The following is a 132,162-nucleotide window of genomic DNA, read 5'->3' as shown; positions in this document are numbered from 1 at the left end:
AGGACAGGAACTTAGAGGCAGGAGCTGGTGCAGAAGCCATGTGGGGGGTGCTGCTTACTGACTTGCTCCTCATGGGCTTGCTCAACCTATTTTCTTATAGAACCCAAGACCACCAGCCCAGGGATATCACAATTGACTGGGCCTGCCCCCATCAATCACTAATTAAGAAAATGCCCTAAAGGCTTGCCTGCAGCCCAGTCTTATGGAGGCCTTTGCTTGAGAGGTTCCCTCCTCCAGATGACTCTAGCCTAAGTCAAGTTGACTTAAAAACTAGCCAGCACAAAGGCCAGGGTCAACCTTCCTGACCCTGGAGGCCTGGAACTCTGAAGCTGGGACCAAGTGAGGTTCTCTGACCACTGTAGCTGGGAACGCTGTGTGTTTTAGTGGGGAAGGGGGCTAGCCATCTGTGACCCTCTGTAATGCGGCCCCAGCATTGCCTCTGTTACTGATTTTTCTCTGCTTGATCATTCCCACCAGTATAAAACACACTAGACACCCTGGCCTTTCCACCACACTGTCTGAACCCATTTCCACCCTTATTTCTGGCTCTCTCTTACTTTTCACTGGGGGAGATGGGCGTGTGCATGCAGATTCTCGCTGTGACCCACTCCTCAGCCTGCCGAGTCCTGGGACTGAGCTTGTCTGTTAGCTCATCCGGGCTTTATCCTTCTCTCCACTTTCCCTTTTAAGGACTCTTCACTTATCCAGAAAGAGAAATCCGAGTAGGCCAGGTAGTTCTGAATGCTATGGCCCTTCAGGTAGGTTGAAATTTCCTCTCAAATATTTTTGTTTTACATTTTATTTGTTTATTTATTTACTTATTTACTTATTTGTGATATGGCCTTACTATATAGTCCTAGCTAGCCTAGAACTCACTATTAGACCAGGCTGGCCTCAAACTCACAGAGATCTGCCTGCCTCTTCCTCCCAAGTGCTGGGACTGAAGGCCAGCCTGATCTACAGAATGAGTTCCAGGACAGCCGGAGCTACACAGAGTAAACCCTGTCTCAAAATTGAAAAAAAGAAAAAAAAAACTCTTTAATTCACTAGTTATTTGTAAGTATTGTCTCAGGAAATGGTGACATTCAGGGATGTGGCCGTGGAGCTCTCGGAGGAAGAATGGAAGTGTATGGACCCTGCCCAGAAGGACCTGTACAAAGAGGTGACTCTGGAGAACTTCAGTCACTTGCTCTCACTAGGTAAGGCCTAGATAGCACCCAGGGCCACACAGGAAAGGGGACACCGGACGGAGACAGTGAGAGTTGCTGTGTGTGCCTCTGGCCTGAGGGGTAAAGGAAGGGGACAGAAAGATGCAGCCAGCAGCAGTGAGCACACCATGTATTTCCCAGGTCAGAGTGGAGGGAGAGCTAGGAAATGCCCCACCTTCATCGCCCTTGACTTGTGACCTGCCAAGCATAATGGGAAAGCCAGGGACAGGCCACCCGAGGCACAGAGCTGACTTGGCATAGTGGAAGGGAGGGAGAGGGTTAATGAACTCTAATCCCAATTCAAAACGAATGGCCTAGGGATTTACTTGTTTTTTTGAATTCTAGGACTTGAACCCAGTGTTTTACATATTTGAGACATTCTGCCACTGAGCTACAGGCTCAGCCCATCCGTTTTTGACTTTCTCAGTCCACTTCCAAATGTCTCACTCAATGTCTGTTCTCCATTTTTCCTAAAAGAATTGTTTGAGCTGGAGAGATGGCTCAGTGGTTAAGAGCATTGCCTGCTCTTCCAAAGGTCCTGAGTTCAATTCCCAGCAACCATATGGTGGCTCACAACCATCTGTAATGAAGCCTGGTGTCCTCTTCTGGCCTACAGACAGAATACTGTATACATAATAAACAAATAAATAAATATTTTTTAAAAAAAGAATTGTTTTGGGCTTTGTGAAGCTGCAAGTGAGTCATTCCACTGGGTGCCTCTTTCTCCCTATTCTTTGGACAGTCTTCACTTTTTTTTTTTTTTTTTTTTTTTGTCTCCATTCTTTGGTCCACACCATACTTCCAGCACTTGGAGGTGGAGGGAGGAAGGTCAGGAATTCCAGGTCCTCTGTGTTAAAGCAAGGAGAAAGACCAAAACCATGATTTTCCAGTTAAAACAAGCTGTGCTTTGGGGTGTACTTGGGACTGGCCAGCTGGCTGTCTCACCCTCAGTTGGGATTTGAGAGGGCAGCCCCTGCTGGCCTCTTGAAGTCCCTTGTATAGGCGAGATAAAGTATTCCCGGGGGTGAGAGAGTTGGCTGCTCCACATTACCTGTTAGAAAGCACAGTAGAAGGAAGGGATGAGGCTCAGACGTACATCATGTGAACCAGCAACAGCTCTAGGAAACAGGAACCTTCCCTGCCTTCCTTCCTTCCTTCCTTCCTTCCTTCCACCCATCCTTTCTTTCTTTCATACATCCATCCATCCATCCTTCCTTCCTTGTGTCCGTCCTTTCTTCTTTCCGGTTTTGGTTTTTTTAAGACAGGAGTTCTCTGTGTAGTCCTGACTGTCCTGGAACTCACTCTGTAGGCCAGGCTGGCCTTGAACCCACAGAGATCTGCCTGCCTCTGCCTCCTGGGTGCTGGGATTAAAGACATGCACCACCATGCCTGGTCAGATTTTGAAATTTAATGTTCGTTTGTTATTGTTGTTGTTGTTGATTTCATGTACATTGGTGTTTGGTGTTTTGCCTACATGTATGTCTGTGTCCTTTGGAACTGGACAGCTGTGAGCTGCCTTGTGGGTTCTGGGAATTGAACTCGGATCCTCTGGAAGAGCAACCATTACACTTAGCACTGAACCATCTCTCCAGACCCCAGAGTTGAAGTTTAAACAGTCTGAACATGCCTCATTTCTCTTCCCATTAACAGGACTTGTCATTTCTAAGCCTGATGTCATCATCTTATTGGAGCAAGGGAAAGAACCATGGATAGTTACAAATTATATGACAAGACCTTGGCACCCAGGTGAGTAAGACCTGATCTGGCTGAAGAGGTCATGGGACTAATGGTACCATGTGTCTACTGATGTCAGCTGTAGCCTGAGTGATTGTCAGGAAGCCCTGAAAGCCTGCTGTAGAATAAAGGCCCGAGTTAGGAAACAGAGCAGGACCCTGTCAACACTGGCCTGGCTGTGCACATTAAGTACAAATGTAAAAACATTTCTCCCACTGCCTTCTGCCTTCTGTGCTTGATAAATCAGGTGGTTATAATTTGGGAAAATATTTAATGTATATGTATTGTCTTTTTTAAAAAACATTTATTTATTTATTATGTATGCAACATTCTGCCTCCATGTATGCCTGTAGGCCAGAAGAGGGCACCAAATCTCATTACAGATGGCTGGTTGCTGGGAATTGAACTCAGGATCTCTGGAAGAGCAGCCAGTGCTCTTAACTTTTGAGCCATCTCTCCAGCTCAGTATTGTCTTGTTTTTATTCTTGTTTTTTGTTTTGGGGGTTTTTGTTTGTTTGTTTGTTTTGCTTTGTTTTGTTTTTTTGGTTTTTCAAGACAGGGTTTCCCTGTGTTAACAGTCCTAGCTGTCCTGGAACTAGCTCTTGTAGACCAAGCTGGCCTCAGACTCACAGGGATTCTGCCTCTGCCTCCCTAGTGCTGGGATTAAAGGCATGTGCCACCACCACCTGGCTTATTTTTATTTTTATTTTATGTATATGGGTGTTTTGCCTACATATATGTCTGAATCGTATGCATGCCTGGTTCCCAAAGGAGGCCATAAGAGAGCATCTGATCCCTTGGAACTGGAGTTACAGAGCTGCCATATGGGTTCTGGGAATTGAACCCATGTCCTTTGGAAAGGCAGCCAGTGCTCTAATCAGTGAGCCACCCCTCTTCCTCTTTTTTTTTTTCCTCCAAGACAGGGTTTTTCTGTGTAGCCCAGGCTGTCCTGGAACTAACTCTATAGACCAGGCTGATCTCGAACTCACAGAGATCCGCCTGCCTCTGCCTCCTGAGTGCTAGAACTAAAGGCATGTGCCATCACAGCCTAGCGTGCGTGCATGCGCTCGCTCTCTCTCCTCTCTCTCTCTCTCTCTCTCTCTCTGTCTTTCTCTCTCCCTCTCCCTCTCTCTCTCTCACAGAATAAGCACCTTTATTCTGTGAGTTGCAGATTCTGACTTGTCTGCCTTCCATACTTTGGTTTTCCTCAGGCAGAACTTCAGCTGCTTGCCCCTCTAGCAGACAGGTTCCTGCCCTGCCCCTGCAGCCTGGTCTGAGGCGATGTAGGCAGGAAGCTGCCCTGCTCCTCCATAAATCCGCTGCTTTCCGTACTCTTTTCTCCTTTCATCACAGTTCTTTTGAATTTTCCTTGATCCTTTTTTGTTTAAAATCCCTTCCTCTGTAGCCCAGGCTAGCCTCAAACTCAGAGCTCTGTCTGCCTCTGCCTCCCGAGTGCTGGGATTAAAGGTGTATGCCACTGCTGCCAGGAAGTCAGGGCTACATAGAGAAACCCTGTCTTGAAAAAGCAGAAAAGCTGTAAAACCCCTTCCTCCTCAGGAGTTAGCTTGGCCTGGGATGCAGTGTGTAGTGGACTCTTACCTTCTGAGTGCCGTCAATAAGCGCCATGCAGTTCTTCCCCGGGGCCCTGGTGCAGACATCAGTGATCCTTGTCTTGTGAATACAACATTCAAAGCCCCGGGGAAAGTTCCCCACATCCAGTCTCGGGGCACAGGGTGTACGACGAGGGCCAATCTGAGTGCTGGCAGCAGGCCCTCCAGCTCTCACCTCTTCTTCTCATGGTAGAACTTTCTCTTGCTCCAGGTCTTATGCCAACTGTCCCAAAAGATGCCCATCCATCCCTAGATGTAAAGAGCTTCTTAAAAAAATAATTGTTACACTTATTTAGTGTGTGTGTTCATTCACATGTAGAAGTCAAAAGTCAACTTGCAGGTATCAGTTATTTCCTGCCACCATGTGGACCTTGGAGATCAAGTCAGGTTGGCAGGCTTGGTGGCAAGCATCTTGCTGAGCCCTCTGCCCTGAGGTCCTTCAACTTTGAATAAGGGACTTAATTCTCATGCATATGTTAGTATGTCTGTTCACTCTTCCTCCTCATTTCCAGACATTTTTGCTTTGCTCACGTACATGCGCACATGCCAGGAGGACACTGGGGCTTGTGTATTGGTAATGCATTTGCTGGGTGACTCTGGTCAACTTCAGGATTGGGACCCTCAGGCTTTCCTTGCCCCAGTCCGGCAGCATGTGCACTTCTACCATATTTGTGACCTCAAAAAAACTGCTCAGTATTTGAGACATAGTCAAATTTTTTATGGTGAAAATTTTCATTCTATCTCCATATATTCTGTGATGTTCTCATTCCTCATGGTGAGAACAGTTTGTCGCTGTTTTTCTCTGGTTTCCAGGCGTGGCGTAAAGATGGAGTTCCACAGCAAGGACTTTTGGAAATAGAGTCATTTAAAAAGGAGGAAGTGAAAAGCTTTCAGCGCTGTGGCCTTGAGGACTCCCATGGCACGGGCTACTGGGCACACAGAGACCAGTTTGAGAGACGGCCATCGAGTCAGGAGTGTCATCTCAAGCCAGTGGAAATCCCCTATGGAAGCCTGCCTGCTTTCAAGCCTCGCACATCCATCGCCCTGTTACATCAGAGCCGCAGGACTCGGGAGAAAACGCTCGAATGCAGCAACTGCGGGAAAGCATTTAGCCAGGCCCCACCCCATATGCAGCACCAGAAAACTCCTGCTGCTGGAAAGCCTTTTGAGTGTAAGGAGTGCGAGAAAGCTTTTGGGCGAGCCTCACACCTCCTTCAGAGAACCCACACGGGTGAGAAGCCCTATGACTGTCGGGAGTGTGGGAAAGCCTTTGGTTGTACTTCCGACCTCACCCTCCATCAGAGGCTTCACACTGGGCTCAAACCCTATGAATGCAAAGACTGTAGAAGGACCTTTAGGCAGCAGTCACAGCTTATTCTGCATCACAGAACCCATACGGGTGAGAAACCCTGCGTTTGTAAAGACTGCGGGAAGGCTTTTATTCGTGGTTCCCAGCTGACTGTGCACTGGAGAACTCACACGGGGGCTAGGCCCTTTCAGTGTAGAGACTGTGGAAAGGCCTTCAGACAGCACTCACAACTCACTGTGCACCAGCGAATCCACACTGGGGAGAAGCCCTACAAATGTCAGGACTGTGGGAAGGGTTTTATCCATAGCTCAGAAGTCACTCGGCATCAAAGAATTCATTCTGGGGAAAAACCGTATGAATGTGAAGAATGTGGGAAAGCCTTCAGACAGCAGGCACAGCTTAGGCGACATCAGACCGTTCACACTGGTGACAGACCCTTTGAGTGTAAGGACTGTGGGAAGGCCTTTAGTCGGAGTTCATACCTTATTCAGCATCAGAGAATTCACACAGGTGACAAGCCTTATGAATGTAAGGAGTGTGGGAAAGTCTTCATTCGTGTTTCCCAGCTGACTCACCACCAGAGGCTCCACACCTATGAGAAGCCCTACATATGCAGGGAGTGTGGCATGGCTTTCATTCACAGTTCACATCTGACTGAGCATCAGCGAATTCACCCTGGTATCAAACCTTATGAATGTAGAGGATGTGGGCAGGCCTTTATCCAGGGCTCCCAGCTCATCCACCACTACCGAGTTCACACTGACTAGAGGATTCTGGGAAATCTGTGCACTCTGTGGAGGTGTATTGCTGTGATTGTTGTAATACAGAGCTGAATGACCAATAGCTACACAGGAGGTACGGGTGGGATTTCCAGGGAGAGAAAGAGCGAAGAGGAGGAAGCTAGACACACAGGAGACGCCAGGAGACACAGAGAGGACACAGAAGGCGCAAATGGAAGATTAATGTAGATTAATATACATGGGTTACTTTAATTTATAATGAATGTAGAATTAATGAATGTAGATTAATATACATGGGTTAATTTAATTTATAAGAGCTAGTTAGGAACAAGCCTAAACTATAGGTCGATCTTTCATAATTAAAAAGAAGTCTCTGTATCGTTATTTGGGAGCAGGCTGGCAGGACAGAAAAGGATATTGGGAGGGATGGATGTCCAACCTTTTCCTCATGCCTTGGTCTTTCTGGTGACCAGCCCCCATCTATCTATCTATCTGGGGACCTCCAACATCCCATTAGCAAATAAAGAACACTATCAATCACTCTGATGGTTCAAAGAATTTTAGAAACTGGAGGCAGGCCCAAAGATGTATTTTCTGTTACTCATCTGGTACCTTCATTCAGTCAGGAATATTCATGGGCAAGGTCTCACTATATAGCCTTGGCTATCCTGGAACTCAGCCTCCCAAAAGGTTTACTGGTATGCACTTATGAGGCAGCTTAAAGTGCTGTGGGATGCGTTGATTTAAAATCGGCAATTGTAAGCATGGTTTGGTGGTACCTGACACTAACTGCAGTAGTCAGAAGGCTGAGACATGAGGGTCACAAGTTCCAGACAGGAAAGAACAATGTGGCAAGGCCATGTCTGGGGACAAAAGAGGTGTGGGTGGGGTGAGGCTAAAAAAGTATATCCTAACTTATCAGAGAATACATGGAGAGGTTCAAGTTGAAGAGCAGCTGACTGATTCAGCCACGAGATGGCAGAAGAGTGCTACCAAACAGGTTTGGGCAGACTTCCACCACAAGCGGCAATTTGTTCGTTTGCTTGCTTGTTCTTTTGTGTGTGTGTGTGTGTGTGTGTGTGTGTGTGTGTGTTGTTTTGTTTTTTGCGACAGGGTCTCACTATGTAGCTCTGGCTTGCTTTTTGACTTTTAACTTTACATGCATGGATGTTTTTCCTGCATGCCTATTGTGAAGAGTTAAGAGAGGCCGTGGGAGAAAGGAAAAGGCTCACATTTAGGACGTTTTGCAGGGTCAAAGGAAGGAGACACAGTCCTGTGTAGTCCAGGGTTGCCTCCAACATGAAATCCTGTCTTAGCCTGAGTCCTAGGATTGCTCTTATGCTACTTTTTCCCTGAAGCACTAGAGACGGAACCCAGGGCTTTGCACAAGCTAGGCTTTGCACGATCACCCCTGAGCCAAAACCCCCAAGCTCCTAATTGGTGGATTCTAGATAAACATTCCCTTGCCACTCAGCACTTTTATTTTTCCATTCTGTGTATGCATGCATAGGTGGATACATGTGTGTATGTTTAGTGCATATTTCTGTGGGTGGGTATGTGTGTGTGTATATGGTGCATATTTGTGGGGGAGGGGTATTACGTGTGATATGCATATGGTATTGTGTATGTGTGATTGCACACAGATGAAACTGAACTAAATGCAAAAATATTTGAGTCTGGCTTCAGTTTTTTCAGTGTGTGCGAGGGTGTGGATTGGGCAGAGCGCTTGCCCAGAAAGAGCTGGGTGCTAGGATTGGTCCTGCACAAGAAAGTTTACCCACTAGCAACAGTGGCTTCTGTTTGATTTTCTCAAAATCACATTACTAGTTTCTTCTTTCTTCTCTTCTCCTTTTCCTTTTCAATGTTTCAGGTAGCTCACATCAGCCTGGAACTTTCTGTAGCCAAGGCTTCGGTGTATATGATGGTGATGGGAGGACAACCTTGTAGACTTCAGCAGGGAGTAGCTTGCCCACAGAGCTGGCTGGCTAGCTGAATTATGCTCTGAGCTCACTTCATTCCATCAATAAACCTCTGACTACAGACACAAAAGGGCCAGAAATCTAAAGTGAAATGACCTATTCTCTAGTAGTTAGACCTGGTGACCTATGATCTTGTTCTACAATTAAGCCTAACTCCCAATGGCCCCTGGTGTCTCACCCAAATGGCTCAGTCTTAGAGAATGACAAAACACTGGGTTGGCCCCTTGACCTTGCTCCAGGCTGAATCCCACAGGAAAGGCCTAGGGAGCTTAACTTCAGCTATAGAGGAACCACACGTCTCTCCCAAGGGATCCCTCTCTCCTTCCCTTCTTTCTTCCCTCCCCTCTGTCCCTCAGTTTGCGCTTGTGTTTCTAGCAAGTCTCTATTTGTTTTTAAGGTTGTTTTTGTTTGGGGGGGCAGGGTTTCTCTGGGTAACAGCCCTGGTTGTCCTGGAACTCTCTAGACCAGGTTGGTCTTGAACTCAGAGATTAGCCTGCCTCTGCTCCCCACTACCACCACCCCGAGTGCTGGTATTAGTGTGTGCCGCCACCACCACCCAGCTATTCTTTATAATTTGTTTTATGTGCATTGGTGTTTTGCCTACATGGATGTCTCTGTCAGGGTGTCGGAGCCCCTGGAACTGCAGCTGCAGACAGCGGTGAGCTGTAGTTTGGGTACTGGGAACGGAAACTGGGTTCTCTGGAAGAGCAGCCAGTGCTCCTAACCGCTGAACCATCTCTCCAGCCCCATCCCAGTGTGTTTGACAGAGTCTCTCTATGCAGCCCTGGCCGGGCTGGAACTCACGGTGTAGACCATTCTGCTTTAAAACGGCAGAAATCCACTTTCCTCTGTCTCCCAAGCGCTGGAATTAAAGGACTAAGCAACCACTCCCGGCTTGTCTCTTTTTTTTATTTCTTAAATCAATTCTGGCCGTGTAAATAATTTTATCTCGGTGCCTCCCTATTTCCTCAGGACACTGAGGAAGATTCTGACTTGGCTCTCAGGAAACAAATATGGAAACTAATGCTCCGAGGTGCGGGGTGTAATCACTCACTCTGTAGACAGAACGAGGAGTTAATTTACCTCTGCCCTCACTGGCTCCCAGATACCAGCAGGGTAGCCCTAGATGGAGGCCGGGGAATGGTGCGTCCTGGAGACACCATCTCTGCCAAAAAGTATTCTGTTGTAATCAACCTAAACACGGAAACAGATGATGACTGGTAGGTTGGAACACCTTTCCTCTGAGCTCATTGGACAAATCTGATTTGGCCACGCCCCCAACTGTCAAGCCCGGCGCAGCAGGCGTGTCTTGGGATTCCCTCAGGGCTAAAGTGCTGCACGTCCTTGGGCTGAGAGAGGTGACTCGAGCAGCAGAGGACGCGCGAAATGAGGGCCTTGCGGGTGAGGCCCCCACGGGCTGTGTCGGGGTGGAGGGAAACCCCACAACCCAGATACCTACCTTAAACATGCCAGGATCTGGAGTCTTGGAACACATGCACCCCTTGGAGTCTGGGACTCCCTCCCTGACATCCTGAGTTTCCAAGACAGTACCTTTAACCTGGTCCAGAATCCTGGGTTTAAACCTCCCTTTACCCGAGTTCCCCCTTAACATCCCTCGGAGCCCTAATACCAACTCCGGGTGTCTTGGGCAGCCTGGAAACTCTCAGGGAACTTCCAAGCCAGTCTTGACATCCCTGGAACCCCATTTTCTCAAATCTATTGATCCAGCCCCTCCCTCAATCCCGTTTCACATTCCCAAAACAGGAATCAGCCTGCTGACCTCCACACTGTACTCTCTCGGCATGGATTCCCTACCCTTACCCCCACCCCATCCCCTTTTTTTTGGACACTGGGCATCATATAGCCCAGGCTGGCTTCTAACTTGATATACAGCTGAATAAGTCTTTGAACTCCTAATCCTTTTGCCCCCCTCCCAAGTGTGATAACATATGTAACACCTTAACCTCATTTTTAAAATGCTTACTGAGTAGCCCAGGCTGGCCCCAAACTACTGATCTTCCTGTTTGAATGCTGGGATTACAGGCCTCCACCGACTCCTTCCCCACTCTCACTGGTGACTGGTCTCTTGCCTCTAAGACAGACACTCACCAGACATAGTCCCTACACCCCTTCCCGCTGGACCACATGAGGGCAGAGGGCAGCTCTCCAGGGGTCACCAACCCATCCATTTCCTATCCCTCCAGGTCTCCCAGGCTTTGATTCGTCCTTTCAGCTCATCTGCCCGGAGCCACTTAGAAAACCGTGTGGCAGAGAAGCAGAAACTCTTCCAGGTAGGAGGACAATGTCCCTGGACCGATGGTGAGGTGGAGGTGCCATGCACATGGAGGTCTGTGCAGGACCCAGTACCCTGTTGTCACCCTCACCTCTCACGCAGGCCAACAACGACCTCCCAGTACACCTGAAGGGCGGGGCAATGGACAACATCCTATACAGACTGACTATGACCCTGACGCTGGGGGGTGAGTGTGGGGCCCACCCAGTTGCCTGGGTTGTGGACTAGCCGGGATCCCAGTCAGTCAGTGCTTCAGGAGAGGGTGAGTCCTGAGCTGACAAGGTCTGAGGATGGGAACAATGGATTACCTATTGCCCTGAGGGATCGGAGCTAGTGATGGGTCTGCCCAACCCACCCCAAAATAAGCTCCTGGCCTGGTTCATATCAAAACAGGTGGGGTGGGCACTCCCCATGAGGAACCCAGTTTGGGAGGAAGTTTAGAGCTGAACTGGAGCTGTGCTCCACGAGGGGCTGGGGGAACCTAAGGGGCTTCTCCAGGTCCTGTGAGAGGATGCGTGGGCATTAGGATCTCATTTGATATCCATCCCTTCCCTAGGCACTGCTTACTGCTTATACTGCCTGGGCTGGGCCTCCTTCCCCCACAAGAAGTGACACCAAGAATCTTGGCGGACTTGCACAAACATCAATAAACATGCTAACCTCTTGAGAACCCCAATCGGCTCTGGCCTGTGTGTCTGTGTATTCCAACCCACCTTCCCATCATCCAGGGATGTCTACCCAGTGGAAAGCAACTCGTCCCAGCCCTCGGCCCCTCATGCTGGACCAGTGCAGTACTTAGAACAACGTGCTTTAGATGCCTGCTGGGGGGACCAAAGCCTGGAGTGGTGATGCTGAGTGGAACAGAGGTATTATTATCCAGAATGGCATCCCCCTCCCCTTGTAGAGACCCAAAGGGTAGGAAAAGTGCTGATCTAGTTCCAGGACAGCTAGGGCTATATATTATGGAGACCCTGATTCAGAAAGGAGAAGATGGCATGATCTGAGCCAAGGGAGGATAAAGACTGGCACCAAGACTGAAACCCAATGGTGATATGGCTGAGAGGAAGAGCATAGAATCTACGTGTGTGTGTGTGTGTGTGTGTGTGTGTGTGTGCGCGTGTGTGTGTGGTACTGTACTTGCCTAGCATGTGCAAAGCCCTGGGTGCCATCCTTTGTACCAATCAGGCAATCAATTAAAAGACCCAAAAGACAGAAGTTCAGAGAGCTACAAACATGGCCCCAACGGACAAAATACAAAGGATCCCCAGGATCTCTTAACAGCTTGGAAGCTTTGGGAGCTTCAAGGGGATCACTGGAGATTCCAAGTCCCATCCCAAGCCTGCATGGGACCCAGGCGAAGCCTCAGCAAAGCCAGGCTGTCTCAACTTAGAACAGTACGAGAAAAAAAAAAGATGTGGAGTAGGAAATACATGATCCAGCCCCAAAGACAGGCACCCCAACCACTCTCAGAGCTGGAGAGACGATACTTCGCTGCTATTGCAGAGGATCTGGGTTCAGTTCCCAGCACCCCCTGGTGCCCACAACCCTTTGTACCTCTGTTCCAGGGGATGGCAGATACATGGTGCACGTACGGACATGCTCATTAAACACATACACAATATATAGTAACTAAATGAATACTCAAGGTCCCCATAAGATCGTTCCTCCTCCCCGGACTCTGAGCCGCCTCTCAACACTCAGGAGGCAGAGCCCATGGGAAGCAGCAGGTAGAGAGTTTATTTCCTCCTGGGCCTGACAGCTGTGGAAACAGTGCAGGCATTGGCACTAGGGTGTGTGGGCCTGCCATGACCTGGAGTTTATTTGGCTGCCTGGGAGGTGACTGAATGAGTGTGTAATAGGGTGTGTGGGGACAGGAGTGATCCTCCCAAAACTCAGACAGGGCCCTTGGGACATGGAAGCAACTGGAGTGCTAGGCTTGGCCCACAGACAGGATGAAGGTGATGAAGGGAACAGAGGGTGTGGGATGGGTGTGCTGGGGTGGGGTGACCCTTCAGCAGAGAGAGCAAACTAGCTTGTCTTCGAGCCAGGGGTAACTCAGGGTATGGCAAGCTGGGGCATGTTGGGCTCTGGCTGCTGACTAGGAAGCTGGGTACCAGACATGGAGAAGAAAGGCCTGTGGGTGGCAGGACATGACCGTAAAAATGTGGCTGCAGACAGGATCAGGATTCAATGTGGCTCCAGAGTGAGCTGTGAGGGGCAGGTCAGTGGTCCCCATTCAGGAATACATAGTCAGCTGCAGCCACTGGAAGGGGAAGGCACAGGTGAGCAGAGCGCCCCAGAGGACCAGATACCTCACCCAGGGCCTGCAGGGCAATAGGATGGGAGGGGCTGGAATTGGAGCTGAGCACCCACCCACAAGAGAGGCAGCCTTACCTCCTGGATGTTCACTTGGATCTGCCCAGTGCCATTTTTGTCAAGAGATTTGAAAGCACCTAGAGGTGAAGGGAAGAGAGAACTTGGATGCTTTGGATGATATTATACTAACACATGGCCAGTTATTCTCTGATGTGGGAGGTGATGTATGCTGGGAATATGTTTTATTGCCATTGGTTAATAAAGAAGCTGCTTTTGGCCAATGGTTTAACTGAGTAAAGCCAGACTGAAAGAGATATATAGAGAGAGTAGGCGGAGTCAGGGAGACACCATGTAGCCCCAGACATGGGGATGAAACTTTACCCGGTAAGCCAACCTTCAGGTGGCCACATAGTGTCCTGGATGCCACTGGTGCTCCTGCTACCATAGGCCAGGGGACCAGAGGACATTTCTCCTGAAATTCTTATCTTCCTGCCTCTACCGCTGGAGCACGGGAATGGCAGGTGTGGGCCATCATTGTCAGGATAATGGAAGCATGGTGTTAACATTAACGGATGCATCTATGCATGATATCATGTATTCTAGCTCCCTACCAACTACGCTACAGCCTAACCCTTTTAACTAAGTAACTAATTAATTTTGTTTTGGGACAGGTCTCACAAAACCAGGTTTGCCTTAAATTTGTCATGTAGTCAAGGATGACCTTGAACTCCTGACCATCCTCTTGCCTCAGCTTCCCAAGTGTTGGGATCACAGTGTACCATAACACCCAACCCCACACTACCCCCAACGCTACACTACACCCAACCCCACACTATACCCTGAACTCCACACTACGCCCAACCCCACACTACACACAAACCCACACTACACATAAACCCACCAATACACCCAACTCCACACTACACACAAACCCACACTACACACAAACCCACACTACACCCAACTCTACACTACACCCAACACCACCACTACAAAGGAGCTTTTGTTAACCCTAGCACTCGGCAGGCAGAGGCAGGCGGATCTCTGTGAGTTTGAGGCCAGCCTGGTCTACAAGAGCTAGTTCCAGGACAGCTAGAGCTGTTACACAGAGAAAGCCTGTCTCGAAACAAATAAACAAACAAAAAAAATGAAGGAGCTTTATAATCCAAAGCTGACCCAGCCCCTCTCTTGCCTAGAATCTGCCCTGGCTCTACAATGCCCACAACAGTCTGAGCACCCCTGAGCTTGGCATTGACTGCACTGAAAAGCACGCCAATGCCTATCATCTCCGTTTCTTCTCACTGCTCAGTTTGGTCTCAAACAAGCACAAAGCTGAATCCTGGCTTCCGACTTCCTGGCTGAGTGGCTGAGCACAAGCCAGGAAACTGAACCTTAGGATCTTCCACCATAACAAGGAGACAACAGTCCCACTTCTGAGAGTCTTAGGACTCTTACATCAAATCCATATAAAAGCTCTCACTGCAGGCATGAAGACTAGAAGTTCAGGGTCACACTCGGCTACAAATTAAGTCTGAAATCAACTTGAGTTACATGAAAACCTGTCTCAAAAAACAAAAAACAAACAAACAAACAAACAAACAAAAAACCCAAGCAAGACAGGGAAGGAACAATGGCTCAGAGGTTAAGAGCAATGGCTGCTCTTTCAAAGGACCTGGTTCAATTCCCAGCACCCGTATGGCAGCTCAAAACCATCTGTAACTCCAGTTCCAGAGGATCTGACATCAGGCACAGACAGACATACTATACAGGCAAAATACTCATATAAGTAAACTAAAATTTAAAAAAACAAACAAAAAACAGGTCAGAAAGAAAGAAAGCCAATCTAGGAATGGTAGCATATGCAGAGGCAGGAGGCTCTCCGTAGTCTTGAGGCCAGCCTGGTCTACATAGCAAGTTGCAGGACAGCCAGGGCTATATAGCCAGACCCTGTCTTAAGAGCGAGAGAGAGGGAGAGAGAGAGAGAGAGAGAGAGACCAACTCAGTTGTCCTCTGACCTCTACATGTAAACACAAACTTAATTAGTAAACAACCTTAAAACAACGAGAGTCCCATCACACTGTCCCCTTAGCTTGCAACACCCTTCCTTGCTCCCTCTAGGTCACTCTTCCTCACGCCTCGTGTCTCAGTTCACATTTGCCTTCCTCCAGGCAGCCCTCCCTGATTCCCTGGGTTGAGTTCAGATGCTCGCTTCCCCTCACAGCCCATGTGGCTGTCACTAACCTATCCCATCCCTGTCATACCAGTCTCAGCTGTTGCTGCCTGGTGACCCCAGCATCATTCATATTAAAGTCAGGCTTAGAGGAGACCATGGCCAATGAAGGTTAGCAAATCCCCAGCCTCAGAGAGATCCAGAGCGAGCGTCACTCACGGAACATGGCATCCAGCCTGACCAGGCAGCTGATGAAGTTGTCGAAGTCCATGCTGCCACTCTCGTCCGAGTAGCGCCGGATGATCATACTGTAGAGGTGCTCATTCAGGTGGAATCCTGAAAGGGCTCGGTCTCAGGGCGGGGGCACAGGGTCCTTCTCCATCCCCAGGATAGTGGTGTGGCTTCGCTCACCCCACCTCTAGCCCATCAGAGCCCTGCCAGCCCACCTGCGGCCTCAAAGGCCCCCGGGAGTTCACCGCTGCTGATGGTCCCCGATCGGTCAACATCAAAGCGTTTGTATATAGCCTGTAGGAAAGAGAAGACACAGTCCAACCGAGCATCATGGAGCATGGGTTACGGGTGTCCCCATAGCTTGGGGATCTGGATGCGGGGAGTTCCAGGGGCTACCACACACCTGCCACTTTTTAATGTTGTTCCAGAGGTACTTGAATTCCTCAAAGCCCAGCTTGCCTGTCGTATCACTCTAGCAGGAGCTTGTTAAGAACAGCATGACAAAATACAGTGGGGTGTGTGTATGAGTGTGTGTGTGTATATGAGTGTGTGTGTGGTAATGCCATAATGAAATCTATTGTTTTGTAGGCTTCCTTTTAAAAAATTAACAGAAATAAAATAAGCTTGGAGGGCTGGATAGATGGCTCAGCAGTTAGGAGCACTTACTGTTCTTGCACAGGACTTGGGTTTGGTTCCCAGAACCTTAATCCTGCAGCTCACAACCACCTGGAATTCTAGCTTTAGGGGACACAATGCCCTCAGGCCTCTAAGGACACTTGCATGCACACATACATCCACAGACACATGCATATATAAAACTAAAATAAGTCAAGTCAGGCATGGTAGCAATGCCTGTAACTCTAGCACTTGAGAAGCAAAAGGAAGATCAGGAGTTCAAGACCAACTTTGGCAGCATAATGACTTCAAGGCCAGCTTAGGCTACTAGAGTCCTCAAGAATCCAAAACTACAGTACCATAAAATAAAATAAGCTGGGTGTGATAACACATGCTGTAGTCCTCAGTAGAGTAATACTCAACCAACCCAGGTCAAGGTCAGTCTGGGCTATTTAGCAAGATGCCATATATAGATAAACAAATCAGCAAGCTGGGGATATAGCTTGAAGTAAATAGAGTCTCTGTCTACCACAGATGAGGCCTGGATTAATCCTAAATCTCCCTCTCCCTTTCTCTCTGTCTCTCCCTGTCTCTGTCTCTCTGTCTCTCGTCTCTCTCTCTCACACACACACAAAATGTAATAATTAAACCCAGATGCTATATTGAATGTACTAGGTACATGACAATAATCCTGAGAATCTAGGCTAACAGACAACTCCCATTCAACACTATAGTCATGTTATACAGGGCATGGTTTTAGTTATTTATTTGTTTGTTTGTTTGTTTAACAAAGGTTTTGGCTGGGTATGGTTTTGGCTGGGTATGGTGGCATATACTTTTAATCCCAACACTCAGAAGGCAAAGGCAAGCAGAACCATCTGAGTCCGAGACCAGCCTAATCTATATAGTAAATTCCAGGCCAGCCAGGTTTACACAGTGAAACCCTATAATAAAACAAATAAGTAAATAAATAAATATTAAAATCTGCTTTTTTAACACAGGGTCTTATCCTGTAATTCCAACACTCAGGAAGCAGAGCAGAAGCACCGAGAGTTTCACAGTAGCATGGAGTATATAGCAATGTTGGGCTGGGTATGGCGGGGCAGCCCTTCAACCCCAGCACACAGGAGGCAGAGCAGGCAGATCTCAGTGCTTTGAAAGCCATCTGGTCTATATGGTAAGTTCCAGCCCAGCCAGAGCCTTGGGGGAGGGTAAGAAAATGAGCCGTGGGTAAAGTATGATAGGTGTGCATGCACTCATGACTGGCTAGTGCCTGGTCACGTGCAAATGTTCATGTGTGTTCCATATCACACACATAGAGGTATGTATGCTCTTGGGTATATAGAGAAATATGTGTGCATATGTACCATGCATATAGTTGTGGCCCTTAGTATATGTCTAAATACGGTTGGTAGAAGTTTGGGGCTGGAGAGATGGCTCAGTGATTAAGAGCACTGGTTGCTCTGTCAGGAAAGACCAACATGTTCCCAGCACCACCATGGCAGCTTATAACTGTCTAATTCCAGTTCTGAGAGGTCTGATATCCTCTTCTGTCCTCTCCACATAACACACATACTACATTCAGGCAAAACACTCATACATGTAAAAATAAATACATCTTTACAGATTGTTAGCTGGAACTGGGGAGAAATGGCTCACAACTTTAATTCCAGCATAAAAACTGTTTAAAAAGTAAATACCTAAATAAAAGCTTAAATCTTCAATCCTGAGACTCCCAAGTCCAAATCCTATCCTGCCATCTCTTCTTCAAATGAGGCTTCTGCTACCCAAGTCCCAACCAGCCCCAAACCTGATTAGCTTCCAAGATCAGATATTAGGTGAATTCTGTGTCTCTCTGAGCCTGTTTCCTTTCCTGTTAAGTGTCCCCTGTCTAGCCAGGTATCTGTAAAGGTTGGCTCCACTGATCAACTAAAGTCCTGCTGTGTCAGCTGATATTATTTATTGTCATGTAGGTAGGCCTGTGTCCTTAGTATGAAAATATCACCCTGGCTGTCCTTCACATACTCTCAGGAAATCCCCTCTGCACCGGGTGGTAGTGGCAGCAGTGGCAGTGGCATACGCCTTTAATCCTAGCACTCCAGAGCAGAGGCAAGAGGATCTCTGTGAGTTAGAGGCCAGCCTGGTCTACAAAACAAAAAAAGGGGGGGAGGACGAGAAAGAAGGAATGAAGGAAGGAAGGAAAGAAAGAAGGAAGGAAGGACAGAAAGAAGGAATGAAGAAGGAATGAAGGAAGGTAGGAAAGAAGGAATGAAGAAAGGAAGGAAAGAAGGAAGAAAGGAAAAGGAAACCCTCGCTTCAGCCAGGACCCCCTCTAGACTGGTCCCAAAAGGATACATCCATCACAGCCACCATACTTCGACAAGTGTCAATGCCAAAGCCATCAGTTTTCAGATCCGGGTCTAAGGGGTGACAGGTTGAAGGTGAGAGGTCAGAGATCACTGTCATCCCAGGCCATCTAACCTCGAAAGCTTCCCCACGCCCTGACCCTGGTCACTCACGTCGGGTCACCACTTTGTTGAGGATATTCATGAGTTCGGTGGCGCTGACCTCCATATCCTGAGAGCAGAAGGTAAAGACAGTTCAAGGGAGATGGAAAGGTCTGCATCTCATAAAAGACCACGAGGACTTCTGGGCTGTCAGGTCAAGGAGGGCCAGTAGCCCAGGATACTTACATCTCCAGCCAGCTGGGCAAAGAGTTTCCTAAACTGCCGGACCTCCTCACTCTCATTGGCCTCAGTATTAGAGAAATGGCTACGTGGGGGCTGCAGAGAGAGGAGGTCTCAGAACAGATATGGAGAAGCACGTCTCTCTTCTCACACCCAAATATCCCAGGGAAAACTCAGAGAGGGCTGGGCAGTTTGAGGGTCAGAGAACCTGAACTGAGTGTAGCATGTAGCATGACTGAGACCCAGGGCTTCAGAAAGGACATTCTGAATGGCAGGGGAACTTCCTAAGAAAGGAAGGGAGCCTTCTCTATAGGAATGGCGATGATGACGATGTGGACAACTCTGGGGAGGTGGGGTTGGTCTCTAGTGCTTAAGGTGGCTTACCGGGGGCTCGGGGTTGTACTGCGCAGCAGCCTCGCTGTGGAGAGAGAAGAGGGAGTTACAGCATGGGGGCGGAGCCTCCAACGGGCCGCAGAACGGTTAGTTCAATGCCTCAAAGTTCAGCACCCCTCTTTCTCAAGTGGTTCCTCCCCCTCTGTATGTCCCGGTCCTCACCTGTCCCAGTTTTCAGAAGAGGGCTGCCCCTCCTCCTCCTCCTCCATCAGGCCAATCCCTCCCACGGGCCCACCCCCACGGAAGAATCCTTACTTAGCCGAGGAACACCCACCAATCGTAGATGTTAGAATCACCTTGGCCCCAATCAATATGCCTGAAATCCCACCACTCAGGAGGACACACCCCCTTGAAGAACTCACTTCATAGGGGGTCTGCGCCAGCTGCCCTCGGCCCCGTCTTCTTCAGGTCTCTGTCTAGAACCTTACTTCATTGCTCCTCTTCCCAGTTATCTAACTCCTTAACATCCCACCCCAGTTCCATCAGTTCCCACTCCTCCGAGGGATCGCTGCTGGATGACCAAGGATAATTAGGTGCCAACCACCAGCTTTAACCCCATCAAGGATTTTTTTTTACCCACTAAGCCAGCCGGTTCCTGATCCTCGCTGGACCGTTTCTTCTTAGTAGGCTCTGGTCTTTCCTGCGCCCACCCTACCAACAACAGCAGGCCACACCCATGTCAAGTCTTGTTCCTTGCTGTGCCCTCAGATTCACTGGCTCCGCCCCCAGTGATGGATCCAGGCCTATGGAGTCTTCCCCAAACCCAATGACAGTTCCCTCAGAAACTGCATCCAACTCGTTGACCCACAGGAGCAGATTTACACCCATGTCAAGCCTGTCCCTAGGAAGCGACACCAGCCTCATTAGGGTTCCCCTAGGGCCGGTTTTCTGATCTAGGCCAGGCCGGTCCTAGACTCCACGTGAGTCCCTTCAGTTCTTGGGCCACCCCGCCCCTCCAGGTAGCCTTACCTGATGGCACTAATGACTCCGCCCAGGATGCGCATGGCAGTTCCACCGCCTCCGCCACCTCCTCCCATGCCCATGCCCATGCCGCCGCCACCGCCGCCGCCGCCCGCAGCTCCGCTGATGAGGCCTCCGAGCACATTCCCCAGGCCGCCGCCCAGACCCCCGCCTCCTCCGCCGCCACCGCCGCCCTTCAAGAACGAATTAACCAGGAACATGACTGCAACAGTGTCCTGTAGAGAAAAAGGGGTGAGTCAGGTAGTCGCCTCGCCGGGGAGCTTCCCGAAAGGAAAAAAAAAAAAAAAAGCAAGAAAGCATTATTTCCGGCAGCTAGACTGGGGACTGGGGGGTGGAGCCTAAGGCTAAGGGTCAGGACTGGTGACAGCGGGTGGTCCTAGGATGGATGCAATGGGACCGGTCAGGTCAGACCCCCAGGGTCTAGAAGGTACCCGGGCCAAGGGTCGACGGCATGCGCGGGCATCATGAGGAGTAAGGGTACAATCCTCTAGGGCGTGGTGGCGCACAATCGTGAATACAGCATTTGGAGGCTGAGGCTGGAGGATTGGTTCAAGGCCAGCCTCAACTACAGAGCCAACCTGGACTACGTGGACCCTTTTCTCGGGGCAGCTGGAAAGCAGGACTACGGGTATGGTGGGGATGCTCCACATAGGGACCCCAATTTGTGTAAGGTGTACCGGACGTGACTCAGATCGAGGCTCCCCAGAATCGAGTTTAGGACGGGGATGACGGGCGGCTAGGGGATGCAGCCTGGGCCCTCAGGACTGAGTTCAGGAAGTTCCTAAAGTGGATTAGGACAGTTAGGTACTCCCGATAGGGGAATTACAATGGCACTACTGGATCTGTGGGCTCCGGCCTAAAATTATGGCTGTGTGCCCCGAGGATCCTGGATAACGGAGTTCCTCCCACTGCAATGGGGATCAGGCTTTCGGATCGTGGTTCTAGACGTCTCAAATAATTTATGGGGTGCCCCTCAGATCTTTGGGCTTATATTTTTGATCCTGAGACCCGGGATGACCAGGAGTGCTCCGGAGGGGGTGACTAGAGTGTGACAGGCCCGGTTGTTCGGACCCCAAGGGCCGCGACTTTAGGGTTTCGCCAGGTCTGAAGACTGCCGAACCCGGGTCTACGGGGTGCAGGGGTGCTGGGCTGGCGCGCCCGCTCTCACTTACGGTTCCGGCGGTCCCGGGTCGCTCCCTCCGGCTCAAGGGCCTCCCGCTGTGTCCGGCTCGGGAGGGCGGGGCCGGTGACTCAGGCGGCTCCTCCGGGCTGGGGCCCGCGCACCACCCTGGCGCCGTCCGCGCGGCCCTAAAGCCGCCAGTGCAGCTGCACCTGCGCCTGCGCGGGAGGGCCCCGCCCCACGTAGTGGGTTCCGGGTGTGTGCCTCTGCCTAGCTAATCCACCCCCATACACACGCTGCCAAAAATTCAACGCCCTCCAGATTTAACAGGTCTGAGTACTAACAAACCATTCTAACACCGAGGGACTGGAAAGTCCAAGGAATTAGAATTTTGATCCAGGTCGCCCACCAGGTCACGCACCGTTGCAGTATATAGCCTGCTCCAGAAGGGACTGCGGTTTTTATTGTCGTTCATTCATTCTTTCATTCATTCTGCACTTTGAGACAGGTTTGTTATACATCCCAAACTGAACTTGAACTCACCCTAACGCCCTAGTTGACCTCGAACTCGAAGCAATCCTCCTGCCTCTGCTTCCCAAATGCCAGGATTACAGGTATTCACTACCATAAACACCCTGTTGGGGATCTTCAGTTGACCATAAGTTTGTGTTCTCCAACTTAGGTTCCTTTTTGGCTTCTAGGCAGTCTAGCTGTCTGAGCCTTGACCACTCCCGGGAGACTATGTAAACCTCTACTGGAGTCTCAGTTGGAATCTGCTCATCCCTAAAACAGTGACCTAATGTCTGTGAGCCATGATTTCCTCATCTGTAAAATGGGAGCACATCCAGGGATGATGACACATACCTGAACACCAGCACTTGGGAGGTGGGGGCAGGGGAACAGTCTCAGTACATAACAAGTTTGTGGCTAAGCATGAGACCCTGTCTCCAAAGGGGAGGAAGTTAGCTGGGCCATGATGGTGCATGCCTTTAATCCCAGCACTTGGGAGGCAGAGGTAGGTGGATCTCTGAATTAGAGGTCAGCCTGGTCTACGGAGTGTTCCAGGACAGCCAAGGCTACACAGAGAAACCGTCTCAAAAAGCGGGGGTGGGGGGGACTGTTGTGGTGTGTGTGTGTGTGTGTGTGTGTGTGTGTGTGTATGTGTTAGGCATAGGTTCCCCCTGGTTAGGTCCCTATCAAAATTAAGTGATTAAATACATAGTAAATGCCAGCTCTTGTTAGTCCCTATGCACCGCACTGTTCTCCCAGCTCGCAACCCACCTGGATCTCTTAGTTAGTTTACTCTTGCTCATCCTTACATAACAGAGAATGCTAACTACCAGTTCCTAAGTATTTTGCACACATCGGCTTGTGTGTTCTCATGGCAGCCCTGTGGGACAGATGCTGTTCATTATCCCCATTCCACATATAAGTAAACTGAGGTCAAGCTGGACAGTCTACTTTACCTGTTCCTTTCGCTGCCACCGTTACTCAGACACTCTCCAATAATTTAATTAATATGATAATCACTCAAATCACAAGATCACAGCAGACAAAACTGTACTTGTACCTGACGTCACCTAAGGGCTTGCTGGGACCAAGCCAGGCAATGGCTGCTCAAGCCTGTATGTGAGAGGCAAGTTATAACATGAGTGAAAGGGAAGGTGATGACCCGGGCCTACACCTGGGCCAGTAAGTCATTTGGTGGTGACTAATGTGGATTCCTTTGCTGCCACACCCCTCTGCCGCACAGTTCTCCGTCCTGACCTCAGGCTCCACTCCCTGGCAGACCTTTGCACAAACCCTGCCCTCTACCTACTGACACTCCTGTGTCTGGGTTTGCCTATTTGCCTGTGCCCTCCACTTTGGATGGGAGCTCAGGGTCTCTCATTGAGGAAGTCCTCCTTGTCCTCACGCCCACCCAGGACTTGGTGAGGCCTTGGCTCCATGCTCTCAGAGCCCCCTGTAGTAGACATGCTGACACAGACCTAGGATCCTCGGGCTCCGAAGGTTGAGGCCGGTGAGCTACACCATAGGACCCTATCTCAAAACAACAGTTTAAAAAATGTTTTCAGGCCAGGCAGTGATGGCCCACACCTTTAATCCCAGCGCTTGGGAGGCAGGGGGAGGTAGATCTCTGTGAATTCGAGGGCAGCCTGGTCTATAGGGTGTGTTCCAGGACAGCCAGGACTACACAGAGAAACCCTGTCTTGAAAAACCAAATAAACAAATAAATAAAAAATAAAACAACTTTTTGTCATTGTTTTCATTGTTTTCACTACCCAAAGTGATCGGTTATGTTGTCCTCTCTCTCTCCCTAACTTCTAACCCTAATCTCTGACCCTGTCTCAATTCCCCGCATCAGTGAGCCTTAGGTTTTGTCCCTCCTGTCGAGCCTACTGTGCCATCCGGTACCTCCCTGAGGTAATTTTTTAATGACTTTTTTTCCTGTGTGTACATGTTGTGAGGTAGTCTCCTGTAGCCCAAGCTGGGGGGGGGATCTCCTATAGCCCAGGGTGGGGGTCTCCTGTAGCCCAGGTTGGGTGGTCTCCTGTAGTCCAGGCTGGGGGGTCTCCTATAGCCCAGACTGGGTGGTCTCCTATAGCCCAGGCTGGGTGATCTCCTATAGGCCAGGCTGGGTGGTTTCCTACAGCCAGGCTGGGTGGTCTCCTATAGCCCAGGCTGGGTGGTCTCCTATAGCCCAGGCTAAGTGGTCTTCTATAGCCCAGGCTGGGTGGTCTCCTATAGCCCAGGCTGGGGGTCTCCTATAGCCCAGGCTAAGTGGTCTTCTATAGTCCAGGCTGGGTGGTCTCCTATAGCCCAGGCTGGGTGGTCTCCTATAGCCCAGGCTGGGGGTCTCCTGTAGCCCAGGCTGGGTGGTCTCCTATAGCCCAGGCTGGGGGTCTCCTATAGCCCAGGCTAAGTGGTCTTCTATAGTCCAGGCTGGGTGGTCTCCCAAAGAGCCCAGCCTGAGGGTCTCCTATAGCCCAGCCTGGGGATCTCTTATAGCCCAGGTGGCCTCAAACTGACTGTGTAACAGAAAATGCCTCCACATCCCAAGCCCTGGGGCTGCCGGTGTCTCTGGTTCTGCTTGTCTTTCCTTCCATCTCCAGATCCCTATCTTCAACCTGGGCAAGGCCGGGACTCAAGGCTCCTTCTTCCTGCTTCCTATTTACAGTCTCCTTAGGGAGGGGGGCAGAGTTCCTAAGGCACCAAGTGTTTCCTTCTTGAGCCTCTGCCTGCGCCAACTCCTATTTTGTTTGTTTGTTTTTGCTTTTCTTTTTGAAGTTTTTATTTCATGTTTGTGCACATATGTCTGCCTACCATGTGTGTTCTGGTATTCAAACCTGAGCTCTCTGCAAGAGCAGCAAGTGCTCTTGACCTCTGAGCCACCTCTCCAGACGCTTATTGCAGGCTGGCTGTTTGTTTTTGAGGCAAAGTCTCTGATTATGCTCCCCCCTCCCCAACTAACTCTCTTATCTCCGCCCCACTGCTCCAACCTGTCAGTCAATCTAATCCACTCCCTCTGCGGACCCTCATTGCTGGCCCCCACCCCACAGCCTTATCCCTGCCCTCCTCAGGGCCTTCTCAGCAACCTCGGTCACCTGCAAACAAAGGAAGCCTGTACATGGCTCTGTCCCTCTGACTCAGAGTCTGTTCCGGCTATACCTCATTCCAGAAGCATCAAAATTCTCTCCCCAGGGAGGACGGCTCGGTGGTAGAGTGCATGCCCAGCCTGCATGAAGCACCAGTTCTTTTTTTTTTCTTTACTCAAAGCCACAAAGTTCTTACTGATCCATCCTGTAACCTCCTGACCCTTTGAGACAGTACAAGGAAGCCAGGCTTGGTGGCCCTAGCCTTCATTCCCTGTACACAGGAGGAGTGCACAGAAAAAGTTCCAGGACCTGGATGTTCCCAGCTGAAACCCTGAGAACAAAACATGGAGGCTCTGCCTGTGTATGGTGTCCGAACAGCCCTTTCCTGCACACAGGATACCGGAACTCCACAGCCCAGGCCTCTCCTGGCCCCCCTTAGAGTCACCTCATATTGGGATTTTAGCTGACTCTTCTCAGCTCTCCTATTAACCTCTATAGCACACCGCTTTTTTTTTTTTTTAATGAATCAATCTCATAATTATCTAGCCCTGGCCGGCCTGGAACTTATGCTGTAGACCAGACTGGACTTGAACTCACAGAGATTCTCCTGCCTCTGCCTCCTGAGTGCTGGGATTAAAGACCTGCACTCCACCACATTTCCCAGCCCATTTTTAGCATTCACACCCCACTAATACACTGTATAGTTATCAACCAATACTGCTTCTTGTCTGTCGTCGGCATTAAAGTGTAAATTCTCCAAAGACAGCGCTTTCTAGCCTGTTCACAGATGTGTATCTAGTTCCTAGAACAGTGTTTTCTTACCATGAAGGGGTTAAACTCTCCTACTTTTTACAACTGTATTTAAATTGCAGCTCTCTGAGAAGGGCAAAACAGGTGTCTTTTTGAACAAAGGGCCATTTATCTACAAGGCTCTTACATTCAGGGTTGAGGGAGGGAGAAAACACAGAGGGCCTAAGTCAGTCTCAGTATCTCTAGGACAAACTCAGCAGATCCCAGCTCCCTTCTGAGACACATCCAAGCTTGTACAGATGTATCCAAAATGATAAGACTAAACCTCAGCCATTTAAAAATATACTAATGTAACTGCTGCCCGCTTAAACAGTGATGTAGCTGACTCCGAAGCTCCCCCTGGCTACACTTAAAAGGAGTCTGTGTCCCTCTGGGGTAGTCGCCATTTTGTACAGGCATTGACCCCTGCATGCTGGAATATTAAACGCTCTTTGCTCTTGCATACTATTTGAGTCTGGATCTTCCTTTATCATTTCCTCGGACCCCACAAGCAGTGTTGGGCACTGACTCTAGGCTCTCCAGGCTGGGAGTCAAGTGCTCATCAAATCGTACCCCAGTCATTTCCCAGCTGACTTTGTATGAGCAAGGGATACATTTTCAGCCCGGAGAAGGGCTGCACACTGTGATATTTTGTTTTCATGTCTTAACAAATAAAGCTTACCGGAAGATCAGAGTGCAGAGCTAAGCCACTAGAAGTCAGGCAGTGGTGACACGTACCTCTAACCCCAAGACTCTGGGGAGACAGAGGCAGATCTCTGTGAGCTCAAGGCCACCCTGGGCTACTTGAAATTGAATCAGTTTAAAAGAGAAACAGAGCAAGGCAGTGGTGACTCACACTTTTAATCCCAGCACCAGGGAGGAGGAGATGGGGGAAGTGATATGGCTGGGATATCATTAGAGAGAGGAATATTAGAGGGGGAGGAGAAAGGAGTTCAGGTGCTGTGTGAGGTTTGGGGGAGACAATTGCAGTCTGCACGTGCAGTCTGAGGATTTGGTAGAGGTCAAAGGTCTCTCTAGTGGCTGGCTGCACTGCTTCTCTGATCTCTCAACTTTCACCCCCTAATATCTAACTCTGGGTTTTTATTTATTAAGATCAATTAGAATTTGTGCAACACATCAGTTATACCCAGCTAGACAAGAAGGCCTGCCTTGGTCTCCAGTGTCCTTGAAGGTCTTCTGTGGCTCAGACTGGCCTTGAACCAGAAGACAACCTTGAGTTTCTTTTTTTAAAAGAAATTGGGAAATAAATAAATACATAAATTTGGGGAAGCCAGGTGTGGTGGCTTTAACATCTTTAATCCCAGCACTCTGCAGGCAGAAGCCTGATCTATGTATTGAGTTCTAGGTCTACATAATGGGACCTTGTCTCAAAAGCCACAAAGGGGAGTGGGAGGGCTGGAGAGATGGCTCAGAGGTGAAGAGAATCTGCCGCTCTACCAGAGGACCTGAGTGATTCCCAGCACCCCTGTTGAGTGGTCACAACCACCCCTGACTCTAGTTCCAGGGCATCCAACCCCTTTTCTGGCCTTCTCAGGCACCTACACACAAGCAGTATATTTTCACACAGACAAAACACATATAAGTAAATGATACTCTTTAAACAATCGTTATTTTTGTTTATCTTGGTAAGGGTGTGTGTGTGCTCGAACACGCATGGATGCCTGCATCAGGCCACAGTATGCTTCCAGAGGAGGGAAGACAACTTGCAGGAGCTGGTTCTGTCCTGCCACCACGTGGGTCTGCATCCAGAGCTACTGAGTATCAGCCTCAGCACATCCTCAGGGCTCAGAACAGGACTTCTACGACAAGCAAAAAACTGGCTTGGGAATGGAATCTGAAGAGTAGAACAAACTGATGATTCAGGCACACTTTCCTGTGTGTTTTTTATTCCTTGGGGGAATAATATTAAGGTTTATTTTGGGGTTAAGCCCGTTAAACTTCTCAGGGTCCAGAAAGATTTACTATGGAAGCTGAGAACCTGGCTAATTGAATCTGAGGGTAAAATGAAATAAATCAACCCACATACATTACCGTTATATGTTCTTTAAAGCTAAGAAGAAGCAGTGTCATATGGGCATAAGGCATATCAATAAGGGGTGATCTCCAAAAAAGCTTTCTGTTTACATAGGAACACAGACAAGTTGGCAGTCCCATAGGCGTAACTGTTATGCCCAAATCTGCGAAGTCTCTGCAAAAGTCAACAAGTAGACTGAGTCCCTTATGTAAAAGCAAAGAGCCTTTATTTTAATCATGTTTGCAAACTCGGTCTCTCCACATATCCAATGTATTGGAATAACCAGAGAGCCCCGAGATCAGTTAGAATTGGGTTTTTATAGTAGTAAAGGTTGGGGTGAGGGGTTTCTGAGATTTAGGACTTTTGATTGGCTGACATTTGTCTAGGGGTGTCCTGGTGGGTGTGTGCTGGCAGGTGACCCTGTTAATTGGAATGTTAGACATTTCTTTTGAATGGTCTGTTCTTAGGCGGTGGACAGGTAATCTCAGCTTGTGGTTCCTCCTGCAGCCAGGCATTCCATCAGGGTAAACTACTGATTCTCAGACCTCTTATTAAATTTATGGATGGCCAAGTTCTACTCTGGCAGGTGATAATGGTTGGAAGTAAAGAACTTCCTTTGGGTGACCTGCCATACTTATCTTATCATGGCTGGCCCCTCACTTCCCCCTTCACAGGCACGGGTGACAGGATCCAATCTTGGGTCCTGCATTCCCCTGGTTTTAAGGAGGCATGGAACTACTTAATTAATAAATCTATTAATAGACAACTCTGCATCCAGTATATTAACAGACACTATATATCTTGTTCCCCATGCCAAGGAGTTGGCCCTTGTCTCAGCCTTTTAACCTATTTTGTGCAGGGTGCATGGGACAACGTGTTCTTTTCTGCAACTACTTCAAGCTGACATTGGGGTGTTGTTATCCAGGCCCAAGCAGGTTGAAAAGCTAGCCAAAGGTGGGGGGGGGCATTTAGGCAATGGGGCACTCATCAGACTCCGCTGAAGGGACAGGGGGCATTCATGTCAGATGGACTGGTCCACATCAGCTTTCAGGAAGTCCAGGACTCGCCACCATTCAGAGAAAGTTGTAGTCAGCAGCTGATGCTTAGATGCATCTGCCATGCCAAGTGAAGCCTATTGAGATAACTTTAAACTAGGAACAGAAGTTAAAATTTATTTACTTAACTACCGGGCGGTGGTGGCACACGCCTTTAATCCCAGCACTTGGGAGGCAGAGCCAGGCAGATCTCTGTGAGTTCGAGGCCAGCCTGGTCTACAAGAGCTAGTTCCAGGACAGGCTCCAAAGCCACAGAGAAACCCTGTCTCAAAAAAAAAATTATTTACTTAAAGAAAAACCCATATTGTAGAAAAAGAAAAAGATAACAGCAGGTATCTGTAAACAGAAGGAATAGACTTATACCTTTGAGTTCTAGCAAAAACTACAGATTTTTATTAGAAGCATGTATGTTTTTCTGCTGTCCATAGACCCATGTATGGTTTGGACAGAGATGTCTTTGGCCCAATGGGAAACACCTTTAAGTTTATATTTAAATGGCAACCAGAGTAGATCTAAAATCTTAAGCTGTGACTCACACAGTAAGTAGTCATTGCTCTATTTGCTTACTAGAACTATCATGGGGGGGGTCAGAAACATTCTTTATATTTTAAGTCATTTTTTAGACCCTTAAAGCTTATGAACTTTTATATCCTCACACTTTAAAACATTTTTTTATTTATTTATTTATCATGTATACAATATTCTGTCTGTGTGTCTGCCTGCAGGCCAGAAGAGGGCATCAGATCTTATTTCAGATGGTTGTGAGCCACCATGTGGTTGCTGGGAATTGAACTCAGGACCTTTGGAAGAGCAGGCAGTGCTCTTAACCGCTGAGCCATCTCTCTAGCCCTTTAAAACATTTTTTAATGAACAAGCTGGTGGTAGCTTTGTGGAAGGATCTGGATACCTTTTGTTGTTAAACTGACTTTATAATTGCCTTAGCCATTAACACTATCAGAGCTATCAGAAGGATGAATAAAGTATATCTGAGTACAGACCAAGTAGTTTCCGAATCTATTAAAAAATGACAGAGACCAGAGTTCATACACAGTTAGTCATATCCAGGTCTTCATAGCACTGGAGGCAGAAATATCCAGAACAGCAGTCTTACTGTCTAAGCCAGGCCCATAAGGAGAACTTTTCTTTTTCTGTGGAAGAGTGACATGGGAAAGACTGACCTTATTTTGTCTAGGCAAAAGTAGCGCAATCAATTCTCCAAGGTCCTCCTGTTTGTTCACAGTCTGGACCGGGTCCTGGCAGCCAGTGTTGCACTGGGGGTCATCTCGGCCAGTGGTCAGCGTCGTCCTAATCCAGGTGGAGACATCATGGTGTCTCATCTTCTCTGGAGATCTTGGGTTACTGCTAGGATCTCAGAGTCTCTGTCTAATATAATAATAGTATCAAGCATACATTTTCATAGTCACAGGAAACTGGTGGATCTGACAAGGAGCCGCCTTCTGTCTCAGAGTGGGTGTGGCTGTGAAGTTCCCCCTGCGCTGGGAACACAGAGTTGGTAGCTTTACTAACCTGTGGGCTTGATTTGCATTAGCAGCTAGCTGGTTGCGTTAAAAGGAATCTCTTCGGGGGATCTTGCTTTTGACTCCAACTGAGAATTTTTCTCTCTGAAGTGAGTTTCAGTGACTCAGGCCCTTTTCCTGTATAAACAGTTAATATCCTGGGCTATGATCCTGTGTTAGTTGACACCAAGGTGAAGGGTAAATACAGAGTATAGTAGCCTGTTAGGGTCAGAGCAGAAGCCCAGTAGATCACACTTCCTGACTCTGCTGTTAGAGCAGACATACTGTCTCCTGTATGAGGCTCCTTTCTTATCAGTGAGTACAGTCCTGTCAGTAAAGATAGTTGTGGGGGACTATTTTTATGTAGATTTTGGCTGTGAGAACAAAGGCTTGACTGACTGAATCCTTTTCACTTCAAGGATTCATGGTGTGGGGAGAGGTATCTGGTTGCCCTATAGGAAAAGTCAGATTTATACACTGCTGGGGTACTATAGAAGGGAGAAATGCCATGATTTCACAAGATTTTTGCAGAATTGGCAGTGACTTATCCAACAGCCAGGTGTGCCCGTAGCTCTGCAAAAAACAGTTTAGTCCAGGTGGAGTGTACGTGTACACTTCCTGTGGATAGTCGATAGGTCTGTCAGCCCACAAGTATTGTACCATATAATACCATATAATATAGGTCCTGGGGGTCAAGCGTCATCAGGCTTGGCAGCAATCATATTTACCTGCTGGGCCATCTCACTGGCCCCTCTGATCCTCCTGCCTCTGCTTCTCCATTCTGGGAGTAGCCTGTGCTACTCTGTCCAGTTTGTGAGAGGAGAAACGTTAGGATTCGGATACCAAAAGGACTCCATCCATCCTCAGTCCCAACCTCTGCTTATTCTGTTTTACTTCTGACTTTTTCCTGGGATTATTTTTATATGTTTCTTACCATGCAAATTAAAACACTATTATTGTATGTGTACAGGTGTGCACGTGGAACAATCATTTGTGGGGACCAGGGGACAATTCAGGAGTCAGTTCCCTCCCATCCTCTTTTGAGATCAGTCTGCCTGGCACCACTGAGCCGTCTGGCTGGTTCCTTCAATATGCAAATGTTTATTCTGTCCATTTTTGCATATTCACCGCTCACCTGGGACCAGGCTCGGTGTTCCATCCCCACTTTCCTCCTTGAAGGTGTCCAGTGACTCTCACAGTCCTTCATGCGAAATAAACTAGACAGTAAGGCTAGGATTTCATCTCTCCCTTCAGCTTGCTGTGAAGGAGGAACAGTGCCAGTCTCTACTCTTTCTCTTCCCCCACAGGCTAACACGGGGATGTGGTGGAGCCATCTTGGATCTCACAGGCCAGGCTGCTGCCTGAGGAGTAGCAGGGTCATGGGTAGAAGCTGTGTGAGTGCTTGGTGCCTGGTGACCTCAGCATTCGCCCTGGAGTACTTAAGCTTTAGCTGCTGCGGAAGAAGTAGAATTTGCTGTAATCTGCTGGCCTGGTCTGTCACCTGGGTACCCTGTCCCTTTAAGAGACAAGCTCCACTTACACCCACTCACTCTCCCACTCCCCCCCCCCCAGGCAAGGGGGTCTCCCACTTCCTCTCCAGCTCTCCCTCCTCTCTCTCCACTCTCTCCTCCTCCACCCCTCCCACCTCACCCCCTCTCTGTCTACCCATCTTCTGGAGAAGCAGCTTTTGCCTCTCTCTCTTCTCCCCCACCTTCTCCCCTTCCCCTTCCCTTTCCCCCTCTATAACCACTAAATAAACTCTATACCCCAGCTCTCTCTGCATAGTGTATTTATCTGTCTCCAGCCGAGGCCTCAGGCCACCCACCAGGGGACCCACTGAGGCCTCAGGTGACCCACCACTGTTTCTCCTGGGACCAGTCCCCCACCACCTCTTTATAAATAACAGAATTCTGTTGTATTGACCCAGATGTCCTGAGTTCTTTTGCAGGGTTTGTTACAAATGTCATCTACCCTATCATGATCATTATGTACACCCTGGATAATCTCCCACAGTCCTAAAAGCATCGTTTTCACTGTATATAAACTATTCCACCATCTGAAAGCCAGCTGAAGTTTTTCTTCTTCATTTCTTCCTCAAACACTATTTATTGAGCACTGACTAAACCATAGACGATGGAGATCTAGTGATGAACAAGACCATTGTTCTAGTTTGTTTTCTTTTGCTATAGTAAAGACCATGACCAAAAGCAATGCGGGAAGGAAAGCATTTAATTGGGCTACATGTTATAGTGTAGCCAGGGAAGCCAAGGCGGGAACCTGGAGGCAGGACCCAAAGCAGAGTCCTGGAGGAACTCTGCTCACTGGTATGCTCTCTCTCCATGACTCACTCAACCTGCTTTTTTAAACAGTTCAGGACCACGTGCCTGGGGCGATACTGCCCACAGTGCACCGGGCTCTCCCACATCAATCATTAACTAAAAAATGTACCCCACAGATTTGATTATAGGCCAACATGATGGAAACATGTTCTCAATTGAGATTGCGGAACTCTTCCCAGGTATCCCTAGCTTGTGTCAAGATGACAAAAAACCTAACCAGCACAGCCATGAGGTTACACCCTCTGTGGAAGGAGAGGCAGACAAGCAGCAGACAGACACAGCTAACAATACAATCCCTCCCTGTTTTCAGAACGAGCACAGTCCCAACTGTGCAGTAGAGATGGGCCAGTGTGAGCTGAAGTGGCAGGAATAGGGATTCCAAACAGTGAGGTGTTAAGTGAGAGGACTAGGAATGAGAAATTAAGAAGACAAAACATAAAAAAGACAAAAGCAATCGCTGGGACCAGGAGATCTGGCATAAACTGATGACTTAGGTCAAGCAAGTTTATAAAGTGCAGCATCGTATATACTATCTGTAGGGAGGAAAACGGCCAAGGTCAGCAGAGAGCTAAGTCAGACATTGTTAGTAAAGAGAACGCAGACACAACCGCCTAATGACTATAACCAGGGGGAAGGGTCAGGTCCCTAGGAACACAGCTTGACTCCTTCCAGACCCATGCCCCAGCCGTAGACAATCCTTGCCAAGTCCACTCACGGGTAAGGACGCAGAACTGAAGTTCTCTTTGACCTTTTAGCGGGGCCTCTGAGAAGGTCTTGGGTCTGTCTATTTATACCAAGGATCTACTTAGAGAGTTTCCCTTTTGGGCTTCCTAAGCAAGACCACATTTCCCATCCATCTTTGCAGTTTTGCATAGTCTCTCAACTGTTGTTTGTACCGTGGGAGTAGATACTTTGTATCAAATTCCTCACTCTGCTCTACTGTTACTGGTTGACAGACACTGAGATGGGAATGTGGTGTGTGACTTCAGGATGGATAAGAGGAGAATATATACAACTGAAACGAAGAAAAGAACAATAATTGTCCCTTAAAGAAACCTCTTGAGGCTGGAGAGGTGGCTCAGCTGTTAATAGCACCTCTAACTCCAGTTTTAGGGGACCCAGTGCTCTCTTCTGACGTCCATGGACTTCTGCACTCAGGTAGCACACACACATACACTCAAGCACACACACACATATGTAATCCGAGATCTCTCTCCCACCTGCCAGTTCCCGAATAACCACTCAGAGGCTTCATATTGCTTATAAATGCTTGGCCAATGACTCAAGCTTTTTACTAGCTAGCCCTTACATTTAAATTAACCCATATTTCTTATCTTTGCTTTGTCACATGGTTTGTGGCTTATTACCTCATTTTCTGCATGTCTTGCTTCCTTGGTGGCTGGCTGGCATCTCCCAGATTCCACCCTCCTCTTGTATCTCTGCTTGGATTTCCTACCTCACTGTTTCCTGCCTTGCCATAGGCCAAAGCAGCTTTATTTATCAACCAATGAGAACAACACATATTCACAGCATACAGAAAGACACCACATAGCACACATACAAGCAAAATTAAATAAATAATAAAAACTGAGTGCGTACCTTTAATCCCAGCATTTGGGAGGCAGAGAAGACAGATGGATCTCCGTAAGTTTGAGGTCAGCCTGGTGTGCACAAAAAGTTCCACACCAGCTGGGGCTGCATAGTGAGACCACCTTTTCTCCAAAACAAGCAAACAACAACAATAACAAACAAAAAGATGACTTAAGTTTTTGTGGTTTGCTCCGTGGAAGGTTTCTTTGAAGAGTAATTATTGAAACAACCAACTCAGTCAGCTTAATTTGAAATAACAACTTACTTTTCTTAAAATAAAAAGAAAAGTAAAAAAAGGAAGAAAAAAGAAAGAAAGAAAGAAAGAAAGAAAGAAAGAAAGAAAGAAAGAAAATAAAATTCTTGGATCTGAGGAGGTAGTTCAAGGGTAGAATTCTTACCTAGCATGTATAAAGTTCTGGGATAAAGACCAGTCACACACACACACAAACACACACACACACACACACACACACACACGTAAACTAAAAGAAATATTGGGGGAAAAATGAAATTTTGGTTGCTTCTTGTTTATGTGACGTTGTACTGTGTGGCTATTTCCCCCCCTCTGTGTGTGTAGTTTGAGACAGAGTCTCACTTGAGACATGGCTTGTCTAAACCTTTCTGTGTAGCCCAGGCTAGCTAGGAACTGGACCCACCCCATCACTTCTACTTATGAGTGTTAGACACCATGCTTGGCTACAGAAAGGATGTTCTCTGTGGCAGAGGGGGTGTCTTACGAACAGGACCACACTGGGTGGGTGGTGCAGGCCTGTAAATCCCAGCACTGAGACAGAGGCAGGAAGACCACAGGTTCCAGTATGGACTGTTTCAAGAATAAGAAAGAGCTGGGGACAGTTGTGCACACCTTTGGTCCCAGCATTTGGGAGGCAGAGAGGTGGATCTCTGTGAGTTCGAGGCCAGCCTGGGCTACAGAGTGAGGCCCTATTTCAAAAAAAAAAAAAAGAAAGAAAGAAAGAAAGAAGAAAAAAAGGATGGGGGGTGTCTGTGGCCCCCTCTTGAAACTGAGCATCTTGTGAGCACTTTGGTTGACAGACAGCACAGCGTGACGGTGTGTGGCTCCTCAGGGTGATGACAGTTTGTATGGTTTCTGAAGAAGGGTTGGGAAGGGTCCTGTAGCTTCCGCTTGCTTATCTCAGAGCACGGCTACGGAGAAAGGGAGATCCACCTGCACAGAGGCTGCCTCTCCGGAAAGGCCGTGTGAGGTCAGGTCTGCTAGTCACAGTCCCCAGGGCTGGGCGGACAGCCAGCATCACTACAGCCAAGTTGTGAGTCATTTGGACATCCAGCCTTGTCACGCTGACAGTCAAGGAGAGGGCTCTTAAAGAAGAAAGTACCAAGGAACCGGTGGAAGAGCTAGACTTGTTTTCACTTTTCTGCTCTGATGGGGTTCTGGGCTGGGTCCTCAGGCATGCTATGTGAATGCGTTCTACTCTCCCAGCCCTTGGACATTTTATCTTTGCCATGGTGCACGTGTGGAAGTTGGTAGTCAAAGAACAGCTTGCAAGGGTTACTGTGCTCCTTCTCCAATGCGGGTGCTTAGAATCGCACTCAGATCCTCAGTCTCAGCAGCAAGCACTTTTACCCAAGGACTCAGCTCACCTGCCTTTGGTTTATTTTGAAACAGGATGTTGGGTCTCCCAAACTGGCCTCGAAAGTCTCTGTGCTGAGGATGACCCTGAACTCCCGATCCTCTCGTCACCACTTCCGAGTGCCTTTTCCTGGGGCTGGGGACAGAACCCAGGGTAGTTTGCATGCTAGTCACGTGTGTTCTATTCTTGAAAATAATATTTTAAAAAAAAAGCACCAAACAGTCCTCGTTCTGACCCTGAAAGAGTCAGATATAGAATATATATCAGGAGTGGGGCTTTGTGTGGTGCTCCAGAAGCAGAGGCAAGAGGGTTGCCATGGGTTCTAGTCCAGCCTAAGTGGCATGCCTAGACCCTGTCTCAAACAGAACAAAACACCAAACAGACAGGGCTAGCAGGGCATTCTTTTAAGTCCAGCACTTGAGAGACAGAGCAGGCAGATCTCTGGGTTTGAGGCTGGTCAAGTGCCGCGTCAGCACAGCAGCTGCAGTTCTCTAAGTGAGGGACGTCGGGATTCACACACAGCACACTTCAGGTTCTGCAGACAAGCCTCTATTCCACTGTCTCACACAGTATATATAGCCCTCAGCAGGAGAGGCCGAGCCAGCAAAAGCAGGAAGCTCATCACCGTAGAGGTAAACATCCTTAGAAACATTGCTGAAAACAACAGATTGTTTCATTCTTGTTTTTGCTCTTGTTTTCTGCCAACCACAAGAGTGAAAAACAGATCAAGTGGGGGTGTGAAGGCCTGTCCTCTAGAGCCCCAACAGTCAAGGTTACATAGTGAGACCCTGTCTCAAAGGGAACAACAAAAGTCGTGAAAGCAGCTGGCTGTGACAGCATGTGCCCGAGCTGTGTGCATTTTTACCCTAGGAAAACAAATACAGGATTCTTCACACCAAGTAGGGCATTGATTGCCAGCAGACAGAAGGAACACTTCCACTCAAGTCTTGCTCTGTGGAGCAAGTGGTTTAGGTAAGGTTGTTCACAGGATTTGGGGCAGCTTCTGAGTGCCTGCCCACATCTCTTCTCTTTAAAAATTATTCATTTATTATTATTGGAGGCATGAACATATGGAAGTCAAAGGGCCTTGTGGGATCGGTTTTCTCTTCCACCTTCACACAGGTCCCAGGGATCTTACTCGGGTCTTTAGGCTTGACAGCCAGCACTGTTAACTCTGAACAGTCTCACTAGCCTGGTTTATATTTTCTCTTATTCTGTCTCTTTGTCTCCTTTACTTCTGAGGCTCCAGAGACCTCATTCACTCTAAGCAAGAGTTCTAGATCCCCAGAATTCACCCTCCTTTTAAAGACAGAGTCTTCATATGTACCCCAGACAGAGCCTACAATCCTCCTGCCTCAGCCAAGCCATCAGGATTAGGATCTTTTCTTAAAAAGTTTAAACTTTGTTTATGCTTGCGTGTTTTGCCTGCTTGTAGATCTTTGTACTATGTTTGTGTATGGTGCCTTCGACGGCCAATAGAGGGCATCGGATTCTCTGTAACTAGAGATAATGTGAGCTGCCCTGTGGGTGCTGGGAATCGAATCCCAGGTCCTATAGAAGAGCAGCTAATGCTCTTAACCACTGAGCCGTCTCTCCAGCCCCAACCAGCACCAGATCTTAATATCACAAAGACAAACAAAGCTACAGAGAAACCCTGTCTTGGAAAACAAACAAACAAAAACAAAAACAAAAGAAAGTATCAAGGGATGAAACCAGTTAAGTTCTTATTATTTAGACTGTGGGAAATTCCTGGTGTAGACCCTAGGAAATCTCTGAAAAATGAGCTGGAGCAGGACTGTTGCAGAATTCTTAAGAGAGCTATCCGAATGCAGCATGTGATGTAGGGACCCTAGATTTTGATTTGTATAAATCAACAGGAAAGACTACATTTATGAAATAATCAGAAATATTTGAGTACTGACAAAATATTAAATAATATCTTAAAATCAATGCAACTTATTCTTATGAATCTTTTCTTATAATTCATTTATTTGTATTTTATGTGCATTTGTGGTGTGGGAGAATGGTCTGTAGTCTGTCAATTATATTTTAAACAAATGCTGATTGGCCAGTAGCCAGGCAGGAAGTATAGGTGGGACAACCAGACAGGAAGGAGAGGCAGGTCAATGAGAACAGGAGAATTCTGAGAAGGAGGAAGCCCATTCCTCTGCAGTCCTGACCCAATCACAGAAGAAACAAGATGTGACTGCCTTGCTGAAAAAGGAACCAAGCCACATGGCTAGCATAGATAAGAATAATGGGCTAACATAATAAGTTATAAGAGCTAATAAAAAGCCTTAGATAATGGGCCAATCAGTTTATAACCAATGTAGACCTCTGTGTGATTTTCTTTGGGACTTAACGATTGCGAGAACTAGGCAGGATAGAAACCCCATCAACACGTGTCTGTTTCCTGCATGTATGTCTGTATGAGGATGCCGGATCCCTTGGAACTAGAGTTACAGACAGTTGTGAACCGCCATGTGGGTGCTGGGAATTGAGCCCAGGACCTCTGGAAGAGCAGTCAGTTCGCTTAACACTGAGCCATCTCTTCAACTCCCTTAGTGTAGTTTTTTAAAAGATTTAATGTCTTTTGCAGAACCATACAAAAGCATTTCTGAATGAGATGATACACTGCCCGAGAGAGGCAGGCGTGATTGCGCATGCCTGTAATCTTAGCATTTACCAGGCTAGCTACAGCTACATAGCAAGACTCAGTCTCCAGAAACCAATTACTCCGTTAACTAATACAATGGGAGACGTTTAATAAACAAAACAAGAAGGTCATATGATGACAATTACCAAAACTGAATCAGGCATGATTTGAGGTTGCAGGCCTTCAGTTCCGGTACCCCATCCACTGGCTGGAGTTCGGGTTAGCCTGGGCTATGTAGTGACAGGGTTTTCAGTGCCAGCACTTGCGCAGCACCGCCGTCCTCTCAGCGGGCGGCCAGATCTCCCATTGCACAATTCCTGCTGGTACTGGGTGGGAGGAACCCAGGAGAACGACTAAGTCCGCTCGGGAACAGTAGGAGGGAGCTGAGATATCGCGATGCTTTCTGGGAAATGAAGTCCTTTTTATTTGCGGGACTACTGTCCTGTAGGACTGCAGGCCCCACAGCGGCTGAGCGGTGCGCTGCTGCCCCCTGGTGGAGGCTGTGAGGTTACGGCCCAGGCTAGGGTCATTGCCGATGAGGGAAGTGGAGGCCTGGTGTAGACCTGGAAAAGCTGAAGGAATCCTTTCTGGAAAGGGTGGACAAACCTAGAGGAGCGTTACGGAGTAAAAGGGTGATGGTTTAAAAGTAAGCACAAGGCCACGAAAATTGCAGCGCGGTCTATTCTGGCTGTGCATAATCCTTGCTGTTCTTTTAGCTAAATGACGAGCAAGCATTTCTGTGGGCCATTTGCCTCACTAACAAAAGCTAATAGGCCCAGCAACTTTGTGTGTGTGTTTATGTGTAGGTGGGTCTATTGTCAGTCCTGCTTCTGAGGAGCGAGGCTGTGTGTGTGTGTGTGTGTGTGTGTGTGTGTGTGTAGGTGGGTCTATTGTCAGTCCTGCTTCTGAGGAGTAAGGCTGTACGTAGCTCATTCATCTGAATAGCCAGAGCTGGATTCGAACCTGGGTTGCTGGGCTCCAGAGTTTGCACTAAAGCTTACTAATTACACCTCTCTTAACTAGTTAATTATCCCAAGGTTTTAATGGGCACGAAAAGCAACTCATTATTAGCATGCAAACCCTTAACTCAGAAATTTAGCTCAGCTCTGGACCACAGGCTGCAGTCAGTGCGTTTGGTGATGCCAGTTAGGTTTCTGGTCAACAGGAGTCACGGGAGGGATTGCTTTAGTTACGGCCACTCCTATTCAAGCGTGACCCGCGTTCCTACGCTCAAGATGTCCCTGGCAAATATGGCTATTTAGTTTCCTTTTCACTCACTGCCTGCTCTGCTTACCTGGAGTGCTTCCGATCTAGCTGTGTTATGAATAATGGAGTATTACAGAAGACATGTCTCAGGGGTTAAGAGCTTTTGTGCAACAGACTTTTCCTGGGGAGGCAGGAAAAAACAACTACCCGCCCCAAAGAGGGAGCCCATGACAGACCAAAGTACACATGCCACCAAAGTCCAGCTTGGTGAACCAATGAGTTTGATTGGGTTATTTACAGGAATATGGGTGAGGGGTCACTTACAGAAGCAGAAATGACTCAAAGACAGCTAGATGCATCACCATGCCCGCCCCAGCATGGTGACACCTCGCAAACACCGTGAACTTGGAGCACAGCCTGCAGGCGGCACAACAGGTTGGATAACGGCCTTTCCAGGTGCCTCAGGCAGTCTGAGCGTCTTCCAGGCATTTCAATTGATCTCTGCTTCTTGCAGAAGCCTGGGCTTGTCTGATTGGCATGCAGCAGGTTTCACTGCTTAAATACACTTTTGGGAGGAGCCTAGTGAATCCAGTCAGTTTTGGGGACCTCCTGAAGCTATTTTTGGTGTTTATTTATTTATTTATTTTAACAAGACGGGGGTTTTCTGTGCAACTGCCCTGGCCATCCTGGAGCTCACTCTGCGGACCCAGCTGTCCTGGAACTCAGAGATCCACCTGCCTCTGCCTCTCTAGTGTTGGTATTAAAGGCATACACCACTCAGCTAATTTTAAATTTTTAAACAAAACCCAAGAAGGGCTAAAAATTTGGTTCAGTGGTAGAATGCGCAAGGCCCTTGGTTAAATACCCAGCGGTGCAAAAACAAAAACAAAAAACCCTAACTAAATGTACAAATAAATTACCAGTCTGCTCCTGGAGTGTGGCTCAGGGGTAGAGTATGTGACTAGAGTGCAGCAGTGAGAGAACGGGGTGGTGGTTTGGTGGTTGGGGGCTGGCTTAGGACACGTGAGGAGCGGCACTGCATGGCCAGTGATGGCGCTCACACGCGCACTGCTCACATGCGCACTGCTCACACGCGCACTGATCACACACGCACTGCTCACACGCGCACTGCTCACACGTGCACTGATCAGCCAGTCCACTGTCAGCTCAGCAGCCGCGGTGTTTTACACACACGCACGCACACACGGATTAGCCTGTAAACTGTCAGCTCACCAATGATGGTGCTCACACATGCACTGTTCAGCTCGTCCACTGTCAGTTCACCAGCGATGGTGTTCACACACACACACACACACACACACACACACACACACACACGGATCAGCGCATCCGCTGTCAGCTCACCAGCGATGGCGCTCACATACACACCTGGTTAACCCATCTGCTGTCAACTCACCACTTCACAACCATGAGTCTTTTCTTTTTATTCATTTTTTAAACTTTTTGTTTGCTTTTTGAGAAGGGTTTTTTTTGTTCTCTGTGTGGCACTGGCAGTCCTGGAACTCTCTCTGTAGACCAGGCTGGCCTCGAACTCACAGAGATCCACCTGCCTCTGCCTCCCAAATACTGGGCATGCGCCACCACTGTCTGGTTAAAATTTTTATGTTTTTATTTTTTGACATTAAAAATATCTGTGTGGGGGCTGGAGAGATGGCTCAGAGGTTAAGAGCATTGCCTGCTCTTCCAGAGGTCCTGAGTTTAATTCCCAGCAACCACATGGTGTCTCACAACCATCTGTAATGAGGTCTGGTGCAGGCATACACACAGACAGAATATTGTCTCCATAATAAATACATAATTTTTTTTTTAAAAAAAGAAGAGCACTGACTGTTCTTCCAGAGGACCGGGGTTCAGTTCCCAGCACCCACAGGGCGGCATGCAACTGTCCAGTTCCAGGGGATCTGACACCCTCGTACCAATGCACATATAAATTATTCTTTTAGGGCTGGAGAGATGGCTCAGAGGTTAAGAGCATTGCCTGCTCTTCCAAAGGTCCTGAGTTCAATTCCCAGCAACCACATGGTGGCTCACAACCATCTGTAATAAGGTCTGGTGCCCTCTTCTGGCCTTCAGGCACACACAGAATATTGTATACATAATAAATAAATAAATATTAAAAAATTACTCTTTTAAATCTACGTGATGTGCTGTATTTATGTCTGTGTGCCACATGCATGGACTTCCAGGTGTGTTCGACTAAGACTGTGGCTGCTGGGAATCAAACCTGGGTTCATCTGGAAGGGCAGTCAGTGCTCTTAACCACTGAGCCATCTCTCCAGCACTAACTGGGAGACTTTTGAAGCACTCCCGGAAAGTTTGTGCTGGAGCTTGGTAGATTTGTGTGCAGTAACCTGGAGTGTACCGGCGGAGAACACAAGCTCCTCCTCTTCCCCTCTTAGCCCCATCACATGAAGTATTTATGATCTTGGGTCCTGGGTGCTGGAGGGTGAGCTCTCTTGCTGATCTCAGGTTGGCAGGTGTTATTTGGATCCTGTGTGTCCCCCCAAAGGCCCTTAGGCTAAAGATTGGTCACCAGTCAGTGTCACTATTGATAGTGGAACCTTTAAGTGGGACTAGTTGAAGGAAGGGAAGACATGGTGGTGCACACTTGAAGGGGCTGGTGGGATCCTGGTCCCTCTTGCTCTGCTTCCCCTGCTACTGAGAGATGAGCAGCATTGCCACGGGCTCCTTGTTGTGATGCTGTCTTACCACAGGCAGAGATAATAACGAGGGTCAAGTAGTCACAGATGGGAATCTCTGCAACCCCGAGCCTTTCCTCATTTTCCCTGTTTGGAAAGCTAGGGGTCGGACCCAGGACCTCATGCATGCTTGGCCAGTTCTGGATCACTGAGCTATGGTCAGGCTCCTTTCCTGTGTACATTATCTCAGGTAGGGCCGAGGGTTACAGTGTTTGCAAGTCTGACTGGAGTTTGCATACCCATGTAAATGTTAGGTGGGCATGGTAGGCCTGCTTGTCATTCTAGCCTTGGGAGGGGGACACGGGGTGGGGTTGGGGTCTCCAGAGCAAGCTGACTAGCAAGACTAGCCACTATCAGTGAGCTCTGGGTTTAAATGAGAGACATGCCTTGAAGTATGAGGGGGAAGAGCACCAGAGGATTATTCCCAACATTAACCTCGGACCTCCATATGCATGCCCATATACACAGATGCACACACGTGCACACACACAGAGAAAAAAACTCTCATCCATATTTGTCACAGTCACAGCAAGCTGCCCAACAAGCTGGTCTAGAAGTTGGGCATACCTCTTGCTTGTTGACTTGGGGTGTGGGGTGTGGGGCGCCAGCATATTCTATGGATCTATTTCTTGTGATGTCTGATGGCACTCGGTATGTGTGGTCGGTTTGTGACTTGTGCAAATCTGTAGGCAGTTTGTGCATACCATGTCTTGTGTCTGTTTGGGGTTGACCCTCTGGGTTGAGTCTATCAGAGTGAGCCCACATTGTCTGTGGGGGGGTTAGAGGCTGTGTGTCCATGCTCTGTGGCGGGGGGGGGGGTAGGTGACACCGGCTGTGTGCCCAAGAACACCACAGCCTTCCGGTACATTTGTTTCCTTCTTACTGTATCCGCCCCCACCCACCCATTTTGGCTAGCTAGCAATTAAACAATTAAACCATCTTCCAAAAAGTTGTTCTACCCAGAATCCCTTGAAAGAGCTAATGAAGGTTATTATTTTACATGGAGGCCCAAGTCTAGTGACTCACTCTCCAGAACTCAGGGTTGCACACACACTGTAAGCCTGAGACAGCGTTCTCTGCCAGGCTACTGAACACTGCAAAGAAATAATGGCTTCGTTCTACTTGCCTACTTCCAGAGTCCACCTGCCTTCTTTCCTTCCTCCCTCCCTTCCTCTCTTTCTTTTCTCTACTTGAGATGGGAACATATTCCAGGCAAATACTCTGCCCCTGAGCAATATTCCCAGCCCTCTTTTTATTTTTAATTTTTTAAAAATTTTATGTGTATGAGGGTTTTTTTTTTGGCATGTATGTATATGTACCACATGTCTGCAGTGCCGTCTGAGGCCAGAAGATGGCGTCGGGTCCCCTGGAACTGAAGTTGTAGATGGTTGTGAGCCACCAGGTGGGCTGAAATTGAAGCTGAAGCTTGCTAAAGTTCTTTTTCTCTTCTGGTTTTTGGTTTTTCGAGACAGTGTTTCTCTGTGTAACCCTGGCTGTCCTGGAACTCACTCTGCAGGTGTGCGCCACCACTGCCCACTTTTTTTTTAAAGATTTATTTATTTATTATGTATACAGTATTCTGTCTGCATGTCTGCTGCAGGCCAGAAGAGGGAACCAGATCTCATTACAGATGGTTGTGAGTCACCATGTGGTTACTGGGAATTGAACTCAGCACCTCTGGAAGAGCAGGCAGTGCTCTTAACCTCTGAGCTATCTCTCCAGCCCCTCTCTGTGGGTTTTGAGGCCAGGTCTCACCATTCCTTCAGGCAGGCCTTCAGCTCACTGAGTAGCCCTGTCTGAAGAGGGAGGATGGCAGACCTGTTCCACAAACCTGACCTGGCTTCTTACTTCCTTAAAATACCAAGTGGGGCTGGAGAAATGGCTAGGCAGTTCAGAGCACTGGCTGCTCTTCCAAGAGGACCTGGGTTCAATTCCCAGCACCTTCCTGGTGACCCCCAATAGTAACTCCACTTCTAGGGCACCTGATGCCCTTTTCTGCCTTCATGGGCAAAGCATAAGAACAAGTCTTAGAATACAAAGGTCCCTCCGGTGCGGGTCTGCAGCGGATCTCACCAGCACCCTCCCTCCTCCACGACTCTAGCACAGCTCCTTTGACAACTGGCTGAGCTAACAGCTCTTAGAGGTAAGGACTGACTCCCAGGTTCTCCTAGTTTTACCATGGAGTCACATGACAACACCCTGGCCAATGAGTTAGGAGTAAGTTTTGAATTGTGCCTCTTCCAGGTTTGTACTCCAGCCCAGGCAAGTTTGGAATTCCTCATAACCCGGGCTGTCCTCCAAATCACCAAGGCTAACCTCCTGCCTCTGCTTCCTGAATGCTAGGACTTCAGTGAACTACTATGCCCAGTTCTGGTGCTCTTCCTTAAAGGCTGCTCCTGGATGTGAGGTGGGAGAGGATGGGCATACACCAAGGTGTACAGAGACGGCTGCTGACACAGAAGTCATTATTCTGGGGAATATGTGAGCCCCTAAAGAGAATGAATCAAGGGGTTGGAGAGATGGCTCAGTGGTTAAGAGCATTGCCTGCTCTTCCAAAGGTCCTGAGTTCAATTCCCAGCAACCACATGGTGGCTCACAACCATCTGTAATGAGGTCTGGTGCCATCTTCTGGCCTGCAGACATACACGCAGACAGAATATTTTATATATATTGTATGTATCCATATTAAATAAACATTTAAAAAAAGAAATGTTATCATATCTGAGATAATTTGTAAATGTTGACTCTGAAATAATAAAAATTTAAAAAAATGAATCAAGCTACAGGGAGGGTGTGGTTACACATGCCTTTATTCCTAGCACCTAGGAGAAAGCGGTTAAGAAGAATCTCTAAGTTTGAGGCCGGCCTGGCCTACACAGTAAGTCCAGGCCAAACTATGTCTCAAAACCAACAAAAAAGCCGGACTTGAGCTTTCATCTTCATAAGCCCCGTTATCTTGGGCTGTTACAGCAGCAGAGGGCTTAAGAGAAATCTGTATGGGTACGTAGACTGTGTTTGCAGGAAGCTGAGTGCTGGGATGGACGCTGGTCCTCTGCTACAGCAGCAAGCCCTTTTTTTTTAACTGATATTTATTGAGCTCTACATTTTTTTTTTTTGCTCCCCTCCCTGCCTCTCCCCTCCTTCAATTCTTCCCCAAGGTCCCCATGCTCCCAATTTACTCAGGAAATCTTGTCTTTTTCTACTTTCTACATCCCATGTAGATTATATCTGTGTAAGTCTCTCTTAGTGTCCACATTGTTGTCTAAGTTCTCTGGGATTGTGGTTTGTAGGATGGCTTTCTTCACTTTATGTTTAAAAACCACCTATGAGTGAGTACATGTGGTAATTGTTTTTCTGTGTCTGGGTTACCTCACTCAAAATGAGGTTTTCTAGTTCCATCCATTTTCTTGCATAATTCAAGATGTCGCTATTTTTTTCTGCTGTGTAGTACTCCATTGTGCAAATGGACCACATTTTCCTTATCCATTCTTCGGTCGAGAGGCATTTAGGTTGTTTCCAGGTTCTGGCTATGACAAACAAAGCTGCTATGAACATAGTTGAACACGTCTTTGTGGCACTATTGAGCATCCTTTGGATATATACCCAAAAGTGGTATTACTGGGTCTTGAAGAAGGTTGTTTCCTAATTTTCTGAGAAATCGCCACACTGACATCCAAAGGGGCTGTACCAGCTTGCATTCCCATCAGCAATGCAGAAGTGTTCCCTTTTCCCCACAACCTCTCCAGTATAAGTTGTCATCAGTGTTTTTGATCTTGGCCATTCTTACAGGTTTAAGATGGAATCTCAGAGTTGTTTTGATTTGCATTTCTCTGATGATGTTGAGCATTTCCTTAAGTGTCTTTCAGCCATTTTAGATTCCTCTGTTGAGAGCTCTCTGTTTAGATCTGTACTCCATTTTTTTTATTGGATTATGTGATCTTTTGGTGTCCAGTTTCTTGAGTTCTTTGTATATTTTGGAGATCAGACCTCTGTCTGATGTGGGGTTAGTGAAGATCTTTGCCCATTCTGTAAGCTGTCCTTTTGTCTTGTTGACCATGTCCTTTGCTGTACAGAAGCTTTTCAGTTTCAGGAGGTCCCACTTATTGTTTCTCTCAGTGTCTATGCTGCTGGGGTTATATTTAGGAAGTGGTTCCCTGTGCCAATGTGTTCAAGTGTACTTCCTACTTTCTTTTCTATAAGGTTTGCACTTTTTTAAAAAAAGTTTATTTGCATGCATTGGTGTTTTTCCTGCATGGATGTCTGTGTGAGGGGGTCAGATTTGGGAACTATAGATAGTTGTGAGCTGCCATGTGGGTGCTGGGAATTGAACCCAGGTCCTCCGGAGGAGCAGCGCTGAGCGGTCTCCCCAGCCCCACAGCAATCAATCTTAGCCGGGAACCGCCTCTCCAGTGCGCAGGATATTATGGTAAGTAAAAAGGTGTAAAGCCACTGGGCGGTGGTGGCACAAGCCTTTAATCCCAGCACTCGGGAGGCAGAGGCAGGCAGATCTTTGTGAGTTCGAGGCCAGTCTGGTCTACAAGAGCTAGTTCCAGGATAGGCTCTAAACCTACAGAGAGACCCTGTCTCGAAAAACAATCAAAACAAAAGATGTAAAGCCATCTCTTGGAGGAATCTAGGTGCTACCTCTTCATCCAGATATTTTTTGGAAGGGGTCTTTTTATGTACTTCTCGCTATTCTTGGAACTCACTCTGTAGACCATGCTGGCCTTGAACTCAGAGCTCTACCTACCTCTGCTCCTAAGTGCTGGGATTAAAGGTATGCCCATCACTGCCGCCCACCATGAATCACTACCATGATCTTCCCAAATCAAGAGACTCCCACATCCTCCTGGGTTCTCATTAATTTAATGCACAAATCTCAAAAGTCAACAGCAGACAGAAGTGAATAATATTAAACAGGGGAGGAAAGGGTTACAGGCGGACAGAGGGGCCCTGTCAGGGCTGCAGCAGGGGACCACGTCCTTCCGTGTCACATCTCGTCCAACCCGTAGTCCTCCTCGGGGAAGTCTCCCACAGTGACAAGAGACGGCTTGACAAAGGCACCGTACTTGGGCTGGCATTCAAAGTAGCGTTTCCCATTCACACTGCAGGACAGGACAGGAAGGCAGCAGTGAGGGGCGGCTACCACTCCACGAGCCATGTGTGTGCGGGCTCCCACATACATGGACAAGCACATACAGCAGTGGGCACATGTTACCTGCCATCGTTCTTCCCTAAGGGCTCATCATACCGGACACCAACCCAGTAGCCTGGCTTGAAATCTGTGAGTCCTGCCCAGGAGAGAAATCTCGGTGAAACCTCTAGATAGAGCTCACTCCTGGCTGCTTCCTTGTGGAGTGGAAAGGCTGCCGTGGAGACAGACTCCTACCTCCACTGCTTATGTGGCAATGTAGCCGTGGATAAGCTAGGCTTCAGGTTAGTGACTGACTGCATAGATTTCATAGGAGCTGGTGTAAGACTTTAAGACAATTCTGAAGCCATTTCTGACAATTCTGAACCCGCTCAGCCTCCGTGCCTTAGTGCTTCCCCTCCTCCCTTGGGAACCAAGGACCTAACAGCTACACATGCACGTACTCAGTTCCTGAACAATTACCCATACATGTATGTTTTGACTCAGTCCCCTGGGAAACAGGGTCAAAATGACCTCTTACCTCATCTGATCTGACAATAGCTCTCCAACCAATTATTGGTATTAGCCCTTTTCGAATAAAGCCAATCATAATGGTCAAAGAACAACCCCCCTTGCTTCTGTGGCCTTCTCCTTTAAAAGTAGACTGTACCAGCTATTCGAGGTCTCTCAGCTTCCCGAATGCTGAGGGACCCTGTCATGACAGAATTAGTAAAACCCTCATGCTTTTGCATCGGCTGTGGTATATGAGATGGTCTATGGGGGCAACTCCTTCTCGGTTTGGACACTAGAATCCAACACTGGGTGTGGTGGTGCACACCTTTAATACCAGCACTTGGGAGGCCAAGGCAGGACAGCCTCTGAGTTTGAGGCCAGCCTGGTCTTCCATGATGCTATGGCCAAGTGCATGGAGCCAAATGGCCATGAGCTGAACGCTCTGAAACTATGAGCCAAAAAACATCTTTCCGAAAGTTCTGTCAAGTTTCCAGTCACAGTGCCAAAAAGACACCTACCTACATACATGACAGTGCCTCGGCGAAGGGACTGGCCAGGTGCCTGCACCTCACAACGGCTACCCACAGAGATGGCACTGGCTTGGGCCTTCTCCTCGCTGAGGCGCTGGGCAGCTTCAGCCTCTCGCTGCGCCCGAAGTTCTTCATTGTACGGGCCTACCTTGCTGCGCTTCATGAAGGACCGAACTGTGTCTGTGGGCAGGGAGGGGGCAGGGAAGGGGGACAGGGTCAAACCTGACCTTCAGATCACGTTCCTCCCACAAAGGGCTGAAATTCATACAGAAATTCTATTCTGAGTGTTTAAGAGCTGCCACCACCAGATACCCGCAAGCTTCTCCCCTACTTTCCTCTCCCTACCCTCCATCTGCTTCCCGTCCCTCACCTGACCCTATTTCTCCACACACCCCTCTGGTCTGGTATCCCATTCATCTTCATCTGGCTCCTGAAATGCTCCCGTCTACCCACCCTGACCTTTCCTCAGATGCCTGCTCTAAATGCCACACCACCCTGGACACATCCCATGCCATCTTTACCACTACTTCTTCAACCCAATCCCCAATCCACCTCGAGTCCCTGTCTTTCAAGGGCCCCTTTGCCTGCCTAACCCCATCTCCCGGCCTACCAGGCACTCCATGCCAGCTGCCTTGACTCATCTCCCAGTGCCTGTCCCTGAGTCCCACCTCCCCACCTTCCACTCTCCAAGGCTGGTCCCCACTGCCTCTCCCAGCCTTCTGAACCCCACAGGACCCTTCCAGCCCGGCCCAAGCATTCTGTACTTTGCCTCCGGTCATAAGCTTCCGATGAGATTTCGAATTTCTCCACCTTGGACACATCCTCATATTCTCCAAGCCGGACGCCACTGTGGTCAACGACCTTTGGTAAGAGGAGGGAGGTCAGTGGGGACCGGGGTCGGTAGAGAAGACCTGGGATGCTGGCATCAAGTCACATACTGGTATGGTCTGGAGACTTTAACAGAGGCCACACTCCTCCCCCGCCCGCCCGTCACCAGCACAGCAGGACAGACACTGGCCACTCCCCTTCCTCACCCCCAGCTCAGCCTCGGGATACTGGGATACTGCATCTGCCCCCAGATGTCCTCCACACGCTGGCGTCAACATCATTGATGTGGCCAAGCTCCTGAAACCAGCTGGACATCTCAAGTCTGGCTCACATCCTTCCTCTCAGGGCATAGCAATGCTCTGAGGGTGGCCCCCACCTCCAGAACCAGGATCATCTGGGTCTCTGGTTTCCCTGTTCTGCCTGTCCTCCATCTGGCTTCCCGCCTACAACTTGAGGTACCCATGAACCCCTGAGGCACAGCAGACCCCTCATGCTCAGCGCCCTCCTAACATCCACTGTCCTCCCCAACAGCTCCCGGAAGCCGCTGGATTCCCTTCCGCTTCAGAGTGTTCTCATAGGCCATGCCCTCCCTGCCTCTTCTATTATTGAGACGTCCACACGGCACCTGCTCCCAGAAATCCTCACAGATCTCACTGAAGGCCAGCCTCCTCAGCACCCAAGATGCCAACCTCTCCTGCACAGCCCTCATGCCCACAGATTTTCCTATCTGGTTCTGTGATCATTTGGCTAATGCCACCACAGCCCACGGGTAGGGCTAACACAGGCCTTCTGGGTTATGTCTCGCAACTATGCCCAACCCAACACACATGTTTGAAGAACCAGTAACAGGATACATGAACAACAGAAAAAATGACCAGTTCTCCAGGCTTAGTGGCTTCTGGAGTCAGGGCAGACCCAGGTCAAAATTCTAGCAAGAGTTCACCCGTAAGAAGGTGAACTCCAGGGCTGGAGAGACGGCTCAGCAGTTGAGAGCACTCTTCCAGAGGACCCAGGTTCAATTCCCAGCACCCACATGACAGCTCACAACTGTCTGTAACTCCAATCTTTTTTAAAAAGTCAGAAAGTTTTTTTTTTTAAAAAAAAAAAAGGGAAGAAAGAAAGAGTAAACTCCAGTGTTGGGAGGGCGGCCCAGGCCTATAATCTCAGTACTCTGGAGGTAGAGGCAAGAGGATTATGAGTTCAAGGACAAGTACAGTCTGGAGAACACACACACACAAAGAAATCAAACTGCATAAGAACAATCAACCAACAAACAGAACAAAACAACAGCAATAATTCCTCCCACAAATGGAGATAACGGAACCACAGTCCTGGCGTTATTCTGGGGGTCAACGAATCAGCAGTGACTCGGTGATTCATGGAGGACCCTGTGTGTGCTGGGCCCTATTCCCATAGCTGGTGATACAGCACTGACCTACAGCGAGAGCGACTTCTGTCCTCCCAGAATTCTAATCAGGGAGACCGACAAAAAGCCAGACCAGTGAGAAAGCCCCATGATATGCTGGAGTGTGGGAAGAGCAAAGAAAAAACCCAAAATATGCTTTAAAAAAGGAGAAAGAGAGGTCAAATTTTTATACTAAGTTATAATTCCATCTGGCATGTAGAGATAAACTCAGGAATAGAGGGCTAGCCATGGCTACACAGGGAGTTTGAGGCCAATCAGGGAAGCACAAAACTATCTCAAAAAAACAAGAGGTGCTGGAGAGGTGGCTCAGCAGTTGAAAGCACTGCTGCTCTTGCAGAGGACCCAGGTTCGGTTCTCAGCACCCACACAGCAGCCCACAACACCTGCGACTCCAGTTCCAGGGGATCCAATGTCCTCTTCTGGCCTCTACGCATAGACACACATACAGGCAAAATACTCACACACAAAACAAAATGAATAAATCTAGAAACAAACCAACGCAGCAAAAGGGGAAAGAACAGAAGGACAGCAGCAGTGAGATGGCTCAGTGGGTAAAGGTGCCTGCTGGCAAGCCCGGTCCTCAGAGCGCAACTCACAAGACTCACACAGAGGAGAAAACCATACCGTGTGCACCGTGGCACAAAATAAATAAAAACAAACAAAACACATGAAACTGCTGACTCATAAAGGTGCTATCTGGAAGGCCATTTTCTTGTCTGTGCTAACAACTGAGCTTAGGCTTTCTGGTTCCACCACACCTGGCCCTTCCATTGTGTGTGTGTGTGTGTGTGTGTGTGTGTATACGCCAGAGGGCAACTTTGTGGAACTGGTTCTCTCCTTAATGAGGGTCCAGGAACTGAACTCAGGCTGACTAGCTTCTGCAACCAACTCCTATTTTTTTGAGACAGGGTTTCACTGTGTAGTCCTGGTTATCCTGAAACTTACTATATAGACCAGGTAGGCCTTGAATTTACAGAGACCTGCCACTGTCTCCCAAGTGCTAGAATTAGAGGTGTGTGCCATCACTGCCCGACTTGTTTATTTTTTGGTTTTTCGACACAGGGTTTCTCTGTAGCTTTGGAGCCTGTCCCGGAACTAGCTCTTGTAGAGATCAGACTGGCTTCAAACTCACAGAGCTCTGCCTGCCTCTGCCTCCTGAGTGCTGGGATTAAAGGCGTGCGCCACCACTGCTTGGTGTTTGTTTTTTAACCGAGTCCCACTGTTTATTTTAGGCTTGCCTCCTAACTCCTCCTGAATGCTGAGATTACGGGTGTGCCCCACTGTCTCCAGCACTGGACGAACATCTTAAGTAAAGATTAGAAGGCTCAGTTGTGTGGGTATATGGAAGTGAACTTTTTGGATAGAGAATACAACACAAGACAGAAAAGGGAATGGAGGCAAAGCTTAGAATCGGAGGTCTAAGCACCAGCGGGGTAGGAACTGAGTGGGGGAAGGTGGGGAGAGGTTGAGGGCAGACTGATGAGAGCTGATGCACACAGAGGCTTTTTGTGTTCTTGCTTCTCCCAGTCTGGCTAGCCTGACTGCTCATGGTGGTTCACCACAATTCTTTAGCGCTCTGTACTTTCTTCCCCCCACCTCCCCCCACCACATAAACAGCCTCATATAGCTCAAACATCCATTCCTCCAGGAAGCCTTTTCAGAATCCCCCAAGTGAAGTCAAGTGACTCCTGTGTTTGACCACTCCCCCGGGGTGCCTCTAACCCTGTCCAGACAACTCTGGTCTGTCACTGTCTACTGAACACTGCTTTTCACCATGCGTAACTGGGGGTTCCCTGAGGGCAGGGCCTATACTAGTTACCACACCCGGGCAAAGCACAGCAAAAATTTGTTCAGTAAATAAACAAACGAATGAACGTTCTGTGGGGTCCCAGGAAGGGGGCCTCACATGGATGCGGCAGCCATCATCTACAGGATAGGAGCCCAGCAATGCATCCTCTTGATCCAACTTGCTGTAGAACTTGTCGTCGGCGCCATACAGCTCCAGTTCCATGCAGGAAGCAGGACTGCCCACCACCAGTTCGAGTTTACACTGCGGCAAGGTGGCAGGAGAGGAGAAAGGCTGTCAGAGGCCTCACTTTCGGGCTCGTATCAACAACTACGATGGCATCCCTGCTGTTCCCAAAGGCCTGGACCTAGCACAGTTCCCTCTGGGTCCCGCCCCCTCGGCTCTCTGGAGCATCTGATTTTCCCGGGTCCCGCCCCTACCCTGTGGACTATTTCTCTGGAGCTCCCACGCCTCAGAGGCTGGTTGCCAGTCTCTGCAGGCTCACTTCAAGCTCCGCCCACTAGCCGACAGGCTCCGCCCCCGGACCCCGCCCCCAAGGCCACACCTTGAACTCTGCGATGGTCAGGCTACGACTGTACCGCTTCTCTGAGCGGAAGCTGTTGAGAGAGCTGCTGATGAAAACCGTCACCGTGGGCGCCGAGATCCCCGTCACCTCCATCTCGCCGCGCTCTGTAGTGGCCCGCGATCCGGTTCAGCAGCCTCACACCGGCTCCGCAGTGGCCGCCGCTCCTTCTGGGATATCAGTCCCGCCCCTGGTTCCGAAGCTGACCAATACAAGCGCTCCAACAAACACGGCCGGCCAATCGCTATCGTCCTTTCTCCACCTCCAGGCTGAGTCTTTGGCAGGTCCAGCCAATCCCGAGAGGCCGTCCGTGCCTCTCGGTTCTTCCAATAGCTGCACAGGAAACCGCCCAGGAGGGCGGGAGGAGGCGGACGCCAAGAAGAAAGACAGGCTGGAGTTAAGCCTGGTTCGCCAGAGTAAACTCGGCGCATGTGCCTGACGCCAAGAAGAGAGCGACGGCTTCTTCCGTTTACGCTCAGCGCCTTGCGGGTGGCGTTGCGCATCCTAGTCTCACCCCTTGTCCTAGATCCGTGCTACTCTGTAAATCGAGAAGCAAGGTTCCGAAATCGGGAGTGATTACCAGAGAGTACCTAAGGATTGCTGCAAGTCGTCAGCCAGACTCCCCAGCAAGAGCGAGAGCCCGCGTGCGCGCGCAGCCCCGGCCCGCGGTCTGACCCTTCCCACGGTCCGTAGGGCGGCCGCGCAAGCGCGGAAGATTCGACAAGCCCGTCGCTATGGAACCAGACGGGACCTACGAACCGGGTTTCGTGGGTATTCGATTCTGCCAGGAATGGTGAGTCCCGGGCAGCTGGTGTGGGAAAGCAGCGAGGATTGGCTTTAGGGCTGACCTGTGACCTCCCTCTCCCCCTAGTAATAACATGCTGTACCCCAAGGAGGACAAGGAGAACCGCATTCTTCTGTACGCGGTGAGTGCCGGCCGCCCTCTCCAGCCTGTTCGCGCGCCCTCCTCTCCGCCCCCTGCTGGGTCCCACGCTTTTGCCTCTTGACTGCCCCTCAATACACCCTCTTGTCCTTCCCCTCCTGGGATCATCCTTCCCTCCATCCTCTGATGTGTTTGTGACACCTCTCCCGCCACTCTTCCCTCTCCTGTAGTGCCGCAATTGCGATTACCAGCAGGAAGCTGACAACAGCTGCATCTACGTCAACAAAATTACGCACGAAGTGGAGTGAGTGGCGGGACCCCGGCTTGGGGCACGGGTATGCTCTTGGGACACCCAATCTAACCGTAATTACTCGCTTCCCCATCACTGCAGCGAGCTGACTCAGATCATCGCAGACGTGTCGCAGGACCCCACGCTACCTCGGACGGAGGACCACCCTTGCCAGAAGTGAGTGGCCTGGGGGAAAGAGAGTGGCTGTCCCCTGGGGATGACGAGGGTCTTTTCACACTTTTAGTAACTGAACCGTCCCCGTAGGTGTGGCCACAAGGAAGCAGTATTCTTCCAGTCACACAGTGCGCGAGCTGAGGTGAGTAGGCTACCTCTTTCTGGGTGGCTGGGTGGTTCCCCAGGGGATGGGAACGCCAGTTTGGGACTGATGTAATACTTCCTCAAATCAAGATTGGAAAGTTCCTTTGACAGTTCTTTGGGGTACCCCACACTGCTCTCCCCTGACTTCAGACCCTTCCTAATTGAACGTTCTTCTTGCTAGGACGCCATGCGCCTGTACTACGTATGCACCGCCCCACACTGCGGCCACCGCTGGACTGAATGACCCTTCCCCACCTATAATAAATGCCAGTTTTTGTACTAGCGTTTCCTGTTTATTCGTCTCGTGGATAAGAAGCCGCCGGTATATCAGGTTGTGCGGTGGAGCGTGCGATGCTGTGCGTAAGCATCAGGCCGAGAGCTGGTGAAGCCACAGTCTTCACACACGTGCAGCTTCTCCCTGCGCTCCCGGTAGGCATAGCTGGCTGGCTGCCCGTGTACCTTGGCAAGGTGAGCTTCAAGGGAGCAGCGCTGAGTGAAAGCTTTCCCACAAGCTCCACAGCGGAATGGCCGTATTCCTGTAAAGATGAGGGCAGAGGGCAATGGCTGCGGACTCTAGGCTTGGGCTGTAAACTGTAGGTGGACTTCCCGCCTTGCATTTCCTGTCCTTATTCCAGGCTGGGCAGACACTTACATTCACGGCCCACCAGCCATCTGCTATCCCTTCCCTAAGGCAACAAGAGCCAGACCCTGGGTCTCCTCCACTCCTCCCTGGAAAGCTCTCCTGAGAAAGGCAGGGGTCCTTGGCAACTTGGGAAGTTCCCTTGACTGCTCTGAATATGGATTCCAAAAGTTTATTGTTCTGTTGTGAGACAGTTTCTCTGTATAGCCCTGGTGGTTCTGGAACTCGCTCTGTAGAACAGGCTGGCCTCGAATTCACATAAATCTGCCTGCCTCTGCCTCCCAAGTGCTAGGATTAAAGGTGTGTGCCACCACTGCCCGGCTTTATTGATTTTATTTTTTAATGATTTACTTATTTTTATTTTATGTGCATTGGGTATGTGCTTACATGTTTGTCTGTGTAAAGGCATAGGATCCTCCAGAACTGAACAGAACAGGCCCCCGGGAGCTGCCATGTAGGTGCTGGGAGCAGAACCAAGCTACTCTGGAAGAGCAGCCAGTGCTCTTAACCACTGAGCCACATCTGCAGACCCTGTTGATTTATATTGGCACCAAGGTCTCACTGTGTAGGTCTAGTTGGCCTGGAACTCAGATCTGCTGGGATTTAAAGCAAGTACTACCAAGCCTGGCGTAGGTTTTTAACTACGTTTTGTTTAGTGTGTGTGTTTGTGTGTGCATGTGAGTGAACCTGTGCACAAATGCCATGGCACAAGTCAGAAGGTAATTGAGGGAGTCTGTTCCTACATCACCTGCGTCCTGGGGACTGAACTCAGGTCGTCAGGCTTGCCAGCAATGGCCTTTACTCTGAGAAATCTTGCTGGCCCCAGCACCTGAATTCTGTAGCCAGCACCCATCTCTACCCTCTGCCCGACCCCTTTCTTAGTGCCATCTTATTCCCACCTCCAATGAGGTATATCATGTCTCAGGCCTCTCGTGATGTCCCTGCTACTCAAACACCCCCCCAACCCCATACCCCATGAATCTCCCTCTGGTTCATTTTCTCCCCATCCCCATCTGGTGTCCAGAAGACCCTCATTGTCCCTGCTGTCGCTCACCTGTGTGAGTCCTCATGTGGCGCTTGAGATCAAAGGCGTCGTGAAAGCCCTTGCCGCAGCAGTGGCACACGTGGCGCCGTGCTGGGCTATGGCACTTGAGGTGCCGAGTCAGCATGCGCTGCAGCGGGAAGGCCTTGGGGCAAAGCGGGCAGCCAAGTGTCCCCGGGGCCCTGGGAGCAGAGGTCAGGGTTCCCTGTGAGGACTGCCAAAGGGGTGAAGGAGTTAGCGGGGCCAGCTGTATCCTGCCCAGGCTTTGCTACTCTACAAACAAGAGTTTTCAGTGTGCCCACAGCTAAGGACCATAAGAAGAGGGTCTGTGGGTAGTGGGGACAGGTGCTACCCTCTTCTTAAGACCTTCCTTCACCAATCCCATCACTGACCCTTCATGTCCCTCCATTGCCAGGAACACTTTGCTGATACAAGCTTTCCTAGTTTTATTGTCTGTGCTTGTGAGAAAGTGGGCATCCATCCCTTCTGAATCCTCAGCACCTTGCTCAGTGCCTGCCTCTCACATACCGAGCTGACCCTAAGCTCTCTCAGTTTTGACTAGTACTTTCCTGCCTCTCAAAGGCAGCACAGCTGACCTTCCTGGGAGGTTAAGGCAGCAGAGCCCCCGCCCCCATCTCTGTTACCTTACCCAGTGTTGATGTAAATCACGTTCCACCTAGTTTGCACCCACTGGACACAGATCCCTGGAGCAGGACCCTACAGCTGCCCACCTACCCTAAGAATGTAGGTCTTAACCGAGACTGGACTGAGCTGGCTGCTGGGAAAGGAGCGGCTTGCCAAGTGAAGAAGGTCCTGGACCGGAAGTGTGTGCACCGGGACCTGGAGTAAGGGACAGCCAGCTTCCCGAATGTGGGTGGAAATTAGTCCCCGTGCCAGCTGCAGACTCACCGCTGCCCAAGTGTCTCTCAGACTAGGAGATCTGTGCGCTGGTGGCACTGCCAGGCTGCAGCAGTCTGGGGAGAGAAGCCAGAGGGTGACCCCTGTGTCTCCCTGGCCCTTCGCTGCCAGGCCCAGGGAGGTGCATACCTGGGATATAGGCATCTCCCCGGAGCTGGTCAGGCAGACGGCTCCAGTTAGGTGGTTGTGGTCTCCGACTCCTCACAAGGAAGACCCGGGGCATTGCTTTCAGGGTGGTGCAGTGGCTCCCCACAGGACTGCCTCCTCTATCTGCTGCGTGTCAGACCTCAGCCCAGAACTATGCAGCGCTAGGTGAGGTCAGGAGACCCACGGAGGAGCCTCATTCTCTTCATGCAAATTTTGGGACAAGCCCGGGGAGCAGCCTTAACTGGCTCTCAGTTACCTCTGCTTCAGGGCCTGCCGTTATGGCTCCTTCCCTAGGCCAGGCTCCCAAGGAACACTGCAATCTCCAGGGGCTGAGACACTTAGAGGACCCCCAGAGATGCTTGAGTGAGGGAAGAGCCTAGGCTGCGCCTGAGACTGGAGAGAAGAAAGATACATGGCCCCAGTCCTGGCACCGTGAAGGACTCAAGGGACTGTTTACCAGGCAAATCAGCCCGCGTCCGTTCCCCCTCCACACACATCGTCAGTCTGCCTGGTTATTCAAATCACACAGCTGTCCAAGGATGCGGGTGGGGACAGCTGTGATTGTTCTGTGCCACTGGTGTAGGGTGACAGCCGAATGGGTAGTTAAAAAATAAAGGTCTATCCAGGCTGAACCTCCTCAGGCAGGAAGATCTCTCTGATCTTCAGATTTCCAAAGATGACATGACATCCATCTTTCTAGCTTAGGGCATTAGAATGCTGGTTTGTCAACAGTCCAGTTCCTAGTGAGTTCACAGGACTCCTCCAATCCCTGGAGCCGCCAGGAATTTACTACACTCCAGGTAGGCTGTTCTAGATTGATCCTTATCTGATGTCTGAACTAGGAGTCAAGAATACAGGACACTCTCCCCATAGTTAATCTTTATTTATTTGTTTGTTTGTTTGTTTGAGCCGGTTTCTCTGTGTAGCCTTGGGTGTCCTGGAATTTGCTCTGTCAACCAGGCTTGCCTCAAACACAGAGATCTGCCTACCAAGTGCTGGGATTAAAGGTGTGTATCACCCAGCCCACTGGGTCTTGGTGTTTGTTTGTTTTACTCACACCAATAGAAGGGTTCAAGGGATTGAACTCAGGTCACCAGGCTTGCATGGCAAATGCCTTTACTTGCTGAGCCATCTCACCACCACCACTACCACCCCTTGTAAACGAAATAGAACAAAAACAGGGTCTTACGCATCTCAAGCTGGCTTCCAATTTACTATGTAGCCTAAGATTTTTTTTTTTTTTTTTGGTTTTGTTTTGTTTTGTTTTTTGAGACAGGGTTTCTCTGTAGCTTTGGAACCTATCCTGGAACTAGGTCTTGTTGCTCAGGCTGGTCTCGAACTCACAGAGATCTGCCTTCCTCTGCCTCCTGAGTGCTGGGATTAAAGGCGTGAGTCACCACCGCCCGGCGCCAGAGATGGTCTTGAACTTGTGATCCTCCTACCTCTACCTCTCAAGTGCTGGGATTGTAGGCATATGCTACCATACTCATTCTCTGTGGTGCTGGGGATGGAGCCCAAGACTTGGGGGGTGCCAGGTCAGCTCTCTATTGAATTACATCCCACTCCAGGAAAGATTCCTTTGCATTTCTTGTGTTAAGATTTGAGTGAGAAGTTCTCCGAAAGCTCATGTGCCGGTGAATCCAGTTGAGAACTGATCAGGTCACGAGCCTTCCAAGCTCACCCATGAATTAATCCATTGATGGACTCAGAATTTGATGGCATTCTTGAATTAGTAAAACTAAGTGGTGAGGCCTGGTTGGAGGAAGTGGGGCTCTGAATTATGTACCTGTGAAGAGCACATCCTGTTCCCAGACCTCTCTCTGGCTCTCTGCTGCTGGCCACCATGAGGTGAGCTGCCTTCTCTGCCACAGCCAGGAAGTTCTGCTCTGCCTGAGGCCCACAGCAACGTGGCAGCCAAGCATAGCTGGAAACCACAGCCTAAACAAACCTTTCCTGTTTCTCAGGTACTTTCATAGGATGGGAAGGTGACTGGCACAGGAGTCGGTCTTGTAGATACATCATGGGCTACAAGGGTAAAAGCTTGCTCCTCGCCTGCATGCTGAGCTTTGCCACACTGTCTCTGCACGTCCTACAATGTAGGACCTGAACAAGTCGCCTCTCAAGAAGCCTTTAAAGAACATGACTTTTGTGTGCATGTCTGTGTGAAAGTGCATGAGAGTGCAGGTGCCCGCAGTGGCCAAGGCATTGGGTCCCATGGAGCTGGAGTTACAGTGGACGTGAACAGGTGTGGGTGTCGAGAATGAGATTTGTACCCATTGGAAAAGCCGTTTGTGTTCTTAACTGTGGAGCCAACTCTTCAACTTGTTTTTATTGTTGCTGTCATTTTTTTTTTTTTTAATGCTGAGATTGATGCAATCCAGGCTGGTCTCAAACTTATGTAGCTGAGGCTAGCCTTGAACTTCTGATCCTCCGGTCTCCACCTCTCACATGCTAGAATAATAGAATTACAGGTATGTGCTGTCCATACTCAGCTTCTCCATTCGGCAGTTGGGTGTAAAATGTCTTCCTGCTATGGTGCATATTAGTCTCCACAGATCGCATGCTCAGTGTGAATCAGCCAAGAGTGGACATACCCAGTCCTGAAGTGGCTGGGCAGGCTCTTGAGTTTTGCTGACCTGGCTGAGAAATGGGGCTGAAGTGGCTCCATGTTACACCGGCTGGACTTCATACTATGACCGGTGCCCTCGTGCAGGTTGGTGTCTCAAGCCAAGTGTGGGTATGGGGCACAGATGGTGGTGGCAAAGGAGGGGCTGACACACTAATGGGGAGTGCTCTATGTCCACTACCATGTCTCCTGAGGTAGTTCTCTGTGTATCCCTGGCTATCCTGGGACTGACTCTGGAGACCAGGCTGGCCTCAAACTCACAGAGAACTACCTGCATCTGCCACAAGTGCTGGGACTAAAGGTGCATGCCACCACCACCTGGCTGTTATTCTCTTTTTTAAAATAAATGTTAATATTATTGGTTTTTCTTTTTTTCGTTAAAGATTTATTATGTACACAATAAGGCAAGAAGAGGGCACTAGATCTCATTATGAATGATTGTGAGCCACCATGTGGTTGATGGGAATTGAACTCAGGACCTCTGGAAGAGCAGCCTCTTAACCTGAGCCACCTTTCCAGCCCCTGTGGCTATTATCCTCTTAATCAGAGCTCCTGTGACTACCCACAAGGGGACCTTCAACAAGATCAGGCCTATGGACCTTCCTTCCTAAGAGTGGATGGAATGAAGCTGGGTGATGGCCCTGCGCTTCAGGAGACCTCTCTGCTGGGTTCCTTTATACGGGGACTTGGAGCAGTTATGTGTGTGGTCATGAGTGGCCTTTTTTTTTTCTCCCCGAGACAGGGTTTCTCTGTGTAGCTTTGGAGCCTGTCCAGGAATTTGCTCGGTAGACCAGACTGGTCTTGAACTTACAGAGATCCGTCTGCCTCTGCCTCCCAAGTGCTGGAACTAAAGGCATGTGTCACCACTGTCCAGCTGGCCTTCTTAAGGGCATACTATGTGTCTGAATGCCTACTCCTGCCAGAGGGAGCTGGTGGCTCAAGGAATGAAGCTGGATGCAGTCCCATTCCTGAGCATTGGGTGGCTTGGGGTTACTGTCGATTGTTCAGTGGTGTTTGTTTACTTCCCCTGCTGCAGAAGTGACAGCAGCAACCTAGACCATGCAGAATCCGGTGTAGATTTAGCCCAGGACTGTCAGCCAGGAGTATATGTACTGAGGACAGGGTCAGACCCATGATGATCACAGTAGCTCCAGTGGGTTTGTAAGTACCTATAGGTACTAGCTCCTCCCTAGGTACAGCTGGGCTCCAATGGGCAAAGAACACACATGACCCCTGCAATAACTCAGCATGCTAGGGACAGGCTACATGGGAAACCAGGCCAGGCAGGCATTCATCGTTACTGTTGGTCCCATGTTCCCTGTCAGCGTCCACAGAACAGGGCCTAGAGCTGAAGCAAAGCTGAGTCTCCAGGCTGCTTCATTCACGCAGGGGACTCTGCATCCAATGAGGAGGGCTTTGCAGATAGGACAGGTTCTAGGAAACAACTTTATTTAGTGTAGTCAGTTTATTTGCATAAAAATCTATTTCTCCAGCACAGCAGGGATTTGGTAGAGGGACTGCTGTTCTCAGTCACCCCTTGCCTTCCTCTTCACTGCCTGCACCAGCAGCTCAGAGTAGTGCTCTAGCAGGGCCTGCAGGTTTGGGCTGGCCAGGGGACACAGTGTAGGTGGGGATGGCAAAGCTGGGCTAGGCAGTGTTTGGGGCGGAGCCGAGTTAGCTGCAGCCATCCAATTGTTGGCTTCCAGCTGGCTGTGGATCCAGTGGAAGGTGGAGGCCAGCTCACTCTGTGCCTGCTGTTGCTCAGCACCCAGCTGGTTGCTGGAGACCAACTGGAAGGAATGGCAAGCTTGTCAGGAGACATCCAGATACTGCCAGGGAGCCCTTGCCCATCCTCCTACCCTGCTCTGGGTTCCTTAGCTTACCATTCGGTGAAGGTCAAGGGCTTCTTGAAAGGCAGTCTGCAGCCTGTGCAAGACGGATCCTACAGTGCCCAGCTCAGGGAGTGTTGGGGGCAGGACCTCAGCAGGTAGCCCAGGCTCCCCACAGTGTCCAGGGCTGCCTGGGATCCCACTTGGTGTATCTGGGGTAGAGAAGAATGAATGACCAAGGTAGCCTGACTTTCTAGATGGCCTGAGAGGCCAGGTGGCTGGGCTAATGACTCTTGGCCCTGGACCACTTTCTTCAGTCCCGAGGCTCCTCTTCCTCACAGGGTTCTGCCGGGTATAAACTTCTCTCTAAATCTCTTTGTTGACATCCTAAAATTGAAGCTACACTGCTAACCCCCTTCTCTTACTTCTCTCAGTGGCTTGTATCACCTTGTGGTATGTTTGACACTTAGATTTTGGTCTGGGTATCTCCCCTAGCATAGGAATCGACTCCTTGCCCTCTTGTTTGCCACGGTCTCATGGCCCAGGACTGTCCCTTAACTATGTAAATGAGTGAATGAACGGATGAGCAGCAGAGTCCCCACGGCTAGGGAGAGGAGTCCAGCAACACAGGCTGGGCTAGGGCTCTACTGTACCCCACGGCAGTACTCACCAGGGATGGGCTCCAGGAGAGCAGTAGTGCTACCAGGCAGCCTAGACCTGGTCTCTAGAAGTTGAAGGTTGTTGGGATGGTCAGGAGGGGTGAGGGGCCCAGAGGCAGAGGTCTTTGGGAGAAGCATAGAGCTGTGGAGTCTCAGGGTGCTCACATCTACAGGGCTGGGTGCTTGCAAGCTGGCTACTGTGACTGCCATACCAGGCTGGACATCCACAGGTTCCTGAGACCTCACACATGTGGTGGGTGACTCCAGTGGGGGTGAGGTGAGGAGCTGGCCACAGATGCTGGATAAGGACAGTTTCAGGCTGGCTCGGGCCTCATGGTTGCCCCAGGAAGGCACGGCAGGCTCTTGACCTCCGAAGCTAGAAGTGAGCGTCACTGTGGTGGGGATGGCCTGAGGTTCTTGGCCCAGGGAAGCCAGTTCTCCCAAGGATAAGGGTTTGTGAAGTGTCCTGGATAGCTCAGCTGTCACAGGGCCCTCACTGTCCCCAAGAGAAATGCGACGTGGTATCTTGGCATGTGAGCTAGTTGTCGTCTCCAGGTAAGAACACGCAGAGGGGGCACAGACACTCTGATCCAGGACTGGGGTAGGTACAGATGTGGGTGTTGGAGGCTTTCTGTCTGTGGGTGGCACGGAAGGAGAAGGGACACAGGACGCCAGGCCTGTGAGGGAAGCAGATGGTTCACTTGCACACTCGTCTTCACAGTCGGAACGGACACTTCCCATGGCCCCGTTCATCTGGGACGGGGACACTTACTTGGTAAACACGAGGCCTCTGGGGTCTCCTCAGCCTTCGGCCCAGAGAGGACCTGCAAGCACAGTTCCATGGTAAGAACAAGGCCTCCTGGCCTACAGCCCTGTGTCCCAAGAGTGACCCCAATACTCACATTGGTCCCATCTGTGGACATGTAGCCAGTACCTGTTCTCAGGGACCCTGCTCTGGGCTGGCTGCCCCCCTGGCCTGTAGGCTTGACCTCTGGAGACTTCATAAGGTGCAGGGGCAGCCGAGGAGGGAGCCTGGGGAAGAAGCCAGGTGAGAAAGAGAAGCTCATGAAGCCTTACCCTGGGGTCACCAAGGGGCTGAGAGGGGGGAGTATGGGGGTTGCTAGCTTCTACCTGGAGGTCTTCTGGAGGCGTGAGAGAAACTTGGTGGAGATACTCAGCCGGTGATTGAAGAAATGGTCATCAGTCTCTGAGATCTTTATGTCTGCCACTGACCCATGAAAGAGCTCTAGAAGACACCCATGGAGCCTCAGGCCTGGCCACATCTCTCATGCCTCAAGTGTGAAGTGAGAGGTCAAACTGTCTGCCTTCGCCCCCCCCCCCCCGCCCCGGCCTTCCCCACCCTTCCAGGGGCCATCACAACAAGGATGCCTGCTTGCTCCCACTCACCCTCAGGTAGGCTCTGGCCTCTGAACTGACAGAGACCCTGAGAGGAGTCGCCACACTATGCCCGGCACTAGACAGACACAATCTGGCTGCAGGGCCAGGTCCTACCTTCAGTAGGGCTGTCAGTAAGTGTCTCGAAGTGGTGGCGGAGGAACTTCTCCTGCTCAGGGGTCTGAGGTAAAGAGCCACTGGCCAGGCCCGGCACTTCAGACTGGGAAAGCTCTTCTATACTTGGGTGTTCTGCATGGGAGGCAGGGTGCAGAGAGGTGCTGTCAGTACTATGAGTCATGGCAGACGCCACTGTTTAACAATGGAGAAATCCAGACTCACTTGCCACACACCTCGTTGCCACCAGGCTGAGAATGAAATGCCAGTTTTCCATTGACGAAACTGAGGCTCAGGGCTGCAGGGCGTTTACACCTGACTCACCTGGTTCGTGGGGCACTGTCATGGTGAGGCGAGGACCAGAGTCAATCCGAGAAGTTGAAAAACGGGCATCAGTGAAGCTGCACTCTAATTCAGCCTCCGACTCCCCGGAGTCTGAAGGAATAGAGTGGGGTGGGGGTAAGGAGCTTGTCCTGGGTGAGCAGGGCACATGACCCAGCTGCTCTGGGCTTTCTTTCCCCATCTGGAGGATGGTGGTGACATGTACTGCTCCACTCTCATAGCCTGAGTGGCAGAGCTGGGGGCTCAGCACCCTCAGGGGACAGCAGGAAGCACTTTTGCCTTCTGTGGCATCATGAATATTGGAGAGCTGGGTCAAGGCTACTACCAGTGCCCAGAAGGCACCATCGCAGACCACAAGGGCACCTGTTGCCCCCCACTCACCCTCAGGTGGGCTCTGATCCTTTGGGCTGATGGAGGAAACCCTGAGATAGGAGTCGCCTTGGGGCTCTTCAGGTCTTGCTTCGGCCTCCTTCTCGTAGTACTCACTGCACCATCAGGGGTGGGGTTAGACTGGCATTAGCAGCTGGCCCATGCCCAGAGCCCTGGCGCTCACGCCCTGCTCCTAGAGCACACCTCAGTTTCTCCTGCCCCTTACAAGAACCCCTCATCTATCCTCGGACCAAGGAAACTGAGGCTGCAGCTGAGTCTGCCTGACCCATGTGCACCCATGCCCACTCCCACAGACCACTGGAAGAGCAAAGGGTTTTCCAGGCTGGGCCCATCACAATGGGCTCCTTCTCTCCAGCTATGGCTTCCCTCGGTGCATAGGACATTCACCTGTGCATCCCTGCGACTGTCACTTCTGCCTCTGGGGAGCAGATGATGAGTTCTCTTGTCTCAGTGGATTCCCTCTGTAGAGGCAGGAAGGAGGGATGTCCTCGGCGGTCCTCCTGGGGACTCTCTGACTGAGAGTGAAGAGCAGAGCCATTCTGAGGGGGCCAGGACACCCATGTCCTCGAAGGCTGCCAGCTGTTATAACTAGCAGAGGAATGATCCCACAGCCCCCACTGCCAGACACCAAGTCAGGAAGAGTGTGAAGTGTGCTGCTCAACCAGATCTCCTCCAGTCAGGCATCAACAGTCCCTTTACAGACAAGGAGTAGGTACAGCCTGGGACCAGAAGAGGCCTACTCTGTTCACAGGGCAGTCAAGAATAAGCAAAGCATTATTGGTGGATGCAGTGGCACACACATTCAATCCCAGCACTCGGGATGCAGAAGTAGATGGTCTCTGAGTTCCAGGCCAGCCAGATACATGATGAGACTCTGCCTCAAAACAATGAACACTGGCAAACCAGTTCATGGGGAGAGGTCAGAACATGGGCTCCCTCAGACTTGGGGTCATAACAGATTTTCTAGGAGGTACAAAATGCTGTGTGTGGCGAGGGTGGCAAGTACCCTAATGACGCAGGTAGCTCACCAAGCCTCCTTCCTGAGCTTTATGTCCACGACCATGTGAATACTACCACAGTAAAGACAACATGTATGTATTAGAACAGGGAAGGACTGCCCTCTAGAAAAGAAGGTAAGAGCTGAGCCCTGGATCTGTGAGTCTTCTGAGGTGGGGAGCACAGTTTTCTTAGTTTTCTAAGAGAGTGGCAAGCCTGTCACCTCAGGTCACAGAGGCAGGGAGAGGCTAATCCAGGCTCTACCCACTTGGAACACTCCCCACTTAGAAGAAGGGCCTGTTCTGGGGACCTAAGCTCTTAACCTCTAAGTGATCTTCTACCAAAAACTGCTTGTTTGTCTTAAAAATCACACTGTCTACTGGGCCTGGGCTCAGCCTCCTGCCTTCAGCATCTCCTGGAACCCTCTCCTCAGTCTTGGAGTAGGACAGTCTTCCCTGAGTGGGCAGTCACACTGCAGGGACGGCTGGTGGGCTTGGGGGGCAGGGGAGCAGGCTGTACCTCACTCAGCAGGCCTGACAGGTTCTGTGGTTCCAATGAATCCAGAACCGAGTCCTCTGAATTCTCAGACTTCATGGGTGTGAAGTAGGAATCCAGGGCCCAGGTGTCCAGGATGGTCTTGAGGGGCTCCTGCTCAGCCCGCTCTGCCCAACGGCCATGTGGCTGGTAGCTGCGCTTGGCACTGGCACGGAAAGCTGAGTTGTCTGCCACATCATCATCCCCTAGCTTGAGGGACAGAGACAGTAGTCAGGCAGCGAGCCACATGTACAGTATGCTCAACAAGGGCTACACAGATCTCTCTCATTTAGCCTCCTGGCTTCACACTTCTAAGAACAGCTTCCAGAAGCAATGTACCTCCATCCTGAACCTATCTACCGTACTCCCAACCCTTCTTTTTCTCTTCCTCCCTCTTTTCTTTCAGATAAAGATTTCCCTGTATCCGAGGGTGGCTGGAACTTGCTATGTAGTCAATCTTTCTGACTCTGCCCCTCAAGAGTTGAGGTTATATGTAAGCCACCAGGCTGGGCTCTGACTCTCCTACTGTGCCACTTCTCCACATGAATGTCTCAAAGTTACCATGTTGAAGATTCTGCTCCGTATTTCCCTTAACTTGACCTCCCAAAGCCTTGCCAGTCCTAACGATTCACTGCAGTTTCTTAGGCCCCAAACAGTGGTATCATTTTCCTCTCCTTAGTCTGTCCCTCACACTTCACTTGTATTTCACCAACAAAATCTTTAGCTCTGCCACTCAAACACACCCAAACACAGCCCCATTCCTACTCTACCAACTGCGCCTCCTACCAAAGCTGTTGCTAGAGAGGATGCATTATGTCACATTTTCTAACACCCAGCTGTGAGATAGCTGACCAGGCACTTAGCTTCTCTGAGCCTCAAGTTTCCTGTCTGTGAAATAGGGATAGGAAAAGCCCCTACTTTAGTGAAGATTTTTCTTTTAAAATACAAAAGTAACTTTATTATGATTTCATAATGTAAAATAAAATTATTTTCCAGAAAAATTAAAATATAAAACAGCCCAATAACAGAACATAGTAGCTAATTATTTCCAGATAAGTGAAGATAAAATGAGATTGCAGAAGGGCTTAGAATGGAGTAAGCATGCTCTCAAAGTTTGTTGAATAGCCATAATGTGTGGGCAAGGAGAAGTCTGGGGCCTGCAGAAGCAGAGCCAGGAGCTGCCATTCAGGCCTTGACCTTACGTGTGGCCTTGGGGATGAAGTAGACTAATAAGCCTTCTGTAGTACTGGAGATTAACCCAAGGCCTCACCGAGTTGTAACACCAGCTTCCTGGCTTTCTTTTTGTTATCATTATTATTACTTTGATTTTGAGACAGGGTCTCATGTTCTCATGTGTCCCTGGCTGGCCTGGAACTTGCTGGGTAGCAGAGAATGACCTAATCCTGTCTCTATCCTCAGTACTGAGACTATAGATGTGCACCATACACCTGGCTTAGGTGGTGCTGAGGACCGGACCTAGGGCTGCATCAGTGCTACCAAGCACTGTACTAACTGTAGCATCCCCAACCCTATTCTTTTGTAAGAGACAGAGCCTCATATAGCCCAGGTTGGCCTTAAACCCAGAATCAGTTCTTAAACTTAAGATCAGATCCTGATCCTGATCCTCCCGCCTCCCAGACGCTGAGTGTACGAGGTACCCACCTTACTTTTTTGACTTAGTGCCTTATTAAGTTGCCTGGAATAGTCTTTACCTCACTCTACAGCCCATGCAGGATTTGACCTTGTGATCCTTCTGCATCAATTTCCTGAGTAGCTGGGATCACAGGTCTATACCACCGCGTTGGGCTCTGACTAGCGGTTAGGGTCCTGCTTCCAGCCTCTACTAGCCTGTCCCTCATCCATGCCAACAACGATTCCTTTCACTTTAACACTATCCTGGTAGTCTTCTGTCCCTCAGATCCAACTGAAATCCCTCTAGTTCACCATTTCCTTCCGTCCCAGCCCTCAGCCTCTCTTCCAGGCCTCTCACGGGCTCACCCCTTGGCTTAGTTCCTGTCACTCTGCCTTCTTAGGCTCCAAGAGACGTCACGAGATGCCACCTGGCACTAAACTGACGCCCTGAACAGTCTTTTATTTTGCTCTCTAGCATATATCTGCTCCTACATGGAACATGGCTTATCTGTTTAATGTGGCTCCTGTTCTCCCACTTCCCTCACAGGTGAACAGGCCTGGAAGGGCTAGACTATCTGCTGTGCTCCCTGCCCCGCCTCCAGTGGCCAGGACAGCAGCAGGCATGGGGCAGATGGCTGTCTCAGCTGAGCCTGAAAGGATGACGGGGTTCTCCGAGGAAAGGAGATATGGGAAGAAAAAAAGAACTTCCGAAAGGGGGAGGAGTTGGTGGCTCCTCCTCTGCCAGTCACTAAGTCTCCCATTCTTCCAAAAGACTCACCAGCCGCTTTGCCCAGAGTGGCAGCTTGCCATTGGTCAGCAGGCACTGAGGATCTGCAGACACACACAGACACATGAAGAGAGGTCAAGCAACCCAAGAGAGGAATGGACCACACTTACAACTGGGCGTTCTCCAAAAGGGGTAGCACAGGAACCCATGGATCAAAAGATGCTCAACCTCACTAACTGTCAGAGACATGCAAATTTAGATAATATACTGTTTAACTCATAAGCCTGACCAAGTCTAACTACTGGGGGCGGGATGCTGGGTGTAGCAGTGTGTGCTGATAATCTCAGGAAGTTGAGGCCGGAGAAGTGAGAGCTCCAGGCTACAAAAGATCCAGACCAAGACTGATGGGGCTCAGCTGTGGGGTGTTAGCGCGCCATGTGCAGGGCTCTGAGTTCAAGTCCTAGCATAGTGGTGGGGAAAGTTCATACACCATTTTAGACAGGGCAGTCAATTGAATTTGGAGTGCCTTTGGGGTTCCCTTTAAAAAAAAAAAAAAAAAAAAAGAAAAGCTGAAGTCAGGACCCAGTGTGTCCGGTCAGGAAAAATACTCAACTGCCTGAATGGGTGGCCCAGGAGAGGGAGGTGTAGCCTCCACAACGGTGTGGGTGAGAAAGAAATCTAAGAGCCCATGTGCACAGGGAGTAACTACAGTAGAATGCTGTAAAAGATGGGGCTTCTGCTTTCTCACAGTCAGCTTGCCTGTGGTGAGAACAGCAGCTACGGGATACTGAGCCTTACAGACATGCTAGGCTGTGCTGCCATGCACCAGAATATCAGCGGTCAGGGAAAGGCCGACGATGCACACCGACCTAGTGAAGGTGGTCATCATGGAGCAGGAGACTGGAGTGAGGAAGATAACAAGAACAATTAGTTTACTCTCAGACACCTGCAGCTGGGAGATGGTGGCGCACGCCTTTAGTCCCAGCACTCGGGAGGTAGAGGTGGGTAAAACTCTGTGAGTTCGACATCAGCCTGGTCTATAAAGGGAATTCTAGGATGGCCAGGCCTACACATAGAAGCCCTGTTTTGAAACAAACAAACAGAAATCTGCTTTTGCAGCTGAGCTCTCACACTGCTGTTGTGTATCAAGAAGCCCCTCTTGTCCCTTAGGACAGGTGCCCCCTACAGGCACCTGATTCTGTCACTGCAGCCTCTCTCACAGCTGGGGAAGCTGCTAGTGACTTCTGAGAAAAGGCTTCCTCTTTATTTGTGTATGGTACTGAGGGCTGAACCCAGGGTCTCACATACACCAGGCAAGTGCTCAACCACTGAGCTACTTCCTCAGCTTTTATTAAGAGAGGGCCCCACTAAGTCCCCAGGCTGGCCTTGAACTCACTCTGTAAACCAGGCTGGTCTTGACTTATAATCCTCCTGCCTCAACCTCCCGAGCACCTATCTGTGGTTACAGATCTGTACCATAGGCCCTGTGGGAGCATCTTTTAAGGGAGAATCTTAGGCACGTCTCTCCTCTTCAGCCAGCAGCCACTTTGCAACCATGCAGGGAGCAGGCATACAGCGGGCCTTTCAGCAGGCGGAACTAGTGCTCACCTTTCCTTTCCCTGGAAAATGCCCTGGGGGAAACTCCCTTAGCCCTCCACTACTTCCAGCCTTGGTCAGGTACTAAGTGGAGTTGACCAAGCCTCAGCACGCAGGAACTGGGCCATAGTTTGTGTCAGAACACGAGTCACAGCTCCAGAACTCTGCTTAGTATTCGGAAGGAGTGCTCATGTCTCTGCAGCTTTATCCGCCCACAGCTGAAAAGGGAGTCTGCCTGAGCACAAAGTCACCGTGAAGAAAAGCAGAGCCAAAGGGAGAAAAAGGTCTTCCCTTTCTTTCTGGTTTTGAGATAAGCTCTTCCTATGTAGTTCAGGCTGGTCTGGAACTTGCATCCTCCTTCATCCTCCTAAATGTTGGGTAAGCAACTACATTTGAAAAAGTCTCTTTCTTTTTTCTTTTCCCTTTCTTTCTTTCTTTCTCTCTTTCTTTCTTTCTTTCTTTCTTTCTTTCTTTCTTTCTTTTTTTTTTTGGTAGTGCAAACTGTCATGGAACTGTAGAGAACTTGTTATGTAGACCACGCTGGCCTTGAACTTACAGAGATCCTCAGGCTTTGGGGATTAAAAGAATGCACTACCACACTACCACACTATACCTGATATCTTTTTTTTAAGTCTCCTGTTGAGCAGGCTAGCCTCACCTTGCTATGGAGCGGAATGCCAGGGTGACAGGCGAGTGCACAACACTCAGTGAGAAGTACCTTCCTCTTGATATCACCTGAACCTGGGTCCAGCAAAGCTCGAAACTAGTATTCTTGATTTTTCAGTTACATCAACCAAATCCTTTCTGGTTAGCTCAGCTGTTACACTCCCAGTGTTGACCCCAGGGCAATGGGCCCCTTCCCTAACCTGGGTCCAAGCTCTCTTTGGACGGTGTTTTCAGCGACTCTTCTGGGTCACATTCCTCCTCCATCTCATCTTCTGTCTGCTCTCCAGGGCTCAGAGAGCAGATCTCACTCGGTGTAGATACATATGTCTCCTGGCTTCGGGAAGGAAAACAGAAAGGAGAGAAGCATAGGTGAATGGGATGAGGTGGGGGCCTGCCCACAGCTCCAGCCATGACTCTGCTGAGAGCCACATGCCGGAGTATTAGCCTCCAAACTAAGTACAAGCTGAGGTACATTTCTTTGGTGCCTCAGCCCATGCATCCTTCAGGACCAGTGGTTGTGGTCAGGGCCCAGTCCTCATAGGCACCTTGGAGCCTACATGGAGGCCATAGCAAAGACTCAGAGTGAGGGGCAGAGAGGGACAGACCAGAGTAGAGACAAAACTTCCCAACACCTTCAATCTCAAGTCAGAATATAAGCCAGGCATTGTGGTTCATTCTTATATCTGAATACTTGGAGACTAAGGCAGGAGGACTGGCCAGCCGGGGCCAGATAGCAAGACTATCTAAAAAAAGTCATGCAAGTTCACTCCAAATAGTGGGAGAGAAGTATAAAGATTAAAGAAATGTTCTTAGGGGACTCAAGTAAGCAGAGGACCAGCTCTGTGCTGAAGGGTAAAGGATATTCAGTGCCACCGGAGTCCTTACTGGTTCTCCTGAGCACCCTTCCCCGCTGCAGGGTGGGTAGGTCCTCCTGGTCCCCCGGCCCTCCCCAGCTCCCTGGGGCTTCCCCATTACTGTGCTCACTAAGTACAAAGATTCTGCACTTTAAAACATTTCTTAGACAGGGTTTCTCTGTAGCTTTGGAGTCTGTCCTGGAACTCGCTCTGGAGACTTTGCTTCCCAAGTGCTGAGATTAAAGGCGTGCACCACCAGCGCCCACCACTTTCTACCACTTCCTCCAGTTAAAATCTTTCTTATATTGTGGTTTGGAAAGTTGTTTCCAAAGCCTGATATTCCCCAGGCTAAGACTACAGGAGGGCTCAGCTCAAGGCTTTCTTGGTGTTGGCCACTTCACTGGTCTTGGGGTTAGCAGGACCTGGGTGGAACGCTCCACTTCTGGAGTTTGGGCTGCCGCTGCTGCTCCTGGTGATTGATCTCCAGCAAGTGCTGCTTCATGCAGTTGGTGATCTCCGGGCCCAGGTGCCAGATGAACACGCAGCTGCAAAGAGCGGGGTGTAAAGCAGAGGAAAGTGTACCTGAGAGCCACTGCCATGTCGGAGCCTGGAGCCCCTACAACATCATGGCCAAGATCCCACTCCCCAGATGCTCTGTCAGCTGAGCTCATGGGCTTTGAACCTGGGCTCAAGGTTCAGATATCCCAGAAAACTAGGACCCTCCAGACTCAAGACAAATAGCTCTGGGGCAGAACTGTGATAATCAAAGGGACAAACAAGAGACCTCCCTGGGATCAATCAATCCCACAGGACAGGTAATGTATAGTCCTCTCAGTTGTCACACTGTTCAGGACAGACAGAACATCTTTTTTTTTTTTAAATATTTATTCATTTATTATGCATTCAATATCTGCCTACATGTGTGCCTGCAGGCCAGAGAGGGCACCAGATCTCATTACAGATGGTTGTGAGCCACCATATGGTTGCTGGGAATTGAACTCAAGACCTTTGGAAGAGCAGGCAATGCTCTTAACCACTGAGCCATCTCTCCAGCCCCCCAGACAGAACATCTTTACAGAGCAAACGGGCTCAGAGAGGGGAATGAGCTGTTCAAGGTCACAAGAAAGTGATAAACTTAGGGCTGGCTAGGACTCAAGGTGTACACAGTCCTAAGTGAGAGTAAGCTGTGAGCTCTGAAGCACTCTCCTCTGGCTGAAGCACAGCATGCTGGGCTGAGCCCCTCTGCCATGCTGTGCGCCCACCTACCCTTAGAGGGAGGCCAACCAGGGGCAGCCTCCACACTCGTCCCACCTGTCTCCAGACACTGTGATCAAGTGACGGCAGTCATAGGTGAACTTCATGCCCGTGACAATTTCTGCAAGCAAAGAAGAGAGGCCATTCTTACTCTGAGTCAGGCTGTGGGAGCAGGGAAGGTGACTCAGGCAGGTACATTCCTGAATGGCTGAACACCTACCTGAATGGCCGAACATCTTGGCAACACACTCGCCCGAGTAAAAGTCAATCACCGAGATGCTTTTATCAGAGCAGCTTGTAGCCAGGAAGGTGCCTGAGGGGTCCACATGGACCTGAGGGAAGAGACAAGTCACCTCAGGCTGCCTGCTTTATTCCTATTGGAAGGCCTGGGCCAAACATCTCAGTACCACCCCCTGAATGATCACCTCTTTTGTGCTGGACACTTGGTCCAGGGAATCAACTCAGGGCACTCTCATGACACCTGGCAGGCAGGAATTCCTGCTGCCGTTTTGCAGGTGAAGAGCTTGCAGCCACCAGTGTAGAATGATGGTGGCCAGGCCCTGGGCTAAGTGCTCAGTGCCTGCAAGCTTAGCCCTCTACACAACAACCCGAGGGTGGAAGCTGCTTCCACTGGCATTGACGACAACAGAGACCAGAGAGACAGCCCAAGGTCATGCAGCCAGCCTGAGGCACAGCTGGGATCTGTCAGGGAGCCTGAACTCAGAACAATTCCCCTGACCCAGAGTCTCTGGGAAGTGTCCACCTGAGCGGTGCCCAGCGGAGGACAAGCCAAGACGAGAGTAAAGTCTGTCTGCTTCCTCCAACCACACCCTGTTGCCATCTAACTAGAGCCCACTCAGCAAGTAAAGGACCCTCCCTCCATTCCAACTCAAGCACCCTTGGCCAGGTCTGAGTGAGTGCTGTTCAGTTTGACCAAGGAACAGATCTGAGGAGGCAAGGTGGGGTTCTGTGCTCATACTCACCTTCAGCAGGGACCCCTCATCTCCCTGGGAGCCCTTGTAGCACTTCTTCTGTTTCCCACTCACTGTGTTGTAAACCCTGGGGAAGTGGGGATGCCATGTGGGAACAGAAGACACCTCCCTGCTGCCCTTTGCTCCTGGGTGGAAGCCTGCACCTCAAGCTGAGGTTATGCTCTGGGTACTGATGAGCTGGCATCTCTTCTCTTTCACCCAGCAAGCGTAGGGTTTAGTCCCAGGTAGAAGTAGAGAACACAATCCTCAGGCCAACCCTGCTAGCTCCTGACCCTCCTACAGGTCACACTGGCTCCCAAGGCTCCCTGGACCACCATGCACTATCCTTTTGTGAGCTTCCTGAAGAACTGGGCTACCTTGGCCACTACGGTAATAGCCGAGTTCTCCAGTACAGACAGGTGAATGAGGTATGAGTCCCAGGAGAGCCACAAGTCTTCTCTCTGTAGGGCTGGTGGCTAAACCTGGTGGAGCAGCTCCTCTTCCCCCTTTTAGAGACAGGGTCTCATGTAGGTCATGGTGACTTCCAATTTGCTATGGCTAGGCTGGCCATGAGCTGCTGATGTTCCTCCCAAATGCTGGGATTGCAGGCATGCACTGCTGTGATGAGGACCACAGACCCTAAGTGACCCTCTCTTCCCTTGAAATCAGGCCACATCCATATGCAGTCTCTGTCTCAGCCACAGAGAGCTGTTGTGACCTTGCAACTATCACACAGCTGAGTTCTTTCCCTCCTCCACACAGTTGGGAAACAACCTTGAATTATTACTGTTCATCAGTGCCTTGTGACTTCTAGGTCATTTGAAACCTCCCACCCTGAGCCTCTATGGAAACCTCTCAGAGCCAGAAACTTATTTTGTCTTACAGAACTGAAAGGCCTGCTTCTCCCTTTGGGGCCCCTCAATGCTGCCTATGATGCTGTCTCTCTCCTAACAGTCTGGGAACTGAAGGTCTGTTCTACCTTCAGGACCCCTGTCCTATTATATATGACTGCCTATGGCCAAGAACCTACGGCTCTCCTTTTATTTATTTATGTACTTTATGTATATGGGTATTTAGTCTGCATGTACATTTGCACACCAGAAGAGAGTATTGGATCCCAAGGGACTACAATTACAGATAGTTGTGAGCCACCATGTGGGTGTTGGGAATAGAATTCAGATTCTCTGGAAGAGCAGCTAGAGCTCTTAACCAGAGCCATCCCTCCAGCCTGCCTATGGCTCTCCTAACTCTTGAAGGGTGAGCTCGTCTCAGCTTCTTTTCTATGAATCTGCTACTATAGCAGTAATAAGACAATGCCCTGCTGGAAGGCAGACTTCTAAGAAACACATGCTGGGTCCATCAGTCTCACTAGCTTTTCGGGGACCAGATGAACAGGGAGAAGAAGCAGGTAGCTAGGGAGAAGACAGTCCAGCAAGTAAGTACGTCCTTACTCAGCCAGGCTGGAGACAAGATGGGGACAGGCCAATCGAGGCACAAGGAACTCCTCACCTCACATTGCGGTCCTGGCAGGCCACAGCCACATACTTCTGTGTGATGTCAATATCCATGTCATACAAGGTGGTCTTCTCTGCTACATGGTGGGTACGGACAAAGTGCAGCCCATCCGAGGTCTGGCAGGGCGGGCAAGACCTTCAGAGGTTACCCCTGACAAGTTCCTGACCTTAGCCCCCATGGAGGCCAGCCCACTTACCTGCTGGGCACTGCGAAAGTAGATGCTCTTGTCGGCCCCACAGCTGATCATCTGGACATCCCTGGTGCCTGGGGGAGGAGGAGGAGGAGGCAGGGTTGTTGGATAGTACCACCCTATGCTATACAGGAGGGAAAATGGGGACCAATGAAATCCCACCTCAGGGCAAACAACCAACTCTGCTAGAATCAGAAAGATTCCTAGCGGAGGGGAGGCCTTTTAAGACACAAACTGTACATAAGGCAGGTCTGGGCAGAGCAGGAGTACTCAGGAAAACAAAGACCAGGGTACAGAGAGGACAGCATTTTGAGAGCTGGGGGTGGTGATACATTCAGTATGTGGGAACCTGAGGCAGGAAGAACTCAAATTCTAGGCCAGTTTGGCTATAGGAGATCTTGTTTCAAAAAGCAAAGACAACGAAGGGCCAGAGATGGAGCTTAGCAGCACATACACACACACACACACACACACACACACACACACACATATATCTTGTTTAGTATGTTAAGGAAGGCCTCAGCATTGCAAGACGAAACAACAACAAATGAAGGCCATGTGTGTGACACATCTGTAACCCCAGCACTTGGGAGATGAAGGTGGGAGGATCAGCTCAAGGTCATCCTTAACTCCACAGTAAATTTGAGGTCATAGTAAGGAACTCGAGAGCCTTGCTGAGGACAGTCTTAAATGATACACCGAGTCCCACTCCCCAGTCACCGGGATTACAGGCTCATGCTACCGCACCTGACTGGATATGTATTTCACAGAAGGTTAAAAGACAGCATCAGGTGTCATTCTTGGTCACTTTCTATCTTAATTTTTTAAACCTTTACTAATTATTGTGTCCACGGTGTACGGTGTGAATGCGGAGGCCAGAAAACAGCTTGCAGGAACTGGTTCTCTACTCCCACCATGTGGGTTCCAGAGATTAAACTCAGGTCATCAGGCTTGGTGGCAAGGACCTTTTCCAGCTAAGCCATCTTGCCTGCCTCTTCCACCTTAATTTCTGAGACTGGTCTTTCATCTTTCACTAAAGCTGGAACTCACTGATTAGCTGGAGAGTCTTGTGTCTCCACCTCTCAACCCTAGGATTATAGATGGCTTTCTATGTGGGTATGAGAGATCAGAACTCAGATCACCAGCTTAGATAAAAGCATTTACCCACTGAGCCAAGTCCTCAGCTTCTGTAATGGTGCATCTGCACCCCTGGACACGTCTGTAGAAGTGTTACTGAGGGGGATGACCCACCCTGAATGTGGGCAGGACCATTTAGACTACGGCCCTGGACAAGCCCCAGTATGCACCTTTCTCTGTCCCTGACTTTGGAGGCTGTCTCCTACTGCAGTCTTGTCTTCCTGCTAAGAACCTGAGACTACAGGTATATGACACTGCATTGGCCTACCCACTTTCCATTCATTCATTTTCATAAACCAAAAAGCCCAATCTTCAGATCCACGGTTGCCAGTCCTGTCTCTGCATGCCACAGGACATGCTGTGGTTACTTACAAACAAAGAGGATGTCTGTTGAGGTCCAGCAAGAGGGAGGGAAGGCACTCACCAGCAAACTTAATGGCTGTGATGGAGGAGGAGTGGTCATCCAGGGTCTGCTCCAGATTGTAGTTCTTCTCCACATTTAACACATGGATAAGCCGGTCCCGACTAGCTGAAGCCAGCAAAGTTACTCCTGTGAGTGGAGAGGACAAATGGGCTGCCAAAGGCTGCCTAGATGCTCTGCCTCTCATGTAAGTAGGTAAACTGAGATGTCCAATCCTTGAAGAAAGGGGTCTTTGGGTTCAGAACCGTAGCTAGGGTGCCCCAAACCAAGTAAGGGCAAGTCCTTGGCTCTGGGTGGCCTTTTCCCTGAGCCCCTACACCCTTACCACCAGTTGAGTAAAGCAAATCTTGGCAGGTGTATGTGCCACACTTATCTGTAGTAGACCCTTTGACACACCATGGCACTCCTTCCTGATAAGTCTATTCTGAGGGATGAATGGGAGGCCTAGGTGTTCACTGAGCCCCACTTACAACCATGCCCAGCTCTAAGTCTTGACTCCCTAGGCCTCAGTCAGGCCTTGCTGCCTGCTCTCTGCCACCATCCTTCTCTCACTGTGCCTTTCCCGTATTGTCCTCAGACTAGGCCTGCTGTCACTACAGAGCTGAGTTTTCCACACAGCCTGAGGTCAGGAGAGCTCAGAGAAGTTGTAAGGGTGGAGAAACACAGAAACTCTGATGGGCAGAAGGTAAGGAGGATGAAAGGAAAAATGGCATGGCAAACCATCATTTGCACCTCAGAGGGGATAAGTCCACCCAGATTGAATAGTGTGCTGGTTTGAATAAGAAATGCTCCACACAGGCTCAGACATTTGAACACTTGGTCCCTAGGATTTCATTATAGCAGCACAAAAGCAACTACTACAGATAGGGTATTCCAAACGTGTACTTTCTGAACCAAATGACAGAGGGATCAGACAAGCCCAAAACAGGGAAATTCTACATGACTGGCTTGTACTCTGCAGAAAGCCAAAGTCCAAAGGCCACATTAAGACTGTGGGAGTACTCCAGAGTAAAAATGGTAAAACAGCCAAGATGCTGGGCAATGTGAGCCTAGGTTAGAAACAAAGGTTCTAGGAAAGACAATAACGGGGAACTAACCAAATTTCAGTAAGGAATTAGATAAATGACATCATGGTATCAAAATGGAATACACAGACTTGGTAAGTGCAGTAGTGTTTTATATGTATGTACACACACACACACACACACACACGAATGAATGAATATGACCAAGATGGGACAGGGTATCTACAATGTACAATGCTAGGTAATGTTCCACCCCTGAGCTACACCCTAGCATGCTACAGTCATGTAAATGGAGATGCTCTTAGGGTACTGGAGGGTCAGAGGACATCATGCCTGAACTCTCACATCACCCAGCAAAAAAGCAAAATGTGAATGTTCTTATTCTATCCCACATGTGACATACATACATATACAGAGCAATGGAAAGAGGAAAGCAGAGCATGTCATGTATGTAGTCAAAGGGTTAGACTGGATTTAAAAGAAAATATGGATCTAGAAAGATTGCAAGTACTTGCTATCACATTCTTGCAATTTTTCTGTAGACATTTAACTTTTTAAAAGGCACGCCCATCAGCCTGTCCATCCAGCAGATGAGCTTTTATTCACAGCCTCACTCACACACCTGCAGCTTGGGTCTTGATGAGGTGCTGGGACCAGCATGAGCCTGCAGCTATCTTGCTTTGTGGAATCCATACAACCTGGCCCAGTCTAACCACAGGGTCCTTACTGAAGACTCCCATCAGTTGCTGCTTTCTATAGCTCTGCCCACCTGACCTCAGCCTGCTGTAGGCTCACCTGTCTCAGGCTTGGAGTACTCCAGGCACAGCACCTCAGCATCATGGGCCTCCACCTTGATCAGCTCATCCATGAAGTGCAGCTCGTGGATCCTGGGAAACACACACTGCCAACTGTACCCTGCCCATAGCCCCAAGCCTGGCTCCAAGCCAGCACTGAAGTCTTATTGTGTCAAGTAGTCTGAGATGTCCAACCACAGCTTCCAATCCAGACATGGCTATGGTAAAGGAAGCAGTGCAGAAACAAGGAGACCACAGGTATGAACCTCCTGTAGTTCATAAGCCAAAACATAACCCCAGAGACTGAAGACAGTACTCTGTAGTAAAAGGCAGTTTTGCAGAGCTAAATATCACAGGCAGTCTCTGATGGAAAGGGTAAAGGATCAGAGATCATATTCATGGATTTACCTCTCTTTTGTTTTCTTTCTTTTTTAAAAAAAAGATTATTTTTTTTCTTTTTTTAAAGATTTATTTATTTATTATGTATATAGTATTCTCAGTATTCTGTCTGTGTGTATGCCTGCAGGCCAGAAGAGGGCACCAGATCTCATTACAGATGGTTGTGAGCCACCATGTGGTTGCTGGAAATTGAACTCAGGATCTTTGGAAGAGCAGACAGTGCTCTTAACCACTGAGCCATCTCTCCAGCCCTAAAAAAAAATTATTTATCCTTTCTCTTTTTTTTCGCAGGGGGAGGGGGCATCCTCAGTATTTATCCCTAGCTGGTCTGGTACTGGCTATGTAGACCAGGCTGCTCTCAGGCTCACAGAGACCTACCTGTCCCTGACTCCAAGTGATGTGATTAAAGGCATGTGCCTATTTTTTAAAAAATGTTTTCACTGTGTGTGTGTGTGTGTGCGCGCACATTCCTACAGAGGCCAGAAGAAAGCATTAAATCCTCTAGAGTTACAGTTAAAGCCCTGTAGTTCTTAGTGGTCTGACATTGCTACTGGGGACCAAACCCTGGTCCTCTGTGAGAGCAGTAAACACCTTACCTACTGGGCATCTCTTCAGCTCTGTTTTCTTTTGATAGAGTAAACACCATCATGCTTCATTCATTATTCTTTTTTTTTTCCTTTTCTTTTTAAAGACAGGGTTTCTCTCTCTATAGCCCTGGCTATCTCAAACTCACTCTGTAGAGCAGGCCGGTCTTAAACTCAGAGATCTTCTTGCCTCTGTCTCCTCAGTGGTGGGATTAAAGGCGTGCGCCACCACATTGTTCATGCCCCATTCATAAACACTCTAAAATGTAGACTTTCCTTATTTCTGTCACCACAACAGTAGTCTATTGTGTGAGTTTTAGCCCAGCCTTTTCTGGTTTTACTCACCTCAATTAACCCAAATATATAAAAGATAGATAAAACAGGGTTTATATACAACAGGCTCTGCAAGGGGATTAAATCACTAGATAAATGCCAGGCGATGGTGGTGCATGCCTTTAATCCCAGCACTCGGGAGGCAGAGACAGGTGAATCTCTGAGTTTGAGGCCAGCCTGGTCTGCAAAGAGAGTTCCAGGACACATAGGACTGTTTCACAGAGAAACCCTGTCTCAAAAAAAAAAAGGGAAGAAAACCGAGCTGGAGGATGAGTCAGTGGGTGAAGCATCAGCTGTGTAAGTGTGAAGATCTAAGTTTGGTGCAGAGTGCCTCTAACCCCAGTGCCTGTGGCCCTAACAAGGATCTCTGCAGCTTGCTAGCCAGCCAGTCTAGCCAAGCTGGTGAGCTTCTACATCAGTGAGAGACTGTCTCAGAAAATAAGTGTAATGGGGTGACTAAAGCAGACATCTAGTCTTGACCTCTAGCCTCCATACAAGAATGCACACCCACACACACATATATACTATAGGCACACACACACACAGACAAACAAACAAACAAACAAATGAAAATAAAAACAAATCTGGACATGATGGTACACACCTGTGACCCCAGAACTTAGGAGGTGGAAATGAGAATTGCTATGTAAGAAGTGTCTGAAAATCACACCAGAGCTGAAGAGACGGCTCAGCAGTTAGTACTGGCTGCTCTCCAGAGGACCTGAGTTTGGTTCCTAACACCCATGTTGGATGGCTCACAACTATTTGTAACTTCAGCTCCAGGGGATCTGACATCCTTTTAGTCTCTTCTGAGGGGACACACATATACAACACACACACACACACAAAAACAAAACCAAAAAAAAAAAAAAAAACTAAAACCAAAACCAACAAAATAAAAATAATGAACAACTTTGTTGGGTGGATAGCCCACCTGGGCCTTCTATGCTCTACCTCACTGAACCCGCTCAGGGCACCCCATCTCCCTGCAGCTGGCTCCTCCCATTGGCATTTCAGCTTCAGTGCCCATGGCTGTGAGAGTGTTTCATAAATCTCCCTGGCCAAGGAGGAGGCCATTCCATGTGGCTGCTGAGGTCCTGGCAGTTACTATGACCTCAGGCCTTCAGGAAGCCCCTCCCAGCTGAAGTCTTGGGGTACTGCTAATAACTGGATTATTACTCATGGTCCCCTATTCCCAAAGAGCAGCTGAGGTGCCAAGACCAAGACTCCTCCCCAGTGCCCTGAGACCCCCAGCTGGGGCCAGGAGGTGAACACTAGCCACCACCAGGGCCACTTGCCTCAGATTTCCACTGCGGTCGCCTGAAGCCAAGTGCTGGCCATCAGGACTGACCTGCATGACTCGGACCCCAGCTTTCACATCCATGGGTGCCCCGTTCTCATTGCCCCGGTCTGGGAAGTGAGACATGTCCTGCAGGTGCTGAATGTCATTCTCCACATATACCACCTTCAGCAGGGTCTGTGGGAAGAGAGGCTAAGGTCAGCACTGCAAGAAGCTCAGCACCTCTGATTCAGTGCATCTCATGGCATGGACCTTACTGAGGAACAAACCAAGCTGGGAGAGGGAGTTTCCCCTCTCACAACAGGAACTGCGTTTCCCTATCTTCTTGCAACGAGACGAGACTCTGGGCACTGAGGAGAGCAAGTGAGAACACATTGGCTGCCTTTCCCTCAGCTGCTGCATGGACTTTGATATGACAGTTCATGAGAATAACAGCTATCTCTCACATGATAAATGAAAAGATGGAAGACCTCTGAGTCTCTAAGAGCTTCTGGAGCTGGATAAGCTACCTCCAAACTTCTTTTTAAAAAATGTATAGGAATGTTCTGTTTGCATGTGTTATGCCCAAGGAGTCCAGAATCAGTCACTAGATCTTCTGGAACTGGAGTTAACTGGTTATTAACTGCCACAGAGCGCTGGGAACAGAACCCAGGTCCTCTGCAAGGGCAACAAGTGCTCATAACTGCTGAGTCATCTATCTAGCCTTCAACACCCCTTTTCAAAAAATTGTATTTATTTCATGCACAGTTGTGTTTTGCCTGATCTGATGTCTGTGTAGAGACTTCAGATCCCCTGAAACTGGAGTTACAGGTAGTTATGAGCTGCTATGTGGGTGCAGGGTCGTCTGGAAGAGTAGGCAGTGCTCTTAACTGCTGAGTCATCTCTCCAGTCCCTCCCTTTAAAACACAAACCCTTTTTATGCATCAGAAAACCACACTTTTACAAGAGTTTTAAGACAGGGTTTCATGTAGCCCAGGCTGGCCTCAAACTCCTGATCCTCCTACCTCTACTTCCCAAACACTGGGATTACAGGCATGTGACACCACGCCTGGCAAGCTTTATTTTTCAATCATGCAGAAGACAGTGCTATTGACTGGTGAGGGAAAGTAACAGAGGAGCAGTTACCATGCTCCTCCTGCACTACAGGCCTGCATTACTGCTGCCATATTTACCTTTGGCGGTTTTCCCTGTCACCAAGTTTGGTGTTACCCTGGGGCCTTTGCACAGGTTATTCCCCACTTATGGAATCTGTCCCCTCCTTTGTTTACCCCATCCCTCCACACTGGGGCTGACGTGCTCCTTCCAGAGGAAGCTGCTGCCGCCAGCCAGGCTTTTGGGACAGTATGGGCAGGGTCACGTGCTAACAGCATCCTGTTGTTTTCTTTCATAGTGCTTCCTGCACTTGTGCTTGCACACAACTTGAAGTTACTGAATCCCTGTCTACCTCCCATAGACTTGGAGGTGCCACAGAGGCAGAAGGGGTTTTAGTATACAGTACAATAAATAGAGTGATTCAGCTCTCAGCTACCCAGAAAAGTTCCCTTGTTGGCCTAGCAGCACTGACTAAAATGTCTTCAGAAACTGTTTCTCCTGAGCCTCCAGCAGGCCTCTCCCTGGGCTTCTGTTAGCATACCAGCCGAGGTTCCCCGTGTGACAGCTACTTAGGTGAGGCATGCCACTGCCTGGCTCTGCCTACTGTACTCTCCTTGAGTTATGACTTGTGGACATGCACACACACAGAAGTTAGGTGGAAAAGAAAGGAGACAGCTCACGCCACCCACCACAGAAAGGGAGGGAAGAAAAGAGAGAAACAAAAAGGGACAAGAGTGCCCCATCTCAGTTCCTGGTTCCTGCCCCCAGGGAAACATAACATCTTGTTCCACAAGGAAGGCTTCACTGCTCCTAGAAACCGGATTACAATGGAACAACTCACATCGCTGAAGATGTTTTTCTGCCACTGAGCATCAGAGCTGCTACCCATATTCCAGAAGCGGATGGTGTTGTCTGAGGAACAAGTCAGAAAAGACCCGGATGGCAGACAAGCTCTCTGATCTTCAAACTCAGGATACACCTACAGTCCCGGAGAACAAGGCAACACAGAACAACGGATGATGAGGATGACGATGTACTGTTGCATGTTCGTGTGGGCTAAAACACGAAGCTAAAGCTTGAAATGGTGGTGGACTGTGCCTGTAATCCCAGCAGTTGGGAGTTGAGGCAGGAGGATCAGAAGTTCATTTCAGACTTAGCTATATACTGGGTTCAAAACTAGCCTGGGCTACATGAGACTTGGTCAGGCATAATGGCACACACCTCTAATCCCAGCACTTGGGAGGTAGAGGCAGGCAAATCTGAGTTTAGGAACAGCCTGGTCTACAGAGTGAAGTGCAGAACAGCCAGGGCTACACAGAGAAACCCTGTCTTGAGGGGATACCAAGAAAAGAGAAAAAACATTTTGAGGACTACTTAACAAGACCTTGCCTCAAAAGAACAAGCCAGGTGCAATGGTGAAAGGCAGCACTTGGGAGGCAGAAGCAGATGTCTCTCCCTGAGTTCAAGACCAGCTAATGCTACACAGTGGACCCTGTCCAAAAAAGTGTGTGCTTCCTAGACAGAAACAAAAAGTAGAAAGAAAACAAAAAATGTGACCATTTTCAGAATTGAATAATTGCTGCTCTTCAACTCTGGTATATATGATATGGAAAAAACTAATAGGACATTCTCATTCTATAACTTCCTGTGCCTCTGACAACTAGGAGCCACCTTAGCGCACTGAATGAGTTAGCAATTAGCAGGAAGGGGATACACTCAGTGGTAGGGTACTTGAGTGGTATGGATAAAGCTCTGGGTTCAGCCCTCAGTGTAGCAAAAATGAAAGCAAAATCTAAACAACAACAACAACAACAACAACAACAACAGAAATACCCATGTCAATTCCCACTGAAAAAAAATGAACAAGGGTTTCAAAAAAATGGCTGGGTCCAGGTCTGGGACAATAAACGGACAAGTTGAAGCTGAAGCATCTTGGCACCACCAGCAAGGTGCTACCAAAGACTGCCAGGGTTGCTTCCAACCCCAGAAGCCAATGTAAAGAAACTTCTATTGGCCTGGAATGAACAAGTTGAACTGCAACAATGTTAATGGTGGTGGACAAAAGCATATCTGACATAGTAAAACATATGAGTTTATATAATGCTATGAACCAAAACTACCAGGTATGTTCAGTAGGCAGAAAACCAATTGGTTGTCTAGGAAAAGGGCAAGCAGAGGGAAAGATCAAGCATCATCTAGCCATTACTGCTTGAAGTCTACCAACTGACCATATGGTACAGAAAGAGAAGGGATTCATTAATGTGAGTGGGCCAACTAATAAGGAGAACTGACAGTATGATAATATCCCACAGTGAACCCCTCACACACAAATGGATTTGGGGGCTGGAGAGATGGTTCAGAGGCTAAGAGCACTGGCTGTTTTTCCAGAGGTCTTGAGTTCAATTCCTAGCAACCACATGGTGGCTCACAACCATCTATAATGAGAGTTGGTGTGGTCTTCTGGCCTGCAGGCATACATGTAGGTAGAATACTATATGAATAATAAATCTTAAAAAAAAAGAGTCAGGTGGTGGTGGCACATACCTTTAATCTCAGCACTCAGGAGGCAGAGGCAGGCAGATCTCGGTGAGTTTGAGGCCAGCTAGGTCTACAGAGCAAGTTCTAAGACAGGTTTCAAAGCTACACAGAGGACCCCTGTCTCAAAAAAATAAAACAAACAAAAAACCCTTTATTTTTATCTCATGCTTATGAGTGCTTTCTCTGCATGTATGTACGCCATGTGCATGCAATAGCCACAGAAGTCGGGAGAGGGCAATGATCTGGAACTGGAGTTACAGGCCGTCATGAGCCTCCACCTCACACCCAGGTTCTCTTCAAGAGTAGCAAGTACTCTTAACCACTGAGCCATCTGCTCAGTCTCTGAACAGAGCTTTTGAACATTCTTTCCTTCCTTTTGTTCTCTTATCACAGGGTCTCACTTTCCATACAGCCTTGGCTGGTCTGGAACTTGCTGTGTACACCAGGCTGGCCTTGAACTCACTGAGATCTGGCAGCCTCAGCCTTCAGAACACCGGGATTAAAAGTATGTTTGCATCATCAACCCTGTCCAGTTTTTTCTTTTCTTTCTTTCAGACAGGTTCTCATGTACCCCAGGTTGGCCGTAAATATTCTGTGCAGCCAAGGATGACCTTGAACTCCTAATCTGCCTGCCTCTACATCTCAAGTGCTGGGATTACAGGTATGTACCAAACCCAACTCAATTTGTGTCTTTTTACATACACAATGGTCAAATGAGTTCTCTAAGCTCTATGGGGGATACATGAGCTGAGCCCCAGTGGAGACACAGCTGGACAAAGGGAAGAAGGGAAAAAGGGTCTCACCTCCACATTCCAGACGAAGGAACTATGGAAGAGCTCTGACCACATTTTGCTGACTTCATTGATGTCCTTGACATCCCAAATATAGATGCTGTGGTCCTTATAGACACATGAGAGCCACTCGTGGACAGGGTCAAAGGTCAGTGCCACTGTATCTGGGTAGACTGCTTCTGCTTTTCTGTGGAAGAGGAAGCTACCAAAGCCATATGGGTCAGTCACCATCAATTCCAGAGAGCCATTCCTGTGTCTCTGGGTCTGGCCATGAGAGCACATTCTTTTTCATGATTGTGACTGCATTTATTACTTATTGCTAGATCAGAAAAGAATATAAGGCTGCGAGAAGTTATAGAAGCATGCAGCTCCATGAAGATCATGAAACAGTGGTGGTGCCCAATATAGTTTAGTTAAAACTGGCTTGCCCTGTAGGTGGTGCAAGGACCACACATACTTGATGGTCATCAGTGGTGAGATGATCAACAGATCTTTCATCTGGAATTTACATACCAATAAGCACACTGAAAATAAATCCAAAGTCAAGTATAGTGGCGAACACTATATAATCCTATATATAACACTATATAATCCTAGCACTGGGAGGTGGAGGATTTTGGATCTCTGAGTTTGAGGCTAACCTGGTCTACAGTGCAAGTTCAAAAATAGCCAGGGCTACACAGAGAAGCTCTGGGGTGGGTGCAGAAAAAATAAATTCAAGGGAAAATTGGCTACTCCTCTGTAGCCAGGAAGTAGAAGCCATCACTGTCCCAAGTCTCTATAGACACAGGTTTACAAAATGAAATCTAAAAAGGGAAGAGCCCTGTGAAAGCAATCCGAGGTGCTCTTTTTTAAAATTCTGGGAGGGGGTTGTTGTTGTTTATGTGCAGGGATGTTTTGGCTTAATGCATGTCTGTATTATGTTTGTGCTTGGTATCCCTAGAGGTCAGAAGAGGGTACCAGACCCTATGCAAGTTAGACTATTATGAGTCTCCATGTGGGTGCTGGGAATAGAACCAGGTCTTCTGGAAGAGCAGCCAGTGCTCTTAATCACTGAGTCATCTCACCAGTTCCTTGCTGTTGTTTTGTTTCTGTTTTTTTAAATTTATTTATTTATTATGTATACAGAATTCTGTCTGCATGCCAGAAGAAGAGCAGTCAGTGCTCTTAACCTCTGAACCATCTCTCCAGCCCCTTGTTTCTGTTTTGAGATAGGATCTTACTACATAGCTGGTCTGGAACTTGCAGTGTAGACCAGGATGGCCTTGAACTTACAAAGATCTGCTATAAGTGTGTGTCACACTGACCAGTTGAGTTACTGACCGATAATCATGTCTATTCCTATTCCATTCAACTCAAGATTCTGTCCATTTCTGTACACAGGGAAAATAAACACATACCTCAGGCCTCCTCTCTTCTCTCTGGCCTCATTAATAACTGATCCAAAACTGCTGTGCAAGGGGCAGAGCTGCGGTCCCTAGGCCTTGAGTTTCCTATGAAGACTGTAGCTTACTAAGTACTTGCTGTGGGCTAATTCTTCACTACTACCAGGAAAAGCAATTTTATTTTTCAGATGAGGAAGCAAACTCAGAGGGGCACACTGACTGCCTGAGATCACACGGCACACTACAGGAGGTAGAGGAGCTAGGCAGTCTGGCTAGTGCAATATGCCATGATCTGTAGCTTGTTCAACTTTCTCTTTCCTTTACACACTCAGTCACCCCATCCAGCTTCCTCTTGGAGAGTTGCTGGCCTAGGATTTAACAATCTACAAAGAGGGAGCCCGCCATGGTTAGACACCCGTGCCGTGTTCCACAAGTGACTTACAACAAAGGAAACAGGCACAGTTTGGCCCTTCCCTCCACTCTGGATACGGCAAATGATTCTGCATTCAAGGGCTTATCATGCAACCCTCTATGGCCACCCCACAAACCTCAGAAGAGACATGGCCTCAGCCAGCTGGTCTCTGTCAGCGTTTCAGCCACCCAGTCTCACAGCCCTTTGCTAGTCCGGCAGCACCCAGTGTGCTGTCCTTTTATGGTATTTAACTTGCTATCAACACAGCCGGCCTCTCCTACAGGACACTGGGTGGTCACGGCCACCAGCAAGCTTCTGAGTCACTGCTCTCTTTCAGCACTGTCTCATCTGCACCTTCACGGAGCTCCCTCCCTGTACTGAGGTTTCTTGGCACAGAAGTTTGGTTGGCAGAGATTCTTTTTTGTTTGTTTTTCTTTTTCGAGACAGGCTTTCTCTGTGTAGTCCTGGCTGTCCTGGAACTCACTCTGAAGATCAGGCCGGCCTCAACTCAGAGATCCACCTGCCTCTGCCCCCTGAGTGCTGAAGGTGTGTGGCACAACACCAAGATGCCAGCAGAGATTTTGCTGGCTCGGATTCCTGCTTTCTGCCTTGGGCTGCCACCGAGTAGCTGCTTAGTAAATGTTACAACACAGGGGAGCACATTCTGCTGTCCTCACGCCTGCTCTGAGCATGCCTTTCCTGACGCAGGAGTGCCCCTTACCCGGAAGCTTGTCTCTGGAGCAGGACTTTTATGCTTCACTCGCTGCAATAATGCTCGGTGCTAAGAGCAATCGTTAGGATTTACAGTATGGACACTCAAGCAGATGGACGCCAGTGAACAGACTCTGAACACCCTTCCCCTCCCAGGGCAGGGCAGTACCTGGAGTCCAGGCCCTGTGCTACGTCGACTCCCAGGTAATGTGGCTTGGGCAGGTTGGCGAGGTACTGCAGGCTGTGGGCCTGGAAGATGCGGACTATCCCATCTGTGCATCCACAGAAGATCAGCTCCTCACTGACACACAGGCAGGAAGACAAGGAGACCTGCGGGCACATACTCAAGTGGACTTGGTGTTTTATATTATTTTGAAATCAGAATATAGGATAGTTACCACTGAAGATGCGCCAACATGCAGGCATATGACTCGAGGCAGAGTTGTCACCGCTATTCACAGGGGACTTAACAGTAGGTAAAAAAATCAGTGGGGATGGAGAGATGACTCAGCAGTGAAGAACACTTGTTCTTGCAGAGGACCCACACAGTGCCTCACAACTATCCATAACTCCAGTTTCAGGGGATCCAATGCCCTCGTCTGACTTCCACAGGCACCAAGCCACAGTGGTGCAAAGACAGACATGCAGGCAGAACACTCATACACATAAAAATAATAAATCTGAAAAGAGTACATTTGCAGAAGTGACTTTGACAAAAGGGATCATAAGCACCAGATTCTCGACAGATTTCAGTTTTCTATGAGACTTAATTTATGAGTCATTTAGTGCTCTGTCAAAGCTCTCTCTCAGCCAGGCAATGGTGCACTCTTTTAATCCCAGCACTTGGGAGGCAGAGGCAAGCGGATCTGTGAGTTCAAGGCCAGCCTGGTCTACAAAGCAGGTTCTAGGACAGGCTACAAAGCTAAAAAGAAACCCTGTCTCAATAAAACAAAAAACAAACAACAACAACAACAACAACAACAAAAACCCTCCCTGTATTGTTTTGTTCTTTGAGAAAGGATCTCACTATGAGGCCTGAACTATATTAGAATTTTTGGCAATCTTCTGGTTTCAGTTTTCCAAGTGCTAGGACCAAGTGCAACAGCACACTTTACCAAACAAAAGAGTTTCCTTGCACACAATGATGGTGTGTATATAACTGTAATCCAGCACTAGAGAAATTGAAGTTAAAAGATAAATTTGAGGCCGGCCTGGGCTCTATAATGAGTTCTTGTCTAAATAAAAAAAACTAGCTTTTAGCTTGCTTTAAAGTTGCCTAAGTTCTAAAAAGATTAAAAGGAAAATTGAAAAACAAAAGATGTTTAGGGCTGAAGTGAAGGCTCATCAGTTCCAAGTGTTTATTGCTCTGGAAGAGGGCTCGGAGCTTCCCAGTGCTTGCATCAGGCAGCTCACATTCCCTGGAACTCCAGGGCCAGTGCATCCTACAACATCTCCTGACTTCCATGAGCACCTGCACTCACGTGTGTAAACACACACACACACACACACACACACACACACACACACACACAGACATCCCACATTCACATTCAGCATTATAACACTGTAACAAAAACAAAGTGCATATTTTATTTTCAACGGTGTTTAGGAGCTTGGTGGTTGAGCACCTACTGCTCTTTTAGAGACCGTTGGAACACATTGCAAGATTGGAGCTGTGTGAGATTTCTGAGCACTTGTGAGGACACTCCAAGAAACCAAGACAAGAGTCTTGTCATTTTTTTCTTCAAAAACATGGATTTGAGTAGGGCTGTGGTGGTGCACACCTTTAATTCTAGCACTTGGAAGGAGGCAGAGGCAGGTGGATCTCTGTGAGTTCGAGGCCAGCCTGGTCTACAGAGTGAGTTCCAGGACAGCCAAGACTACAGAGAGAAATCCTGTCTCAAAAAATCAAAAACCAAAACCAACTAACCAAACAAAAACACAGAATTGTTCTTGGACTATGCTTTTATGCCCCTCCCAGGTGTAGCGGACAGGAGTGAGTTTACTTCAGATCATTCATTACAACTGGCTATTGTTATTAGTTTATACGCCTCTGGAAAAACATGTTTCTGTCACTTGAGGCTTGCCCTTATGCTCAGGTGACCTTGCTTAGCCCTCAGAGTATACACTGTCTGATGCTTTGGATAAAGTTGCCTATTGCATGCGACAGTCTGCCTCATTCATCAGCTCCATTCTCCCAGGTCTCACTGCCTCCAGAGTGGTGACAGAGGTCTAGAGTCTGGGTTCCAGCACCCATACTTGTCAGTTCACAGCTGTCTGTAACCCGAGTTCCAGGGAACCTGACGTCCTTTTCTGGCTTCTGTGGGCACCTGCACTCATTTACACAAACACACTACACACAAGTAAAAATAAAATAACCTTTTTCTTTTTCCTCTTTGTCTTAAAAAAATGATGCTTAAGTTCCTAGGAAATAGATAAAATTTGGAAGTCTTCCAAATGCTGTAAGTCCTGAAGGCAAGTTCTGGGCAGTCACAAAAAGGAGCAAAAAGCATATCTCTCTCACCCACTGCCAATGGGTAACTGAGCTTGGCAGGTGGACTCAAACTCAGGTTCTGAGAGAAAAAAAAAAACAACTCTGTAACTCTTATTACATTTTATTACATTATGTATATTGTGTTCGGGCTGCATATATGCCTGCAGGCCAGAAGAGGGCACCAGATCTCACTACAGATGGTTGTGAGCCACCATATGGTTGCTAGGAATTAAACTCAGAACTTTTGCAAGAGCAGCCAGTGTTCTTAAGCTCTGAGCCATCTTTCCAGCCCCAGTTTTCTTCTTTGACAGAAAAAATAGTAGGCTCAAGAAACTTTAAGAAAAAAAAATCTGGCCGAGTGGTGGTGGCACATACCTTTAATCCCAGCCCTACGGAGGCAGAGGCGGGCCGATCTCTGTGAGTCCGAGGCCAGCCTGGTCTACAAGAGCTAGTTCCAGGACAGGCTCTAAAACTCCAGCGAAACCCTGTTTCGGAGAAAACAAAAAAGAAAAAGAAAAAAAAAAACACCAAAATCTGCAAATTATCTCACGTGACTACCTTGTCAACTTTGAAGATGGTATGGTTTCTCTGTGTAGCCTGGCTGTCCTGGAACTCACTCTGTAGACCAAGCTGGTCTTGAACTCAGAGATCCATTTGCTTCTGCCTCCCAAGTGCTGGGATTAAAGGCTTGCACCATTACTGCCTGGCTCCATTTAGAAGTTTCACTGTTTCATTTGTGCAGGGAGAAGGGACTCTGGTGCCACAGTCACTGACAGCGAGAGGACGATCTGTGGCGTCAGCTCTTCCCTTCCAATGAGACCTCAGGATGCCAGGCTCAGAGACAGGGACTTTCCTTGCTCAGCTATCTCACTGGCCTAGTATTTGCTTTAACGGATGAGGAGATGAGGAAACGCAGAAAGGGAGACTCTCACATGGAACCTGTGTTTTTTTTTTGGGGGGGGGGTCGGTTTTTTTTCTTTTGAGACTGAGTTTCTCTATGTAGCCCTGGCTGTCCTGAAACTCACTCAGTAGACCAGGCTTGCCTGAACCAACAGAGATCCACCTGCCTCCTGAGTGCTGGGATTAAAGATCCCAGCTTCACCACCACCTGGCTGGCTCACACAGAACCTGGGCAGTCAGACACTAACAATGCCAGGCACGGGGGTGTGCACCTGCAATTCCAGCACGCAGGAGGCTAAGCAGGGGATCATGAGCCTGAGGACAGACTCAACCTCACAATGAAGGGGAGACCCTGTCTGTGACAAAACACAAACGCCTCAACCCCTCCCAAAGCACCAGCAGGTCAGTGCACAGTAGAGTACCCCTGGAAACACTAAGGAAAAAGCAGCTCCCCGGCTGACTGCTGGCGGAGAGGGAGCAGGGTACCTTCAGGTTGATCCACTTCTCCAGCATCCTCTTCTCATTGAACTGGCAGAGGAGGCCGGAGTAGGACACACAAAAGGTATTGCCCGCCATCCGGCCTCGGCCGCAGGCCACACCACAGAAGATGTTGTTGTGCAGCTCGCCCAGGATGCCTGAGCGCCCCACCAGGGGCACTGTGCCCGTCACCTGGAAGCACAGAAGGACATGTTAGTGACTACCTCCTTGCCTAGTGCTCAGCCGTGCTCACTGGGCCCCTTCCTGACACAGTTAAACAGGAGGACTTTTAAGAAGTCCTCCATGTGGAGAAGGGAAAAAAAGCAGAGCCCGCACTGGGGCAGCGAGCCAAGAGGCAGTGGTCCTCTAGTGAGCTCTGGCCTGGGCCAGAGTCCAGCAGCGCTTACCAGTGAGCACCTGGACGCCTGAGCAGTTTGATGACCTGTGTGACAAGTCCTCCAAGTCCTAGGTGGTCACAGGAGCCTACGCTGCTGCTGCAAGTGACTCTCCAAGACCTGGCTGGAGTGGGGACACAAGCTCACCTTTGCCTCAGTGGAGACTTCCAAGAACCAAAACCTCACGTGCCGATTCCCAACGGTGACAAAATAGCTGCTGTCCTCGGAGAAGGAAAGGGCGATGACTCTACATGACACCTTGTTGGAAGCCACCACAATGTCTTTCTGAAAGAGTGGGTGCAGGCTTAGGATGCTGGCGACTCCCTGCTGGCCCATATGCCCACAGGACCTCTGGGTTCTCACCTTCCAGTCCCAAACGTTGAGGACCATGTCATGCTGGTAGCCCATGGACACGATGTGCTTCATATTGGGTGAGAAAGCCACGCAGGCCACACCATACTTGTGGCCCAGCATCTCCGCCACCTGAGTTTTTTCCTCCACATCCCAGATGCGCACGGCTGGCCTGTGCCCGTTCTGGGGTGGGGTGGCAGGGTAAGGTCATTTTTACTGCTAAACGGTGTGCCAGACAAGGTTTGAGGGACTGTTTAGGCTGAAGTTGACATTGCCACGACTTGATCACCTCCCCTATCAGCCACAGGCCTTTTCTGAAACTAGGAGTCAATTGGGGATCCCCAGGCCTGCTGGCAGCAGAAGGAATGGCTCCAAGACCTGTCCCAGATGCTCAGGTTAGACTCACCTCTCCTGTCACTATGTACTTCCCATCTGGGGAGAAGGCCAGAGCACTCAAGGACTTCCTGGGGACAAGAAAAGAGCTGTCACTGGTTCCACCAAGGGTGACTGTGCTCTCAGCATTCTGCCCACTCTTGATCCCCAAGTCTAGGGTGAGGCTTGAAGGAATGAGTGCCAGTAGCTCCTACATACCCAGTATAGCCTGTGAGCCCAGCGTGGCACTTGGGGAAACGGAACAGAAGCAAAGGGCTTTTCCTCCCTCAACACCAAACACTGCAGACCCAGGATGGAGATTCCGCTTTCTTCCCCAGTGAGCTTCCCAAGACCCTCCCACCTGTAACAGCCCTCAAACTCAGACACAGGAGCTGGTACAGCCTTGGCCTAACTAGAGAAGTGGTGTCCACGGGAGGACACTGGCACACATGCAGATGTGTTTATTGAGTGCTCTAGAAACTCCAGCACCAACATGCTTCTGGTAATGTGTGCACACGTGCATGTGGAGGCCAGAGGTCGGCTTTCAGCGCTGTGGCTCCTCAGGCACTACCTACCTCTTTTTCTTGAGACATGATTTCTTGATGGTGCCTAGGCTCACCAGTTAAGCTAGGCTAGCTGGCCGGTGAGTCCACAGGGATCCCCATTTCTACATTTCCCAACACTGGGAATATAAGTACATGTCACCACACCTAACTTTTGTGTGTGTGTGTGGGAGGGGTTGATACAGGGTTTTTCTGAGTATCCCTAGCTGTTCTGGAACTTGTTCTGTAGACCAAGCTGGTCTCAAACTCAGAGATCTGCTTGCCTCTGCCTCATCAGTGCCTCGCCTAACTTTTTATTTTTAATATCTATTTATTATGTATACAATATTCTGTCTGCATGTATGCCCACACACCAGAAGAGGGCACCAGATCTCATTACAGATGGTTGTGAGCCATCATGTGGGTGCTGGGAACTGAGCTCAGGACCTCTGGAAGAGCAGTCAGTGCTCTTAACCTCTGAGCCATCTCTCAAGCCCCTTCACCTAACTTTTTATGTGGATCCTGGGGACTGGATTGGGTCCTCACGCTTGCACAGCTAGCACTGTATAGACTGAACTGTCTCCAGCTCCTGTCCCTTTTACTCTTAACTAGCCTGAACGTGGACTGAAGGGCAAACTAGCTGCCATGCCTTTAGAAGTAAGGCCATGCCCAGACTCTACAGCTCTAGCTCCTCCTCTGTCTCAATCCTGACTTTAGGTACCTTGTTTTTGTTTTCTTAGACACGATCTCATGATGTAGCCTACGCTCTACTTCACAATCCTCTTGCCTCAGCACCCTAAGTTGTGAGATTATAAGCTCATGTGCCACCCACCTGGCTTCTATGTGACTCTGCCACCTCCACAGATGATTTACCATCCTCCCTGGCCTGTGTATGCCATCCAGTGGCATCTCTTGGCACTCAGTATGACATGCAGTTCCTTCTCCAAGATGCAAAGTGGTGATACAGTTTCTGCTTCAGCTTTCTCTTCCCTCTCTTGTTCCGGTGCCCAGCACTTGGGCCCATGGCTATTCTGCTGGCCACCTGACTCTTCACCTTTGTAGCACCTCTTGTTAATTCTCCTACATATGGGTATCATCACTTCCTTTAGGTCTCAAACTCAGGGAGGCTGCTGAGATAGCTTTCCCCATTCTCTTCCCAATGCCCCACCCCTGCAAGCATTTCCTCTGTGACACTGATGGCAGTCAGCTGGTAGTCTGTTGGTGGGTTGACATCTGTCTCCTGCACTGTCAACTCTAGAGGGCAGAAGCAGAAGCTGTCCCTGTTCACAGCTAGGTTGCCAATACCCGGATAGTACTTAGCACAAAGCAGTCCCTGGGACCACTGCTGAGTAACTGAGTCACCACCCACGAGTAACTCCGGGCTCTGTGGGGAAAGGGATGAGGACAGGAGCCTGGTCCTCCAACCGCACCCCAAGCCCATGCCCAGCCTACCTGGTCGTGTTGAAGATATGCTGCTGCTTATTCTCTTTGGGGTTCAAGATCACCACCACACAGCTGGGGAAAAGAGGAGAGCATGTCTGAACTGGGGGGCTGGGAGAAGCACCGGGCCCAGGCATGATTCTCTCCCCAAAGAAAAACTCATTTGTCAATATGACTCCCTCTGATTTTGTTTGTTTTTCTCATTATATAGCCTAGGCTGGCTTTGAGCTCCTCCTGCCTCAGGCTCCTGTGCCAAGGAGCTTTTGTTTTTGGTGGTACTGGGGATGGAACCCAGGGTCTTAAATACGCTAAGTAGCCTTCTACCCTGAGATACCTCTCCAGCTTTTATAAGCTCCCTCCCTCCAGACAGAAGATTCTCTTTCTGGTTCCCCCTTTCTCCAGATAGTAACACTGAGAAATCTTGGGCACTTGTTATTAATATATGTATGTATATGTATAGGTTGAGACAGGGTTTCTCAGTTTTGGAACCTGTCCTGGAACTTGCTGTGTAGAATAGGCTGGCCTCAAACTCACAGCAATCTACCTGCCTCTGCCTCCCAAAAACTGGGATTAAAGGTGTTCGCCACCACTACCCAGCTATTACTAATATATTCTTAAATAGAACCAAATACTTTTTTTTTTTTGCAGGGACTATTCCAGGAGGCCCTAGGGTTACACAGGCCTTATGGCTATAACAGCCTTAAATCCTCACAGTTGCCTGCTGAGGCTAAGGGCTCTTTAGATCTGACAAAGAGGAATGAAGCCCAGAGGGGGAAAATCCTTTACACAAGCCACCCAGGTCAGAAATGGAGTGGGGATGTGAATATACCCCAGCTGGATTTAACAGCTCAGCCTGTCCTGTTCTGGACTGCTTCCCAAGGTCTCATTAATAGATACTGTTTGTTACTAACTCTACTGGGCCCTATCTTGCTGCAGGGTGGAGGAGAAGGTTCTTTCATTGCCTAAGCAAGGCCGGGCTAGACCAGAATCTCTGGACTAAACACAATCTCCTCCAGTTCTCTCAACTACCGGAATGAGGGCTACTAGCTAGGAACAAAGGTTCTAAGAAGGGTCTATGTAGACGAGCTGGATGTGAGTTTGGGTTTTAGTCACTTGAGTTTCCTATAACTGCTACCACCTCACATTTGCAGTCATGAGTAAAGGGCTTTCTGAGCACTGACTTGCCAGGTACTGCTCTGGACACAGATGGGCCTGTGGAGAGAACGGAGTCCTTGCCACAGCCCTCAGAGGGAGCAGCATTGTCTGTATCCTATAGACAGGAAGCCAAGGCCCAGAGAGATGTACCAATGACTTCAACTCCAAATTTCTCAACAGCAACCAGATGCTGAAGCCCACCAATGTGCTTACCCTGCCAGGTATGCTACATGGCCTGTGCCAGGGTCACAGGTTAGCCCACTGCTGTTCTGAGCTGTGATGCCAAGCACCTTCTCAAGCGTCACCTGCAAAGAGAAGGGCTGTCAGAAATACAAGTTCTAGCAGGCCCCACATGGCACAGCTGCCTCGGTCATGAGTCTCGGAGGCATTCCCCACACCCCTGAGTATCTGAAGCCACGCTGCTCACCAGCAACTAGCACTTGACTCTTGACACCATTCCCTTGCCTGCTGCAAGAGGAACAGGGGCTAGTGGGGAAGAAATGGGCCTGCAGGGAAGGAGGACCGCCCTGTGACAAAGTGACCTCTGACTGTAGGTCAAAGGGTGTTCGTGGATAAATGACTTATTGCCTGACAACCGGTAAGGAATAAGATCACAACCACCCTTGTTTACAGATAAGCCACAGATCCTGCAGCTTCAGATGGGCACAGGTAGAGGACAAACCAAGGTGCTCTGGTTCCAATGCCAGCACTTCAGGCCATACAGGGAAGAGACAGCACTAAGCAAAAAGCAGATAGTATTCCCTCATCAAATTCAGTCTAGCGTTTTCAATAGGTAGAGAAACAAGTCACACTAAAACAGATTTTTTTTTTTTGAGACAGGGTTTCTCTATAGCTTTGGAGCCAGTCCTAGAACTAGCACTTGTACACCAGGTTGGCCTCGAACTCACAGAGATCCGCCTGCCTCTGACTCCCGAGTGCTGGGATTAAAGGCATGCGCCACCACTGCCCGGCTAAAACAGATTTTTTTTTAAACAGGTTGAAGATAGAGCCCAATATCAGAATTTTTCCCTAGAATATATAAGGCCTTAGGTTTGAGGCCCAGCACTGAAAAAAAAAAAAAACCCAAACTTTTATTTTTTGAGACAGGGTCTATTTGTGGAGCCCTGGCTGACCAGGAAATCACTATGGGGACCAGGCTGGCCTGAAGCTCACAGAGATCTACTTGCCTCTGCCTCCTGAGTGCTGAGATATAAAGGAACGTGGTATCATGCCTAGGAAAAAAGAATTTCTTTAATTTCATACATGTGTCAGAATTTCATCAGGGTTGCTAAAATGATAAAAAGAAACGACAGACTAACAGAACTGTGGCACCTTCATATCTTAGATACACCCATTTCTAATGGCAAAGCCCAGCCACTGGCCTCTGAACTGACAAGCAAACACGGGGGTGTAAGGGCTGATGCTTCTGAGTTCTTATCACAGTCAGGCACTGTTCTCACACCTCTGGGCAGAGCTCCTGAACACATGACAACCAGAGCCCCAGGGCAGCTACCCGTGCAGCAGGAGTGACTGCCAGGATTTTGGCGCAGTCAGTCAAGCAACGGCACTCATGGGACTTACGCGCTCATTAGCTTTATGGGGCTTTAGTGTAACTGGACATCTTTAGAGTATTGCTTTTGCAAGCCAGATGATCTCTGTGATGTGCAGTCAAATGAGAAAAAAATAGATGATATCACCCCAAACACAATAACAACAGTATTGACTAACACTGACAGAGTACCTGCCGTGTGCCTGACCAGTGTTCTGAGGCTTAAGATACGCGAACCCACAGAATTTCACAGGGACCCTATGAGGAGGCTGCGTTAGGCGGCGCACATCTGGGATCCCGGTATTTGGAAAGCAGGAGGAGTATAAGTTTGAGGCCAGTCTGGGTTACATAATAAGATCCTGTATCAACAACAAAACAGAACAAATTAAAGAGTAAAAGCTAGTACGGTGTGAAAGATTCTACACCATTATTCTTGTTTTACAGCTGGGGTAACTGAGGCATGGCAAAGTTCCTAACTTGCTATAAGGAACAGAATATTTAAGCTCAGGCAGTCGAGTCCAGAGGTTGAGCAGACCACCTTAGGTACCCCTTTCTGTATTTGCTTCTGTCATTCTCCTACGCATAGTTTAAGAACACACAAGGTACTTTCGGGAGTGTGTAAGGGCCCCGAGGGAGAGTTAAAGTGGGTGTCTCTAGGCTGGGATTCCAGAACAAGAATATTCTCCGGACAAGAATATTCAGGCTGAGACTTGAAGAATGGGAAGAAGCCAGAGAGAGAGACTACAGCAAAACACCCAGGCAAAGAATCAACAAATGCAAAGTTCAGAAGGCAGAAAAGAACTAGCAACTTCAGAAAAACAGAAAGCAGGTTGGTATGGCTGAACCTCAGTGAAAGGGAGGACATAGAAAGTACAGGCAGCCGGTGATGGTGGTAGTAATGGTGCATGCTTTTAATTCCAGCACTCAGGAGGCAGAGGCAGGTGGATCTATGAGTTTGAGGCCAGCCTGGTCAACAGAGTGAGTTCCAGGACAGCCGGAGCTACACAGAAAAATTCTGACTTGAAAAACAAAACAAAACAAAAAAGAAGGTACAGCCACTATGGTGAGCAAGGGTCAGATGTGGTAGTGCACGCCTTTAATCCCAGTACTTGAGAGATAGAGGTAAGTGGATCTCTGTGCATTCGAGGCTGGCCTGGTCTATTTAGTGAGTTCCAGGATAATCAGAGCTACACAATAGAAAGACCTTGTGGGTAGGGGCCACTATAATGTGGCACTCTGGGGGGATTCTCTGAGATCGAAAGCCCACCAGAGAGGAAAAAGAGTCACCAGCAGCTGCCATGGATCTATCCTTTATCTGGACACTGTGTGTGCCAAGGAGACAGTCACCATTTCATCTCCCTTCAATCCCACTGTGTGGCTGTCATCAATATGTTATAAAAAAATTATGTGCCCAGCAATGACTAGAGAACCACTCTTAGTGTTGCTGGTGGTGTGGAAAGGAGGCTTGGCAGTGAAGAGGGCACTGTTGCTCTCCCAAAGGATCCACAGCCATCATAACTCCAGGTCCAGAGGATCCATCACCCTCTTCTGGCCTCCTGACGCACCAGGCACCCATAGGGTGCACATATATACATGTAGGCAGAACACCCACACACATAAGAATAAATAAACCCTAAAAAACAAACAAAAAAAAAACCAACAAAAGAAAAACAAAACTATTGCTCTGGGGCCAGAGAGGTGGCTCAGTGTCAGAACATGGCCCAAGAATGGAGTCATGTGAGGGGAATTCTGGGTGTTGGTGAAGAAACTCCAAGAAACCAAGACAGTAGTCTTGCAACCTCAGTTTCTTCAAAAACACAGGACTGTTCTTGGATTATGCTTTTGTGCCCCTCCCAGGTGTAGCAGACAGGAGTGAGTTTACTTCAAATTACTCATTACAACTGACTATTGTTATTTGTTTATATGCCTCTACAGAAAAACATGTTTCTGCCACAAGGGGCGTGCCCTTGTGATGGACACTTTACTCATGTGACTCCTCTTAGCCCTCGGAGTACAAACTGTCTATGCTCTGAATAAAGCTGGCTATTGCACGGGACTTTAGTCTGACTCATTTCTTGGCTCCATGCTCCCTGGTCCTACCGCCTCTAGAGCAGAAAACAGCTTAGCAGGGAAAGGTTCTTGGGACCAAAGCTGACAACTTGAGTTCAAATCCCCAAAACCCACTAGGAGAGTTTAATTTCAAAAGTTGATCTTATACACTTATACCTACACCAAGGTACAAAATCCATCTCCCCCAATAATTAATGTAATATAAAAAATATGTTGTGCCAGGTGATGGTGGTGCACACCTTTAATCCCAGCACTCAGGAGGCAGAGGCAGGCATATCTCTGTTGAGTTTGAGGCCAGCCTGGTCTACAGAGTGAGTTTCACCACAGCTAAGGCTGTTACGCAGAGAAACAGAGAAACCCTGTCTCGAAAAAACAAACAGCAACAAAATGTTCTGCAGGGGCTGGAGACATGGCTCCAAGGGTAAGAGCACTGGCTGCTCTTCCCGAGGATCCAGGTTCAATTCTCAGCATCTACATGGCACCTCCTAATTATCTGTAACTCCAGTCCCAGGGAACCTGGCACCCTCACCACAGACATATACATGCAGGCGAAACACCAGTGCACATAAAAAGAAATAAAAATCTTTATAAAAAAATGTCTTGCTAATAGCATTTCTTCTACCTAAAATCATTTCTTGGGTCTCAAAATTTGTGGAACTGTTTTGTACACCCTCTTCCCTGGGCAGCACCACTAAGATTTTACAAATCATTACTCCCATTCTCCATTTGCGAGTTGAAAATACGGAGTAAGAATCCCTTCTAGTGAAGGAAAGGAAGGTAGATCAGAAACGTTAAGCAAATAAGGGAAGCGAGTAGAGGTCTTAAAGACCCAGGGGACTGATGTCAACAAAACAGGGGCCAGAAGGCCAGGCCTTGGCAGGTCAAGAGCCAAGCCGCTCTCTTCCTCATACCCGGGGATGGCACTGTCTTGTTGCTGTTGTGGATAGCCAGAGCTATGTTATAGAGACATGGTGGCAAGGGCCACCCAGCCCTATTCCACAAAAAAAAAAAAAAAAAGTCAGCAACAAGAAAACATTGGGATGGAATGGATAAGTATCTTAGATTACTCAATGAGAAAGTGAGACTAGGGAAGATTTGTAAACGCAAAATATTTTCCCAAGAGTTGGAACTAAAACAACGCAATTTGCCAACTCTCTGGGTGGAGCCAGAAAGATGGGCGGCACCCAACGCCCAAGTCAGCAGGAAAGTGGGAGGAGCCTTTGCGAAGGGGGCGGGTCTTCCGGGCCAGGCGGGCCTGGCAGGCAGCCTGAGGGAATACGTAAAGAGTGATGGGAGGGCCCAAGGTGGCACCGAGAGCCCGGAGCTGGGTAATCGGAAGGAGCGGACTCTCACCCGGTTCTGCACAGTGTCCTCAGGAGCCGCCGCGAGTCGTGTCCGGCGCCGGAGGCAGAGCGGTGGGGCAGGAGGCGGGGAGGACTGGTTTCTCCGCGCCGGAACTCCCGCCATAACAGAGGGCAGCTTCTCTATCGTGTCACTCCGCGCGTAGCCTCCGGCCGCTAGGGCCGCCATAATCCTGGCAGAGACCAGCGTCCGTTACGCCCTCAACAGCCGCCTGTCGCCAGCACCCACTCGAAGAGCGAATGGCCGCGGGAAAGCCGGCGCCGCCGCCCATTGGACGCAGCCGGCAGCCCGTCTGGCCAATCTCGGGGCTGCTTGGCGGACTTGTTGGCCAATAGTAGCTAAGGGGCGGAGCTGAGGGTGGAGCCACGGCCGATCATGTGCACTGCTTGCGTGAGCCTCGTTGCTCATCTCCAGCTAGCGTTTCCTTCGCTCATGGAGACCTGGGGCTTTCACTTCTACGAGGCTAAGCCCACGGCTTGTCCTTTGCCACAGTCCAGGGCGACTACTCAAGCCGCAGCAGTCTCCCGGATGTAGGTCTAGGGCGGGGCCAGGGTGCCGTGGACTTGGCGCCCGCTCAGGAACACCACCGCCCTATTTTTGCCTATGCAAGTGGTGAGGGGCAGGCTTTGAGCGTTGATGGGGGCGTAGTCGTGGTAGCGCGAGCTACACCGTGTCCTCAGTTTCCCCGTCACGTGTTGCGACATCTTCCCCCTCCCACCCTTCCACTGCCCCTGGAATGACGTGAGACTGGCTGATTGCACGCGGGCGGGGTTCGGCCGAAATGGTACCGCTGACTGGGGTTGGACAGCTATTCCTAAGTACCGCAGGGCTCCAAACTGCTCCAACTCTGGGCGCAGACAACCTGCCTGCGAGCTTCACAAGTGAGCGCAAGCGCGGGGCGTAGCTCTGGGAGGGGTGGGGTTCATGGGCGGGGGAGGGGAGCAGCTGGCCAGACACTTGGTCCAGCTTGCTAGAGTCCTGGGACACGCTATTAGGAAGATGCAAGTATAGATAATGTAGTTCCTTCACTGCTACAATGGGAGAGAAAAGGTGATAGGACTGTGTGGACACATAATTAATTCTCCCTGCCCATCTACTGTTTTGTTTTGTTTTTTTTTTCCCTTTAACTCGTAATGTGGAGCGTCATATGTTTGAGGTATTCAGCATTGTTAGTCAGCTCTCCGAAACCAACGTATTTTATTTTTAAAGGTTTATTTATTTATTATGTAGTATACAGGGTTCTGCCTGCATGTATACCTGCAGGCCAGAAGAGGGCACCAGATTTCATTAAAGATGGTTGTGAGCCACAATGTGGTTGCTGGGAATTGAACTCAGGACCTTTGGAAGGTCAGCCAGTGCTCTTAACCGCTGAGCCATCTCTGCTACCCAAGCCATTTTTGTATCTTGTTTCCTCTTAGTCCTAGGTTTCTAGTGCCTGGTATGTAATAGTTATAATATATATAATAGATGATATATAATATATAATAGATGATATATATAATAGATGATATATATTATATATTATATATATATATATATATAATAGATGAAGACAATGACAACAAGCTGTGTGCAGCAGCCAGATAACTTCATAAAAACCAGGGTATTTTTGTTTTGCTTGTATGTTTTCAGAGAAGATCTTACAAAGCTCAGGCTGACCTTGAACTCATTAAAAATAATTAAAAATAACTTTAAACTCTTTTAAAAATATTTATTTATGGCCAGGTGGTGATGGTGCATGCCTTGAATCCCAGCACTTGGGAGGCAGAGGCAGGGGGATATCTGTGAGTTCAAGGCCTGCCTGGTCTACAAAGAGAGTTACAGGACAGCCAGGACAGCACAGAGAAACCTTCTCTCTCAAAAAAAATTATTATTATGATTGCATGGCAGGGGGTATGCATTGACTGATGTTGGCAGAGGCCAGAAGGAGGAACTGGGTGTCCTAAAGTTACAGTTATGTGTAGTTTTGAGCTGCCCCAGTGAGTTCTGGGAACTGAACTCTGGTCCTCTGCAAGAGTAGTACATGCTTTTAACCACTGAGCCATCTCTCCAGCCCAACTTTGAACTCCTAATATTCCTGCTTCCACCTCCCAGACATGAGGATTTCAAGCACACACTGCCATGCTTTGATTAAAAATTATGTCTCATCTTTGCTGGTGCCTATCAATGACTGGCAGGCTACTCATCCATTTCCATCTTAGAGCTTTCATTGAGTTGGTCTAGCAAAAGAAAGCCACTTGCTTAAAGTTTAGTTAAATGAAGACCAGCAAGAGGGTTCAGTAGATAAAAGTGTTTACTATACAAGCCTAATGACCTGAGTTCAATCCTTGGGATTCACAGAGGAAGAAAAGAACTGACTCCTAAAAGTTGTCCTCTGACCTCTACATATGTGGACTTGTGTAACATGTGCCTTTCCACCTACATTCCTTTCCCCAGTATTAAATTTTTAAAAAGTGACCCAGGCAGTGGGGGCACACATCTTTAGTCACAGCACTTCAGAGGCAGGGGAATCTCTAAGTTCAAGGCCAGCCTGGTCTACAGAGAAAGTCCCAGGACAGCCAGGGCTACACAGAGAAACCCTATCTTAAAAAAAATAAATAAATAAAAGGGAAGAGAACCCAGGCATGGTGCTATACTCCTTTAATTTCTGAACAAAGGAGCTAGAGGCAGGCATATGAGGCCTCTATGAGGCCAGCCTGGTCTACACAGAGTTTCAGGACAGCCAGGGATACATAGATCGTATCTCAACCACCACCCCACAAAAAAATGAAAGAAAAAGAATGTTTTCTAAAGAGATTCAAGAACAGGCCTGGTGTCAGGAAGGAAATGAGGTGAAGCACATGAGGAATGGCTCCTAGGAAGAGGCAAAGAGAACATTCATTAGTCCTTTGGGGCTTTGTTATAGGGGCCTATTATTAAGTTATATCTTCTTAACAGTCACAAAGTTCTGAACTAACAGTGACTTGAGCAAGTTACAAAGTCTATGGAAGCATCATCATTAAGTTACACTATACTCACAAACGTCCCAATCTCAGTGGCTTACACAGCCCAGGTATGGTCCTTGGTCACAATGTCCATTGCAGGCCATTGGTAACCCTGTTCTACAGCTGGGGACTCAATCTGGAGGAGCTGTCCCTACTTGGAACATTGAGTCTTTTGAGGAGGAAAAGCGAAAATGCAGAGATCTACCCTGTATCTCCTGGGAAATTTTGTGTTTAGGAGTGTCCCATAAAACTGTCACATTCTTCAGGCATAGCAATTATATACAGTAAGCAGCTTGTCGATGGAGTAGAGCAAAGGTTTTGAACGGTACAGCTCCCCACGGGGTTTTGTTTCTCTTTAAGATTTGTTTTAATTCTTTGTGTGGGGCATAGGCATGTGATTGCCAGTATCTGGGGAGACAAGAGACACTGGATCCTCCTCGAGCTGGAGTTGCTCCCAATGTGGGTGCCTGGAACCAAACTTGAACTTGGATCCTCTGTAAGAACAATATGCACTCCAAGACAGGTTCCAAAGCTACAGAGAAACCCTGTCTCGAAAAAAAAAAAAAAAGGAAAACAAACAAACAAAAAAGAACTGTTAAGTTGGGCGCGTAGACCCCAGCCCCTTGCAGCTACTCCAGCCCCCAGGCCTGAGAGTTGTATTGGTCTGGACTCCAAATCCCAGAATGCCAGGTCCCACAGAGTATTTAAGTGAACTCCCAAAAGAGGTTCATGTGGTCTCTTTTCCTTCCTCCTGGTGGTTGTGTGCAGCCTCCCTCGGGGCCACCCGAGAGCGCAGGACTCCCATTAAACCTGGATATTTCTTAATTTGGCTTGTTTTGATTTGGCTTGATTGGGAATTTGCGTCGGCAGAGAGTTGCGTTAGGAAAAATTCCTAACAAGAACTGTGTGTACTCTTGACCATTGAGCCACACCTCCAGCACCCTTATGCTTCTCTTGTGTCAAACAAGTGCATTGGTTGACATCCAACATGAGGGTCCTCTCCTGCTCTGTTGTCCTTAGCCATGGCTCCAAGATAACTGCCCATGCCCCAGCCAGCACGCTCCCCTCCCTGCCGAAGGGAGGAAACACAGAAAGGTCTCAGTGCTCAACTGAGTCAACTTCCTCTCCAAGACCTTCCCAGGAACCCCATTCAGTGGTAGCTTTGTCATTATTGGTCCCCCACAAATGCAAAAGAAGGTGGGAGTGTGGTATTAGCTACACACTTAACCACCCTGAGTACATCACTAGCCATGTTAATAAGAAAGAAACAATCTTGAGAGTATGCCCTCCCATCCTCTAAATGCGACCAACCAGGCTCACAGGTGACAAAGGTGAACGCTTTGTCAGTTAATATCCATGTTTAGAGGGAGGGCCCGTCTTGAATGCCTAGTTGGGGATCGCTTTTATTATGCTAATCACTTTCCTTCTTTGTTCTTTGAAGCATTCGGATTCTGCTGGAGCGTCCTTTACACAGCCCACACTACCAGAAACCATATACTGACCAGAATACGGTCAGGTCACATGGCTCGCCTGAGACACTCTTTCCTCAGAAAATGCTAATAACCCCAGAACTGTGCTTTTGTTAGGAAGGAGAAGGAAGAGGGTGGATATTGGAAGAGTCAGCTGGCAGGCTTTGTGCAGGGAGGGAAAGGGTGCTGTGTCACTAGGTCTCCTGTCTGTGTCCAGGAAGAATGGGGCTAGTGAGGACACTTAGCTCTCAGATAGAGGCTGAAGGGACTGCGACATTCAGACTCCCTGGCTGTGCGCCCTGAGTTCTGCTCTTGGTGTGTCAGTGTCTCTGAGTCAGCCCTTGTCCTCTTTTACCTGCAGTCCCAGGTTACCTGGCTCTTGTCTGCGATGCCTCGCTCCCATCATCTCTGCTCCACCTATTTCCCCACTATTAGTCCTTGTAATTTTTCACATTTCCTTCTCATAGTTCCTCCTGGTTGGGTTAGTTTTTTTTCAGACAGGGTCTCCCTATATAGCCTGTCCTGGTCTATAACTTGCTATGTAGCTCAGGCTAGCTTTAACCTGCAACCCTCCTGCTTTGGCCTCCCAAGTTCTACAATTACAGTCGCGTGTCACCATGTCCCACTCCCTGTGGTTTCTTTTGTAGATAGACACAACCTGAATGTGCATTTTAATTTCCCTTTGATTACAGCACTTTTAAAAAAATGTATATATGTGTGTCTGTGTGTCAGCGTGTATACACACCATGTATGTACATGTGCCCACAGAGGGCAAAACCGGGCATAGAATCTCCTGGAACTGGAGTTACAGGCAGTTGTGAGCCACCTGATGCAGGTGCTGGGAACTGAACTCCAGTCCTCTGCAAGAGCAGCAAATGCTCTTAACCACTGAAACATCTCCCCAAATGCTCCTCCAGTCAGCTACGTTTCTTGTTTGTATGTTTTTAGACAGAGTCTCACCATGTAGCCCTGTCTGGACTAGAACATGTTATGTAGAACAAGCTGAGCGCAAACTCAACGAAGTCTGCCTGTGTCTGCTTCCTGTGTGCGGAGCTGAAAGAAGTATGCGCCCCTTTAACACCAGCATGAGTTTTCCGCTTGTGATGTCATTCCTCTTTTGTGTACCATTATTTAGTATTTGAAATTGAAGGAGCTGAGAGATGGCTCAGTGGTTAAGAGCACTGGTTGCTTATTTAAAGGACCCAGGTTCAATTCCCACCACCCACTTGGCAGCTCACAACTATTTGTAATTCCAGTTCCAGGGGATCTGACACCCTCACAGATAGACATACGTGCAGGACAAGAACCAAACATCAATGCACATAGAATAAAATTAAAAATAAATAAAACCATTAAAAATTTTTAAAAACCATTGAAGAAATTAGTGTGGAAAACGTTGTAAAGGTCTCTGTGCATGAGTGCCTGTGTAAGTGATCTAGTGCTATGTAGCAAACCAGCTCCACATTTACTGACTTAGGAGAAACATTTAATGCCTCATAATTTCTGGCAGAACTCAAGTCATGTGGAAAGCAGGAGTTGATCTCTCAGTCCTGCTGCCCACAGGCCTGTGCCACCGTACCCACTCTCAGTCCTGCTGCCCACAGGCCTGTGCCACCGTACCCACTCTCAGTCCTGCTGCCCACAGGCCTGTGCCACCGTACCCACTCTCAGACTATTTCAGAAGCAGAAACTAATATAGTAACCATGCTTAGCAACATTGATTTCTGTGTGTGCGTGTACATGTGTGCACATGCCGCAAGTGCACGCATGCACACATGCAGGTACAGGTGCCAGAGGTCAACATCAGGAGTCCCATTGCTTCCCACCTGATTGATTGATTGATTTATCTATTTATTTATTTTTGAGACAAGGTCTCACACTGAGCCTAGAGCTTACCATTTTGGCTCCACTGGCTAGCCAGCGAACTCCACCTCCCAGGACCGGAGTTCTAGCTATGCCTGGCTCTTATGTGGGTGCTGGGGATCCGAACTCAGGTCCTCATGTTTGCACAGCAAGCACTTTGCCCATGGAGCCACCTCTCCAGCCCCACAGAATCAATGTCTTATTGGTTTTTGTTTTGTTTTTCAAGACGAGGTTTCTCTGTGTAGCCCTGGCTATCCTGAAACTCACTATGTAGACCAGGCTGGCTTCGAACTCAGAGATCTGCCTGTCTCTGCCTCCAGAGTGCTGGGGCTAAAGGCGTGTGCCACCATCACCCTGCTCAGAATTAATTTCTTATGACTATCCAATATAGTTTATTAGTGCTTTCTCAAGTTGTCTTATATATATATTTTTTTACCAGATGGTTTATTGCACATGGGGGTCTATATCCTGCATTTGGGTTAATGTTTGATTTATTTTTTATTGCATTTATTTGTAATGTGTATGTGGTATATATGAGGAGGTCAGAAGATAACTAGCAAGAGTGAGTTCTCTATCCACCATGTGGGTCCTGGGAATTGAACTCATGTCATCAGGCTTGGTAGGAAGTCCCTCTATCCACTGAGCTATGTGGATATGAATAAATAAAAAAATGCACCAGGCACAGCTGCAAGCTTTGGAACAGCTGGCATAGCAGCTGCACAGGAAGAGCCTGCTGGCCTGCACACACAATGATCCTTTGTGCTGGGTGAGTGCCACTGGGACTGGTACCCAGGATGCTTTGTTCCACTTGCAGGGTTTCAGCTTTAAACCAGGGTCTGGTGTTTAAAGATCCTCTCATGCCTTTGGGGTTGTAGGTGTGACCTCGCGGCAAAGTGCTTGCCTAGTAAGGGCCAGGATCTGAGTTTCATTTCCAAAACCAGCCAGATAAAACAGACCTGGAATGTTGGTGCTGGTCTGTAATCTCAGCAAGTTCAAAGGCAGCCTAGGCTATCTGCAACCCTGTCAGAAATAAGCAGACATTAAACATCTGTTGATACCAGTCAATCATCAATCAAAGCTGAGAGACGGCTGCTCAACTAAGGCATAGTCTGAAACATGGTTAGGGAGCACGTTCTCCATGTCAGACTGGAACTTGGCAAAAACTGCTCTGATCATGATGCTGCTCTTGTGCCATTTTCCAGATACAAAAGCACAGAGTGGTCGGACAGTGGTGGCGCACACCTTTAATCCTAGCACTCAGGAGGCAGAGAGGCGGATCATTGTGAGTTCAAGGCCAGCCTGCTCTACAAGAGCTAGTTCCAGGACAGCTAGGACTGTTAACACAGAGAAACCCTGTCTTGAAAACCCAAAATAAGAATCACAATAATAAAAAATAAAATAAAATAAAGAAAAAGCACAGAGTCCTAACTTGCCCCAAAACAGGTAGGTGTAAAACTGTAGAACCAGGAAGAGTAACAGCCCAGAGCTTGTGTCTGCAGCCCCTCCACACTGGCCACCATCGAGCTTGCGTTTGCAGCCCCTTCAGGGTGTCTAAAACTCTTAGGCAAACTCCAATATTGAACTACTGAGTTTGGTCTTTTGGGAGGTGTAAAATAAATCAAATGTTGACCATATCTTTCCTCTGACCACCCATGGTAGGGGTGGACTCTAACTCAGCGGTAAGTGCTTGTTTAGCATGTGTGAGGTCCTAGTCCCTTTAGTACTCTAGCAGAAGTGTCTTCAGCTGGTGGGATGGACGTACCCTCCAAGTGAGACTGTTTGGTCACAACAGTGCTTTAGAATGGTTGGTTTGTAATTACTGGGTTCATTTCCCCAGGCGACAGTGGTCAGCTGAAGATGCAGTATGGCTGTCCCCGATGCTTTGAGACTAGCCTGGGCACCAGTTGTACTGTGGGGCAGGGACAGTGCTCACACTGATGCCTGCAGCTCTCCATGAAGCTTGCGGGGTCCCTGGGCTGACATTGTCTCTCTCTGTGTTCCTGCCCCTGTTAAGTGTCTGCCTCCTACTATTTCGTCTTCCTTTTTTTTCTTTTTAATTTTATTTAAATAATATTTTTTTCATTTGTTTTACAACCAACCAGTTTCCCGTCCCTTCTCCCATCTCCTCCCCTTTTCCATCTGCCCCTTCCCCATCTGTTCCTCCTCCATCTCCATTCAGAAAAGAGCAGACCTCCCATCTACTGTAAGTAGATTGGTGACTTCCTTAATTGCCATCAGAGATACTCCATTATCTTTTTTTTTTATGTGTGGGTGTGCTTTATCTGCGTGTATGCCTACCAGCTAGAAGAGGGCATCAGATCCTGTTATAGGTGGTTGTGAGCTATCATGTGGGTGCTGGGAATTGAACTCAGGGCCTCTAGAAGAGCAGCCAGTGCCCTCAACGACTGAGTCACCTCTCCTGCCCCCTGCTAATTAATTCACCTTATCTCATCTCCAGGTTCACTGACTTTCTGTCTCCATCTTTTCGCCTTCCACCTGTCTCCCCATCTCCCCAGGTCACTGTGTCTGTGTCTTTGTTGCTCCATGTTGGTCCTCCCTGCATTTATCTTCCCGTCCTTCGCATGACTGTCTCTGACCTCACATCTGTTGCCTTGTCTTCCCGCTTCTCTCCATTCATGTCTTACTGTTTCCCACAACCCTGGCTTTCCTGTTCCTTGCAGCATGCCTGTTTGTCTCCCTGTGTTCCCTGTTTCTGCCACTTCTTACCGGGATGACCCAGTTGCCTGGACCCAAGGAGTCTCAAACCTTCACCATCATCTGTGGAAGGCCGGGCATAAACCTGCCACTCTGGATGCTAAGCCCAGGCCCCTGGACACCCAGATGCCTTGTGTGTAAGGGTCAGAATGGCAAGGTTGACAGACAGATAGAAGGTGGAAGAAGAGTCATCTCACTTGGCCTGACCCTGCTGCCTACACCTGGGGAGGAGCAGTGTCCCCAACACCTGGGTCTCACTCCCATCCACTTGAACCTTGTGTATGACCTTGGACCAAGTTGCTGTGCAGCCCTCCTCCCTTAGGACGCTCATCCCCTGGGGTACCCAGCCCCTGCCATCCCCAACTCTAACCCTTGACAATCAGTCAGACAAACTCTGAGCAGAACAAGGATTACTTGCTCAAGGGGTGCTGTGTCTGGTTCTGAAGTAACCTGGGGTGCTGTACCAAGCCTGCTATGGGGTTGGGGGACACAGCTGTGAAGCAGCCCCAAACCATCCCTACCTTTGGGTTCATGTCTGCTTGAGTAAACGGTGCATTAGAAAACTAATAAATCAGATCACTTCAAACTGACAAGTGCTCCAAAGACTGAAGAGGGATGACTGACAGTGGCGGTGGCAGGGTTGCGGGGAGAGGGTGGAAAGGGAGCCTGTCTGGAGGGCACTTGGGCCAACGTAAGAACAACTCTGCAGAGACCCTACCATCTGGGTCATCAGATTAAGGAAGACTGTATTGCTCTAGAGAAAACCTAAGAGGGTGGATGAAATTTCTATAAGGAGAACAAAAATACCTCTGAGAAGGTACCCATGGGTAAAATACCAAGAGGGAAGGGAGGGGACCATATAGGTGTCGGGAGAAGAGTTCCCCAGCAGAAGGAACTGTGGCAATGCAGGTGTAGCTGCAGGGAAGTGAGAGAAGGTGAAGGAGAGGTGTCAGGCACATTCATATAGGGCCATTGTGGGCTATGGTGGACCACACTGGTGTGTGTGCTTGCCTGCATGTGTGCATGTGCGTGTGTATGTTTGTGCGCATGTATGTGCTTGTGGGTGGGTGGTGGTAGAAGAAGGAATTGTGATTGGTTCTTGCTACGTTGCCCAGGTTGAACTGAATTGTACGCCTTCCTCTTCAGCCTCCTAAGAGCTGGGGTTAATACCATACCTGTTAATACTGGCTGTCATGGGGTTGATGTCAGGCAAGCAGATGTGTCTGAGTCAGAGAGGGACCCAATGTGGGACAAGTTAATAGGGAGCCAGTTCAGCCAGGCTGGGGACAGAGAGCACAGAGGAAACTGCTGCTCCAGTCCAGGGGGGAGGTGACCAAGTATGAACCTGGATGAAGGCTGGCAGAAGAGAAAGAGGGAGAATAAAGTTCTGGAACTATCTTGAAGAGGGAGTTCCCATTCAGTCTATTAGGAGGAAGAGGGGTGGAAGGCAGTGGCCCAGGGTGATTTGGAGTGCGTCAGATAAGGCCAGCCCAGGTGGGAGGCTAGAAGTGACAGGCATTTTCAGAGGTGGCATGAAGAGATCGATGGGCACCTCGACACCACTGCACCTATGATGCTTGGTTCAAGCTTCAGCGCCACATCTACTTGCTGCGATCCCTTGAACAAGTGGCTTACTAACGTTTCTGTCCTGGGTGATGAGGACAGAATCAGAAGATGATTTAAAAAGAAAATACCCCTCTGAGACCCTGTACGTGGGGCAAGCTTAAAAGAGTTAAGACTGGGATTCCAGAGAGCGGAAAAATCCAGCACCAGACTCAGACCACGGCTCTAACAGGCCTGGTTTGCTGAGTGGAGAAAAACACCCACACCTGCCTTTCCACCCATCTCTTTCTAGCCCTCACATCTGCCTCATCACGCTCCAATTTCTATGCCTGTCGCAACCTTCCAGTTAGCCGTCGTCTCCCTTTCCTCTGGAGGTCCTGAGAGTCTGGCCCCTTCTCGCTGCTACCTCTAGCTTCCACCTCGACGCGCTGTCTCCCTGCATCTCCTCCCGCCCCGCCCCCCCGCGTCTAGTCACTGCGCATGCTCCGTCAGTGCCCCTCCTTCTCTATCCCCCATCCCCCGCCAGTGTCTGGGCCTCGTCCCCTTCTCTCTGTCTCCCTCTCCTCCCCCATCTCGTCCCCCCGACACTGACACCCCGTTACTCCGGCAGTCTCCTCAGTCCCAGCCTTTCTCTCCAACACCCGCCATCCGAGGTAAGATGGGAGGCTGGTGAGAAGGGGAGGGGCAAAGCATCCTGCATCCCTAGATAAACAAACCCCGGGAGGGGGCGGCCGAGACCCAGGGGCCTGGCACCCGAAGAGAAGAATGGGAGGCTGGGCCTGAGGGAGGTGGCAGGCGTTGGGGCTCATATCCCCAGCCTTCTAATGAGTAACGGAGATCTCTGTGGCTGCCAAATCCAGAGCTGCGGAGTAGGAGGCCACCCGGGGTTCTGTGTGCTTGAACCCCCCCGAGCTGTGGGGCGCCATCTCTAGCTGACCTCTATTTTCAGAATTCGCCTCCAGGCCACCCCTCCAACTTTGTTCAAGCCCCCCAGAGCTACCGAGGACCATGACTAAGACAGATCCAGCCCCAATGGCCCCTCCGCCCCGAGGGGAGGAGGAAGAGGAGGAAGAAGAGGATGAACCTGTCCCAGAAGCCCCCAGCCCCACCCAAGAACGCCGGCAGAAGCCTGTTGTGCACCCCTCAGCACCTGCCCCGCTCCCCAAGGACTACGGTAACTACTGTCCCCACCCTGGAATCTTTGGAGCTTTAGGTGTCTTGGCTGAGCCGTATTGATGGTGATGGTGGGGGCATGCTAAAGGTGGTCCAGGGTAATCTTAGTTGCAGAGCCTTTTAGACCGCTCTCCTTCCTTAATTACATTCATCCATTGGAGAATGGGGCTGGAAAAATTCTAGTCTCCCATTCATGACATACCAGTTCAATCGTTTAGTCATTCAGCAAACATTGCATGGACGCTGCTGTGAACCTAACTTTATGCTAACCACTGGGGCTCCAGCACAGAGCAAGGCTCTCCTAAGGCTTTGCTGAGAGAGCTCCCAGGCCCCAAGCACAGCCACATGAGTGAGCCTAAATATGAATACAGGAGACAATGAGGCTGATTTTTATCCAGAACAGTGCTGCGAGAGCCTTTAAAGACAGGGTTCCCCTTCAGAGGTCCCATCTGGGGAAGACCCAGTTTGGAGTGGGGGGAGGCAGCTGCAGGAGAATTAAACACAGGAATAAAAGATCTAGGGTAAAAGGATGTGAGGTAGGAGCTGAGAGCAGCTTGAGAAACAAAGCGTCTTACCATGCACGGAGGACTAAGTATCACGGGCTTCGCGATGAGGATCCAGGCATGAGCCTTGCTTTCAGAGAGACCCACCAACACCAAATTACCTCCTGAGTTAATGCGCAGTGGAGTTCATGCTGTCACAGTATCCAAAGGCAGAGCCTTCCTTCCAGCCTGAGACTCTGGGTAGCTGGGCTGGGTTGCTCTGATGATGCGTGTTGCAGGTTGAGGTCTAAAGCGCGAGGAGGAACCAGTCGTAAGCAGTCTGGAGAGATAGCTCCAGCTGGAGAAGAGAGTTTGGAGTGGGAAAACCACAAAGCCGCATTTAGGGGGTGATCAGAGTGGAGGTGAACTACTAACAAGGAACAGATCCGGAAGGGACTTAAACACCACGCCAAGGACTTTTCCTGTATTTTGAGTGTGAACGGAGAGAACAGTATGTGTAATTTAAAAGTGACAGGTTCGATGGACAGCCTTGTTATTACATTTTAATCAACTTGGTGAGTGTGTTTGCACGTGTATGCCGCAGCATGTGAGTCTCAGGGACCGAACTCAGGTCATCAGGCTTGGTACCAAGCTTGTGCCTTTACCAGCAGAGCCAACTCACTAGCTCTTGATTGACAGCCTTAAAAGGTCCTTCTGGCTTCTGATTAGAGAGATGGGACTCAGCCGGGGCTGGATCCAGGACTTCTCCAGAGAAAGCTTTGACTGGGAATTCCCAGCAGCTGAGAGATTCAGACACTAGTACCAGGTTTAGAGAGGCGGCAGTGCTGGAATGAGGCCGGAGGGAATGCCTGTGAACATGTCACCTACCAGAGGTAGGCCAGAGGGACAAACCTCAGACTAATTAGAAAAACAAAAAGAATATTAGCTGGTGAGGTGGCTCAGTTGATGTAGTCTTTGCCATGCAACCATGAGCAACTGGGTCCCCAACGTACATAAAAAGCTGGGCACGGCTGCTGGCCTCTGTAATCTCAGTGCTGAGGAGACAGAGGCAGGGGATACCTCAGCTGACTGCCCTGTCTGGACAATCAGCGAGCTCCAGGTTCCATAGGAGACCCTGTTTATCCACAAGCTAAGGTGACCAGTGGAGGAAGTCACCCAGTAGCAACCTCTGTTTTCCACAGTGCACGCTGTCCATATGTGTGTGCACAGAACCATGCACACAATATTATCTGGGGGTTTGGGGTGTAGTGGGAATGTCCACCCCAGGAAACGGGGAAATCTTTAGAAATTCAACTGGATCTGTCTGGAAGGCCCAGCACCTAGACTGGGCTGTTTGAGTAATCCTGCTTAGAACAAGGGATCTGAAAATGTGGCTTATTCTAGAGAGAAAGCTATGAGCATTTGTCCAGTTCATATGTTACTTCCGAAGAGACCCATTGGGCCTTTCCTGCGTACTAGGTGCTGTGTGCAGTGGGCAGAAGGATGGCACCCCCAGCTGTGGGGCCAGAGGCATAAAGAAGGCAGGACAGAAACCCGGAGTCCCAGGGAAGGTGACAAGTGAAAGTGGGAGAGAAAGAGGACAGCAGCAAGGGCCTGGGGGTGTGGTTTGGTGGCGGAGTGCTTGCTTAGGGCAAGACCTTGGATTCCATCCTCAGCAGAGAGAGGAAGGGAGAGAAAGAGGTAGTGGAGAAAACACTGAGGCGGGGGGGGGGGGGGGGCCTACACACCGTGTTTGGGGAGTGCGCTGTGCTGAGAAGAGGAAGCTCATCCAGGAGGGAGGGTAGCGGTATGGATCCCGCGATGTGAGGTCTCTCTGTGGAGGTGACATCTGCAGAGATGAAGGACTGAGGGAGGGGCTGCCCACATGGGACAACAGCAAGTGCAGAGAAACAAGAATTTGCTTGGCACATTGGAGAGACAGAAGGTCAGTTGACTGAAGGGGACTGAGGGAGAGGGAAAGTGCGAAAAATAGAGGGGCCAGATTGTGCACAGCCTCGTGCGCCGCAGGAGGACTGTGGACAGTCCTGTAAAAGGGATGGGAGCCAGAAAAAGGTTCTGAGCCAAGAAAGGCTGTGACGTTGGTGAGTAGGGTGGGACTCCTGACTCACTGTCCATGGGTCACGTCTCTGGGCTGTGTGGGATCCAGTCAGCACATGCCAAAGGCCTCTGACAGCAACACTTGCCAACATCTCATGTGGGAAGATAGACGTGCCATTAGCACCGACTGACTGGCCTCAGACAAGAGCCTGGTCATTCAGGGCTCCATTTTGTATATGCTACACAAAGCTTACATTTTAAAAGATTTATTATTGTTATTATTATTTAGTTTTTTTGTTTTTTGTTTTTTGTTTTTTGTTTTTTTTTTTTTTTGGTCACAGGGTTTCTCTGTGTAACAACTCTGGCTGTCCTGGAACTCACTTTGTAGACTAGGCTGGCCTCAAACTCAAAAGATTCACCTACCTCGGCCTCCTGAGTGCTGGGATGAAAGGCGTGCACCACCATTGCCTGGTCTTATTACTTTTTAAATTATGCATATGTATGCGTATCTGTGTGTGGGTAGGCACACATGAGTGCAAGTGCCAGAGAAGCCCAGAGGTGTCAGACCCTGGACCTAGAGTCCAGGCAGAAGTGAGCCATGTGATGTGGGTGCTAGGAGCTGAACTCAAGTCCTCTGCAAGAGCAGCATTCAGTCTTAACCGCTGAGTCATCTACCTGGCCTCAAAACTGGAAATTTTGAATTTCAAAAAAACCCTAAGACTTCTGGCTTAGTTATTTGAGACGGGGCTCACTGTGTATCCCTGGCTGGCTTAGAAACTTGTGTTTTCATACTAGGCTGTCCTACAACTCATAAAGCTGTATCTATTACCTTTCCAGTGCTCCACATAAGTGCTCTATGTCCTACCTGGGTTTTTTGTTTGTTTGTTTCTCTGTGTAGCCCTGGCTGTCCTGGAACTCACTCTGTAGACCAGGCTGGCCTCGAACTCACAGAGATTCATCTGCCTCTGCCTCCCAAGTGCTGGGATTAAAGGTGTGCACCACCACCGCCCAGCTCTGGCCCAGCTTTTTAAAGAAAAATTACCTCCTCTGGAAATTTTACTAGGCTGTGTGTGTGTTTGTGTGTGGTGCTGAGGACTGAATTCAGGACTTCGTGCATGCTAAGCAAGCAGTCTACCGCTGAGCTGTGTCTCTAGCAGATTTTGGAGACAGGTTCTTGCTGTGTAGATCAGGCTGACCTAGAATTCACCCATCTATTCAGTTAGTCCTTGTCAGCTTCAGATTTCCAATCTTCCTGACTTTACCTGCTGAGTGCTGAAGTGCCCTGCATGTGCTGCTTCTCCCAGCTCCCTCTGCCCATAGTTTGACTGAGTCACAGGAGTCCAGAGCCTTAGGGACCCTTGAACATGGAGATCTAAAGGTGCAGAACCTGCAACTACTGTTTCAAAGGACGGAATTACCTGATTGTCCAATTTCTCAAGATATCGGGCATTTATATGTTATTCACTTAGTGCCCTTTTTATGTTGGAACTTGCTGGTCTTCCAGAAAACACCTGTGGGTTGGCTGTGACCTGTGGCCACCAAAGGTGTATTCAAGACTCTAAAGGCAATGATCTTGGGTCTCCTTCCTCAAGATGTAAAGGGGAGTCAGCTTGCCTGGGATGACTCTGGGCTTCTTTCTCCAGCTTTCACCTTCTTCGATCCCAACGACCCTGCATGCCAGGAGATTCTGTTTGACCCGAAGACCACCATCCCAGAGCTGTTCGCCATCGTTCGCCAGTGGGTGCCCCAAGTGCAGCACAAAATAGACGTCATCGGCAATGAGGTAGGAGCATTCTGGGAGACTGGGGATGGAGGAGCCGCGGTGCCCCCGAGTTTGGGTAATCCTATGTTGTCTTCTGACGCTCCTAGATTCTGCGTCGTGGCTGCCACGTGAATGATCGTGATGGACTCACCGACATGACACTGCTCCATTATGCGTGCAAGGCTGGGGCCCATGGAGTCGGTGAGAGCCCAGACCCCAAAACCTAGGCTCCCAATCCAGATACCCTCAAAACTACCAAGGACTCTGGCCCTAAGAGCGCATCTGGACCCCAAATCCAAGACCCCAAATGCAGACCACCGAACTCCCTCCCTATTTGTTGGCGTATGTGTTTGAGAAAGGCTTCCAAGTTGACCCTGGCTCTTTTGCAGGAGACCCTGCAGCAGCGGTGCGTCTCTCACAGCAGCTACTGGCGCTGGGCGCAGATGTGACCCTGCGCAGCCGCTGGACCAACATGAATGCGCTTCACTATGCGGCTTATTTTGATGTGCCAGACCTAGTGCGAGTGCTGCTGAAGGGGGCAAGGCCCAGGGGTGAGAAGGCGGAGCCTGATTGGGAGGAGGAGGGGCCTGAAGTGTCCTGAGTTTTGAGGATCTGGGTAAGGGGAGAAGACCCAAGATGAAAAGATAAGGACTGAGACTTGATCTTAAAGGGAGAAGGGATTCAAACAGGAAGCAGGGGCTGGAGGGGCGCGGGGCGGGAGCCGGAGTTGGGGGGTGGGTTGGGCGACATTGGGATGGAAGGAAAGGGTGGGCAAGTGGGAAAGGTGAGCACAGCCTAGAGCCAGGGAGCCCTGGGCTGGAGGTGGGGCTCCATGCGGACCAGGAAGTCGCTCATTCATCACACTCCTCTCTCACCTGCCCACTCCCAGTGGTAAACTCCACGTGCAGTGACTTCAACCATGGCTCAGCTCTGCACATCGCTGCCTCGAATCTGTGCCTGGGCGCCGCCAAATGTTTACTGGAGCATGGTGCCAACCCAGCGCTGAGGGTACTGCCGCCACCCCTTTATCTCCTCCCTCCTGCTGTCCTCTTCCCTTCAGCTAGTCTCTGCAGAGGATCAAGAACACTCCTAAAATATTAGGAAAGGGAGACAGGGTTTCTTTGTGTCACAGCCCTGGCTGCCCTGGAACTAGCTCTTGAAGACCAGGCTGGCCTTGAATTCCCAGAGACCCACCTGCCTCTGCCTCCCAAGTGCTAGGATTAAAGGCGTGTACCACCTGCCTGCCGGCTCTAAGCGGTTTTACAATGGGGAATCTGGGGGAGGGGGGCAGATCAAAAGACTCTCCGGGGATGTGCTATGGGGAAATGGAGGACAATGCTCTTTTCTTTCAGTCCTGGTTGACCACAATCAGTGATGGGTGATGTAACGTGTCCCAGAGTCTTGGAGGTTGAGTCTGTATCTTTTTTTTTGTTGTTTGGCTTTGTTTGTTTTTGAGATAGGGTGTGAAACTCTATCAGGCTGGCCTCAAACCCTCAGAGATCTGCCTGCCTCTGCCTCCCAAGTGCTAGGACTAAAGGTGTGCCCCCTCCCCCACACCAATGTTTCTTCTTTTTTGAGACAAGGTTCCACAATATACTCCTGACTGACATGGAACTCTGTAGACCTGGCAGGAGTGCACCACTACACCCAGGCCACATCTATGTCTTTATGCCCCATTTCTTCTTATTTCCAAGTTGGCCTAAGGTGTAACCTATCATAACTCCTTCTTTACCCAATCTGGGGGTCTGAGGTATGGTCCCTAAGAGGGTATGGCTTGTCCCACTTAGTCCCAATTCCTTCTGTTCTCTTTGGCCCACAGAATCGAAAGGGACAGGTACCAGCGGAAGTGGTCCCAGACCCTATGGACATGTCTCTTGACAAGGCAGAGGCGGCACTGGTGGCCAAGGAACTACGGACCCTGCTGGAAGAGGCTGTGCCACTGTCTTGCACCCTTCCCAAAGTCACATTACCCAACTATGACAACGTTCCAGGCAATCTCATGCTCAGTGCTCTGGGCCTGCGCCTAGGAGACCGAGTGCTGCTAGATGGCCAGAAGGTCAGGGGCTGGGGTGGGGGTGGGGTGGACTCAGCTCCCTGGTCCCCTAGGGCTGGGTGCATGGGCCGTAGTAGACAGGCTGACCCTTTGCTCACCACCACCCCAGCAGTCACACTGTACTTCATTCTAGAAGGTGATGCCCACACACTCCCTATGTGCTCTACCCTGTGCTGAGCTCTGACTCTGACTAGGAAACACACCTGTTCCCTGACAGTGACAGCCCAATACAGAAGTGCTTAGTGTAGCTCTACACACCGGTGGCTCCCCTGGAAGGCTTGTGGGCCACTTCACCCTCAGGTACAAAGTCAAGGCTTTGGCTGGGGTGACAGGCTGGAGACCGCCACGGTGAGGTCCACCTGGAAGACATGTGGCCCAGGAGAAGAGAAGCAGAAAGTGTCCCAAGTTCAAACAAATGAGGGTGGGGGTGAGGAGAGGCAGAGAAAACCTGCCTCCATCCAGCCTCCTCAGCTTTCATCATTCTGGTGTTCCTCCTGCTGAGCCCAGTTATTTAGGACAGAGGGTTGGGTCAATCCCAGCTCTGGTCTCGTGGAGTTCTGCTGCTCGTGGAATAGAGACCGTGAAGTATGGCTGTGGTTAAGGTCATGTCCGGTGGCAGCAAGGACTGTGAAAAACGTTCGGTGCCGGATTTAGGCAACCGTCTCTGGCTGGAGGCAAGAGGGGTTTTAGCAGGAGTTGTTCTGAGAAGGCTTCCTCGAGGAGGTGATGTCCAAGCTGAGGGAGTAGCGCGCAACAGGTATGGCCCAGGAGATAGGAGGGAACAGTGTGAGAGCAGAGGAATTGTGGGGTCAGAGGGGCACTAGAGAGGTCAGAAGGGGATGGATCACATCAGAAGGAATCGGGCTCTAGAAGGAATTGGGAGTTTGGTTTTTGCCCAGTGAGAAACTGTGATGTCACCTTGTGTTTCCTAACCAAAAGTTCATGGGGCGGTGAGATGGCAGTGGTAGAGGTGCTGGTCACGCAGGCCCGGCAACCTGAATTCAAACCCCGGAGTCCATGTAGAGGTAGAAGAACTGACTCCAAAGAGTTATCTGCACAATTATGTGCATAGATATCTGTGTGCACAGGAGTGCAGTGCCCAAAGAGTCCAGGCGTGGGTGTTGGATCCCCAGGAGCTAGAGTCATATGTGGTTTGTGCGCCTCCCGATGTGGGTGCTGGGAATCAAACTGCCATGTTAAAGAACAGCAAGTGCTCTTAGCCACTGAGCCATCTCCCCAGCATCCTTATGTGTCTTAAAAAGGCTTCCTTCCTCCCCTGTTCTTAAGCCACGTGTGATGTCACATGCCAGAAATCCCAGCACTGGTGCAGACTAAGGCAGAAAGATCAAGATATCTAGGCCTAGCTCAAGGTGGGGACGACAAGGACACATTAGCTGAGATGGGGTCTTACTCTGTAGCCTTGGCTGGACTGGAACTTGCTGAGTCCTTCTTCCTCAGCGTCAGGTGCTGAAGTTACAGGCATGAGTCACCAGACCTGGCGCCAATTTTTACTTGTATGTCACCTGTGGCTATGGCTTTACTTGTATGGCACCTGCAGTAGGTAGGATGGTTCCATGACAGTATATTTTGCTTATGATGTTGGGGATGAAGCCCAGGGTCTTGTGCACAGAGGGCAAGCACTCTACCAGTGAGTTCTATATCCCACTCCCCTTAGCATCTTCATCAGGTAGATACAAGCTTTGTTCCCGTTTGGTGGATAAGAACTGAGGCGTATAGAGATGCAGTTTCATAGCTAGTAGTAGTGATATCAGAGCTGAGAACTGGACCCGGGTTCCTACATCCGCCCTGCCATGCTGTCTGTAGTAGTGCACTGTGTTCACTGTGGCCTCCAAGGCCCCTGTCCAAGCCATGTCACCCTTGTCTCCCCAGACGGGCACGCTGCGATTCTGCGGGACCACGGAGTTCGCCAGTGGCCAGTGGGTGGGCGTGGAGCTAGATGAACCGGAGGGCAAGAACGATGGCAGTGTTGGGGGTGTCCGGTACTTTATCTGCCCTCCAAAGCAGGGTCAGTCTCTAACTGGGGCCTGGATGGTGGGATGGGGATATGGCCAGTTCTTGTGATGCTGCTGTTTGGGGAAAGGGGGTGGTATTGAGGACACAGCAAAGGGAGAGGGTCTCTTTTTACTTGGACGATGCCAAACGTAGGTTCTGCCTCCTCCCCAGGTCTCTTTGCTTCTGTGTCCAAGGTCTCCAAGGCAGTGGACGCACCCCCCTCTTCTGTTACTTCCACACCCCGGACTCCCCGGATGGATTTCTCCCGTGTAACTGGCAAAGGCCGGAGGGAACACAAAGGTAAGGAGTGGGAAGAGCCAGCCTTGGGGACATCGTGTGGGTAGCTCTGCTCCTGGGATTCTGTTGAGAATAAGCAACTCCCCGCTTCAGTGATGTGGTTTCTCCTTTGGCTCTCTTTTGACCCAACCCAGCTTTTGGAAGGACCTCTGGAGTTCCCAACCTCCTGAGACATAGTTTCCTCTCAGGCCCAAAGACCAAATTTAGGGGGCTGGAGAGATGGCTCAGAGGTTAAGAACACTGACTGCTCTTCCAGAGGTCCTGAGTTCAATTCCCAGTAACCACATGGTGGCTCACAACCATCTGTAATTAGATCTGGTGCCCTCTTCTGGCCTGCAGCATACATGCAGACAGAATACTGTATACATGATTAATAAATAAATCTAAAAAAAAAAGAGACCAATTTTAGAGTAGAATCTGTCTCTAGGGGTTATTGTTCCAGAAGTTTCTGGAGTAGAACAGTTTGTAAATAAAGGTACTCTCAGAGCAAAATTCAGCTTCATCTTTCCACCATCCCCCGCTCTGAGGTATGTGCTTATGTATGGATGAGTGTTGGCAGGTGCTCTCATACATGTATGCATGCTCATGCGGAAATCCTCCTGCCTCTGCCTCCTTAGTGCTGGGATTAAAGGCGTGCACCACGACTGTCCGACTTCCACTTTCTCTTTCACTGATCCTGATCATACATTTGGTTAGGCTGGCCAGCACTCAGGCTCAGGGATCCGCCCTCTCGGTGCATCCCTGCACGTGGCTTTTCACATGGGTGCTGGGGATCACACATGAGCCGAGCTCTGTCCTTTGAAACGAGGTCCCACTAGTTCGCACAGGCTGCTCTCAATCATGTTGACGCAAGTGGTCTTGCCCCAGTCTCCCGAGTCCTGGGACTATAGGCGTACACCACTGCCTTCAACTCCTTTTAATTCTTGGTCATGCTGAGAACGTCATTTGGGACTTGAGGTCCGCTAGGCAAGTGCTACTCTCCCGAGCCACACCTTCAGCTCCCTTCCCTGCATTTTCAAAGGAAAATTTTGGGGCTCCTGATTTCTGTCTCAGGTTTTCCTTTGGTCTACATTTATTTACCTTCCATTCCCAGGGAAGAAGAAGTCGCCATCTTCCCCATCTCTGGGCAGCCTACAGCAGCGTGAAGGGGCCAAAGCTGAAGTTGGAGACCAAGTCCTTGTCGCGGGCCAGAAGCAGGGGATCGTGCGCTTCTATGGGAAAACTGACTTTGCTCCAGGTGAGGTGGGAGTATGGGCTGGGGCTTGGCTCTGATGTGTAAGGGCCTGGGTTCCATCCTCAGCACTGAGGTTAAGGCCTCCTCACTACACCCTGCCACAGGTTACTGGTATGGCATTGAGCTGGACCAGCCCACAGGCAAACATGACGGCTCTGTGTTTGGAGTTCGGTACTTTACCTGCGCCCCACGACATGGGGTCTTTGCACCAGCTTCGCGCATCCAGAGGTGAGTCTCACTCTGCCCCCCAACTTGGGAAGTCACCTAGAGCCCACATCTCCCCTCAGATGGCCTCCTCTTGGACTGGCGGGACAGCATGGCGGATGTTATACCATAGCTCTTTCTTGGGGCTCTCTGGGGTGCGGCTCCTATCCTTCATGGCTCTGAATTTTCTGTGTCTCCCCAGGATTGGTGGATCCACCGATCCCCCTGGAGACAGTGTTGGAGCCAAAAAAGTGCATCAAGTGACAAGTGAGTTGGAGGCTGGGATGCAGGGAGTGATATGGGTCTTGGGAGAAGGGCTGTAGGTTCTCAGGTATGTTAGTAACAGTCTCTGGCATTTCATTTGATACATGTGGCCCAGAAAAATCTAAGATAGGGTCCCAGGAAGATTGGTACTGTAGATAAGGGAAGGTTAACAAGGCTATGACGGTTTGGAATATAGTTTAGTTATATTAGTTATAGAGCCTCTGCCTAGAATCCCCCAGTGAGGGGCTAGGGGTGTGGCTCAGTGGTAGAGCCCCTGCCTAGAATCCCCCAGTGAGGGGCTGGGGTGTGGCTCAGTGGTAGAGCCCCTGCCTAGAATCCTCCAGTGGGGGGGGGTGGCTCACTGGTATGCACCTGCCTAGAATCCCCCAGTGAGGGGCTGTGGCTGTGGCTTAGTGGTAGAGCCCCTGCCTAGAATCTCCCAGTGAGAGCCAGATCGTGGTGGTGCACACCTTTTTAATCCCAGCACTTGGGATGCAGAGACTGGTGGATCTCTGTTAGTTGGAGGCCAGCCTGGTTAGTTCCAGGACAGGCTCCAAAGCTACACAGAGAAACCCTGTCTCAAAAACCAAAAAAAAAAAAAGTCCCAATGAGGACCTGGGGTAGGGGTATGGTTCAGCATGCATAATGCCTTGGGATCTATCCTTAGCACTGAGGAAAAAACACAGACTATCTGTGGAGATGGAGAGATGGTTCAGTTGTTGAGAGCACTGGTTCTTCCAGAGGACCCGGGTTCAAGTCCCAGAAACCACATGGTGGCCTGCTACTGTCTGTAAATCCAGTTCCAGAGAATCTGACACAGACATACATGCAGGCAAAACATCAATTCATGTGCATGCACACACACACAAATCTATAAGACCAACATTCATGGAGTTGAGGGAGAAGGATCATGAATTTAAGACGAACCTTAACTACACATTTTAAAAAGCATTTAGAAAAGCAGCCTAATTAACAAAACCCAAGGCTCTAAGCAGGCATGGGGAGTGTGGGATTTATTGGATGTTTTGGAGGTGTGGGTAATTATTGGTGGGGGGAGGCAGAGCAAGTATTAATGACCGGAGGTTCATATGCATATGGCAACTGAATGAATCTGGTCAAGGCCTGGAGACATCGATAGATATTATGACAGAGTAGGGCATGTGATGATAACCCGGCTGAGTCTACTGTCACCTCACTGGGAACCTTGCCTTCCTGTCTAGTGACACAGCCCAAACGCACCTTCACAACAGTCCGGACCCCAAAGGACATTGCATCAGAGAACTCTATCTCCAGGTGCGTGGCAAACTGTCTAGCAGAATGTTAGAGATATCTACAAGGCCATTGGCTATGGGTGTCCACGGCCCTACGTGGGCTGGAAATGAAAGTTAAGTTGTGAGTACTGGATGTGGTGGTGCATGCCTATGATCCCAGCACCCAGAGGGCCAGAGAATCAAGAATTCCATGCACCCTGGGCTACACAATGAGACACAGTCTCATAAAAATCATTTTTTTAAAAAGAATCCCAGATGGTGGTGTTGGGTGGTGTTGCACACCTCTAATCCCAGCACTCGGGAGGCAGAGGCAGATGGATCTCTGTGAATTTGAGGCCAGCCTGGTCTACAGAGCGAGTTCCAGGACAGCCAGGGCTCTCCAGAGAAATCCTGTCTTGAAAAAATAAAAACCAAACAAACAAACAAAAAAAACCGCAACACGAGAGAGAGAGAGAACATGCCAGCCTTGTAGAGTGTGTCCAGCAATGGGGAGGTTGAGGCAGGATTGTCCTCAGTTTGAGACTAGCCTAGGGTATACAATGAGACCCTGTCTCACAACAACAATGAAGTGGGGGAGGGAGAGAGAGAGACAGACCATCTTTATAATGAAGGGCTTGACTGACTTCTGGAGACTTCAGCTGAAGGAAGTAGAGACCCTAACACACACACATGCACACACACATGCACACACCACATACATGCACATATGCCACATACACACATACATGTACAGACACATACACCACACACAAACACACACACAACACACACACACCCATACATGTACACACACATATACCACACACACACACCACACACATACACACACTGCACAAGCCTAAGAAGGCACAGCCAGAGGCAGAGTGCCACACACAGGAGTGGATGAGGGAGCCGGATGTCCCTGCCTGTGTCCCCATGTGATCTGCTTCTCCCTCTTTCAGATTACTCTTCTGCTGCTGGTTTCCCTGGATGCTGAGGGCGGAGATGCAGTCCTAAAGGCCCTGGATACCTGACAAAGAGACAGCATCCCCTCTAGCATCTCCTGACTCAAGGAGCCCCCCCAGTCACCCCAAGATAGAAACTCCCAGTGGTACCTCCAGAATAGAAACCCCCTGTTAGCCAGCCCTCGATTACTGAGGTCCCATTGTTAACAGATATCCCATGACAGCTCCCCAAACACAGACCTCATGTTACCCCAAAAGAGATTCCCTGAGTAGCACCTTCAGGCTAGTCCCTGTCCCCTACCCTTCAGAGCAGAGTTCCCCCAATAAACAGATTTCCACATCACCCAGGTGATGCTGGCCCTCTCCACAACAGGACATTCTCGGGTCACTCAGCAGTGGATCAGAGGCCCACCCCCATTCTCCTTAAGCATAGGTCATACCTCCAGAACAGCCGTCCACATCACCGTCCCCATTGAACATCAGTCTCCTCGAGATGCTGTGACACCAAGGTCACCTGAAAGCCCCCATACGCTAATCTCCTTATCAGATACCCCATTCACTAAGACCCCGTTCTCACCCCCGAAGAAGATACCCACTTAACCAGCCCAGTCACCCCCAATTTGCAAACACCAAACCAGTCCTGGAAGCATAAATTACAGGACACCAAGTCTTCCTGCCCTCTGCGCCCTTGAGAAAACCCCAGTGCCTTGTACGAAGCCCACCCCATATGGCCCACAGTCCCTGTGCTGGCCAAGGCTCCCAGAAAATTCTCTATTTTTTAAAAGTAATAACTTCCCCCTTGGGGGGAATCCCCAAATTTGGAGACCCCCCCATTCTAGAATTCCGGGGAGTTCAAATTCCAGAGAATATATATATATATATACCCCCAATTCCCGATGCCTCCAACTCCTACAATCCCTAGAAAGCCCCAAATTTCTAATTCCCAAGACTTCCCCCTACCCAGGTCACAGAATCTTCAAATCCCCAGGGAATCCCAAATTTAAGACCCCAAATTCAAACTCTCAGGAAACCCCCAACCATAAGGTCCTTAGGACCGGGAGGAAGGAACCTGTTGCTAGGAGAACATCCCAGGCTTTCAGGATATCTCAAACCTGACTCCCAGGCACCAGGAGACCCCACAGGAGGTCCCACCTTTGGAACAAGAATAGAGAGGATTCCAATGTCCTCAGTCCATGGATCTTCTGATCTCCCAAACTCCAAATTTCTCGGGCCCCATCCTCAAGGGAACCCCCAAGTCCCAAATCTCTGATTTCTAATTTGTGCAGGGCCCCAGGGCTCTCACAGGACCCCGAGTCTTGGAGTCCCTATTTCAATCTACCTTCCGGTCACAGGTCCAAGACACTGAGTCATCGGCCCCAAAGGACCTTACAGCACCTGGGCCAGACCAACAGCCCGAGGGAGAACCTGAAGGCCCCGTGGGTCCAGAGCACACCTGGGGCCCTGATCACCAAGGACAGCTCACAACTGCCCCTTCACTGCATGGTCCCCAAACTCAGCATGACTCCTGTCCTCTTCAATAAAGACGTTTCTATGGCCTTCTGGTGTCAGGTCTCTGGGGGTTTACTGCCCTGTGCCCTCGCTGGGTAAGGATGGGGGAGAAAGGCCGTTCTTTAAAGTCAATTCCCGGCGTCAATGGCGTAAGAGTGACAGCTTGACCTGCACAAGACTATTAGCGTTCCGGGTTCCTTCCCTGGGGTCTCCCTCACTGCGATTCTCGGCAGGGTCGGGCTGGAGGCGTCGTTCGGGTCTGGAGTTCTAATTGGTAGGAACCGGACGAAGTCCCGTCCCTGAGTGCAGGACGCAGCCTATCCCTGAGCGAGGATGGCAGCTACCGAGTGAGCGCGTCGATTGGCTGGCGGGCGGGCCCGGAGGTTTTTCGAGTATGCTCAGTGGTCTAAAATGTTCTGCGTCAGGAAGACGGGGCGGAAGTGACTGGGGGGCGGGCGAGCATGAGGGTGTTGAGTCTGGAAATTGGAAGAGACACTGTGGACGGTCAGGTTTTTTTGTTTTTCGGGTTTTTTTGGGTTTTTTTTTTGGGGGGAGGGGGAGGTGTCTGGGTCTGTAGAGGTGAGTGTCCAAAGGGCTGAAAATGGGGGTCTAAGGGGGCTCAGAGTGTGGAATCTTAACACTCAGTCGGGGGACTGAGAGATTCTTCGGGGGTTGAGGGGAGAAGCTTTGGCAGTCTGGCTCAGGTCCCGGGGTGCCGAAGTGAATGGGCCACTCGGCAAGGGAAGTCAGAGCGGGTCCCGAGTGGAGAGATCAGAGGAGGCCAGGGGTTGACAAGTCTGAGAAAGCTCAGATTAGGGGAGCAGGGGTGTTTCGATCTGAAGGGGCTGAGGTGAGAGGAGGGTCCTTAGGCTCTGAGATACCTATACTTACGGTTGCAGAGTTCTGGGGCCCGTGTGGAGCTTTCGAGAAAGTCTTCTTGTGTGGGCTCAGAGAATGTTCTCTGTGAGGCTTGGGAAGATCGTGTATGGTTCGGTGGGCACCAGTGGACAGAGCCTTGGAGGAGTATGCTGACTGCTGGTAGCAGGGCGCTGGTATTCGGGGCGCTCACTGGGTGACGTTTGAGAAACAGAAGACTCTAGTTTTGAAGGCTGAAGTATATAGGAAGTCTGAAAGTAGGGTCTGGCCTCTGCTGAAGTGGAAGAAGGCTAGCACAGTTGAAGATAGGAGGCTTGGGGACTTAAGGGTGCACCCCTCCCCACAGGACGGCACACAAGGATTCGGTACCCATGGAGGAGCAGGATGCCAGAGTCCCAGCCCTGGAGCCATTCAGGGTGGAGCAGGTTGGCAGGTCTGGGGGTGTAGAGGAGGAATGTGGGGACAAAAGGGTGTGAGGTGGGGGTGGAGTGACAGACTGCCCCACTTCTCCTCAGAGTCTAGCCCTGTGCCCACCTCCAACCCCCAACTCTCTTGAACTGGAGTCTGGTCTTTCTCCAAAAGGAAAGGTTGCTCAGTCATGATAGGTTCTTGTTGGGCAAAGGACCTCATCCTAGGGTAGTGGTTCTGAACCTTCCTAACACTGAGACCCTTTAGCACAGTTCCTCATGTTGTGGTGACCCCCAAACCATAAGATTATTTCATTGCCACTTCATAACTGTACTTTTGTTATTGTTGTGAATCGTCATGAAAATATCTGTGTTTTCCTGTGGTCTTTGGTGGTCACTGAGAAAGGGTCATTTGACCCCAAAGAGGTCAAGATCCTGCAGGTTAAGAACCATCATCCTAAGGGCAGTCTCTCCATTATAGGCACCGCCTCTAATCTACTATGTCCCTGACTTCATCTCTAAGGAAGAAGAGGAGTATTTGCTTCGACAGGTGACCCCCGTGCCCTTCTCGTCCATCTTTCCCCTCTTGCCATATTCAGTCCCCGTATGAGCGCTTGCAATGCCAGTGAAAACCCCGGCGAGGAGAGCGTCTCAGCACCTTCGTGCTTCTGTCCCTCTTTCAGCCATTGCTTGGTCTGTTCCAAAGAGCTTTCTGAGCCAGCTGTGACACATACTTGTAATTCCAGCAAGAGGGAAGCCGAGGCAGGAGAATCCCAAATTTCAGGACTTTTGTTTTCTTAGATTTTTTTTTTTTTGGAGGGTTGAGGTGGGGGTTTTCAAGACAGGGTTTCTCTCTCTCTAGCTTTGGAGCCTGTTCTGGAGCTAACTCTTGTAGACTAGGCTGGCCTCGAACTCACAGAGATCCGTCTAGTTTTCTTAGATTTTTAAAGAATTTTTCACATGTATGAGTGGTTTTTTTTCTACATGTATGTATGTGTACTGCCTCTGCACAGCGCCCCAGGAGGCTAGAAGGTGTAGTGGATCCCCTGAAACTGGAGATACAGATGGTTGTGAGCCAGCAGGTGGGTGCTAGGAAGTGAACCTGGGTCTTCTGCAAGAGCAACCAGTGCTCTTAACCGTTGAGTCAGCTCTCCAGTCCTGTCTAGTGAGCTTTTGTTTGCAACAAAACTAAGCAAAGATAACAAAAGAAACAAGAAAGAACTTTCCTTAGAGGCTTAGAAGAAAAGCAAATATATTCTTTGGAAGGAGGATGCGTGCCTGCAAGCGAGCATGTGTGTGTGTTCCTGCTGGGGAGAGGGTGTGGGATCTGGGCCTTTGCATGCTAGGCATACACTCTACCATTGAGGCACACCTCTACCAGCCCAAGGATGCAGTTGTGAAACCCACATTCTCTATATTGAGTTAGCCCAGTCTAACCTCTAAAACAAGAGTGTTATTGAGATCACATTCCTGACAAGAACAGCTTAGAACAACCCTAGAGCCTTGGGAACAAGAAAGTTTCAGAGCTCATTCTCCCTAGTTGTGATATTCCAAGTTGGGTGTGGTGGCACACGCCTATAATGCCAGCACTGGGAAGGTGGGTGTAGGAGAGTCAGGAATTCAGTCACACACCCTTCACAGTAGGGATTTCAAGGCTAATCTGGGATACAGAGACCCTATTCAAAGGAAAAAAAAAATCTGGGAACAAAGCACACCAAGAGAAGAATACCACTTCCAGCTGTGAGTACAGTCTGGATAGAGCATCTGTTACCCCATGATTGCCAAGGTCGAGGCAGCTGATTGGCTGCCTAGTCCCTGAGCTTCCCATGTCTTTATGAGTATCCCCACCTTGGAGCGAAGCTTTTTTTTTTTTTTTTTTTTTTTTTTTTTTTTTTTTTTGAGACAGGGTTTCTCTGTGTAACAGCTCACTTTGTAGACCAGGCTGGCCTCAAACTCACAAATTCGCCTGCCTGCCTGCCTCTGCCTACCCTGAGTGCGCCACCACACTGAGCTGAAGCTAAACTCTTGATAGTGGAGGATCATTCTTCTTCAGCCAGGTTATATTAAAAAGCTGCTGTCCCCAACTGGAACCTCCAGACAAGCTCCAGACAGCCTGTTTCTGCCCCAACTAGAAGGCCCCTGTGCGAGCGTTTGTGAGAAGATCCTGAAAACCTATTCCCCACCTCCTAGGTTTTCAATGCCCCAAAGCCAAAGTGGACCCAGCTGTCTGGAAGAAAGCTGCAGAACTGGGGTAAGTGCTCCTAGCTAAGGATGTGAGGAAGGGCTCAGTTCCAGTGGTTTCAAAATGTGGAGCTATCTCCACATTCCAGGGGTCCCAGATCCAGGATGACTCAGGGCTTGGTGGTGGCCTTGTGGGACTGGGGTTTACTGAGTGGTTGGGAGTATCTCTAAGGGCCAAGTGCATTGAAGACAACTTCAGAAAGGTCCAGTAGTGAGGTCTCCAAAACTCAGTGGGGAGGGATGCTTCCAACCCCTGGAGTATCCCTAATGGGGACACCAGATGCCAAAGCTTCTTTGTACTCTGCAGGTGGGCTCCCCCATCCCCGGGGGATGGTTCCTGAGCGACTTCCTCCATGGCTTCAGCGCTATGTGGACAAAGTGTCTGACCTCAGCCTTTTTGGGGGTCTCCCTGCTAACCATGTCCTTGTGAACCAGTATCTGCCTGGGGAGGGCATCATGGTAACCACATACCCTCATCCCAATTCCCTTGGTGCCTACCTCCCCCAGATCTCCAAATCATTAAGAGGAAGGGTAACCTTTATGTTTGCCCACCCTCACTGAGCAGCTACACTTCCCACCTAGGCACTTACCTCCTTATCCTAGCTTGGGAACCCCACTTTGATTTAATGGAGTGGGGTAGGCTCCTGCCCTGGCCATCCCTCGTGCCCCTTTCCTCCCCAGCCTCATGAAGATGGACCACTGTATTACCCAACCGTCAGCACCATCAGCCTGGGCTCCCACACTGTCCTTGATTTCTATGAACCTCGGCAGCCAGAAGATGATGTCCCCATAGAACAGGTGGGTCCTAAGATAATGTCCCAAGCATTTGGGGCATTCCAACACCTGACATCCCATATGCTCCAGGACAGTCTGCTTCTGTCTCCAGACGATTCCTGACACCCAGACATGTTCCCCTGTCCCTGGCTGG

At 49.4% G+C, this 132,162-nt stretch overlaps 9 protein-coding genes across 10 annotated transcripts in view; 5 read left to right on the top strand and 4 right to left on the bottom strand.

The window, feature by feature from the left end:
* The first annotated feature begins 1,066 nt into the window (after window positions 1–1,066).
* On the top strand, window positions 1,067–8,275 carry Znf565 (zinc finger protein 565). The gene is made up of 4 exons (XM_087907005.1): window positions 1,067–1,199; window positions 2,859–2,954; window positions 4,948–4,952; window positions 5,366–8,275. Exons 1-4 carry the CDS (start codon window positions 1,076–1,078, stop codon window positions 6,626–6,628), a joined length of 1,488 nt encoding a protein of 495 aa, XP_087763131.1. The 5' UTR covers window positions 1,067–1,075; the 3' UTR covers window positions 6,629–8,275.
* A 1,570-nt stretch (window positions 8,276–9,845) lies between these two features.
* Window positions 9,846–11,549, top strand: Cox7a1 (cytochrome c oxidase subunit 7A1). The gene is made up of 4 exons (XM_048438665.3): window positions 9,846–9,981; window positions 10,785–10,871; window positions 10,976–11,060; window positions 11,430–11,549. Exons 1-4 carry the CDS (start codon window positions 9,967–9,969, stop codon window positions 11,483–11,485), a joined length of 243 nt encoding a protein of 80 aa, XP_048294622.1. The 5' UTR covers window positions 9,846–9,966; the 3' UTR covers window positions 11,486–11,549.
* Window positions 11,550–12,584: 1,035 nt separating this feature from the next.
* Capns1 (calpain small subunit 1) lies at window positions 12,585–21,570 on the bottom strand. The gene is made up of 11 exons (XM_048438656.3): window positions 21,439–21,570; window positions 20,255–20,481; window positions 19,277–19,310; window positions 18,899–18,988; window positions 18,725–18,782; window positions 18,561–18,625; window positions 15,994–16,062; window positions 15,806–15,884; window positions 15,579–15,695; window positions 13,268–13,326; window positions 12,585–13,136 (listed from the first exon to the last, which is right to left on the bottom strand). The coding sequence occupies exons 2-11, from the start codon at window positions 20,464–20,466 to the stop codon at window positions 13,110–13,112; spliced, it is 810 nt and encodes a 269-aa protein (XP_048294613.1). The 5' UTR covers window positions 20,467–20,481; window positions 21,439–21,570; the 3' UTR covers window positions 12,585–13,109.
* A 25,778-nt stretch (window positions 21,571–47,348) lies between these two features.
* Tbcb (tubulin folding cofactor B) lies at window positions 47,349–53,537 on the bottom strand. The gene is made up of 6 exons (XM_087906739.1): window positions 53,279–53,537; window positions 52,834–52,977; window positions 49,438–49,534; window positions 48,662–48,853; window positions 47,718–47,790; window positions 47,349–47,604 (listed from the first exon to the last, which is right to left on the bottom strand). The coding sequence occupies exons 1-6, from the start codon at window positions 53,390–53,392 to the stop codon at window positions 47,490–47,492; spliced, it is 735 nt and encodes a 244-aa protein (XP_087762865.1). The 5' UTR covers window positions 53,393–53,537; the 3' UTR covers window positions 47,349–47,489.
* A 212-nt stretch (window positions 53,538–53,749) lies between these two features.
* On the top strand, window positions 53,750–55,065 carry Polr2i (RNA polymerase II subunit I). The gene is made up of 6 exons (XM_048438648.3): window positions 53,750–54,089; window positions 54,168–54,222; window positions 54,410–54,483; window positions 54,571–54,645; window positions 54,733–54,784; window positions 54,968–55,065. The coding sequence occupies exons 1-6, from the start codon at window positions 54,031–54,033 to the stop codon at window positions 55,028–55,030; spliced, it is 378 nt and encodes a 125-aa protein (XP_048294605.1). The 5' UTR covers window positions 53,750–54,030; the 3' UTR covers window positions 55,031–55,065.
* On the bottom strand, window positions 55,058–57,962 carry Ovol3 (ovo like zinc finger 3). The gene is made up of 4 exons (XM_048438645.2): window positions 57,516–57,962; window positions 57,378–57,442; window positions 56,481–56,682; window positions 55,058–55,322 (listed from the first exon to the last, which is right to left on the bottom strand). The coding sequence occupies exons 1-4, from the start codon at window positions 57,607–57,609 to the stop codon at window positions 55,114–55,116; spliced, it is 570 nt and encodes a 189-aa protein (XP_048294602.1). The 5' UTR covers window positions 57,610–57,962; the 3' UTR covers window positions 55,058–55,113.
* A 3,625-nt stretch (window positions 57,963–61,587) lies between these two features.
* Window positions 61,588–102,095, bottom strand: Wdr62 (WD repeat domain 62). Its single transcript, XM_048438618.3, has 32 exons — window positions 101,844–102,095; window positions 97,085–97,176; window positions 95,729–95,791; window positions 93,769–93,826; window positions 93,375–93,545; window positions 93,159–93,296; window positions 92,626–92,808; window positions 88,915–89,075; window positions 86,250–86,439; window positions 83,750–83,887; window positions 81,815–81,993; window positions 79,202–79,293; window positions 77,385–77,510; window positions 75,830–75,897; window positions 75,628–75,749; window positions 74,131–74,206; window positions 73,368–73,479; window positions 73,205–73,268; window positions 72,316–72,438; window positions 71,240–71,373; window positions 68,829–68,881; window positions 66,404–66,628; window positions 65,276–65,403; window positions 64,880–64,983; window positions 64,481–64,591; window positions 64,160–64,291; window positions 63,779–63,893; window positions 63,550–63,679; window positions 63,420–63,471; window positions 62,659–63,324; window positions 62,043–62,200; window positions 61,588–61,949 (listed from the first exon to the last, which is right to left on the bottom strand). The coding sequence occupies exons 1-32, from the start codon at window positions 102,018–102,020 to the stop codon at window positions 61,686–61,688; spliced, it is 4,605 nt and encodes a 1,534-aa protein (XP_048294575.2). The 5' UTR covers window positions 102,021–102,095; the 3' UTR covers window positions 61,588–61,685.
* A 10,842-nt stretch (window positions 102,096–112,937) lies between these two features.
* Window positions 112,938–127,758, top strand: Clip3 (CAP-Gly domain containing linker protein 3). 2 transcript variants are annotated; one of them, XM_048438605.3, is made up of 14 exons: window positions 112,938–113,099; window positions 113,396–113,620; window positions 117,803–117,942; window positions 118,029–118,122; window positions 118,311–118,472; window positions 118,811–118,929; window positions 119,741–119,977; window positions 121,865–122,000; window positions 122,159–122,287; window positions 123,378–123,521; window positions 123,623–123,746; window positions 123,925–123,989; window positions 125,207–125,279; window positions 126,199–127,758. In XM_048438605.3, exons 2-14 carry the CDS (start codon window positions 113,455–113,457, stop codon window positions 126,251–126,253), a joined length of 1,644 nt encoding a protein of 547 aa, XP_048294562.1. In that variant the 5' UTR covers window positions 112,938–113,099; window positions 113,396–113,454; the 3' UTR covers window positions 126,254–127,758. The 2 variants fall into 2 exon arrangements, with proteins under 2 accessions (XP_048294562.1, XP_048294553.1); XM_048438596.3 differs by having other exon boundaries at window positions 112,948–113,099; window positions 113,433–113,620.
* A 366-nt stretch (window positions 127,759–128,124) lies between these two features.
* Window positions 128,125–132,162, top strand: part of Alkbh6 (alkB homolog 6, nucleotide demethylase) — a 5,495-nt gene continuing 1,457 nt past the window's right edge. The window contains exons 1-6 of the mRNA XM_048438559.3: window positions 128,125–128,214; window positions 128,933–129,011; window positions 129,475–129,543; window positions 131,184–131,244; window positions 131,542–131,693; window positions 131,916–132,032. Of these exons, the coding sequence (XP_048294516.3) occupies window positions 128,958–129,011; window positions 129,475–129,543; window positions 131,184–131,244; window positions 131,542–131,693; window positions 131,916–132,032 (453 nt within the window). The 5' untranslated portion in view covers window positions 128,125–128,214; window positions 128,933–128,957. The remainder of the gene's footprint in view (window positions 128,215–128,932; window positions 129,012–129,474; window positions 129,544–131,183; window positions 131,245–131,541; window positions 131,694–131,915; window positions 132,033–132,162) is intronic.

Source organism: Myodes glareolus, chromosome 1 (assembly GCF_982192425.1).
Source record: "Myodes glareolus chromosome 1, mMyoGla1.1, whole genome shotgun sequence".
NCBI lineage: Eukaryota > Metazoa > Chordata > Mammalia > Rodentia > Cricetidae > Myodes > Myodes glareolus.
The sequence above is the reverse complement of the archived record's forward strand: the minus strand, read 5'-3'. Positions and strand labels throughout refer to the sequence as shown.

Excerpts from the sequence above, each read along its gene's own strand:
- Capns1 (XM_048438656.3), bottom strand. The coding sequence starts at position 20,466 with ATGTTCCTGGTTAATTCGTTCTTGAAGGGCGGCGGTGGCGGCGGAGGA. Across the intron at positions 18,989-19,276 it reads AGTACAACCCCGAGCCCCCG|CCCCCACGTAGCCATTTCTC; the intron begins GTAAGCCACCTT and ends CTCTCTCTGCAG. Across the intron at positions 13,327-15,578 it reads CAGGCTGGATGCCATGTTCC|GTGCTTTCAAATCTCTTGAC; the intron begins GTGAGTGACGCT and ends CTTCACCTCTAG.
- Wdr62 (XM_048438618.3), bottom strand. The coding sequence starts at position 102,020 with ATGGCGGCCCTAGCGGCCGGAGGCTACGCGCGGAGTGACACGATAGAG. Across the intron at positions 77,511-79,201 it reads GTACTCCAAGCCTGAGACAG|GAGTAACTTTGCTGGCTTCA; the intron begins GTGAGCCTACAG and ends CTCCACTCACAG. Across the intron at positions 75,750-75,829 it reads ACTTTCGCAGTGCCCAGCAG|ACCTCGGATGGGCTGCACTT; the intron begins GTAAGTGGGCTG and ends CCGCCCTGCCAG.
- Polr2i (XM_048438648.3), top strand. The coding sequence starts at position 54,031 with ATGGAACCAGACGGGACCTACGAACCGGGTTTCGTGGGTATTCGATTC. Across the intron at positions 54,484-54,570 it reads AAAATTACGCACGAAGTGGA|CGAGCTGACTCAGATCATCG; the intron begins GTGAGTGGCGGG and ends CCATCACTGCAG. Across the intron at positions 54,646-54,732 it reads GAGGACCACCCTTGCCAGAA|GTGTGGCCACAAGGAAGCAG; the intron begins GTGAGTGGCCTG and ends CCGTCCCCGTAG.
- Clip3 (XM_048438605.3), top strand. The coding sequence starts at position 113,455 with ATGACTAAGACAGATCCAGCCCCAATGGCCCCTCCGCCCCGAGGGGAG. Across the intron at positions 119,978-121,864 it reads TGCTGCTAGATGGCCAGAAG|ACGGGCACGCTGCGATTCTG; the intron begins GTCAGGGGCTGG and ends TTGTCTCCCCAG. Across the intron at positions 122,288-123,377 it reads AGGCCGGAGGGAACACAAAG|GGAAGAAGAAGTCGCCATCT; the intron begins GTAAGGAGTGGG and ends TTCCATTCCCAG.
- Ovol3 (XM_048438645.2), bottom strand. The coding sequence starts at position 57,609 with ATGCCCCGGGTCTTCCTTGTGAGGAGTCGGAGACCACAACCACCTAAC. Across the intron at positions 57,443-57,515 it reads GGGAGATGCCTATATCCCAG|ACTGCTGCAGCCTGGCAGTG; the intron begins GTATGCACCTCC and ends TTCTCTCCCCAG. Across the intron at positions 55,323-56,480 it reads CCACATGAGGACTCACACAG|GAATACGGCCATTCCGCTGT; the intron begins GTGAGCGACAGC and ends TCATCTTTACAG.
- Znf565 (XM_087907005.1), top strand. The coding sequence starts at position 1,076 with ATGGTGACATTCAGGGATGTGGCCGTGGAGCTCTCGGAGGAAGAATGG. Across the intron at positions 1,200-2,858 it reads CAGTCACTTGCTCTCACTAG|GACTTGTCATTTCTAAGCCT; the intron begins GTAAGGCCTAGA and ends TCCCATTAACAG.
- Tbcb (XM_087906739.1), bottom strand. The coding sequence starts at position 53,392 with ATGGAGGTGACGGGGATCTCGGCGCCCACGGTGACGGTTTTCATCAGC. Across the intron at positions 52,978-53,278 it reads TGACCATCGCAGAGTTCAAG|TGTAAACTCGAACTGGTGGT; the intron begins GTGTGGCCTTGG and ends ACCTTGCCGCAG. Across the intron at positions 47,791-48,661 it reads AGGCACTGTCATGTATGTAG|GACTCACAGATTTCAAGCCA; the intron begins GTAGGTGTCTTT and ends TCTCCTGGGCAG.
- Cox7a1 (XM_048438665.3), top strand. Across the intron at positions 10,872-10,975 it reads AGAAGCAGAAACTCTTCCAG|GCCAACAACGACCTCCCAGT; the intron begins GTAGGAGGACAA and ends CCTCTCACGCAG. Across the intron at positions 11,061-11,429 it reads TATGACCCTGACGCTGGGGG|GCACTGCTTACTGCTTATAC; the intron begins GTGAGTGTGGGG and ends TCCCTTCCCTAG.